Genomic DNA, 144,179 nt, shown 5'->3' with positions numbered 1-144,179 from the left:
CAAACACAAACACTGCATCTTATAAAATCCTCAAATGTCCTTCAAAGCAGCCTGAGATAAATCACCAAAAAGGGATTACAGCCCATCAGTGACATAAGCTTAGTGCTCATAGCAACAAGTTTCACATTATAGAGGCCCACGGATTCTTAATGTGTCATAGATTATTTAATAAATCAAGGTATTTTTAGAACATTTTTATGAAAAGGGTTGAGAAGTGGTCACTTAACAGGGGAGGAGGTCTGCAACACCACTTATCCCCCATTTACAATGCTTTACAATCCTTTCATCACTTCCCAGGAAACAAACAAACGTTGTCTTTTGGATGCCAACGATGGTTGGCCTTGGGTGACTCCAACAGCCAGGAGCACTAACGAACCAGCAGTATCGATCATCTTGACAAACGACCCTGCAGAGTTTCCCTACTGAGTTTCCCTACCAATCAGTCAGAACTAAAGAAGCAGACGTCTTTCGCAACACTTCTTGTACTCACTTTTGTTTGTGGATGTGTTCTCTGTGCATGAAGGAAGCACACAATGCTAAAACAGCACTCATGTAATCATGAATCTTTGCATACATTTTTTTGTTTGGATACAGTGAGCATTCACAATTTAACCCTTGAGCTAACATGGATTACTGTTGTAACTGAACAATAAAAAATATTTTACCAGGCTGTAAGAAAGCATACTCTGACCTCCTTTCCTGTAACGAAATATTTCACAGATGTATAAACCACCAAGCTTTTGGCAAAAAATCCTCTTACTTTCTGTTTGTGTAATCATATGAAAAGACCATTAGATCAGTGATGTGTAACTGTGACTATAAGCCCTTATCTTTGTTTACTTCGCCCTGTGAGATTGATCCATATCAATCCCTCCCCCAACAATCCCGGTATCCCGCGCCAGATATCGACAAATGGATTGTGACTCACAGTGCTATTAAAGTTGAATGTTGTTGCGGATGTGAGGTTACAAACACAAATAAATCTGGGATTCTGAAGCTGGATTTACCACTAAAATCTGGTTGTTAACCCTGTTTGACCTCGATTTTGATGGTGTTTTGCCATGTTGAGCAGATGATTTGAAAACCAGGTCTGTGTCACGATTGGTGTTATAATAAGATTTGTCTGGTTGCGTATGTCTAAATCCAGCCTGGAGCTGTTATGGGCTTCCTACTCTGGTCACCCCAGTGTCCAATTATACTCCTACCACTGCTAATATTGCTATAGACAAGAGCAGAGAGCAGGGAAGGAGTGGGTTAGTGTGATGGAAGTCCAATATGGGCTGTTAATGTTTGGATGTGTAGGTGATGAAGACTGACCTAGTTTGGTATTTGTTTGTGTGGAGCATGTGGAGAGGGGCTAAAACACATGACTAAAACTAATGCAGTGAAACGCAATTAAATTGCAATGCTCCGTTTATCATGATATAATGCTCAGGTGTGAAACTATTTTAGAGGGGTGTTGATTTAACTTCATGGTAATCAAAGTGGAGCTGTTACATGCTTTTTATGTGTTTCTAATGTTTCATCTACCCTCATTGATGTAAACATTTAATCAGTGACGGCAGGATAGATAGAAGGAGGTGAGACTGCAGAGTAAGGATTTGTGGCACAACTTCTCCTACTTCCAAGGTGCACGGAGAAGGGAAATAGTGTGAAGATGCTGAAACTTATAGTATAAGTGGCCATTCCCACCTTCCATCCATCCATCGTCAACCGCTTATCCTGTGCACAGGGTCGCGGGGGGCTGGAGCCTATCCCAGCTGACATGGCTGGGGTACACCCTGGACAGGTCGGCCATTCCCACCTTGAAGACCATAAAGATAGTGAGATACCTATGAAAAATTAGGATAAAAATAGTTAGTGGACCTTTGAGTTTAGTTAAATTCTGAAATTATGTCACAGACTGCGTTACCTTTAGCTAGGTGTGCTTAATAAACTGTGAGCACAAACTATGTATGTGCCCACCTGTGTGTGTGTGTGTGTGTGTGTGTGTGTGTGCGCTTTCTCACACAGGCTTAAACAGAAAATCAATGTGCCACTGGGCCTGAAAGCTTAGGATGCCCACCTTGATTGCCAGAGTGAGACCGGTATGTGCTACACAGGAGGACCACTGGATCTGTCGCTGTGGAGCTGTAAAGTTTTGTTGATGCAACATTGGCACTAGAACAGTGCAGCTTTCCATTGATGTAATTATAATGCAATAGTATCTGATATTGCTGAAGATATTTCCATTGCTGTCATACTGCTATCGTTATTAGTTTTGATGGGTACTGTTAGTCTGGTAAGAACATTTTAGAAGCAATAATTAATCAAGATTACAAAGGTTCAGAGTGGGAACAAGAACTATGTGGGAACGTGCTATGTTCAGGTCATTTTCTTCAGTATTCTCACTAACATGAGCTCTGAGCTACTCAGATTAATTCTGTCACTCTTTTGTTGTGAAGGCACACACTCACTGGTTTAATCTCCTCAAGAATGATTTCACACCCTGATTGTTTGCTTTCACTCTCTCTTTCTCTCTTTCTTTTGCTTGCATCACTTCCTCAATCAATTTGTTTCACTCTGTCACTCGCTGACTGAAACATCATCTGTGTTCTTCAATTTCCAACCGGACAAAGACTATTTCTTCTACCAGAACCTACTCTCACACACACACACACACACACACACACACACACACACACACACACACACACACACAAAGCACAAAGGCACCCCTTCTCTTATTCCAGCCCCTGGTTGTTGTCACTGTGCTCATGCATATTCATGTAATGCCCTACAGCTGATTATCGGTGTGTATTGCATTGCCAAAACTTTTTTTGTCCCTCTGTCTCACTCGGAAAGTAATGCAAACACAGCCAAAATGCATGTGCGTGTGTGCGCACACACACAGAGGAAAGTATTCTCCACATTGACAGGGCTAAGGAAAGTCACAAAAGCATTAAATGAAAATTCCTCAAATGGATCATGGTATCAATACCAAGATACCTACAAAAGAGACAGCTTAATGCAATACATCCTTAAAAATACAGAAGTGTAACTGTTCTCCAAACCTTATGTCATAGTTTTTTTACAGTTTCAATTAATCGTCACCATTGATGTCAGGAAAAACAAGGTAGTTACACCTAACTGATAAAAATTATGTATTAAGGAAGTGTGCGGTATTATTTTAATTACCTCTATTTATCCAATTATTAATAACAGAAACACACATTTTGTCCATCTTATGTGTTATGTTTTAAAAAATCTACTTTAGGTTTTGCAGGAAAAGCCATGAACAAGTACTGTAATGTGTTGAGCTCCCCAACAACTGTTAAAAAAAACTCATTTGCTGTAGGCAGAGCCTAGCGGCATGAGTCACACTGTTGATTTCTATGTACAACAGCCTTTTTTTCCTCCATGTCTCTAACAATAGCACCGTTTTACAGTGACCTCAGTTCTTCACTGATCTTCTGCCTACCTTTTGTTTCTCTTTCTTGTTTTTGACTGCTCACCGGAGGATAATCATGTAAATGACACTTACATTGTATCCTGGGTCACTTCTCCTAGGAAAGGATACTTTACGATATGACTCAATTTACTATATGACTCACCTCTACACGAGCTCAGGTACAACTGAGGGCTACCCCGCTGTTTTAGATTGGTGCATTTATTCGTGTCTCTAGCCAGCATACAGTGCAAGTGCTTGGCTGCTACTTATCATGCAGAGAGAGTGCGTTACACATGGTGTCACATTCTAGTGAACGATTTTCTTGATTTTCTTATGAACACTTTTCTCTGCCAAAAACTGCTACTTCTCACTTATTTCATGACCTACATGTAATGTAACTTGATTGCCAGCGCAACAGACCATTCTGTTGTTAAATGAGTTCTGACCTGTCTCACAATCACTTTCTTTATCTCTCACGGGCTCATTCCATTCTGGACTGCATGCTGTGAGTCCTTATGCTCAGGTTGGTCTGCCATAAAGACTAAATTTTCAAAAGGTTTGCCACTGTGATATCAGTGATCACATACTCATGCACACACACACACACACATAGTCAAGCCGTCTGTCCTGACAGATAATGAGATTGAATTGAATCGTAAATGGGCACAGACAGTGGGATTTAGTACAAAGTAGAGGAAAACCTGGATGGATTTTTGGTTGATAGATTGATATTTAACCTGCAAAAAAGAACATACTATTCTTTGGCCTCCAATTCTCATTCAGTCTCCCAACACTACGCATCCCTCATCTCCTCATTCACTCTGTCTCCCTCAATTTCTCACCCTGTCTTGTTTGTATTCATTCTTCTCCAGCACTTTAGCAGCAGACTGATACGTATCAACATGGATGCAGAACAGGAAACACAAGATAAATTCCCAACTGCAGAAATTACTGCTAATTAACAATAGTCAACTAACTAAGAGGTTTACCCCCAGTGAATTAAGGTTCGTTAGAACACATAAGCTGAACTTAACTCATTAATCTTAATTTATAAAAAGATGAGAGTGAAATGAAACACTGTAGGTTTTAAGACAGTGGAATGTGCTTCTCTAATCATAGCTAAGGAAAGGTGTGCAGTCAGAAAAAGCTTCTCTTTGCAATTTTATTTTTGACTGTGGAACAGGGTGGCCAGATCCGAGAGAGAAACAAACTGCAGTCTTTCAAAAGAAGAACAAAACAAGTAACTTGGAACGTGACAAAACACCAAACCTTACTTACCAAATTAAATGTTGTTGTGTTTTAATCTTTCAGTGCACGTAGCAGCACTTCAGGTTATTTTACTGAATGCAACTTTGTGATGTAATACCCCTTTAAATAAGAAAGTTCTAATTATATTAGAAATGTTACACCAGTGATTACATGGACTACTAATTGCACAAACCAGTCTGAGCTGGTGGTCTATTCGAACTATAACCACTTTGGTGTCATTCACAGTGACAGAAAAATTGGCATTCTTCCCCTCAGAGAACCTGTCCCAGTGTCTGCGTGCATCAGTATGCATTGTGTGGGCGACTGTCAAAAGTGAACGCTCAGACCAACCCAGCTTTGGGAGTGGGCGTGTATATCTGTTAGCCTAAGCTCCTTATGTATGCCTAGTAAACTCAAGTGTTTCTGCTTTCCTGACAATTTTTCAGAAACAATAGGCAAAGCACGTACTGCCAGTAACCACTGCAGGTTTGCTGTCAACAAATCTGTATTACATGTAAAGAATAAAAACTTTGCTGCATCACCAAAGGTGCAAAATATTGGGTGTGTCATATTTTGGCAGGAGTGGAAAGTATGATTCCTGTGCTCTTTTCCATGAAGGATTGATAAATAAAAATGAATAAACAAATGAACATCACCAAACTATAGCTTCAGACATTAACTGTATTGACTGATTTAATAGTCCACAAACATATTTATTGACTTGTATTGGATTGCATTTGCATCCTCAGCATCCCTCAGTACATCATGTTAAATCTTTATCTTGATTTTGTTCGCAAATTATGTTCATAAGGGCATTTCCATGAAGGTTTTTTTCCCTGACAAAAGCTGTTAATTAAATCATCAAAACAAAGAGGCTAGAGGCTAGTTGAAGAGCAGTAATCAATTGTAAAATATTAAGCATATAATCTGTGTGTAATACATACTGTTTTCTGGTGTCAACATTAAACCTGTATAGTTATATTCATTAGCGTGTTCCGTGCAATTGTGTCGAGGGAGATTATGCTAGCTCTTTCTGCTAATATAAGATGACACCCACACTCCAAGCCTCTCATATTACTACATGAGTCATATTGTCCTTGCTATTTTGGTCTCAGCAGTGTGGTTTTGTGAGTGTGCATGCGGCAGAAGTTGCACTTTAGAATATTTGGCTCCTATACATTCCTGTGTCTTCTTAAAAAGCATCTCAATTCTCTCCACATACTAACATGTATGAAGGTTAAAGAGGTTATAGTGAGTTCATCATTCACCAGAACATGCAGCGCAAAGGAAGGCAAAGTGCTAAATATTTTAAATATCCATATTCAACAGCTGCGTCTGATTTAATCAAAATGGAAATGCAATAAGTTTGAGCTAAGAATATATGAAATGGAGAGGGGTTAAGGTACAAAGACAACAATAGATATCGAAAAAATAAGAAGAAGAAAAAAAGAGAAGTACAGGAGATAACAAACAAAGTGGATGTTAAAGACAAGAATGAAGTAAAAAGAATGAGAGAAAATAAAGCACTGGAGCCATCAACAGTATGATGTGGTAAACTGAAACAAAGAGTAACAAGAGAGATTCTCATATCACTCATGAGAATGCTGAAGGACTTCAGAGATCAGCAGTGTATTTTCTCTATGTGCTTGCCCAAGTAGAACAAGTGTAAGTATGAGTACATTAATGCGTGTATATAGACAGTGGAGATGAGCAGTAAGGGATCAAAGAGGACCAAAAAACGTTTAGGGCAAGGGGTTGGAGCACATTGGAGAAGCGTAATGTACTGTAAAGTGTTTATGGAGAAAAAAAAGATTGACTCAATGGGGGCAATTATACTAAGACAAAAGTGATGATGTTCTCTGCTTTGTTTCCTAAAATATGCGTCCTCAGTTATCATTGTCATCTATGGAAAAGTGTGTGCGTGCGTGTGTGTGTGTGTGTGTGTGTGTGTGTGTGTGAGAGAGAGAGAGGGCACTATAAATGTGTTGGAGAGGTAGGAGACATGGCAAAGAGAGAAGCCAGAAGCTACTCAGCCAATCCGAGTTGAAGACATGAGAAGTTTGGGTTCTCATTTCGTCTTCATTTTTTCTCTTTCTTTCTTAGAGTTGCTTAGATACTAACAACAGTCAGTGACTTTCAAAAAAGGTACTAATCTACAGTAATTTCTGCTTCTATTGAGAGGAGTGGTCCCCCTGTCCATATACTAGTGTATCTTAGCATAATCTTTTTTACAAGTCAGCCAGGCTTCTTTGCTCAGCCATCCATTCACTCGACCAGCTAGCCAGCCTTCCAGTAAGTATGTCAGTCTGTCATTTGTCTGTCAGTCAGATTTCCCATATTTCTGCCCATCTTTTTGTCTTGTTGACTTGTACACAATTGCAACAAAGCACAAAGAACATTATAATCCACATGATCTACCGACAAAAAGCTGAGGATCAAATTGCCATTTGCCTTGGTAGTCACCGGAGATTGGGTTTTTAGCCTTGTGTTCAAGAGTGCAAGAGCAGGAAGGGTGCTTGATATGGAAAAGCAATGACTGTAGTTAGTATAAGGCTGACAGGGAACCAAATGCTGCAATCGATTCCTCAAGCCAAATTCACAAAGGGTTCCCCTAATATTGATTTAAGATACTGATCAGTGTAACTTCACCACATACTTACATATTTCCTGATGTTTGTACGAGCCATTCTTAGCTAAGCTTCACCCTACCCAGTCAACATCATTGGTGCAGAGACTGGAATGCAACGCTGTCATCATGGACAGAAATTATATATCATCACCATATATCAGCCAAAGTCCCCTATGTCTAAGCATATTATGAGTGTGTTTTTTCCAGATTTCAAAACTTTGTATTGATAATGAGGCATCTGGCATTCTAGCTTGGAACACTCCACATAGCAGTTCAGAGGCCAGACTGTATCAAAGTAATGGGATGGCTGATTTCTTGTGGCAAGGGCCATGCCAGATTTCTGTGGCCTGAAAACCAGAAGCACAGCAGCAAAGGCAGCAGGCCTTTTTCACATTCTTTCTTGTCATAATAGGAAAAACATACGTTAACTCAAACATGACAGTTGTAGCAGTTCTGCTATTCTGCATAAAATGTGTGCAGCCCAAAAGCAAAGACTGACTTATTTAAAAAAAAAAAAAAGAAGTGATAAAAGCACTGACATCCACAATCCACAATTAAGTTTATAGATATTCTTTGAAACATAAACATAATTAAAGTATATTGAAAATGAAATAAAGTCCTTGATCAAATTAAATTAAACCATATGTAAAATATTGTAAGATTAAGCAACGTTCAGTATGTTTATTAATATCATTTAGTATACTGTGTTACAACAAGAAATATAGGTGTGCATAGACTTTGAGCAAAGTGTCATGCAATTTGAAAATGTGCCTTGTATGTAACAGAAATAAACACAGAAAGTCATGTAAAAGACAAGAAACAGGAAATTGTGTGTGGAAAGAGAGAGGACTTATAGGACCTGGAAACAGATAGCCTGAAGCTGTGGGCTCATTGTGTGGGAATGGTGAGTCTCGGGTTGATCCCAAGGGTGGGCCCTAGGTGGGCTGGGATCCGTACACTCATATCCCATTGGATGAGAGAATGCACTCCCTGCTAGTAGTACTCAGTGTTGACTTAGGCCGGAAAAACAAGTGCAAATGAAGGTGAGTGACCATAGCTCACCGAGGAGAAATTAGTTTCTTGTAGTGTTGAATGTCGGCAGTGTAGGATGTAAGACACATGGAAGTCAGTTTGCTGTCTCTGTTTGAAGTCTGTTAAGTGGCTGTGGTTGTTGGACATGAGTGATTTTGATATTACATGACAGTTGGTCTCCCCCATCTTGGCTAACTAAGAAAATCAATATCTAATTTCTAAACTAATTTGATTTAAAAAAAAAAGGCAAAAGCCTTTTACTGGTACATTTGTTAAAACTCAGTGCTTCAACATTGTTATGTTTACTTTTAAAATCGTGTAAGTATTCTTGATTGTTTTTTCTTCCATATGCTGCATAGTAAATTGATTCAACCACATCACTGACCTTTGGTTGTAAAATGTTTCCAATTGCTACAAAATATCACAGTCGGGTCTTTAAGCCAAGCAATATCTTACAGGTACAAAACAAATTCCAGCCACGTCAATAGTTTCAATAATGCATGACTTTTCAACTACAATTGATTGCATCGCCAACTCTTGGACCTATTTGAAAAGCCTTTAACATGTTCTCCTGCTTAATTCTTGTGAATAAACTCCCATTTGTAGAAAAGGAGTACACATGCATTGGTATTAGCTGTATAACATCAATAATACCTTTGAGGAAGCCCTGCCCAATAAATATAGACATCTTCAGAAAAACTCGTTTAATATTTTGGACCCAATATAATGACATGTACACTTTTTTTGCATATATATATATATATATATATGCAAAAAGAAGGATATGATGAAAAAGGTTCACATACTGTTTCTTGCCACTGTATATATGGCAAATATCCACTGTATCTTTCGAATGTCAATTAAAATATTACTAAAGTGGTAGACACAACCATTCCTTATGTATTCTGCCAAATCCTATTTATATTCTTACTGAATGCCTTCTTGTACATGCATTATTGCAAGTGATGCAGTGTAATATTTTAATCATCTTTATGTATTGGGCAATGCACACAAACACCCAAATGCTGGCCCACATATGGACACAGACAAACTCAATACCTTTCTCAAGACCCCATACTGTATGCATAGCTGACTGCAGATTCATTGGCACAAATACGCTGTAGAAGTACATACAAAAGACAACAACACTCAAACACACAGGCATTTCCCCACAGACACACATTACATTAGAGTATAAACACTGACATACATCTGTCCTTGCATGTCACTTGAAGCGCTTAATCTCTTCAGTGCATAAAAGCATAGTCTTTGTAAGTCGATATGCTACAAGAGAGTGACGTCTTTGATTCTTCATGTTTGACCTTTACGATTTTTAGTTACTGGCAAATTACTGTTATTGCGTCCTTTAACCTTAAAGTCTGTGTTTCTAATATAAACCCATCCATGAAAATTCAAAATGTGATCTTCTATCACTCCCAGATTACAATAGTTGGCTTTCAGTTCAAACTAGTCAATCAATTTGTCTTTGTCAGTATACACATATGCCATTTCTACTTTCAGAAAATACTATTTGGCCGCTGACACTGATGACTGTCAGACTGCTTTTTCAATTACGGCTCCCAGACCATGTAGTCCCAGCTCAGGGGAGAGCAAATCCCACCATTCTGACACAGATGACTAGACTACTCTCCTGGTTTACCTCACCATCCCCATCGATGGTGAGGTGGGAATGCAGCCACAGGGATATGCTGCTGCTCTTCCTCATAGGACGTCCTACTAATCCCATAGTATGACAAACAGACATCTGTCAGCTGACACTCGCTTTTGCTTCCACTGGCTCCATAAGGGCATTCCCACAAAGGCCACTGATGCTTCATTGGCACCAACTGGATGATGCGCATGATAGCCCTTTCAACTTCAGGACCTGATGACCAGATGGTGGGACAGACTGGTAGAAAGATGGTTATGACAGCTTCTGTAGCCTCTAATCATCTCGGAGAATGTAGCTTGGGATACTGTTGATCTGTTTTGCATTATACAGAGAGGTGTTTCTGTTATTTAGACTACCCTAATTGATATAAATGGGGCAGTCATAATAATAGAAATACCTGTCAGTATAACACAATTCAATTCAACATCGCCACAAACTGCAGCCTCCAAAATGACCATACAGTATATTAGACAAATCCCTAAAATGGTTTCAACAAAACATAAAACATAATATTTTATTCTTTATGAAGGTAGGAATTATTGCAGGAGGGTTGTATTAGAATGCATTTGTTTTAACTAGGTGCACTTAATCAAAACTGGCAACTGATTTTGAATGGTGTGAATGGACAAAACATTGTGATCCTATTTGCATGTCCTGGTTAAGGTTTCAAATTGTGTCCCATTCATTCATCAATAGGATGTGACTGACTGTCCTACCAATTCAAGAACTACTTGACCAAGAAGCTAGTTTTATCATTTTTTAGTTTTTTGAGTGGAAAATGTGAATGAATAAACATGGACAGTGTCTTACAATCTTTTATTTTGATTTGATTATATTACTCCATAAAATAAATTGTCCTTTCAGTTGGCTTTAATTACTTCATTAATGGCAGTAATAGATGAGGGATGCAGGATACAAGAGGCAGGTTACTCTTAACAGTAAAATAAAAGGTAACAGCAGTGCCCGTTTTGCAGTCTTTGACCATACTACTTAATTTATTCATTGATTCAATCAGAACTATGAAGACAATTACAGTCTCAATGCCACCTCATCAAACCTTTAAGGATTCAAACTAACAGGTGTGTATGTTGCTGTATCTTCTTTGTCCAGTGCTACTAGTAGACAGTACACCAGTGATACATTTTTCAGCATCCTCTTTATCTTGGTCATACACACAAAAACTGGCCAACGCCCAGAGCTACTCTTGCCACATAGTGGTCAGAGAGTTGACCCAGTTCTTCCTGTCTCTGGGTTCATTCCCTCAATCAAAAACTGGGATGCAGGGGAAGACATGTCAGAGAGGGGCTGAAAGAGAGAAAAACAATGCCATTGTGACATCTGCTCCATATCGTCCTCTAACACCGGCGGTAAATGTGTCCCCAAAAAAGTAACAAAAGATAGATTTTGTAGGTACATAAATACAATGCAGTCACTATAAGCCAAAAACGCAAACAGAGTATTATTGTGTGCAATACTTTTTCAGATACATTGTGTACAGTACTACATCAGATATACTTACTTTATAAATATTCTAATTATCAGTGGACATGATAGCTTGTATCAAAGAATGACTAACTTGTAAACTCATTGTTATAAGATCATTTATGTATTTATTAATTTTTTACATGTACAACTTCATTGGCCAACATTGGTATTAATGCAGAGAGAGGTGGTCCCAATGACATGGAGCTTCAGACGCTATCGTGGTCCATGTTTAAGACACATTTGAAAGGAATTTTAACAGTTATCTGTCATGAGTTTCAAATGGTACCTTATTTGGTTTATGATTATCTAGCTGTCACAGCTTACAACTCTGTCAGTGTATCCTCTCTATATCGGTCAAACTGACAAAAACTGTCCAAAACCCAGAGCTAATCTCGTCACAGAGATGACCCAGTTACTTCATGTTTCTGGGTTCATTCCCTCTATCAAAAACTGGGATGCAGGGAGAAATGTGTCTGGGAGGCACACACACAAAGAAAAACAGTAATGTCACTGCCTTACATTGTCTTCTGACACCAACAATCTGACATATTGTGTGTAAGTATGTCACCCAAAAAAAGTACAAAAGAGAATTACCATCTCACTCTTTATTTCATGACACCCTGAAAATGGCTGCTGTAGCTCTGATTCATCTGGATTTAGGCCAGTTTAATCCATATTTATACAGGGACCACCAGAGTACTTGCAGACTGCAGCTTAAAGGCTGTCTCACTACTGGCCTACAGTATCCCTTCCCCTTCTCCTGAGCATTGCATGATATTACATTAATGCATCTTTTAAAACCACAACCGCATTTAGTTTTACATTTAAGTTTTAGGCATAATGGTGACACTCATCATTGTCTTTTCACTGCTGTTGAAGAGCACATTGCTGGAGTATCAAACCTGTCACTCTTTGGTTATGGGACAGACTCCGCAGGCAGCTTGGTCATCCAGACAAGATGACTGTATCTGAAGGATTTTAACTTAAAAGTATATATAGTTTTGAATGTTCAAGTCTGCAGCCTGTTAGTGCTTCCTGCTTCGTCTTACCTTGTCCTCTGCCTAAGATGCGGAACTGCAGGAAAGGGCGTTCAAGGCTAATGAAAACGAATGAAAGACAAGAGAAAGATAAAGTCGAAATAGCTTTTATGAATTTCAATGCCAGCTCCCATGAGGCTCCAACAAGTTTTTGCCCTCTCCCCACATTCTTCCCCTGATTGTCTCATTTGCCTCTGCTTTCTTTTCATAGACAAAAGCTGAGTTGGAATCCAACATTGATGAGGTGTTTGGCATTTACGCTTACAAGGCTAAATCCTAAACCATTAGTCTCCTCCTCTCTTGCTGTACGTGTGTGTGTGTGTGTGTGTGTGTGTGTGTGTATTTCACCCCATCCTCACAAGACCTCTCTCCATCATTCTCTTTCTCCTTTTGCCATTGTAATTTACCCCAAAAAACTCGTTGAGGCAGCAACTAATGTTCTCTCTCTCTCTCTCTCTCTCTCTCTCTCTCTCTCTCTCTCTCTCTCTCTCTCTCTCTCTCTCTTAGCTCTCCAGGGAGAGCAGTGTGTGAGAATTAGGTCTCTCAGCAGACTTGTTGTATTTTTGCTCCGACAGTTTGGGGCTACAGCAAGCTTGAGATAGTGGATGGGATGGTAGGCTTGCAGACTCTGTACGTGTGTGTCTGTGTGCATATAAAACAGAGAGAAAAGAGGGGGAGAGAGAAAGGGTGAAAGAAAGAGAGAGTGTGCCACGCCATACAGGCTTTTGGCGAGGACACCATCTGGCTACAGGCTCAAAAACCCATCCAGCATGACTCCTAGAAGATAAACAAAACATGCATGCATGGACTGTACATACCGTGACACACATGCATGCACACACATAAATGCAAAAATCAAAGGTAATTGTCGCAGGAGGTCAATGATCTGACTGGGGTTATTAATGTTTTGTGCAAGACGTTCTGGTGTGAAAGACCTTCTTATGAGGGCTTTATGCAAAAATGATTTGGGGAACTTTTACAACTTTTATGTATGTACTTACTCCTGTATTGTTAGGTTGTGAAATATAATTTGATTGCGAATAAAAGTGTCTGCAAAACAAAATTCATAATATATTGGAGTAGACTTGGGAATACGGCCATCGTCTTGTAATTTGAGAAACATTGCTCCATATTGGAAATTTTACGTCGACTGCCAACGTTCAGTGCTAGCTAGGAATTCATGGTGGTGAATTGGCGTGTTGTGGGTCCAATTTTCATGCAAGACATTTTCATGCATACTTCCCGTCATTGATTAACGCTCAGATTTTTATAAACAATAACCATGATCTTTCGGTAAATCATGCGTGTGTGTGTGTGGTGGGGGGGGTACGTATGTATATACATATATATACAGGCATATATATACATATATAAAGGTTTATATATTCACTGTATCTAAAGACAAAGAATATGCAGAGACAGAGACAGATGGAATGCAGTGACGGCGACAGACAGGACAAAGAGTGCTCCATTAAATCACTATATTTAATTCTCTAATTATGCAAGCAGCTAAGGAAGAATACTGCATTTCCATAGGTACCCTTCTCCTGGTCTCTTGTTTTTGTAACAGTGACAATTCTGTTCCTGGGTTTTATGATGAGAAGCTCTATGAGGTCAGAACAGAGACACTATGAGGCCTTACAATGCAATGTTCTCGTGAGACAAGGACTACTACACTGACTTTGTCTGTCTCAATGTCAGATACTGTGTGTGTGTGTGTGTGTGTGTGTGTGTGTGTGTTTTATATTTGGATGCTCTTTTGTCCTGAACAGTTGGGCCAATCAGACAGACGTGACCACATTAAAGTGCAGCTCAGCAGCCAACACACACACATAGTTCATAAACTTAAGAAAAAATCACCAAAGCAAACCCCAGTGTGACATTTAACTTATTCTGTGGCCCAGAATATTTGCAGTAACTAATCCGGTGAGAATCCGCCTGTATAAGAGAAACTAATTGTACTTTTGTAAAGCACATGGGGTTTAGCTTAATTTCCACTATGAATATTCTCTAGGCTTCAATGGAAAAATAATGTGAGAATAAAAATGAGAGCATTGTTCAAATTGAATACAAACATAAATTGATCTTCTCAAAGAATCTTTTCAGTTCTGTTTTCCAAGTCAAAGATTTCCCAAGCCACAGCTTCTTAAAGCTTAGGCCAGACCAGATCCTCAGTCGGGAACACATTGGAATTTCAAGGCGAGGCCCTGAACTACAAAGAAAACTTTTAAAGTGAATGCAGCTACACATTTCTTATTTTCATACAATGCCCTTTACACCCTTATCTATAGCTTCTTGTGGCTGTCAGTCAGCAGCCCATATGCATTCCCTTTTAATTAAACTGGAATGCACAATCCACTAAAGATAGTATAAAAAAATGAACAATTAGACAGACAGTCCATTTTCTTGGCAGTGTTTCTGTTTGATGAAAGCCATATGCATCATTAAATAATGTTTTTGTCTTGTTGTTTTTAAGACATTAATTGTTTTTGATATTTGTGGTATTTCTGTCCGGTGCGTTCTACAAACATTCTCTGGGCTTCCCGTAAAATCTCTTGATATCAAATATCAACAAAGCATGCGGCATTTCTCAAAGAACAGACTGAACTTGTGTTATAAATTAAAAAAACATGACAGTCATTTCGTGTTCATTGCTCGTAAGTGAGTGGAAAAATCTACCACATGAGATGAGATGTTGAACTAATTACATATTTTTTGTTTTCCTTCAGTGAATGACTATTGAATATGCTAATTAGAGTAAAAGGTATGAGACATTTTCCATTCACAAAATCTAATGTGCATTTGAGCATACAGTAAAAACAATTATCCACGTCGCTTTATTTTTTCGCTTCCCAAAAATATCCCTCTGTATGATTGATTCACTCTTTGTTTGTCTGTGTTGATTATAAGACCAAGGCACATCCTTATGACCTCATAAAGAAACTCTGATTGACAGGCAGTCGCCTTGACAAGCACACAGGCAGGTAGGCACGATGGCACAGAGACAGACAGACATGAAAGCAGGCAGCCAGTCGGCCAAATAGGCAAGCTATCAGGTAGAGAGACTGGCAGGGAGTTGGTCCGGTTGGCAGGCGGCCTGTAAGTGGACAGCAAGAAATGGCAGACCAGCATTCAGACGTATTGACTCCAAGCAGTCCTGGCAGACTGACAGGAAGAGAGACAGATAGACAGACAGGCTGATAGAGAAGGAATTACTTGACTGTGCCTCCCACCATCCCTTGTGGTCCACGAAAGACTTAGGCAGGTGGCATGAGGTATGTCACTGAAACCTCCGATGACAAGCAGAGACGGGGTAATGGAAAGTTTCAAAAGGTGACAGGCAGCTAAAAAAAGGGGGGAAAGTTTTTAATGGAGACCAAACTTTTCCCCCTCCTTTTCATTGGCTAGAAGGCCAAAGTTTAGAGAAAATGGCTATTTTTCATTAAGTTAAACTCTTAAATAATATGTAAATATACCTATAATCTCTATGCTTATTGCAGTACTAATTGTGCCTTTAAAATTAAAGTGATATTCCCCTCTCTTAGCCTTTTCTGTTGTAATAGAGGCTAAGTGTTGTTGCTATCAGTACTTCTGCACATTAACCTCTTAACTGGGATGTGTAATAGGCCTATGTTACCATACTGGTGAAACAAGTACAATCTAAGTATCTAAATATGAAGTATCTAAATATTTACCCTAACCTGCATCCAAACCAGTTTTTCCAAAACTCCATGTACTGTAAACTTGAGTGAATGAATGATCTCCTGTACTGTACAGGTACATCTCCTGTCTCTATTCATTTCAGAGTGTGGCTGTGGTTGAGCAGTACTGGCAGCCATTTCCTTCCCCATTGGTGTCAGTGTGACTTGCTGTCCATGATGACTGAGTTGTCACTGATGCCCCTTCATCATGCAGTAATGACTTTAAAAGGTCAGTGATGACTGAGTTGACTGCAATGCCCATTAATATGTCCACATGTATCAGTCAAACATTTTGACTGGGCTTTGAACATCTTTCAGTCTTTGCACCCGTTGTATGCCTGGCAGTGATTCCTCCGTCCTTTGTGGCCTTTTCACAGGTTTGGCACAGTTTTAGTACTCTGAATAATTTTGCTTATCGTGGTCAAAGGCGTCATTTCCTTACATGTTCCTTAAACTTAATGACAAAACAGATCATTTGTGCAGAAAGTGCCTTCCAAATCCACCCACATATTGTTTTTAAGTGCTTTCCAAAATGGCCAGCATGCCAGTTACAAAAACAAGTCATTTAACCTTTGTCTGATCTGCCATCACTGTACACAAATATACGTGGTAATGGTTATGAAAAGATTGTAGTCATGGCTAAAAGAAAATAATTGATTGTTGATAGGACCAATGACCAATGCTGCTGGTTTTTTTGTAATTTTTCTGGTGATGAGAGTCTTTTATTTTTTATTTATTGTTTCCATGGAACTGAATCAAATAATGTTGGTGACGCAAAGCCCCATAAAACATCAACTTTATCAACCATGCAAATAAACTCCTCATGACTGGATCTTTTTATGTTACACCAACACATTTATGGTCCCTCAAATCCAAGATTTTCTTTTTAGAGCAAAGGCGATCTTGTTTTGGCATGATTCTTGTCAAACCAAAAACGATCAATGGCCAGTTTTTGTTCTGTCACTCAAGGTGGAAATTCTAACTGGTGATCCCATTAGCCCCAATCTGTGATGTTAAGATTGCTACAGCTTCATTGTGACAAACTCTGGACAATCCATGTCCTGTGAGCTGAATGAAGGCTTTGTGGTGGCCTTATGTCAGTCTCTCTGACATTAGCTGACAGGCTGAAGGAGTGAATGATGGCTTTTCATAAAGAAGAATGGCAGTTTTACAGACCACCAGCTGCTCCCAAACACTCTTCTCAAACCTCCCATCCACTGCTTGTGTTGGTGTGTGTTCAGTATGCTTGTGTGGATTGGTGTGGATTTGCTTTTTTTTGTATAAGGTGGGGACTGATTCAAATGAACTGACTAAGAAAGAAAATTGCACTGTAACAAACCAACATACACTTCTAATAGTGGTGTCCCCAAGTATTTGTTTACAAATGTTTTCATTCATCCTGGTTTGTGTTAGTAACGGTCTGTGTGTGTGTGTGTGTGTGTGTGTGTGTAGCTATTTTAATGTAGGGCATGATCTGGTACATGTGCATTGTAACTGATTCTGCAATGAACTAGCAGTTGGGAAATAAATACGATAGGGTATCCTAACCTTTAGGATGACAACAGTGCAGATTATTGATGAGAATCATCTCTAGAGAGATCAATCATTTAGCCTACTTTAATCCACTGCAAAATGTAAAGTGGTAAATCTCAACAGGGGGTTCAAATGGGATAACGGTTTACTCATCTAATCCTACAACAGGATCATTTTAGAAATAATCCTAAAGGTCAGAGGATTCTGTATGTGGGGTGAGAGGACCACTGGAGGCCTTGATCAGCTTCCCCCTATAGAAAAAATGTTGCACAGAGCACATAGCAAAGACTACAGTTTTCTCCACCAATAACATCTCCTTCTCTCATATATCATGTCTAGCTTAATGTCATCAACTTTGTTCACTCTTTACTGCTGTTGAATGATCTCCTTAGAAATGTGAAACAATCCTAGTATAGTTTATTAGCGGCAGATTGTTTACACAAATCAGGGATCCTCTCTGTGAAGTTACAGTAGAGTGCAAATATAATATAATAATAATAATATAAGACAGTGGTTACAGCAGCCTAATATGGCTGATTACTGTACAGTGTCATAACTGTGTAAATGCATTTCAGATCCTGTGGGGAGATTTCAACTTTCTACTGCAATCAGCCCCCTCCTTGCAGAGCAGCAAGAACTGGAAATCGTGATGGTGTCTCAGCCATGGTTGCGAGCTCTGGCTTGGCTTGTTGCTCACAACACGGGCTTGTGTTGCCCGCTTGAGGCGAGGCGGGGGAAAGCACGCAGTCGGCGAGGAAAGATGAAGCCCGTGCTTCCCTGCCTCTCCCCCGCTTGCAGTAGATTGCCGCGGCCACCCGCTCCGTCTCCACAGCAGAGGGAAGAGGTATCGGCAGGGTGAGTGCTGCCAACTCCACATTTTACTCAACTGCAGCTGAGGAAAATTACCATCAGTAAAATAATTGAGTATCATTGTGATTATTATTAGATAAATCTCGATTTGAAAAAATCAAGCTCGTGCAGAAAGAGAGTCGTCTTGCGTCCTGATCTGTCATCCACAGGTCTGGAAGTCTCACCCACCCTGCACGGCGCGCTCCCTGACTCTCATTTATTCATTTTTTTTCTTTGACGCGCGTCCCCGCTGCGAAAGCCAGAGCGCTCTTCAGTCTCTCTTCTCTCCACTTCGCTTCCTCTCCTCCTCTCGACAGCATCCAGAACTATAGCGCAACCGTCCCCGTCACTCTTTTCCTCCCCTCCTCTTTCTCTCACCGCCAGATCTCTCTCTACTGCGTCTCTCACCCCTTTGCCCCCCCTCGCTCCACCTCACAAGCTCAGTCCCTCACTCCTCTGACGCACGACAGGGAAACGGACCCGAGGAAAGAAAGAAAGAAAGAAAGAAAGAAAGAAAAAGAAAGAAAGAAAGAAAGGCTAAAAAGCAGCAGCTGACCCAACCATCGGTATGATATACAGACCCCTGCTATTGCTGCACCGGACAGAGACACGGTCCTGAAACCAATAGGAGAACACTCTCACCCGGCTACACTGTTGTTGAGCGCTCGCCCGGGGGGGCGGCGACGGCGGCGGAGGAGAAGGAGGAGGAGGAGAGGGGAGGAAGAGGAAGCGGACTGGGCACAAGTCGAGGACTTGCATTTTAAGCAAACTGTTTAGAGAAAAAAAAGACGAGAAAGAAGGGGAGAGAGTCAGAGTCACCGGAGAGCCAGAGTGGGAGAGATTGCATTCCTATCACGTCTTCATTTCGCCTCTCTTTTGCCTCAGCCACTGAGTGAGAAAGGGTGAGGGAAGGAGAGAAAGAAAGAAAGAGAGAGAGAGAGAGAGAGAACGAGCAAGAGATCTAACAAGATTTATACTAGTGGTCTTTTTCCCCCCGATGCTTTCCAATTGCAGTACGAAACTAAGGTGAGTGCTTGAGCTATGTTTGTCTGTGCTGGAGTGTATCATAAGGGAAATCTCATGCAGATGTGTGTGTATGTGTGTGTGTGTGTGTTCATATGCTTATTGGTGTCTGCATAGCAATGGACTTCAAAAAGGGACAACAGGCGCTCTCCATAAATCGAGGATAACGACTGATCAATAGTCGTCTGTTCTTAATTCGCCGCTTTCCTGCCAATGTCACGACGAAAGGCTACTGCATTATGCTTGGCATGTATTTCAATAAGCGCTCTGCGCTTTCCACTGTATTGACATTGAGGTTATTTTGGGGGAAATTTCAGTAAATGAGAGCGGAATTTCGTGCCTGGTTCGGTTAGACTGCATCGTTTATCAATAACTTAGTTTGATATAAATTCAAGATTGGAATCTTTAAATACGTCGTACGTAAATTGCCACTCACGATGAGCAGCACTTTTAATTCGTGTAAGTACTGTGGCTGTGGAGAATCTCGCCAGCTTGGTTTTGAATTCGTGGCTCATTCACATGCGCATCTCTTCCTCTCTCCCTCCTCAATGCCCTGCTCTCTCTTTCCATCTCTCCCTCTCTGCTCCTCCTGTTCCTCTAACGGCTCGATCACCCCCCCCCCCCCCCATCTCTTCCTCTCTTCCTCACAGCCCGGCATCGGACGGTGAGCGGGACGCACCGGGCAACAGCAGAACACAACGCAGGAGGACATGTGAAGTTGGAATCCCACTAAACTAAGTACGTATAACACCAGAGCCGATACACCCATAGGGAACGTAATACGGCACGCATTGTTTCTTATTGCTTTAAACACCTTTATTACTTTTTTGACGTCGCATATGCGCTTTTTTGATCATCGAAGCGGAATCAATAAATCCTGGAGGATTACGCCTGGAGAGGGAAATTAAAACATTGAGCAGTGAGGAAATGTTCAAGGAGCTTTTATTTTTTCCCTGTTTTACAGTCACGTTTTTTCGGGGATTACAACATATCTCTTTTTTCCTCCCGTCCTCTCACTGGGCTTTTGGTTAAGAGCACCCTGGACAGAGGCTCTGCTCCGGCAGACGGTCCCAGCGCATTTCCTCCGGATTTTCAGCACCCTTGATTGAAGGGAAAGCGTGCGTGCGCGTGTGTGTGCGTGAGAAGTCACAGCCTACGGAAAAGATATTCAGAGACTTTGTGCGTGTGTGTTTGTGTGGGACTCTTTCTCACTTAACACAATGGCGAGAATGAGCGAAATTTTCGACCAGTCCATCTGTATGAAATGAAAGCAACATTTTAGAAACCTTTATTATTATTATTATTATTATTACCTTTTTTAGTCGCCCTCCTTATATATTATATCTTTTTCTAGGCCGGGCGGATCTCCTGAATCACAGCCTCATAACGGGGTTTCTTGGAGCAGGAGCTCCAGTGCGCTTTTCACTTGTACCGTTGCTCCTCTAATCCTCAAATGGAATCACCAATTGGGAAAGGCAGAAGAAGTTGTATTGATTGTATTTTTGGCAAATGACAAGTTCAAATGCAATGAATAAATCGACAGTTTTCCTTATCCATTTGGTTTATCCGTGGGGCATTTAACCCAGGAAAACACAGAGGACAAATAGCTTAGGCTCGTTTTCTGCACGTCGGAATCATTGGACCTATTGGACTATTTTTCCCCTTATTGTCACTGGTAAATTCAGAACTTGCATTTTCTGTAGCCTTAGTGGCATTGTTCACATATTTATTTACATTTTCATACCTCAAATCAGATTTCCACGTGCCATAGACGAGAATATATAGGCCTAAATATATTGAGATTAATTTTAACGAGATGTATGTTCAGCAAGTCTCTCATCTCTTTCCACTAATGGCCAACAAGCTGACACCTTTTCCGTTCCTGTCCTCTTTCTGCGTTAGACCTACTCTAATTTTCCTCAGCGCTTTTCTGGACTCTCGTTTACCAAAAGAGGGATCGAGGTCCCTGTTATGTAATAAATACAGCCGGGGGATGGTGTCTTCTCAACACTAACCTCACCCAACTGCTGTTGCCTTCGTTTATTTACGGTGATAAGCATCTCTGAGGTGATTTATTGCGACCTTACCAGCACATTGTCTGTATAATAAATGGCAATCTCCCCAAAATAATGACGTTAACTGTCTGAATCTAGAGATTTGTTTGCAGTTGCTGCGTTTCATATTACCCATCTAGGAGTGCTGGGCTTATATTTTGTTTGAAATACCCAGCAATATTGTCACATCTAAAGTAGTCTTCAGTATCATTCTATTACTCATTGGTATTCATTTCAAAGGTGTCTTCCATTCTACTGAAACTAATGCACCCTTCCTCTCTCTCTCTCCTACCTCTTCCTGTCTGTCTCTCACCTTCACTTTGTGAGGGTGTGTGTGTACTTGTGTGTGTATTCCCTACCCCCATTCTCTCTCCCTCTGTTCTGTGTTGCAGTGCTGTGAAGTGGCTCTATCCCTGGAGCCGAGACTTCATCCCCTTGGTGTCAGCGAGGATGCTGTGGGTTACCTTGCTGAGCACCATAGCCTTAGGATGGACCACCCCGATCCCACTACTAGAGGACTCCGAGGAGATCGACGAGCCCTGCTTCGAGCCCTGCTACTGCGAGGTCAAAGAGGGCATCTTCCACGTCCACTGTGACAGTAAAGGATTTACAAATGTCAGCCAGATCTCCCAGATATGGAGTCGTCCCTTCAAGCTCAACCTGCAGAGGAACTCTATGAGGAAGCTTTACTTTAACAGCTTCCTCCATCTCAACAATGCCATATCCATTAATCTGGGTAATAACGCCTTGCAAGACATCCACGCTGGAGCATTCAATGGTTTAGGAATACTTAAACGGTTGTTCCTACATGAAAACAAACTAGAAGTTTTCCGGAACGATACTTTTCTGGGGTTGGAGAGTTTAGAGTATCTCCAGGCGGACTACAATGTTATCAAACGGATTGAAAGTGGTGCATTCAGGCACCTTCACAAATTGAGAGTGCTCATACTAAATGACAATCTGATTCCTGTGCTCCCAAATTACCTTTTCCGGTCTGTGTCACTAACACATCTGGACCTGAGAGGAAACAGACTTAAGACATTGCCGTATAAGGGTACGCTGGAGTATGTTGGAAGGAGCTTAATGGAAATCCAGTTGGAGGAGAACCCCTGGAACTGTGTGTGTGAGATTGTCCAGCTCAAAACATGGCTGGAGAGAATCCCTTATACAGCTCTGGTTGGTGAGATCACATGTGAGTACCCATTCCACTTACATGGGAAAGACTTACGGGAAATCAAGCGTAGTGAGCTCTGTCCGCTGCTCTCCGATGCAGAGATTGAGGCCAAGCTGGGAATTCCCCGGGTCCCATTCAGCAATGAGAACACATGGCCTACTAAACCTTCCTCCATGCTCTCCTCCTTTCACAACACAGCCTCTTCTGTGGAATACAAGGAAAGAGTTGTCAAGCCTACCAAACGACCTCGGCCCACAAAGAACCCCCCAACCCCTCGTAGCATCTACCCGGGCATGAACCAGCCCCCCATTGCTGGCTACCAAACAAGGCCTCCCATTCCAATCATTTGTCCAGCTGGGTGTACATGCAACCTTCACATCAATGACCTGGGGCTAACAGTGAACTGTAAAGAGAAAGGCTTTCACAACATCTCTGAGCTCCTGCCTCGGCCCCTCAATGCCAAGAAATTGTATCTCAGTGGGAACCTAATACAGAAAATCTACCGTTCTGATTTCTGGAACTTCTCAAGTTTGGATTTACTGCATTTAGGGAATAATCGGATATCGTACGTCCAGGAGGGCGCCTTTATCAACCTGCCAAACTTGAAGAGTTTATATCTGAATGGGAATGACATTGAGAGGCTCTCCCCTGGGATGTTCCGGGGACTTCAGATGTTGAGTTATCTTTACTTTGAGTATAATGTCATACGTGAGATACAACCTAACTCGTTCTCCCTGATGCCAAACCTCCAGCTGGTTTTCCTCAATGACAACCTGTTGCGCTCGCTCCCCTCTGACGCCTTTGCTGGCACAAACCTTGCACGCCTCAACCTCCGCAACAACTACTTCCTTTCCCTGCCTGTGCGTGGTGTTCTGGAGCATCTGACCTCTATTGTCCAGATTGATCTCCATCAGAACCCCTGGGACTGCTCCTGTGATATCATCCCCCTCAAACAGTGGCTGGAAAAGCTCTCCTCTGTCATTGTGGTTGGAGATGTCATGTGCAAGACACCTGAGTTTGCTTTTGGGAAGGATCTGCGTTCGCTGGAGGTTGAGGTCATCTGTCCTGAGCTAAAATATTCTTCAGGCCCCTCACCGGCCCTGCCTGGTGGGGATGACCTCACCACGGGAAGCTCTGACATGGGGGAAGCGGGTGGGAGAGGGGCTGTCCCACTGTCTGTCCTCATCCTCAGCCTTCTCATCCTCTTCATCTCTGCTGTGTTTGTGGCTGCTGGGCTTTTCGCCTTTGTTCTTCGTCGGAGGAAGAAGCTGCCCTTCCGGAAACGTTCTGAGGTAGATCTGACGGGGATTCAAATGCAATGCAGGATTTTTGAGGACCCACCAAGGCAGAGTAGTGCCGGTAACACTGGCACACCAGAGAAACCGACACCCAGTATGCACACACACACTCACAATAGTCACACACATGCCCATGGTCACGTTTATGATTACATCCCTCACCCTGTGACTCAGATGTGTAACAACCCCATCTATAAGCCTAGAGAGGGGGAGATAGCAGAGGAAGATAGAGCACAGTTTTTGGAGAAGAAAGACAATGGCAGCAGTAGCAACAGTAACTACAGAACCTTGTTAGAGAAAGAGAGAGAGTGGACACTGGCCGTCTCCAACTCTCAACTCAACACCATCGTCACAGTCAACCACACCACGGCTGACATGGCAGGATTTCATGAGAATGGAGGGCTCTGCCCGACAGTAATTGACAGTCAGAGGCCCACTCCAACAGTGGGCTTTGTAGACTGTTTGTATGGGACAGTACCCAAACTAAAGGACATGCATGTGGCGCATGCGCACCCACCAGGCATGCAGTACCCGGATTTGCAGCAGGATGCTCGGCTGAAGGAGACATTGCTTTTCACGGCGGGGAAAGGCTGCTACCCCGACCCGTCCCAAAGCGATTACCTCGAGTTAAGGGCCAAACTTCAAACCAAGCCGGATTACCTCGAAGTCTTGGAAAAATCTTACCGGTTTTAACATCACTAGCCCATGGAGAAAAAAATGAAACACAAAATCAACACATTCACTTTGCCACCCTCAAAACAAAATCACCCAAAACCAATACGAAAAAATAAACTTGAAAAAGCAGCATGATATAAAATAAAATATTATATTACAACAAAGTCCCCACCCCCCCAACCCTCACCCTGCCCCCAAATCACTTTGGAGGAGAGGCCATTCTCAGATATTTCAATGAAGTGCCTTTTTTTCAGAGTAGCCAGCAATGTCAACAGCCGTTATTTTTATAATATATAAATATCTCTATATGCCCAAGAGAGAGCAAAAGAGGAATGAGAGGGGCACCGGGGAATAAAACATACAAAACATCCTAAACTACATCTGTCACTAAAACCCATTTTTATGGAGTTACCATGATGTGAGAGACGCACGGGAGCTGGACGTCTCCCTGACTTGGGGGTTTTCTTTCTGTCTCTTTTACCCCTGACTAGGATGTACAAACACCCGGAGGCCGTGCACATAAAGTTTGTAGGAAACGATTGAAAGAGAGAAAAAATACATATATTAAAATGAACTGCAGTTTGCTGCATGCACTCGCTTCAGTGCAGGAAGCGAGGGGATTTACTCAGAACTATCACATCACATTATGAACAGAGATACTGCAACGCATTTACAGTTCAGTGTTCTATTTAATTTTTATATCTTATTAATATGGTTATTACTATTAATGAGGACTTCTGTCTATATCAGGGTGCTTCTCGTAAAAAGGACGCACCGACATACGGATGGTAAAACATTTGTGAATATTATTATAAGACAACGCTCAAGGGTTTTCTGGACTTCCGCACTTTGTTGACCCCCACCCACACCCCCTCCATTGCTTCTGGATTCCCCATTGTCACCCACTAACGGCTTTGTAGGAAGCACTTTTAATGTTTTCTCTCTCACAAAGATTTGAAGAAAAATGTGCATATATTTATTCTGTAATTTCAGTGAAGAATTTAATTGTAAAGGTAATGTTAAATCAATGTATAGTGATTATGCGTCTGGTATAGCCTTCTTAATAAAAACAAACTCTTCAATCAAATGATGAAAGGGTTGATGCCACGGGAACCTGTGTGTTGAGCGCTATTGACAGGCTGTGTTTTTGGTGTCTTTTTAAAATGGCATGTTGAAGCTGTAGCCAACCATCATGAGATAATGCTGCTGGAGATAGAAGTATAGCTGTTGAACCAATAGAGTGCTAGACAGTAATGTAGTGGAGGACAATAACATTTAAACTCAGTTCAGATCCTTATTATTTTTGGATTAGTGCCAAATTAATTTAAGTTATCAGGAAAGGGTTGTGGGTTTTTTGTCTATAAAATATAATTTTTTCTGTCTATTGGTACCTTGTCCTGTGATCTTAACCTGCTAGATATCATAGGGCACAATTTTTATTTGCCACTACATTACTGGTCCTAGTTGGATGTAATCTGAAGGTAAAAGATATAGAAAATGTGAATGCTGCTGGTTTTGAAGTGGATGATAAGACAGGATGTACCAAATCAGTGAGGCACGCTGCAATTTTAATTATCTGAACGGGTATTGCTGATGTCAGCTAATATACAGTAATTGAGAGAGCGAAAGAAAACGTGATTGGAAGTCGCTCTTTGAATTTGCGCATCTGATTTCTCTGACTCCCTGCAAAGGCAGTGTGGCTTCAGTCCACTGGAGGGCGATAAAATGGCGTTCAGATTCGTTGGGCATTTAGCATAGTGGATGCAGTTCCAGTATAATGTAATGCACAAAATGCTTATCCTAAGAGATCATCAAGTTTCATTTTCGGTATGAATTATTTTCAAAATATCTATATCTAAATATCTATATCTATATCTATATCTATAGATATAGATAATAAAACCTAAAGAAAAAAAACTATATATAAAACCTTAGTGGAACAAGATAATTTTATTCTTTTCAATACAGTCTATCTGTTTCATGCTTTTTAATTTAATTTTTTCTTGCTTTAGTTCAACCAGTTTTCTTAAAAATTGAAGAATAAAGCCGGTCACTCTATCTGAATCAACAAAAAGAAAACAATCTTGAAAGAGCTTGATCAACACTTTTACATGTTGCTATTTTAATCTTTTAAATTGAAATCCCAAGTGTTAAATTAATCCCCAATGGTGTCATCTGTGGCAAACATTAATTGCTTATCTTTTTTGCTGTGCCATTTTTTAAAATCTGTTTTGCCCTATCCGAAACTGATTCACTTTTGGGACCAAATACTACAAGCAGACAAAAATCAAGGTGGAAGCAGCTGTGGATTATACATAGTGTTACAGTACACATCATCATAGCGCTATTTCTTTTACTCTTTCCTAAGGTGAACTTTTAATTTGGGAGAAATATGATGCAATCTTGATGTCTATACCTTTGTGAATATCTATGGAAAAGGAGGGTGCTTTTCTGTTTTGTTTAAAAATGGGCATGATATGCAATTTGCTTTGATTTCAATAGGTTTACTAGGAGTGGTGATCCTCAGTTGCAATTGGGTGTTTCTCACAAGTGTAAATTTACACTAAATGGAAGATATGTAGCAAACCACATACTTCCCTGTTAAATGGGAAGGCCCTTAGCTAGTCTAGTCTAGTCATCTCCAGTACTGATCATCAATGATCCAATCTACAAGCTTGAGTAATATGGAACATCTGACCTGTGTTGTATTCATTGTTTCTTTTTGTTGACAATTATTGTTGCTCTAATGAGTGGAGGTCACCTTCATCTGCCTTTGTAAGCATGGTAGCATTACTTCAAGGCTCTTTGTTTTCAGAAAGTTTCACAATGCTGTACCCCCATATTCTGCTGCCCCACCTCATTTGTCTGCTCCTTTTTTTTTACTTTATCACTTACACACTCACAGAAATACACACACACACACACACACACACACACACACACACACACACAAAGCCTTTCCCTGACCAAGAGGTTAGACTATATGGTCAGCATTTTCAGTGTGCACTCAGTTTGATTAAAAATATAATGCATTACTCTGTTAACCACAACCCTCACCCAGACCCCAAAATAAATAAATAAAAAAAGTTTTGGGATCATTGATGATTTTGCTATAGTCCTATATCTTGGTAACCTTTTATCCTCCACCCGTCACCCACCCATCATAATATTTCACAAATGAGTGCTGGGCTTTGTCCCATTATACCATGCTGAGTGGTTTTATTCCAATAAATCCTCTTGTTATCCTGCACTAATATCTCCAAGTGATTTTATACTTTGGTGGAATATTAGATACTGTATCGGCAACCAATGGGAGTGAAGTCTGACTAAATGTTTCTTTTTTGTGTGCGAAATGTAAACATGCACTGCTTGTTTGAATGTTTTCTCCATTATGTCAGTGCTATTTGAATTTCGCAGTGGAGTTAACCTTTCTTGCAACATCTCTCTTGAGGTTTGTACGTTGGCAAGACTTCAGCACGGTAAATGCAGAGTGTGCCTTTCTTTCTGTCCTTGCCTTCTCTGTCCCTACATCTCTCTCTTTCTCCCTCTCTAAATTTCTCTCTCTGCTGAGTTTGCATTGTGATCTATTTTGTGGGCTTTGGTTGATGTTACAGCTTCACTTATGCATAGGTCTGGGTTTTAAGAATTTTAATCAACTCCAAACACATGTTGAAAGAGAAGTTCTAAGTAGATGTTGCCCGTCTTTGGAGTAATGAAGCTTTTATTTTTCTATCCATTTTTAATCCTTCAGACTATATTCTAACTTCTGTGGAATCAAATGCCTAGCTTGTTTCTCTCACACACTTTTGACCCTTTGATACTTGCATTATTTGAATTAAACCCCCATACCTTAATTAGCTGTGTGATGCATATCCTACACCTTAGCTTCAAGCTCTGCTTACTTTATTAAGATGTATTTTGTGCTGGATTGATGGTGGTGGTTGGATTGCATACTGGCACAGTTACACTGATCAAGTGATGAAAACTACATAACACACTGACAGTAAGCCACTGTGCTGCAAATGTTCTGCAAGGCTTTTCTCTTTCTTTCAGGCGTTCATTTAAACATCTTATTAGAACATAATGCAGGATATAAAACAGCAACACGTGCTTATTAACACACGTAATGACACATAATTCTATTTCAATTGGCTGATTTAAACCTTAACCGTGACGTAGTGGTTTCAAATTAGCTCGTTTAAGAGATATGCGATACCATAAGCCTATTAGAAAAGCTTCTCCAGGCTCTCGTACTAGCTCAAAATTTGCTCTAGCCACTTGCTGTCAGTAAATATAAGTGGATATTGTTCGCGTTGAGTTGAGGCGATAACCTGGATGTGACTGTGTGGATTAGGGAACATTTTTTAGGTGGCCCCCAGAGATGTGGTTTCCTTTGTGGTGTGGTCTTATATTTTCCTCCTCTCGTCTCTCCTCTGGCATTTTTGCTCAGGATATTTTTGGGCCACTGGTTGTTGTTTGGCTGGTATGTGCCTGCACTGCATAGTGGAAGAAAGGCGCTGTCAGTTGTCAGTGCGCCTATGTGTGTCCGCATGTACACATGCATGTGTGTGTTTCTGCTTGAGCAATGTGAGAGAGGGAATGTTAAATGGATAGATATATTATATAGGCCTTTCTGTCATTTTAGTGGCTACTCGTTTGCTATGTGTTTCTGTTCTCTTGTGTTTTCTCTGCTCTATTGGTGTGTGTTTTTTGATGGGCATTCAGGAGTCTTAATTAGCCCAGGCATGATTTAAAATGGCAGCACGGAATGAATAATGAGAGGAATTTAAAAAATGGGATGAAGGGATCAGTTTTAGAGCGCCATTGATGGGAGGGAGAGCACAGACAAGCGGCTTAGGGAAGGGTGAGAGAACATGGAGTTGTCAGTAGAGGATTGTGAAGGATGTGCCACTTAGAGAAAGTAGTGATTCTTTTTTGCTCTTTTGTGGCTGAAAGAAGCTGTAATTGTCCAATTAACCAAACAGAGAGTCCAAAGCAGAGAGAGCATTTTATGAAGGGACTGAGAGAGGGTTGTGACCACTTAGATTTTGAATTGTGTGTGTGTGTGTGTGTGTGTGTGTGTGTGTGTGTGTGTGTGTGTGTGTGTGTTGTGAAAGGCTTTTGTCTGTTTGGGAAACAGGGAATTATCTCCAGTTTGCTGAAAAAGCCAATCTGTCTCTGGCCATGGTGCTGAAGTTGCAGTATACTGCAGGTGCTGCATACAGAAAGGCACGTTCCACTTTTTGTGCATGCGTCTCGTGTTTGTTTGTGTGCGTGGTGGGAAATGTGGAGAAGGCTCTCTTGACTGTGTGTGTGCGTGTGTGTGTGTGTATGTGTCTAGGAGCTTACTTGAGTTTTGTGTGATTATGCTGATGGCTCAACTTACTTCTGGTTTTCTTTGTGGTGCTGTGTAGTTTAGTGCGAAGACAGGGTCTGGCCATAGCTGTACTTATTTAAAAGGAGAGTGCAGTTTTTGTCTGTTACATACATGCACTACATTTACTAGTGGTGCTATACTGTATACTGCACCAAGTGTATCGACTGGGATTATCCTCACAGGTCGGCCATTTTTTAAATACATTTATTACATTAAACAACTGAGAAGTGAAAGAAAGAAAACCCCAAAAGAGAAAAGAGAACCACTCCAATTGGTACAGTTTCCTTAGTCCTGAAATCATGAAAAAGCCTTTAACACATCACTCGACTATGCTGCAGTGCAGGAGCTCGACTGACCCAGTATGTTGAGAGAGAGAGAGAGAGCTGGAGGGAGAGAATATGGGTTGCAGAAGGAGAGCGAGAGAGAGGGTGATTCTCAACCCTCTGCTACTTCTGCTGCTGTCTTCTCTGTAAAACTCTGCATTCGTATTGTTTGCCTAGTGAATTTTGGGTCCCTGGAGATTGTGGCCCTCTCTCCTGTCTAAAACATGCTGCAAGTTTAGGAAAAGTTGCAGTCATTTGTGCTGTTCAGCAGTGTACAGCTTAGCTTCTGTATGTAAGAAAGATTAGCAATCTGTGTCGTTATCACTCATTTCAGGGAAGGGGAGGGGAAAGGGAGAGGTGTAATTTCATAAAATAAAATATGGAGCATAGTGTCCCTGGCTGGTTCTGAATAGCCCATTGCTTTCTTTGTTCCGCAGTGTGGGGCCGACTTTGTGCAGAGTGGCCTGCAGTGAATTTCCTAAGGACTCTTCTTCTCTTTCTTATTCTATTATTTCTGCATTCAAACAGCAATGAGCTTGGACCTCTCGTGGTTGAGGTGATTCTCAATTTTTGAAAATCAATCTAATATTAACTGTTGAGTTTGATACCACCATTGACTGTTGACTCCGCACTCCTCTTCACTGGGCGGTAGTTAATTGCATTAGTAATGTGAGTGAAGTTCTGTACGTACGTATGTCAGTTAAGTTATGTTAGTCAATGTTAACTTTTGGTTTCACAAGGCACACCAACTGCAGTTGCCTGGGTGAAAGTCGTGTTTGTTTGACCCATCCATCCACCCTGACCTTTGACTTTGTCGCTCTTGACACAACATCACACGGTATTTTATTCTCTGAGTAAAATGACATGCTGTCTCTACACAATATCAATCAGTAGAGACTAAATGGTGTGAAATGACATGAATGAAAAAAAAAGCGTTCTGATAACACCCAAAATGACGGAAGACATTGGCACGTTATTCAAATGCCATTTGGCAACACGTTCTCACTTCCCGACTCGTCACATATGGACACATGGTCAAGACCCATCGTCGTCAGTTTGTAACGGACTGGGGATCTCTCTAGTGTCATAGTTCAATGCATTGGGGGAAGCCCTGTAGCGTCAGTTTTTAACAGTAAAGGTAGATTTATGATATTTAACACAAAAGACTGAGTAAGGAGGCAGTCGGGGTGGATGGAGGGCCAGAACCTCAACTTTTAACCAGGAGAGTGGGAGTTGACAAAAAGTCAACATTAAATACTTTTATTTAAGTTACGTAAATTGTGTAAGTTACGCAAGTGACTTAATTTAACTTACATGTTAACTGACCTACGTAGTTATTTTAACCCAAACCATGATCTTTTCCTAACCTTAAGCAAGTAGTTTTGTTGCCTAAACCTAACCAAAATGCAACGTGCCACAACTTTAATAACATGTCGTTTAAAAATGGCGAAACGATAATTTTTTTTTGAAAGTCTAACCGGTTGTTGCCTATTTATTGTCGCTAACTTTACTGGACGTTGCATATTTGTTGTTGCTAAGCGTTGCTAACTTGACCACGTAGCCTTAAACGTCTAAAAATGATGCTAAAGGGCCAAGCGTCAATATGTGACGAGTCGGGAGTGAGAATGTGTTGCATTTGGAGATACCAGTCCTGGTGGACATATGCACTCTACTGAGTGCACTCTTCTAGGATTTTCATGAGACCAAATTAGGATGACATTTGCACAACGTCACTCTTCTGTATCTGTCTCTTGTCCCCTAATTTCATGTGGTTTTCTTTTCTTTTTTTTCAGTTTTTCTCTTTTCTTTTTTAACCCTCCCTCTTGTTACAATAAACACAATACATTCTTCTGCCTGTTTCTCCATCTGTACATCTACCTATCCATCTATCTTTCCTTTAATACACGAGCAAACAGCCAGCTGTTGACCCGCTGACCTTGCTGCTAGTCTGTGGGTTCGCTCGTCTGGGTAATATTCCACTGACACTAGTTTAGTTCAGTTGTGTATCCTGTGCTTTGCTTTAGCTGACATGGTATTGCTTTTGCAGCTAGTCTCCGGGGATAAGGGTGTGTGTGTGTGTGTGTGTGTGTGTGTGTGTGTATGTCCATCTGTCTGTGTGTTAGCCAGGTGCATTGCTTTTAAGAGAGCGCTCCATCACATGTACAAGTGACCCGAGAGAATGGGCCAAACTGGTTGAAATAAGAGTCTGATAACTGAGTAACTGAAAAAGCCAACTTTCAGTGTTTCTCTTTTATATCCAAGATGTTGAATCTCTGCTGTTAAAAGGCTGCTATTTGTTGTGTTGTTGGCAAAGGAATTCACGGCAATGAATACAAAATATCATTCTGAAGCTCAGCATATTGACTGATTAGAATTATTGCTTCACAGTCTCTATAGACAAGCTTAAACATTTAAGCTCCGTTTGTGCATTTTGATTTCCTCCTTTTATTTTTTTACATTAAATTAAAACTGTTTAACTAAATGTTCTCTTTAGAACATTTAATTAAGATTTGCCTGAGTTCTGTGAGGTTTTATTTATTGAAAATTAACTTCAAGATAAAGGAAACTGGTGTCTCTTTTGTGCCTGTGCGTAGTGGTTTGACATACAGCTGCTCCACTCAGTTCGTAAATGGCTTAGTTGGCCAAGGCCACCTGCTGGTGGTTGTTGTTGATGATGTGTCTGGTTGTTTAAAGTTTATAAAAGTATGAAAACAGCCATCAGGGGGTTCAGCGCTATTGCAGATTTCCAATATCCAGTTGCTGATTAGAAAATAAAAGCATCAAACCATGTGTTGCATTTATATGATTAAAACCATCTCTGAACGGTGTAATGTAGACTGCTGCGCCAGCACAACCTACAAGTTTGAGTGACTGGAATTGTGAATGAAGATTAAAAGAATTGAGAGAGCAGCAGAGGTGATGACTGTAGGACACTATAAAGAGAGAAAGAGAGGGGAAGTGGAGGTTGTGGGGAGAGCTGGGTCTCTCTCATTCTGTTCTTAGTCAGTACACACTAGTCGATCTTTGTGGTGCACTCTTTGGCTTCTCAGACGGTTTGTGTATTTGTCAATTGAACACTAATGCTTCAAAAATGCAGCACAGACTACAGCAAAGTACATTTGTATGTGAGATAAATGATTCATGTTTTTAGCAGGGTCTACATGATGCAAAGCTAAATTTATGAGGTCAAGTAGGTGTAATGGGCTGGTTTGAAAGTATTTCTTTTATACATGTTTATGCATATGAATAAAATATATGGGTATTTGTTTGCACACACTTCTCCTCCACAGGAAAAACAGCAGCATTTTAAGACTGAGCAGAGCTGACGTTTTGGGGAATTGTATTTGTATTGCTAACACTGCATATCACCTTGGTTTGTGTATGTGTGTGTGTGTGTGTTGCTGGCTCTGAGTCTTCGATTGGCTTGCTGACTTCCATTAGCCCTAGGCTATGCCAATAGCATGGAGAGAGGGCAAGTGGAGCAGGAGGAAGCGACTGAGGAGAAAGAAGCAGGCAGGGGTGATTTAGGACATATGTCACAGACTGCAAGGACTTTCATTTGATGTTCTTGAAGTTACGTATTCATTGTTTTTAGTTGAACTTTAGTTTGTTTTAGACCCAGTTTTAGTAGTTTAGGTGGAAAATTCCTCTAGAATAAAAAAAAATGTTTATGTCATTATTGCTGATCTGAGTTGGTGAGAAAAATCATTTTGTGTGTTGCTTGTGACTTTTTAGTGGTTGTACTTACAAACAACACCACCATCAGAAAATACTGCCAACTCAGATACTATACAGTAACTTTTGACTAGTTTTAGTTTTCAGGAATAGGTAACTACAGGGTTGTGTTTTAATTTATACCAGATTCCACTTGTAAGAAATACATATTGTGTGTGTGTGTGTCTGTGTGTGAAAGCAGTTGTTGCCTTTGACCCTACCAAGACAGACCACTGGTGTGTCCCCACTGACCTGATGTTATCCAAACATTTCTGCTCTCTTAGTGAGTGTAATGATGTGTCTCTACACTGTCTGCGTGTATGTGTGTGTGTGCAATGATGTGGATCTGTTGTTGTGCTTGTGAGAGTGCTCTGAAACTACTACTACAGCAGAGAGGCAGAGAGATTTGTAGATATTTTTGCCTAATGAGCAGGGATCACTTGCACTGTTAGCGTTAGCTCAACAATACAGGAGTTAGCTTAATTAAGGCCTAACTGCTTTTGGAGGATCAGCACTCACCCACAATGACACACACACACTCACACACAAAGGCCCTAAGAACATGGGCTGAAAAGAAGCAAACATTGCACATGTACTAAATTTGCTAAGGAAAAGGTTCTCATCGTTTGGATTTTATAGAGCTCTGCCTGTAAATGTGAACGTAGGAGGAGCATGTGTTTCTTCTTGTCATGGCCAAGCGATTGTATAATTTCTGATGGTGTAAAAACAGTCTCACCAACTGGGTAAAATTGACGTTAAGCACTTGTTTTTTGCTATTTAAAGCTTTCGCTGACGGTCTACTGGCTGCTGCTGTGTGCGCGTGTTTGTTTCTCTGAACAATGTCAAACAAATGAGAGCATGTGGGTTGTGGCGAGAATCCATAATGCAGCCCTATAATTCAGGCAGAATGCTGATTCACGATCATAGGCAGGACAAAAATCTGTATGTTTGCTTTAGCACACTGCATGGGTGTATGGGTGCTGGTTTTAGCAAATCAGCATGTGTGTCTTACATGTCAACTTTGCTTGCAAGTGTACAGTATATTTTGTAAAGGTGTTTTCTTTCGGAGTTCATTCCCGTATTTCCCTGCGAGTTCATGAGTAGTTGTGTGTAGACAGGCATGCATGCAAGGTATTCATCCATGCATGTGTGTATGCATATACAGCTATTGTCAGGCAGTGAGGGCTGCAGCAGGCAAATCTCAGCTGTGTATGAGTGAAGCTGAGAACCCTTAAGGAAACACAACTAGACAGAGAAGAACAGAGGCCCCTGCAGTGTGTGTATGTCTGTGTGTGTGTGTGAGAGAGAGAGTGCAAGGGATAGAGATAGAGAGATGGATGGTGAGTTAGACAAACAGAGGAAAAAAGCCCCCACTTCCCCATAAGCTGCTGTCACTCTTCCCTCCACTATCTCCTCTTCCACCCTGGTCTTTTTTTTTTCTCTCCTTCTCTCCATCTTGCCCGGAGAGGAGAGGGCATGGTGTGATAAGAAACCAGGGGGAGAAGAGGGGAGTGATGAGATTGGAGAGTTGAGGAGAAGAGAAGAGGGGATGTGGAGATAAACAGCGTAGACACCACAGACAAGAGAAATTATGGACACCTAAAGAGAGACAGTGAGGTAAAGGACAGAAACTATAAATGTCTGATGTATGAGCATGCTTAACTGCTTTGACTGAGTAATTTTCTGGGCTCCATGAATAATTTGGTTTTCCGAGAATGACTGAGCGGTGAAAAGAAGAGCAGAGCAGGTGATGGACAGGCGGCTGAGGAGGATGAACTGTTAAATGTAAAGCTGTAATACTGTACCTTCTATCAGCGCGGCCTCAGGCAGTCATTTGGACTGGCACTTAAGGCAAAAGCAAGGGCCGTTTATCATAATTTTCACTGGTCATTACACCCAATTATTTTGCATTTAGAAAAAAAAGACGTCACAGAGGATTTACACAGAGAGATTGCGCCTTCATTTAATTGGAGCATTTTTGCTGGCATCAGGTCTCTGAGTCTGAAAAGAAATGGAGGCAGACAAGTAGGGGAAAATGGGAGGAGGAGGTGTTCTAATATAGAGAATGATGAGAGAGGAAAACTACTGTGAGAATGAGAGAGAGATGCGCGTGCAGCAGATGGAGCCCCTTGCAGTTATTCCAGGCTTTCAGAGGCAAAAAGCAACCCCACCTTTCACTCGCCCAGTCCATTGTTTTGCTGTATCTCGGGAAGTGACATAGAAGGTGGTGCCCTCTTTCTGACCAGAGTCTCTCATTCTTCTCTGCTCTCTTCTTTCTCTCCTTTGCCACATATCCTTATCCCTCCCTCCATCTCACGGAGCTGCAGCAGCAGTTGATGGATCGTTCAGGTCGTTGGGGTTGACAGGCAGGTTTGTAGTAAGAGACAGAGAAGGAAAGACATGGAGTGCATGTGTGTGTTTGTGAAAGAAAGAAAGAGAGCGGGAGAGAGAGAGGTGACTACCCTCATCCTCTCCTTCCCCCTCTGTTTTGTCTCGCTTTCTTTCCTTCATGCCCCCATCCTTTACACTTCTAAAATCATCTGCTAATACTTTGACCACATCTATTTTTCCCTATATTTCACTCTTTCTGTATCATGTCATGGTTTTACAGAAGCGTTTAGGCTAGAGAAGCAGGCCTGTAACCATGAGACTGCTGATAAAAATCTCTAGCCTAACAGTGGAAACATGAGCGGGGAATGTGAAAGAGAGATATTATACTCACTAATTTAAAGAAAAATGTTTGACAATTTGGGAAATACCCTAATTTGTTTTCTTGCAGAGAGAGAGAGAGAGAGAGAGAGAGAGAAAATCATCCAGAATGTTTACATATTGATCGTCTTGGAGTGGGGAGGGCAGAAGTCCCAAATTTTTTCTGCCTTTTTGGACTCTTAACTGGATGAATAAACACTCAAGCATGCATGAGTAAACAAAGCCAGGGTCTTTAAGAGGTTGGAGAGGACTGACAGTGAGGTTGTGGCCAGAAGCTGTAGGCTATCTATGGCAGGCAGAGGAAACAGAAATATATAGAGGCTCTTTAGAAAAACACATTTGTTTTGTGTTTGTTGTTTCTATTTTTAAAAGAAAGAAATATTACAATTACAGAGTTACAGTCACAGAGAGAAGCATGAATGGGCTCATATTAATTTCATAGGTCTCTCAATCCAAATCCTGTTTTATTGTCATAATTACAAAATATATTTGATTTATTGATTTAATACATTTGAAAATGACACTACATACATATTCCATAAAAAATGCATGTAGGATGTTTAACATGGTTTACAATTTTTTTTTGTTACACTCTGTTGTACTCTCTCACAGTCTTTTTTTACCCTGTGTGCCTGCATGCCTGATTGCTTGCATGTGCATGTATGTGAGCAAGAGTTGATTCTCAGTCCTGTATGAAAAGACTGGGAGGGTATGTGTGGAGGTAATAAGTCCAAACTGTAACTGCCTGTGAGTCAGTCAGTCATGAAAAGTGCATACCTTGGCGATTGGATGTGGCTGTTTCTCAGGTTTCAGCAAGGACTTGGTTTGGGCTCTCCGTGACTTCTGTTTTGACTTGTCAGTATGACAGCACACACTTCAGCAAGCTAAATTCCCGACTGCGTTCTCAGATGATGTTTGAAACTGAAGAGGCTTGGATTTCTTTTCTATTTTTTTCTTTTCTCATCATCTTCAATGAGAAAGCATCAAAGTTAAAGACAGCACCTTTTCTATTTCAGTCATTATCTTTCAAGTTTCCAATTTATATAAAGTTCTTCTAACACTGTTCCAATAGTTTTACATCATTCCATTTTTTAAAATTTTCTCTGATTCTCAAGTTTCATCTCTGGCCTCCCCCATTCATGTTTTGTCAAATAAATTTAAATTTAAAAGATGCGGTCTTCTCTTTCTGAGTAATCCAAACGTGAAAAGCAGCAACTAAAGAAACAGAAAAGTCACTTTATCTAAGGGAAAGATGTGTGTCTCAAACGTGTGTGTGGGTGTACATGTTGTGGATCTGGATTAGATTGGTTTTGTGGGACCTGATTGAACCACTCCCCTGGATTGAATCAGACATCAGTAAAGCCTGACATGGCAAAGGGTTAGTGCTGAGCTTGCACTGCTTTATTTACCACCCCGAAGTGTGTTTATGTGCGTATGTGTTCACATATTTGGGCTTCTCACAAGAGTGTTTGTGTGTTCTGATGTGTGTGTGTGAATCAAAGAGGTGGGTCCCAAACACATGCACACTCTGGACTCGGTCCAAGTTCTGTCTTTTCTCCTTCTCTCTTTTTTATTTATTTATTATATTTATACCACAAGGACAGCAATGAAGTCATGGGCAGAATTTCGATGAAGTGTGCGTGTTTATCTGCCTTTTTGTGTGTGACTGTGTGTCTAAGTATTTATAACACAAGGACAGTGATGCAGAGAGGAGCTGCATACTGATTAAGTGAAGTCGAAGAGAGGGCCTCTGTGTTGGCAGGCAGAGCCACACAGCCACAACAAGTCATTCACCTAATTTAGGACACACACACACATTCACACACACGTGCACACAAAGCCCACTCCAAAATTGTTATGATAAATGCAAGCAGACGCTGTGACACATGATGTTTTGAAAATAACATTTTTGTCCTCAGCTGCAGTGCTGCGCGCTGTTTAACTTTCACTGGAGACTAATAGGTTTTTCTAATTATCGTTACAGTCATATAGAAATAGAGATATGCCATAACTCTTCATGGCCTCTGAATCAGCAGAGAGGTCATTATAGATGGAGGGAGGAAGGACGACAAAAGAGCAGAATAAAGACAGGATAATGGATAGAGACAGACAGAGACAGAGAGTGAGGACGGGAAAGATCAATACAGTCTGTACTTTGAGAGCTAAGAATCGGCATATCATGGAACAGGGCGAGGGAGGAGCGTAGGTGTAGAAAAACAGGAAAGTACACACACAGTAAGCCAAGGGGGCGGTGCCAAATATCAGGAGTCCCTTAAAGTCATTTTCAGTGATGGGGAGAAGTATGCAACAAAGGCATTTCTAAATGAATGATAATAGAAGATACAGAGAGAGAAGCTGAGAAAGAAAGAGAAAGGGATTCAAGCTGCTGGAGGAGTGAGAGTGACAGACCGAAGAGGGATTTGCAGTCTTTCTCAAAGATAAGCACACTGTTTTCTTTCTATCCTGCTAACCCTCACGCTCATAGTGGCAGCATGTGCAAGTGAGTGTGCACATACACAGACACATGCACACGCACATAACCAACACTATGCTGTTGCAGCAAGCTCTTGGCACCTGACAAAAGTTCACCCGCTCAGAGTTGCCATGGCAACGAGGAGGTTCGTTGTTGCTACCCGTACAGCATTGACTCCCAGCCTGATGGGGGGGGGGGGGGGGGGGGATAAAACAGCTAATTGAACTGAGGACTTCAAATGAGGATGTTAATTTGATTAGAAAAAACTCAGCAAATTGGAATCTCATCCTACAAAAATTCCATATTTATTTGTGAAGTGGTTTTTAATCAATGTTTGATTGTTATTTTACATCAAGTATACAATTAAGTTGTTAGATTTGTTTTTAGCCAAAAACATTTATGATTTAATGGATTGGACGTGGCGCAGTGTAATCAGAGTTCATACAACCGCAATCCTTTCTTTGTCCGATGAAAGCCATTAATAATAATCTGAATTATGATCAATAGTATATTTAAGCATGTCTATAAACTTATTATAGCAGTACCACAGCCATATATCATCAGTCCAATTCTGACAAAAATGCAAGATGTTTCATTTGCACTGATGCATTTAATTAAAAAAATGTATATATTAATAAACTGGGTCTTCATTCAAATTAGTTTTGTTATAAATGTCTTCTGATTAGGGCTGGGGCGACTCATCGATGTAATTGATGATGATGATTACATCAATTTGCATCACGTGAGCCAGCATGTTGCAATGAAGTGCTGTGCCCAGTGAAAGCAGGGATTCCCCTGGAGAAAAAACTGCAGCTAAGTATTTTAGACAGAGACCCAACAATGTGGTGCTATGTAAGTTCAATTTGGAAATGGCTTACTATCACAGCCAGCCGGCAGCAAGACAGCACCGCAAATCCAGTTGACTTTTTGTCCCCACACAAGCATAATACATCATACATCATCATCATACGGGATTATCAACATGAGGAACGTGTTTCTGTTAGTAGTAGTCACTCAAAATTGATTTTGTAAATGTTCATCGCCCCCATGTTGAAAGTAATTTCCGTTGCTGTCATGGTAACCTAATGATAACACCCTGTGTCATCTAACGTTCTGTCATTTATATTTCTTGTTTACTTTAACGTTTAACGGCCATGTATGATTGAGAAAATGGCTAAAACTAAGTTTACAGACTGTTGTCACAGTCTGTAAATCGTTTGTTTTAAGTGAAGTGATTTTGTGCTTTAATTGGCTCAAGTTAGATAACGTTAGCTTGCAGGCTAACGCTGGATAGTTGCTAACGTTAACTTTTTCAAAATGTATATATATATATTTGTGTGTGTGTATGTATATAAGATGATTATTTTGATGTCAAAATAACTTAATATGAATGAAGTTAAAGTTGATGAATAATCGAAAACATCAATGTCATATTTACATTTTCTATGTATTGGCAGATTGTAATCTGTCTTATAAACACATAGAACTAGAAGGATTGTGCCTCAGCAATTTGTCAAAAAGGTTCACCTAGTTTTTTGAGGTTCACTTTTTTTACTTTGTCTTTTCTCTTTTATTTGAGTTTGAGTTTGCTTGACAGGAAGAGACATGATTACTAAGTGTAGTTGCTGTGAAGGTTCTATGAGTCTGCACCTGCAAAATTTAACAATGCAACAACATTCTCAAATGCTAGACAAGATCCAAAATATTGTATTGCAAGCATAAATCACCACATAGAAGAAAACTACAATCAAGAAGACATAATGTTCTATTACACAAAATGTACAGTACATGCAAGACATGTTACATATAAACTACATGCCTACAAAATCATAACAAGTTTTATTGATCACTTTGGGAAGATATTTTTTTCCAGGCAGGCCAAAGGACTATATCAACTGCACCACAGTACCTCTGGAGGGAACTCTTCAGCAGGGCAGATGTTGCAAGAGCTGAATCCAGGTTCATCTGCAAAATGCATGTAGGATACATCAGTGATTATGCATAAAACAAGCCTTGTCCGTTAGTATCCCATCAATTATGTCTAATGTTATCTTCCATACCTCTACCAAACAAAGGTCTGTTTACCTTTACTGGAAATCTCAGCTTCTCTTATAACTCCTTATCAAGAAGATTGTTGAGTTCTTCTTGTAAAAATATTTCTCAATGATATAAATGTATCTCAAGCTTCAGTGGGGATATAGAGGAAGAAAAATGTGAATATACTAATAATGAAATGATTATCTATGAATGACTGTGAGTTTTGTTTGTGCTGTGACCATTTTGCTATCGTCAGCGTATTTAATTTAAGCTAAATAGATGTCAGATTGTATTAGTTTTTAAATATGCTTCGCCATCTGAGAGAACGGCGGATGTAAAGTAGTCCAAGAACTAAAGAACCTTTTATGTCCACATGCACGCACAGAACACTTTCCCCTTCTGCTCTGCACACAGATAATGAAATAATGAAATATTGATACTTAACAGACCGTGAGCAGCACAGCAGCAGTAGTAAATTTGAGTGAGAAGTTGTCCTTTGTTTCCCTACGTTTCTGCTTCCTGTGTCATATTCCTCAGCGTCACTGAACTCCAGGCCCTCTGGAGTTCGCAAGGTCACTGCTGGTTTTCACAACATGGCTGATATAAGACAGTTAGAAGGAGCTTTATTAGAAATATTCACACTTTGACCTTCTTTTGACAGATTATAGATACTGGTGAGCTTTGCCCCACACGTAAATAGCAACATGCACACACGCACACACACAAACAAATAAACAGTGGTTAATGATTACACCTGATCCAGCACACAGTGTATTTAAAGCTGCCACTGAGTAATTAGCATACTCATTGTTTTATGTGTGTGTGTGTGTGTGTGTGTGTGTGTGTGTGTGTGTGTTGTGTGTGTGTGTGCTGGTGTCCATGTGCTCGTGAGCATATTCCTGTCAAAACATGTAGGCAGTAACAGCAGGGATGGAAGACATTTCCCTTAGCAATGACGCAGCAGAAGCCTAGTCTGTGTGTGTGTGTGTGTGTGTGTGTGTGTGTGTGTGTGGTTCAAGATATGCATATGCATTTCCCACTTCATTCACTGTGCTGTTTGTCCCCCATAGGGGTCTAACATCTGTGCCATGCTTATGGGGAAAACGGCATAATGGGAACACTTAGATAGGCCACCTGCGTATTATGGCTTGTGCAGCCATTGGTGATATAACAGTTACAGACACACACACACACACACACACACAGGGAGCGCGAGAGAACGTATGCAACACCACAGTATAATTGTTCAATGACTTTGTCTCCTAGGAGGTTGAACACTTTATATCTACATGGACAGTTCATTGTTATATTGCGATTTCCTGGGCTTGATTTCTGTCAGGCAGAACGCAAAGATAATCATTTTTCCACCACTAAACTGTGTCAACAGTTTAACTGTGGCAAGTAGGGGTTATTCCTTTTTTCTGTCACAAGCCATATTACAACATAGTGTGGGTAAATGCAATGGGAGACCCACCGCACTTGAATGCATATCAAATGCCAATAAAAGCAGAAATTAGAAACGCTATTCACAACATTTATTATTCATACAATCCTGCTATATGGATGTGTAACGATTTCACCCACACTCTCTTCTACTGGCCTTACACAATGCTGACATGCTTTCAGTTTCATATACAAAAGCCCAGGACACTGGGTTAATTAGTGGTGGTGCTGTATGAGTAGAATGATTTCATGGACTATAATTACATCTCCCCATTATGCTACCAACAGAACATATATGCTTGTTAAGGAGGTAGACCTACATTTAAGGAAACAACTCTCTAAATTGCAGATTCCTCGAGCGAGACTCTTTATCACTGGTGTTAAGTGAGATGTCATTGTATTGTACTATACTATGTCATTGTTCTATTGACATTCTGTTCTGCTAAGCATATGCGTTAATCTCAGCAGGTGGCTATTGTGATACCTGAAATGAACACTGCTGAGAACAAAGTCTCTGAGCAATGGCATTAATGAAATTATATGTAAGGGAAAGAGTAATTGCTAAGAATGCTAACAAAATAGGCTGGTGTTTCTCAAGCACTAGACAGACTTTGTACGTGGGTGTGGAACCTCCATTTGAAGAGGTGAGTCAACAAAGGAGGTGCTGGGGAGCCCCAGCAGTCACCTGGTAGAGCATGTACCATTAAGGCTTAGTCCTTTGCTGCATGTCACGTCTCTCTCTCTCCCACTTTTTCTATCTTTTTCTGCTGCACTCACTATCTGTTATACCAAAGATATAGAGATGTCAAATTGTTAACAGACAAATCTTGTATTGCCATGTATCTCAGTCTACATTCAAACTCCATGTAACTACATATATTACACTGTGACTTGTGTGCATTGAACAGCCAAAGCTAGCAGGACAAGCAGTGAGTGTTCAAACAATGTCTTTTTAAAAATATATGAGAAAGAGAGTGCATGGATTGAATGCAATAATTTAGCAATATTAGTTTGCGCAAATGAAATCAGGAATTTTAGGGGAACTTCGTACTAAAACAGATAGCTTCAAGCCAACTGCTAACACTCTGGGTGTTCAAACCCAACCTAATTTCTGTGACCTAAACTGAACTTTTGTTTATGAAACTGAGCCATTCAGTCAATCCCAGTCTTCAGCTATCATTGGTCAGTGTGACCTGTGATGTCATCAGGTCAATAAAGGGTCTGCTGCCCTTTGTGCTCTGTTTTTTTCATTCCCTCCTGTACTCATCCATTGCAGCTGTGTCCTGCTTGGAGCAGATACACAGCCAAACAAGCAACAAGAGCAACGGAGTAGCTTAGCACCGAGCAGCTAACTCTAAAGTGAAAAGGCCGGTTCAGCACAGCAAAAGACCGCAATCAAGACCACAGTTCCTCTCTGCTTGGCCCATCCACAACAGAATGGCCTGCTAACAAGGAGCACGCCAAAGCAACTTCTTCCTTTACAAACGGGTAACATACCTGATCATTGTAACATTGCAGCTTCACATAGCTTAACAGTGTACTTGGCTAAGCACATGACTGTTTAGCTTTTGTCAATGTATTTGATTTGTTGAGGGTAGTGAGAGTCTCCACAGTTAATGTGAGGTTATTACTGTAGTTCTCAGCCACTGCTAAATTAAAGACATAGAGTCTTTGCATGCTAACTAACTCCTTTCAACTTGGCACCGTTGCCTAACACAGATCACACACATACACCTCTAATCTGGCCTCAAACACAACGGCACATGCAGAGAGAAAACTTCACTGTGCTTTCTTTGCAACACGTGTGTTCATTATCATGCACGCTGAAAATACAGTGAAGATCAAAGAAACAGATGCATATTCTTTGTGGCACACACACAATTTGACAGTTTTCATTTGTACACTTATATAAGCGTGTGTTCAAGGGTAAAAATGATTGGTTTGGGAAAACAAATTATTAGGCTGTGAGTGTTGTGTGGCAGAACAGTCACGTCATGGAAACTTAGACCTAGAGTGTGCATTACAACATTAGTTGCTATAATTTCATATGGTCAATTATTAATAGACCTGGCATTTATCACTGGAAATAATTATTTAGTGTAGAGACACAAGGCCAGATAAAAATCAGGAGAAACACGTTTAACATTGACACCTGTTGTATTTTATTGTGTTCAAGAACAGAGTTACAAAATAGGAACGTGGAATTATAAAACATTGCAAAAGAAAAAGATCCCTAGCAGCACATGTCTCCAGGATACCTGTGAGGGTTCCTCGTCATACCCGTGTGCACATAAACAAAAACACACACAAGCACACATATATAAACTTGGATGGCTGGCAGCTCTCAATGTTGAGTGCCTAGTTTAAAGTGACTGGATCGATACAAGGGAGTGAATTGCCAATTTCAGTTTGTTCTATTGAAATCGGCTGGCACTGCATTCTAGAGGGAGAGCACCTGAAATTGGCAGTGGCAGAGTGCAATTGAACTCTTAGGGAGAGAAAACTGAGCAGAACGGCTACTTTTTAGGGATGTTGAGATTCACCGATTCGCATCGGTGCACCAGCATAAAAGTTTGCACCGATTAAAAAAGTTACAATTTGGAATGAACTCGAGATCTATAGTTTCTAACGTCTTTCCATTGGTAAAATTCGCTTTATTTATAAACAGTTATTTTTAGAGGCCCTATGCCTTAGAAATATGTGTTAATAAAGTGTTAATAATTAAAAAAAATATATTAAAAACTTGTGAGTGTGAAGACGAATGCCTCCCCCTACACCTCGGATTCAGCTCTAGCTAGCTCAAGTGGTACTGCTAGCAAGACTGGTGAGCAATATATTGCAACTTCTTTAAATTGTTAAGTGTTAAAATGTGGGAGGTGTTGTAAAAGTATAATGGGAGACAGACAAGGAAAGAACGACATGTGTGCACATGCAATGGTATCTTAAAATTAATTGAAAAACTTGAAACACTTGATGAAAGCCCTTTAACCCCACTGTCTTTCACTGTCTCATCTACATGGGTGCATGTAGGTGAGACGAGCACATGCACGCACTTACTCAGAGCTCATCTTGGCTTCTTCGATCAAATGGTCCATGGCAATCAAGCTCTGTTTTAGAAGAGCAGATAATTGTGCCTCTAGATAGTGAATAGCTCACTGAGTTGATCCTCTCCGTTCTGTTTATTGGGATGACATGGACTGAAGCCATCACTGAACTTCTGAGTGCATTGGCATGGATGGATGTCTGGCCATAGAAACTGTACACAATTTAAACCATAGGTTTGCAGTCCTTTCTAGCCTAACAAAATAAATCAACAGGCAGTGTGGAATTTGTTCAGCTCTGACGTTGAAGACAGAGCAGCATTCCTCCTTGTCCACCACTGACACTGAGATGTTGCTGTTCACCATTTCAACATTGGTCGCTTGTTGAGACTGCATGATTAAATAAAGGTCACATTTAAAAAAAAAAAAGTTTAAGGCTTTATTGTTCTACTAATACTATTGAACTGAAATCCAGTGAGCGCACACCATGGCACTGGTGGCCGTGTTAGAAAACAGCCTGCGTCGCTCTTTAACAAGCTGGAAAGTGAAACACTTTCACTTTCCATTTATGACATATTAAAAAGGTATTTAGTCTCCGCAGAGCAAATGTAGACTTCACACTGTAACATGTAAGTCTGATCATCCCTGGATTGATTCTGATATATTAACAGTACCCTGTTGTTGAAAAGAGCATCACTTTCTTTTGTTCTTTCACATTGATTAGTATTTGTTTTATAGCGATGTCCGACGGTGAATCCATAAACAGAATGTCACCGGTGAAACTAATCTTGGCTTTCACTCAGCAGCTACCAGCTGTTATTTATTCAGGAAACAATCATTTTTGAGATGCACAGAGAGAGAGAGAAAATATGGGTGGATAAAACAGTCCTGTTGGCTTTACGCATGATGCACAGCTTTCTCTATGTAGGTTTACTTTGACTCAACAAGGAGGTGCTCTCGTGTTACTGCCACAATAATTTGTTGCGTTGTAAAGATTATGTTCATAGATGCTTTAGGAATAATCAGATTGTATTGGCTGCTTGTGTTATTGCAATATAAGTGGTTTGGTTGGCTACGTGTTCATAATAAAAGGGGCTAACATGGTGAACATGAGACAGACAGCAATAGGGCAATAGATAAGGGCAATAGCAGAACAGAATCAAAGCCAGCACTGCCCAAAGCACCAGTTTATGGTAAGATTGATGATGATATGGCTTATTTATTTATTTATTTATTGTACACAATGACTCAGCTGAGTTGATTTCTTTATAGGAGAGTTAAACAGGTGTTTCTGGTTTTGAAAATGTATTTTAAAGGCTCATTTAGTTTTGTACTCTACTTGCAGAAAATTCTCAAGAATACAGGAATAAAGGTCTCTAAAGACCCAGAGCCCCCAACAAACTCCTGGGCTATTTGTTTGCCCCTATCTGTGACCACCGTTGGCCTTACAAACTTGTGTCCTGAGGTGTGTATGTGTCACTGCTACGTGTCCATAAACAATTTAATAGTAGTTAAAATGTTCACACAGAGATGAGCATCCTGCAGTATTTTAAGAGGAAGAGGACAGAGGTCATGGGAGTAGGAATAGAATAAACTGAGGAGGGCGAGCTTGTAAGTTGTATGGATAGCTACTAGATATAGTATATTCTAAAACTCACGTAGTAAAAAGACTTTTGTTAGGCCAATGGCATTTCATCAGGGTTTGCATTGAAGACAGTTCTGTGTTCACAAGCATGCCCTTGAAACCCCCTAGCAATTCAGCATTCCCCCCAGGTTCAAAGTCATTCCTACGCCCTGTGTACGACACCCTGCTATCTTTGGCATACTGCAGATTTTGCTTTTGTTTGCATACTACATTCTACATACTGAATGTAGGCCAAATACGTACTGCCAGTATAGTAGGTAGTAGTTTTAATATACCTATGCAAAAATTAGCAATAGTTACACATAATAACTCTAGTTCTGTGATTACAAGCATAGCTCTGTGACAGAGATGCTCAAGTCTTTGAGCTAGAGTCCAAGTCAAGTCTCAATTCTCTGAGCAAGAGTCCAAGTCAAGTCTCAAGTCTCTGAGCAAGAGTCCAAGTCAAGTGTCTAGTCACTCGTGGCTATAATGAATGTTGTATAACCTACTGCGTTCAATCCAGGCGGCTTAGCTATACGGAATTCTGTAACTGTAAACTGTTTTTCACTTACAGAGCACAACCATGTAATGTGCAATGCAATTAATGACTACTGTAAGCTAACACATTCCCCAGACTCTCAAACCAGTGTAGCCTTAAATAAAACTATAATGTTACATGAGCAACAATAAACCTGTAACCTGTTTGCAGCTAACATTAATAATTGGGAGCCAGCGGGATGTAAATGATTACGTTAATCCACTACCACAAGTTTGGCAAGTAAACAAATGCTCGCTCAGCTTTTTGTAACAGCGTTTTGACAGTTGGGGGTTAACCTCCCCCCTAGGTTGTAGCTAAAGCAAGAAGCAAGCTAACGTTATGCTGGGCTTAACATGTTTACTAATCTCAGGTTACTAACCTATTTTGCATTCAGCGCTTCTTTTGTTCGGGTCTTATTGTATGAGGTTTCAAAGCCAAAGTTTATGATTATTGCACAGCAGTTGTCTTCTTTCACATGTGGCCATGCGCAGCTAATACTACGTGTTACGTAGGGTATAACAGCAAGCTCATTAGACGTTTCATAAAAAATAAACATTGTTCCAGAGTCCCGCCCCTCGAGTCCAATTCAAGTCTTAAGTCTTTTGAGGACGAGTCTCAAGTCGAGTCTGAAGTCAGTATGTGTGCAACTTAAGTGCGACTCGAGTTCGAGTCTGAAACTCAAGTCCCCATCTCTGCTCTGTGATGAGACACCTTTTATTCCTTTTACTCTATATTTGGGTGGGGAGCAGGGATCAGATAAATGCGACAGCACCTCTGTGAGCCTTGTATTTGATCGTATGTGTGATACTCACTGGAGTCCTTTTTCCTTGTTGCTTTGATGAAACAGAACGTCTTCATTGTTATGTTAGTGTAGCCTTATCTGCTATCACAAGGAAAGAGTAGACAGACCATCGATGAATGAAATCCACACAGTCTTCTGTAGTTAGTTTGAATAATTAGATTTCAATCCGTCTTGAATGTTTCTTGATTGGAGCTGTTGGCATATGTAAAATAAATGTAAGGAAAAACACCTTGAACAAAGAAACAGCGCCACAGTGTGAGATTTAAGTTTAATTCAAATCCTGGATTCCTACTGGACGAGCCCCACAGGAGCGCATGAGCCTCCTGTGGCACAGCCATGATTTCACCAAACCTATAGGAGGGAGCACATTCATTCATTCAGTGTTGAACTTTATTTTCCCTAGGTGAGGGTCATAACTCGCTGGACGAGAAACAGACTTGTTTGTGTTTGCTAAACATATTTTTGGTTCCCTAAGAGGATTGTTATACTCCACATAACATTCTCATACCTGCAGAAGGAAGATTTAAATGTTTTCTTCACAAAGTGAAGGATAACCGCTGCTCACTGCTCTCCCCCACAAAGTAGACTCTGCTGTTTTCCTCTGCTGCCAAAGGACCCGTTTTGCCGTTGAACCTTGTCGTCAGTACAGACTGAACTAATTACATCGCTAACAAGAGTGATCTCAAGTAAGAGGCTTGTGTCTGGGCAGAGATAGGTTAATAACTGTGTCATTGGAACCTGAGCTTCATTGTTGTGAATTTTTACTTTGCTGTGGGAAATAATTTGCCACCGTGTCCTGTTTACTGTTAATGTGCTTCGGTGCCTAGCATGTTTCATTGTTGTATCGGTTCCATGCCACTGGGCCTTTACTTGCATCCATTTCTGCCACTGTGAGTAAAAGTAACTGTGCTTTATCAGACAAAAGTCCAGTAAGACTGCTACCAAACATAAGGTCACTGCTGGGTTTCTGAGTGATAAAGTGGTAATTATTGTGTCTTGTTGCGACACTCAGCATTATATGTACCTTGTGTGCCTTTTCTATCTTCCTCTAATAACCTACACACACACACACCCCTACACACCTTGCATGCATCCACACACATACACCTGGAACCCACAGGTAGCGTGGTAGCCTAACACAGTTGTGCTCAATGACATCTTGGTGAGGACAGGCAAAGCTTAAACATGGTGGGAACAAAAATGGAGGACTCACTCCATTTGTTGATTTTATGCTATGATTGTGCTTAGAATAGATAATAGTAGTTTATCTGCCAGTAAACCACTATTATCTACTCTAAGCACCCTGATCCCAGGGTGGTGCCCTGTAATGATTAATCTTTATGAATAATTTCAGTAATATTACCAACTTATTGATATTACTAAATATGTTTGATATTTGCTAATAACCAAAGCTGCCCTACGAAATCCCCAATGGAGCACACAAATGCCATTAATAAGAAATAGTTCTATTGTTTCAAAGTGGTGTCATGTAAAAAGTGTCGCAGTATATGATGATCAAACGTGTGCCAGTGTGTATGTGTCAATGACTGAGAAGTGGTGATGTGGTAACACTGGGCTAATGATTACTTGTGCTGAGTCACAGCTCACATAAAACGACATAAATACACAATAATCGTTTGGTAAATTATAACTGTAAAAGTATGCATGTGCACACACATACACACACACTCACACTCATAAGCACTAAATCAAACATGATAGCAGGATTGATTGTAACAAGTAGATATGAGGGATTTTAGTCTGCAGTTGTTTCCTCAGACTGTAGATGGTTATCTGACATTTTATAGCTTTGGGGTCTACATGTGGAGACTGTAAAACACACACACACACACACACACTAAGCAGTAAAGAAGTGGTGAGCCCCCATGACCACAATCCATCCTGTGGATTATAAGGCACCATCTCACTTGAACTCAGCAAGCACTTTGCCCTTAACATTAGAAGGAGGAGGAGGTAAGACTGCAGCTCTATGTTGTGTATCTGTTCAATTAATAATCTTAATTTCATGTTACATTTATATTGTACTCAACAATAAGTAAACACTCTCTACAATATATTGTAAATTATAGCATTTGTGGATGATGCAGCATTAATTACAATTTGATACTGTGGGATTATTTTCTTTAAATATTTACAACATAACTGTATGATAATGAATAATAAATAAAAAATTACATTCAAAAAATAATTCTTGTTATGGATTCAGACTTGGATGAAACACATCACTGTTCAGTTTAACTGCCATCGTTTATTTCTTTTTTCAACTTTCTCTAGCTTGCAGATGTTTGTATTATGCAGTTCTATCCACATTACTGTGGACAGACTGTGACCAAGTTTGTTAATGATAATGTTGGTTATGTGTAGCTCTTTGCCAGTAGAGTAAATAATACACTGTAAATTGCATTGCAGCCCTGAGGAACAGATGTCTATGGAGGGTTTTGAATACTGATATGTAGACAGATTTTCTTCTTTTTTTTCCGGATGCATACAGCACTGGTCCACACTTATTATGCCAGTCTTTAACATTATTACAGGTGATATACCCCCTTCTTGGGCTGACATTAACTTTCATGTCTCAAAGTAACCAGTGAACTAAAGGTATTAAGTAAAAGTTCAAATGAAATGTCAGATAATATTCTAAACTGCCTGTACTAATGGGAGCCCCAACGGTGCAGCCCCTGTTTGTTCTCAAGTGTGTGTGCAACTACATGTATCACAATGTCTCTGTGTTGGGAGAAGTAAAATGATAGGCTGTTATGGGTGAAAGCTATTTTTAGGCACTTAGTTAAATGGAAAATGGGACAGGGTAAAGGATTTGTACTGTATAAATGTCTGTGTGTCTTTTTCTACGTCTGTGTGTGTAGGTGTCATATTACATGTTTTCAGACGCTTCTCAGTGCTTCTGTATGATGTGCGGGGGCTGGGGGGCATGCACTCGTTTGGCTCTGTGTCTCTCTTGCTTGCTCTTTACAGCACATTAAACTGTATGGCAATAAGCCTCTCACTCAACCAAACAGACACATACCTACACACATTCACCTTGTTTTTGAGTACATTGGAGTGAAGCCTAATTGCTTGAGTGATATGATGGGTACCTTTGCAAAGACTAGACCCAGCCTGCCGGGTTTTGTTCTACTCCTTTTCTTAAATTCTCTTTTCAGTTTTGTGCTTTTTCTCAACTTCAGAAAGATTTCGCAGAATCCAAGGTTAATGCAAGGAAAATATGTGTGTCAGATCTGTGTTTACTATATTTTGGTTGTTTTGTGTGTGTGTGTGTGTGTGTGTGTGTGTGTGTCCTGCCAATGGGCCACATTAAGCAGGGACGTTTATGAGACCTTGCCTTTAGTAAACTTGGTGTCATTATTGGGTGTTAATGATGTTGGCCTTTGTAATCACTCTCTGTGTATGTGTGTATACATTTGCTTGTGTGTGTGCGTTAGATGGGAAAAAGGCGGTTCTCGGGTTTGGAGGTGGCTCTAATGGTCATGTTTGCATTGATGTCTGTGGCAGCCATCACCTTCATAATTTTGTTTGCCACCACGGAACCTGGAGTCCTTAAAGATGGTAGGTGAACACACTTACTTAAACTTAAACACAGCTAAAACATTAGCCCTAAACCTTCATCATGTTCCGCCTGTGAAACTTTGAAACTCATATTATACAGGCTAGCCAGCCACCAATATATCCTGCATACACGTATGTTCACTTATGGTCATAGTGGTGACTGTGAGGATGGGAGTGTTGCCACACATTCACCTGAGTTGCTTAGCAATGGTCAGTGAATAGCGTAGATTAAATTTGACATGTAAAAGTGGTGGTTGTGGAGTTGTTGAGAGGCGCCTTTTAATAATTAATTAATTTAATTAATTAATCTAGACTAGATAACACCACTCTAGACTAGACAACAGTCACTCTAGAAAACAGTCAAGACTAGACAACAGTATTGGCCTTTTTGTTCTAATGTGCAGTGTGCGCCCTTAGGACACGCCCACACACTCACACCAGGAATGTGTATCTCCCCTGCTGTCGCCGCTGGTCAGTCTCTTCCCCTCGTGGCAAAGATACACACACACACACTCACTCGGCTATCAATTGACATGGAATAAGCTGGGACACCCAGGTCTCATGCATCTACCCTGGTCCTCTAGCTAATTCACTCTTCCGTCTGCCGATCTCAAGGATTATTAATGTACTTTTCCATGGTTTATGGAGATATCTTCTGTATCAATAAAGTACATCCATTGCTGTTTCTCTACACCGCAGGGCCCGACACTTCCGTTTTCCCCTTGTCCCGTTGGAAACTCTACCCTCTCACACGATCCATCCCATGTAGTACTCTTAAAGTGACAGTGCCATTAAATAGAGAGGAACGTTATCACTACAGTAATCCCACCAGCAATTACATAAGATTATAACCCACATAACACTATTGAACTATGTACCCCTGGTTCACCTGGCTACATAAAGTAATAATCATTACTCTTTTCCAGTCAAAAGCCACAAGCAATTGATCACAATTTCCAGGTAACATACCTTCAAGCTTATAGAAATACTGACCACAGCTCATTAAAATATACCAACATCACATATTGTTACACATTGTAAGTAACAATCACAAAACATGATATTTTCAGTCATAGTTCATGAAAACATTGAAATCAGTTCTTTGCGTACATGGGTATAGTTATTAAACTACTGAATATACAAATGTCTTTATGGTAGGATTGCTGGGTTTTCACTTTTATTGTTTGTTTTAAGTAAACATTTCATCTTTTGGCAGAAACTACTGACGTATTCGTTCCTCAGTGTCCCAGCATTCTTACGGCTGAAAGAGTAGACTGTTTCCCTGATGCTGGAGCCTCAAAGGTATGAGTCACTATCGTTTCCAAAAAGTCAAAGTAAGGTTTGTGGAAAAAGTTTTTCCAAAGACCTTAAACAGAACAGGCATTTAAGATTCAATAATGACTGGTTAACTCATTCAGCAACTCAATTCTTTCTTAGTATTGTCAATATTGAAATAGTGTTGTTGTTTATGACTTTTGTTATCCTGTTTATAACGATAATTAGAACAATGGTGATGCTGATAATAATGATAACAACATTGTTTTTAGTAGCAGTAGTGTCAATAATAGTAAAGTGGATGATGATAATGAAAACAACACCAACCTTCCTACCTGAACAGCTACAATGTGAGCAGCGTGGATGCTGCTGGAGTCCACTGGATGAGAGAAATGTCCCCTGGTGTTTCTTCTCAACCAACCATGGATACACAGTGGAATCAGTGGAGAAACCAAACCTATATGGTAAATCCCTCTTTCCCCTCTCTCTACCCCTCTACCCCAACTCATGTGCTCACTAAGTGATGAAAATATTTATCTTTCTAGTTAGCTGATTTTTTTCATTCTAACTGCTAAAGATTCTTTCAATCTAGACGTCTGTCTTTACATTGTTTTTCCCTTTTCACTTACTTTGCCTAAGGCCTGGTTTACTGTTAAATATGACATGGATGGCATTTCAGAAAACATAATTTTCTTGCATGCAATCCATTTTCTGCTTGATTTCACTGTCTTATGTGAACTCAGTTATTGTGTAAAAGCAAGAAGAACCACTGGACATTGAAGTCTGAACTATAGCTTTTTCAGTCACATTTCTGAATAACAACAAGAACATTTTCTTAAAGGACAAAATAATATTTGGAGAATTGTTTTGTGGAGAGGAATATTATCAGCTGCCCCGCTGTTGTATGCCACAGCCAACCAAGTTGCAGTTTAGCTGCGCTATGTCTGGGAGATAGATCAAATGAAAGATTTATAATAGATGTGTTATGCATCAGTATAACCTAATTTTTATGCAAGTAATATTCATACTGGTTTAAATAAACAATTTCCCAATTCTGTTGGGCAAAAGTTTTGCGGGAAAGGAATTAAGTGAAAGCCAGAATGACTGTGATGGAGCAAAGCCTTTACTGTGCTAGTTATTGTTTACTCATTATTGTCCCAGTCAACATGTATGTGAAATCTGCAATCACCCAATTTAGCCAAATTAGGGTTAAAAACCTATTTTAAGGTCACAATGGCCTTTGAGTGAAAGTGTCACCACTTCATTGTCCAACCAACTGCAATTCTTGAGTTATGGCCAAAAACAGGTTTTCTGAGGTCACAGTGAGATATTGCGTTCATGAGAATGGGACGGACAGACAGATAGACAACTCAAAAATGTAATGCCTCCTGGCATAGCCATCGCAAACAATAAAATCTCTTGGTTCACCTGATAAAGTCTTGATGTTATTTAACAGGGACTTTAACTGATACATAACAAATGAAACTACTTCTTCTTTAACTGTCTTAATATTTTTACATACATTCTACCGTGGTATCGCTTAAGGCTGTAATGCAAATTACCCCCATTTACCTCAGAGGCAACTGAGGACTATAAGCATAATGCACCCTTTGATCATACTGGTAAATCTGTGTTTGGATGGATTCCCATTTCAGTTCATCTGATGCATTTTATTTGGAGTGATCCAACTGAGGACTGTTTCAGTTTGTTTTTTATTGTTGCAGTTGTTGCAAGTTTGCTAACATCAACTCGAGATTTATTGCTAGCGGCTAAACCTCTGATTTTGCTCATGTGGACAACTTTGCTAACACAGACAAACATCAAGCAAGCGCAACAACACAAGACATAGCAAGCCGGCTAATAAGTTATTACTGAGTAGCCCACCATAAGAAGGCCTGCTAGTCTTGCATAATTTCAGTTCATTTAGCTCATGTCAATGAGGATATTCTCTTCTCTTGTCTCTTGCTCGGCAACTCTCTCTTTTTCTCTTTCTCGCTCCCTCCGACAACGTCTTCTTCAGTCTCTATGCAGCCTCTACCATGATATCTATACTGACAATATCAAGCTTCTTCCAAAGAACTTACATTGTACATTTTATAGTTTTTGCTTCTTCTTATAGCTTGCTTGCTAAAGAGTTTTGTTAATGTGATGTGGTGCAGTAAAGCATTACGCCATTCTCGTGATAGATTTTCAATGTTACGCAGTGCCATAGAAGTCAATGTACCATCAAAATAATTGCGAAGCTATTATTTTAAGATATAAATACTAAATAATGTGGCTTTAAATAGACAACTTACACTTAACGCCTCTTGGACACTGGTAAGAATTGTGTCAGAGATGTGTAGCCTACATAAGTGTTAAAGAAACAGTTTGACTACCTCGGAGTCCTGTCATCACCATTACGTTGCCAGACAAATGGTTACTGCCCCCAGCCAAGAGCAAGTCCAGGACACATTCACCTATAATACTTGAATGTGTTGTTTTAACACTTATGGTGTTTTGTACATATTGCACAAACAAGATGTACAGTAGGCTTTATAATGTAATCAAAGCTGGATTGTGTTACCTTTGGACAGCAGTTTTACTGCTTCCACTTTTTGTGCTAACCTAAGCTAATCCACTGCTGGCTTTAGCATAATATTTACTGCATTACTGCAACATTACAGTGTTGTCAACCTATCCCTACCCAACCTATATTTTGTGTCATTTCATCTTTATTTTTGGGGTTTTGTAGTTAAACATGTATATTTCTCAAAATAAATGTTTTTACTATATTATAACATTTAACCCTGCGTTATCATGCGTTTCATTTTGCAGAAATAAAAGCCCAACTGAAGAGAATGGCCTCTCCTTCTTTATTTGGGGGTGATATACAAGAGCTGTCCTTTCATGCAGAAATGCAGTCAAACAATCGACTCCGATTTAAGGTACACCCTGCCAGACACCACCTCTCTCTCCCTGCTCTCTCTATGTTAAACACCTTTTTTTTTGCTTGCACATAAGCTCACACTCACAGCCACACATACACATTTGCCAGCAACAGAGGAAATTGTGAGATAAATCTAGTCTAGTCAAATTAATTTCAAAAGCAGTTTTTATCAAAGCATGTTTAACACAAATGCTGTACAGAACAAAAGAGGACAGAAATAGCAATATATACACAACAAAGTACGAACATGACCGTGAGATATGAGGCCACGCTCACACTGCCTAAATGGTTGTTTCTTCTCTTCAGATCTATGATGCCCAAAGGCCGAGGTTTGAGGTCCCCCATGAGCACATCAGCAGTCTCAAAAGTGACCCATCCAGCCCCATCAGCAACACATTGGAGATGACAAACAACCCCTTTGGCCTTACTGTGCGCAGGAAGGAGACCAAAAAAGTCCTGTGAGTGTTCCCTATATGTGTATTGTTTGTGTTGGCCGAGGAGGGGGCTGTTTACAAGAACTAGAATATCACATTGTTTGTCACGTTGACAGTGAAGGATGGAAAAGTGGAAGGCTTAGGAGGTAGAGTGGGTTGCCTACTAATCGGAAGATCGGTGGCTCGATCACCGCATGTCAAAGAGTCCTTGGGCAAGATACTGAATCCCAAATTGCACCCTGTGGCTGTAACATTGGTGTGTGAGTTTGAATGATTAGTTTCTGTTTCCGATGAGCTGTTGGCACCTTGCACAGTGGCCTCTGACAACAGTGTTTGAATGTGTGTATATTATTATATTATATTATTAAGCTACAGTATGTGCAACATTCTGGAGGCAAAATACAGCATGTTTCCCAAAATAATTGTTGATAATGTTAGACAATCTAAGTTCTTTAATATTTGATTTGGTCTCTTTAAGTTGTTATTCAGTCTTCTCACAATCACCTTATAGAATTGAGAATTGGCAGCTGTCAATAAATTTACATTGATTCTTTGTATTTCATTTGACGCAATTATATCAGAAATCCTCAAAGGTGGTCTGTGCACCACATAATCTCATTTCCTCATCATCTCATCTCATCACCATGTTATGTTATTGTGAATCAGAGCCAATTGCCATTTAAGGCACATGACAGATTTTCCTGTAAGGCAAACATTTATCTTAAATCTAAATGACTCAGATGTTTCTTTTATGGTAAAGTTAAAGCCAAAGTTTCCCTTTAGGATTTTTTAAGTGAGACTATATATTGTCCAGACTTGATCAAACATTTAGCGGTAACTATACTTGCCTTACTTCCATCTATTCAAATTCATTCTATTCGAGTTCAGTGTTTTTCTTTACTGCAGAGCTAAATACCTTCACTATGCTTTCACACTGAAAATATGTTCTTATGACATATTGCAACCTTTGTCTCACTAACTTATATCACTTACTAGTGTATAGACCAGCATTGTCTTTCTCAACACTGCACATGACCTTCAACCAGAAGCAATGAGATTGCACTACAGATTAGCGGTTATTTAGTCGTTGCTATAACTTTCTTTTGCTTGGATAAACGTCTTTATGACACCACCTGGTATGTGAATCACCATTATCAGGTGATAAGTCAGACTTTAGATTCCTTTGCTCTTTCTCTTGTTAAAGGGGCATTATGTAGTTTCCAGCGGCCACTAGCGGTGCGTATTGGCACAGTACTCCCGAAAAAAGGCAAAATGAGAGCAGCTATAGACAGGTAGGGAGCCAGATTCACACAACATGGTGGAAACTCAGGTAAACTCCCACTGCAAAGTTACAGTAATATTTTTATCACCTTGATGTTGAACTAATCCATGCTCGTTACACTGCATTTACACAACGTGCTACATCGTTAGCTCGCCTGCTGCTTTCAGTAACTGTCTTTACTATCTGTGTATTTGTCACCGGAGGCTCAGCAATTTCAGCACAGCTACATGTTTTGGATAATGAAACTGTTAACGTTAGTGAGCTGGACTGGATATTATAACGAGATTGTGTCACACTTTATAGCAGTTAGACCGCAGTAAGTAAATTTTCTGTAGTTTTAGTCGATGGCTCTTCCACTGGGTTGTATATTATGTGGGTCATGTTAGTTACAGCGACTGAGAGGTGGAGAAGCTGTGTACCTGAGTATCAGTAAAAGACAATAAATCTAAATTGAACGTTACGAAGCAAACAGCGGCAGAGCTACTGTAGCGTTAGCTGGCTGCTCGTGGCCGCATCACTATGGGATAGTAAACAAATCGCTCCACATTAGCTTTTTACCATTAAATCATTTCTTGCAGGCTTTGACACTTTGACATAACAGTGGTACAGAGGAAAGTAACATGGGTTGCATTAGTTGGTGAAGTAATGTGAAAGTGATATAACTTTGCACCGGACCACATTAACAACTACTTGGCGTTAGCTGGCGAGCTAACGCTATCTAACTTGAGCCAACTGAAGCACAAAATCAATATATATATTTTACATGCTTTGTAGTAATGTTAGCTTACCTGTCCAATAGGATGAAAGCCAACTCTGGGTCTGTTTTTATACCCAAAACAAAGCAGAGGTTTCTCCATGATTCAAAAGCCCTGCCGGTGTTGATCCGTGACGAGCTTCAGCAGATAAAACTTTTTTTTGTTTTTTATCCTTATGTGGAGTTTTTGTTGCAGTCTGTGTTTTGCTGGGAGCAGGTCGTTTCTTAGTGTTAGCAGACTCCATGTCGTAAGTTGCAGTGTTGTCGCTGCTGAGTGCAAAGTCAGTAGACAAAGTGAGAGCCTCGGGAGAGCGTATGCAGGTGTCAGTCACTGGATTTTGCGGAAAATCTGACCTTGAGCCTTCAAATAGGAATAGGAATACTTGCCTTCAGAGTTAATAGCCAAACCCGGCAAGTGGATCATTTTAATAACCTGCACCACCAAATGAAATGTAAAAAAGAATGACAGGACCTTTGTTAAAGTTCACTAGCATTTAAGCAGAATACCAGAATTTATTTTATAAGTCGGCCTGTTCTACTGGAGTTGTGGTTGACCCAAAGTAAGTGGCTTAATCATAACCATTACAGGAAAAAATAGGTGGTAACAGCTAAATGCATACAGTTTCTCAACAATTTTAACTGTATGCTATTCATGTAATAGTTTCAGTGAATATTAGAAAGTGGCCTTTCTTTGTTTGACTCATTTATGACAAGCTGTGGGAGTCCGACAGGACAACACTAACAAACTCTGTTTGTGCTTTGGCAGTTGTTATCATTATCGTTTTTAAGAGCAATATTGCATTCACTTCAATGTTTTCATAAATATGTGATAATATTTTGATAATGAAATCAGCAGCAATTGCCTAAGTCAATCAATTAGAGTGATAACAAGGTTTATATATTTACTTCACGTACCATAAAAATTGCACCAGGTCATTATTAAGTGTTTATTAAGGTGTCATTTCCCCAGATGCAATTCATTTATAGAGGGAGAAAGAGAGTGTGTGTGTAAATGAATGCACGTGGAGTAATTATACGTATAATCATTCTGCTCTTTGACCTGTCTCGCGTGTGGGCGTTCTCTTCTTGGAATAAAAGCTATTTGTAAACAGACATTAGGGGTGTAACGGGATTCAAAATTCATGGTTGGTTGTGCATCTTGGTTTTTGGGGTCACAGTTCGGTACATTTTTAGTACAGCAGGGAAAACAAAAAAATGTAGAACCTTATATTTTTGTCATTTATCTTGAAAAATGTAAACATTTAACAGTGGCTCATTAGCCAGCTCTGGTCTCTAATTTGTGCTTGTAATTCGGAGGTCGTACCACTGCAGGAGGTTAACTAACCTGCATCTCTGGGCTAAGCTGTATAGCATGCCACAACAGCTGATAGACAACAGCTAGTGCACTGCCAAAGCATTTCGGGTAAAACGTACCATCGCTTTTGCATGCGCACGTTCACTTCACACAAATGTAGCCACTCCTAGTCATCCTATTGACTTGGATTGACAGTGACAGCTTGAAGACTAATGTAAATAGTCTGTATTGAAGTATTTTTGTGTGTGTATGCATGTATCACAACTATTCAGTTACAATGTATACTTATTGCTTTTCCAACCTTTACTTGTATATTTTGTCTCTATAGCTTTGTTTTGGCAGCTGTATGCAGGCTTAGTATTTCAACTACCACTGCATGTCTTGTTTTGAAGGCTAGAGAAATGTTACCCAGAAGGCTTATTAGAGCTTGATCGGATGGTCTGTCTTCTCCCTGGTTTTTCTTTCTACAAGTCAACTCCTCCACATGTCCTTGTCTCATTCCCACTCCCACTCTCTTGCTGCATCTCACTTTCTTTCTTACCTCCTCGTCTCTCACATTTTCTCTCTCACCTACTCTCTCTATTTTCCACATTCCTTTGCTCTTTCTCACACCAGGCTGTCTTCTCACTTCCCAGTTGTGACCTGTTGTTTTGTTTTTGTCTCCTGTTCTCTCTCTCTCTTTCTCTCTCTTTTTTTTTAATAAACTCAGGTTTGACACTACAATGGCCCCACTGGTGTTTGCAGACCAGTACCTACAGCTGTCTGCCAAGCTTCCGTCCCATAATATTTATGGCTTGGGAGAGCATGTGCACACACAATATCGCCATGACACAAATTGGAGAACCTGGCCCATCTTCACCAGAGATGCTTTCCCTAATGGGGTGAGGAGTACACACACACACACACGCGCGCGCGCACACACACACATACACACACACGTGCAGCTATACATTTGTCAATCCCTGTAATGCTATGTTTTTGTCGTGTGGTTACTGTATCGAGACATTGTGTGCTCAAAGGCTTACACATGAAAGGTCTAGCTTTGGGTGTGTGTGTGTGTGTTGCAAGCACACCCAACATGTGTATTCTCCTTCCCAAAGGGCTTATAAATGAATGCCTTGTAAGCTGATTAGGCAGTGCAGTGACCCCTCTGCTTCAATAAGTCTCCTACGTCCCTGCTGTGCCTCACACATCTTCTCTATGTCCGTTCATCCCTCTGTATCCCTATGTCTTCCCTGCAGGGAACCCACAACCTCTACGGACACTATCCCTTCTTCCTCTGTCTGGAAGATGAAAGTGGAAAGTCATTCGGGGTCTTTCTCATGAACAGCAATGCTATGGGTAAAGATAAACACACACACACAAATGCTGGCACACAGAAACCCACAAATACATGCATGTAGAAACCCACAAACAGATACACTGTCCTTCGTGAAGTATACACAGACACAAACACATATCTTGAGGCAGCAGTATGTGTAAAAAAAAAAAAAATAAATAAATAAAAGTTGAACAGTTAACTAAGATTGATAGTAGGCAAACAATTACGGACAATCAAGGTCATGTGGTTCAAGGGCACGTGAGCCAGCAGTTATGCCTCATCCTCCTAACACAAATAGATATACTGTAGCCTCAATCAAACTGTTGTGCTGACAAAACAAAGAGAATATTGCATGGCTGTTTTATTCTATGAAGGAGATGATTGAAAGCAATGGGGGTGGCCACTGACATGCTTCTGTTGCTCACTTCTATAGTCTCCTTATATAAAAGGTTTTTTCATGGGTTGTCTTGACTGATACATACATGATGTGTGAACCAAAAGTCACAAAATAGAGCTATTGCTGGATCATTTCAGGGCTATGATTTATAAGTTAAGAGTAGTTGGTATTCGGATTAAGTTTGCAGTGTTTCCATCTCTTTTGTCTTTTTTTCAGAGGTGACTTTGCAGCCCGCTCCTGCTGTGACCTACAGAACAATTGGAGGAGTCCTTGACTTCTACATCCTCTTTGGAGACACACCAGAGCAAGTGGTGCAGGAGTTCCTTGTGGTGAGGCACAAATATTTATTTATTTATTGTTGCTTTTTCTGGGCAAGTCTGATATGTAAAAGTGGTTTGGGAGTAGCTTTTGAGCAGTAATTGCATAAACAATATGTCCAATTGTTTTATACAGCTCATTGGCAAGCCTGTCATTCCTCCCTACTGGTCCCTGGGTTTCCAGCTCTCTCGGTGGGACTATGGCAGCCTGAGTGAGGTCAAGAAAACAGTGGAGAGGAACCGTGCAATTAGCCTCCCATATGTAAGATCCTGTCTGCTTACTTGTTTTTCTTTTTTCTTTTTCTTTTTTTTAGGCTGTCTCTATGCAGTATGTCTGAAAAACAGTTTGTCTATAAGCCTGTCAAAAATTACGATCAAGACTATTGTCATGGGTTTCAGGTGCATAAATGCCATCACATGTTTGGCACTTTCACACTCAATATCTACGCTGCATGTTGTAAATCTCAAACGTATCAATGCATTTATTATCACAATAAAAATCCACAATAAACTCATATCAGACTAGATCAAGTCAAGTTCTCCGGTCCATTCACACAGATGCTGTGACAATGAGAAATAGGCAATCTGTTTCTGAAAAACTATGTGACAAAAATCCACCCAAAGTATCAGAAGCATGAGATCATTACCAATCGACTGCAGTCTTGGAAATGAAAACATGCGGCATGTTTTTCTTGATATTTATTGAATTTGACCTTAGATGTCAACTGCTGAGAGATATTTTTAGAAGGTTCCGGGATTTTCTTAAGATAAAATCAGCACTTCAAAGACAAACTGTCTAAAATAATGTAGTGACAATGCACAGTTTGTGCAATGGGGGATTTCTTTAGTTGCTACCACAACTGCATAAAGGAAATCAATACTTCACCTTGTGCACCCCTTGTTAAATTTGAACCACTCATGCACTACTGTGTGGTTCCAGAGGCAAGAGCCTTAACCACTACACTATCTGTGAAGACGTGATATGAAGGTTGAAGCAGGAGTTGGACAGACAGTCAGAGTGATAGAGGTGGCCTTTAGCTTAGATGGGGTAATCCAGCTTTCTGTCAAATAATAGAGAGTCTGCTGGGCTCCATAGGTTCAATCCCGGGACAACTATTTTTCAAGCATCACTGAATGTTGCCGCTGATCAAAGATCAATCGACCGAGTTCCCTTCATTATCTCATTCATCCTGATCTGAATGTTAAAACTACTCCAACACCTCTTTCCTTCTGAGACACTTGATAAATGCCAGTTCTGGGTGACATTTTCTTGGGAATGAGCCTCACTTCTTATCTTCATCCGAGTCTACCACTAGCAAGTATAAGAAGTATCTTCCACACAGAGCACCAACGTTTCATGTACTTTCCATTCCTTAATTGTTAAGGTAAACTCCTTATCCTAATCTTTAAATGTCCCCATAAAACACTTCAATTGTATCACAACTCAGCAATACCTGCACCAATTGAGGACGCAATTTGAACTCTGTCTTATTTAAAGATCAGATACAAACAAATGTCTAACCCATCTCAATATTTCACTCTGATAATCTCCAATCTCTCTTTCATATCCAAAGACATTAGGATGCAGCTGCTTCCTCTCCTGCTGTACTCAGGGACATATTTGATAACCGTTAGATAGACCACAGAGGGCATTATCACATTCTCCCTAATATGTCTGGAGCTGATTACCATTAGAGCAAGGATCTGGCAGAGCCTTCCAAACCATCTGCTCTATCAATATGAAGTCGATTTTGGCAGACAACAGACAGAGAGCAAGCATAAAGTCACACCCTGACTGAAAAAAAAGAAGAAGAATGTGTTAACGTTCCCATTGTCCTCCCAAGGTTTAGCAGCACATTAACCAAGTTGTTTGCACTCACATCAGGTCTCCAAATCCAGCAAAGGCAGGTCAACATACAAGCTAGCAGTTCAATTATTTATTTATTTTTTTCAGTGAGGCTCACAGTGCAAAGTGCAAAAACTGTTTGTTTATTAGCAATGCCTAGATGAGAATATACATTGTTGGACATATTGAAGATACTGAAGATGCTGAATGTGGATGTGTCTAAAGTTTTTCACAGAGGTTGAAGCATATGTGGGTACATTTAAGAGGCATCAAGAGTAATTTTAATTGATATATAGTATACACCGTACACATTATCAACAAGCCATGCCAGCATTTTAGTATTTACAATTAAGCTTTAAATATCTAACCTCTATCTAATATAGGGCTGGGGCGATTTGTAAATACGTCGACGCGTCGCTGCATCCGGTGTGGGATTATCCCGGTACGGACAAGCTCCAGCTACAAGACCGCGCCTTCGACCGTCTAAAGTTTGGAGTATTTCAGACAGACACTCAACAACGTGCCGCTCCGTGAGCTCTGTGAACTGGAAACAGCTTCACTGCAGCACAGCTGCTGTCCACGAATAAAGTATCCCGCAGCACATTGTCTAGACGGCAGCACCGCAAATCGTGTTTAGTTTCTTCAACGCAAGCACGGCACATTATCAGCACGTAGTATTTCTTCTTTGCCTTCATGTTAAAAGTAATTTCTGCCCCGCTGCTGTCATGGTAACGTAACGTTACACCGCGAGTCACGTAACGATCGGCTGTTTCATATTTTCTGTTTATTTAACGGCCACGTATGAGCGAGAAAACAGCTGAATCTAATTACAGACAATCTGTGACTGTCTGTACAGTCTGTGAGTCCTTTCAGGTGTTCACTGATGCAGAAATACATTTTATTATCATACTGCATTTCTTAATATTGAAATTAATCCATGTCAGAAACATTTAAAGTTTTAAGTAAAGTAGCCTAATTAACGTCTGTTATTATTATTATCACAACACATCAGTGACGTGGAAATTTGATTCATTTTAAGATTTGCTGCTATTGTCATTATTCGAATGTGCTTCATCAGGATGATTGAATAAAATATAGATTTATTGATTAGACATGTTTTTGATATTTATTTTGGATAAATTGGTATGTTAATCAGTAATAGGCAACTTTTCTTTCTTTAAAATAAACAAAATTAGTCATTAGATTAATCGACAAATCGAATAAATAATCGTTAGATTAATCGACTTGAAAAATAATCGATATGTACAGCCTTAATCTAATATTTAAACCATTTGAAGCAAACTCATTAAGTTATCAAGTTATTCACATAACATACTGTATCCAGAAAGATTATGTCACAGCAAGCCTCAGAAACAAATTTTTTTGGGTTGTTAATGATTTTAAAATGTCTGGATTTGGAATCATCTGCTGTCCTTGAACTGCATATTATCAGGTACTGCATATACATAAGGTGCACCTAAGAGTAAGAATTTTTCTTCTTCCCATGCAGGACATTCAGTACACCGATATTGACTACATGGAGAATAAGAAAGATTTCACTTATGACAAAGTCAGTTTCACCGAGCTGCCTCAGTTTGCCGACTACCTCCATGAGAAGGGACAAAAATACATCCTCATCCTGGTGAGAAGTACTTCAATGTAAATGAAGGAATTGACACTTTAACAGTAAATTGAACGTTTAAACATCCCCGTGCAACTATACAACAACAATTTACCTTGCATTTCTGAAACCTGTTTTATTGTTTGGTAGTACTCTCATTTGCATATTACTAGCCAAGTGATTGTGCTTCAATGTATATATCGATATATTATGTTGTATAATGTAGTTTGACAACGGATATTTTTTTTTAACTATAGGAGCTTTCCGTCTTATAAAAGTAAACTCCAGGTCAAATCATTGACTACAGCTTAACTAAAGAACTATGCCAATGTGTGTTTCACTGTAACATAAAACCTAGAATGCTGCAAAATTAAGATGTCACATTTTACAATATAAGTCATCTACACCAACCAACCAATTTCTAATACAGCAATTTCAAAACTTTTCTTATAAAGGCAGGTCTGCTATGTAGATTTCACTAAATCTAAATGAGTGTTTGTCTTTGTCCCCAGGATCCTGCAATAGCTACTAGTAAGTTGGTGGGGGGTGCTTCATATGGCTCTTACGACCGTGGGACTGAGAAGAATGCCTGGGTCACTAAATCAGATGGGAAAACCCCTCTACTAGGAGAGGTGAGCTACATTTGGGAAACTTTCCCTCCTCCATATGGTAATACCTCTTTAACACCAAGCTCCCATCCTTCGTATGTCCCACGTCTGCATTTTGGGCAAATGACTTGTCACAGTGATATTCAGGTCATCAGGTTGTAAAGAAGTCCTGCATGGGTTAACCTTAATGTTGCAAAGCACAGGTCAAATGCAGGTATTAAATGTAAGAGGGGTGTGTGGTCATTACATATTATTATAGATTCATGTACTGTAAAATAAAGGAACAAAGGTATGACCTTATATGATATAGGTGACACTGAGTGTCACAAAAGTTGCCATTTAATAACATGTGTTATTATTATTATTATTATTATTATTATTATCAGTTATACATACGTTTGGGAGGTGCACCGGCTGTTCCACTTACAACTGGCAACAGTCATGATTTAAAGAACCTTAGCATTGTAAGATTGTTGCCAGATGCACCAAGTCTGGCATCTCAGAAACTGCCAAGCTTTTGGGAATTTTATACAGCATATGGATTTTACTCAGAATAATGTGGTTAACAAAACATAATTGAGTTAGCCAAAGTCCCTAAGCAACATTCTTAAACCAGCTTGTGTCAGACTGGCTCTAGGATGAGGTACAGGTACAAGATGTAAAAAATAAAAACAATCTTATTATGAGACTGAGCAGTGATGTTGGAAAATTCTTCTAAACCCCCCATTACATTCACTGACACATGCCTGTACATGTTTTATTAATAGGGGAAGGGCTTTTTTGTCACAAGCTCGGACCTAAGCACCAATTGGGAAATGTTGTTGCTGAGGTATGAGGACAAACTCTAGCTTTTTATAAAAATGTATACTCAATATGATTCAGGTACATGACAATCATTTCAGTTCCAATAATCTATGCAATAGTAGAGTCTGATAAACCATTAATAGGTTGAGTTAGATTGAGAGGTTACAACCATGAATAATCCATCAACAAATCAGCATGAACTGAGCAACATAATATACAGTAAGTTCAATGTAAGACCTTGCAGGTTCCATGACTCAAAGAAATCCATCTGCTACAGGCTTTGCCATTGAGTGTTTAAGCCATTGCATTAAAACAAAATTTCATGCAACATGTAAATACAGTATCTCACAAAAATGAGTAAACCCCTCACATTTGAGTAAATATTTGGTTATACCTTTTCATGTGACAACACTGAAGAAATGACACTTTGCTACAATGTAATGTAGTGAGTGTACAGCTTGTACAACAGTGTAAATTTGCTGTCACCTCAAAATAACACATCACACAGCCATTAATGTCTAAACCACTGGCAACAAAAGTGAGTACACCCCTAAGTGAAACTGATACTGTATATGTATTTGCTGTGCGTATGTGTGACTGGTTCTCCACGGTCTCCATCAAATCACATTATTCCTTAATGGAAGTTCAGGCCTCTAGTATGTTATTTCTGATCCCTTTCCCCCACAGAGCACATGCTTAAAAAGCTCTCCCCTGCAGAGAGGGTTGGAGGTGTGTGTGTGTGTGTGTGTGTGTGTGTGTGTGTGTGGGGGGGGGGGGGGTAAATGTCTGTTGCTTCCATGCTTTTAAAGTGTTGCTTTTGATTACGCATGCGATTAGGCCCAGTCCCTCGGCTAATCGCTTTTTCATGCTGTTTATAACAGGTCAAACATATGCATTGATTCCGCATTAGTGTTTAATCTTAAAATGTTCTGCATCATCGCATCACAGATTAGGGGTGTCTGTGTGTGTGTGAGTGTGTGTGTTTCAGAGAGACAGAGAGAACAAAAACAAAGTCATTCTGTGTGTGCATCTATGTGTATCTATTTCTCTAAATGAGAAGCTATTCTTTGTTGTGTGTGCTTTATGTCTGTGCACGCATGTGTGTGATTATAATTGATTCTAGTTTATTTCCATATGAATATATGTCTCCTGGTTATGAAAACAGTTGGGTCATTGCAGAATGGCCTTTGCAGTAGCTGTTTCAGTGATAAAGGAATATTTATTTTGCTTTTAAGATGGCTAATTGCTCGCAAAGATAAGGATAAAAGCTTTTCCTGGTGGTCCATATGTTTCAGTGTGTGAGTAAAATCATAACAAAACCTCACTGAGCACAGAGGCAAAAAATGGATGGGAGTAAACAAAACAGCTGAGAAAGAAAGGAGTCTATGTGGGTTTAAAGGTAGGAATGACAGACAGAAACATGGGCAGAGAAAAAGGCAGACAGTCACAAATAATAGATTAGAGAGTAATGTACAGGGGAGACAGACTGGCTGTCTTTCTGAGTGTTAGAGGATGCCAGACATAGTGAGAGACAAGAGACAAAAAGACAGATTATCAGGTAAACACAAAAAAGGGACAGAGAAGATAGAAGAAAGACACTTTGGAGCAGAGGCAGGCATAGGGACAGATCGAGACAGGTGGCAGAAAATATAGACAGACAGGTAATGGCATAGATAGGCAGGCTGACAGACAGAAGAGCATAAAAACAGACAAATAGACATAAAGATGGAGTGAGATATGCAGCTACAAATGCCAGCAGATTTGTTGAAAGTGTTTACTGTGGTGTCAGCATTAGTAAGCAGCTGGAGATGTCAGAAACACAAAATCTGGAGTTGAAGGATGGAAGAAATGACTGTGAAAAGAAAGATGGCAACTGTGAGGGACCATCAATAAGCTCTGACCTTGAAGTTCTGACCACCTGCCAAAAACATCTGCCTATAAATCTATGCTTGTGTATATGGGTGTGTGTGTGGGCACGTGAGCGTACATGAGCATGATTCATGTCTTTGCTATAAGCTGGGTTGTAAAGTTATTGGCAGTGGAAGTAAAAGGTAAAAGATAGCTAGTGTGGAGCAACCTTGAGATTTAATATCTACTGTGCGCTACAGAAGAGTTCAGACACAGAAATGCACACGCACACACACACTGTGACAATACACGCACACAAAATCTCCCTGCTCTGTGGACTAATCATTTTTCTCATGTCATTAAGGACGACTTCTAACACACAGTCACGTCTAGAGATTTCTATTGCATTATCGATTTCTCCCCTCCTCTGTTCTTGTTCATCTTTCAATCCCCTATCTCTCTCTCATTCTGTCTGTCTCTCTCTCTCTCTCATAAACCCCGCCCCCTTCCTTACTTCATCTCTCTTCCGTTTTCTTTTCTTTGTCATTTCCACATCCCTAAGCTGTTTCTCTGACATTGCTTCCATAGGCTTAGTTTTTGCAGTGTAGCTGTTTACGCCTACACCATCAGCTGATCACACCCTGTCATGTTGTTTACATGCAGGCTAGATTCTTGCCTGGTTAAAGACATGTCACAGATGCTTTTAAATCTGAAATAAAAAGGATTTTGTTGTTACTTTTTAATGAAGTCCTGTCAAAAAAAAAAGGTTTAGCATTGTGCATGAAGTGAATACTGTCTGCAGGGAAGCTCACACAGTGATGCCAAACTATTGCTCTCAGAGCTTTATTCCAAAACTATTAAAAGTGCTTGTGTATACGTACCATCTCGCATTCTCTCCCTTTTAGGTGTGGCCAGGAGTGACTGTATTTCCAGACTACACCAGCCAAAACTGCATCGACTGGTGGGTTGATGAGTATGAGCGATTCTACAGGGAGATCAAACATGATGCCCTCTGGATTGTAAGTCAGTTTTAATTACATAAAGTAAAGGTGTGTATTCACTGATTAGATGTTCACTATCCGAAAATTCAGAAACCGGCATTATTCTGCAGCCAGTTACACACACACAGGGGCAGTGAGCTAAACATTTTTGTAATTTTTGGTGACAAGTATTTCACTGAGGGTTGAACACTGAAGCCAATAAAGAGCAACCAAACACAGGCTCTTCACAAAAAACGGGCTGAAATTCAAATTACACTGTTAATGATTCCTCAGCTGAAAATTTGGATCTATCTCACTCATTATTTGGGCTGTTTGCTGTAGTACACACAATTTCACATTTTACTTCCAAACACCTTGGCTCAACCCAGGTCACTTTAATAATGTTTATTAGGAGAAAAAAAATTTAGGATGTGAATAAATCTTCTTTTCACATTGTTTTTACTTTCGTGGGAGAATCCTGGATTCACTACACTGTTATGGCATGCCATTAATAATTATAAATATTAGTTGAAATGATTAGTTTAAACATACAATTGTGTTTTAACAAACAGTGTTCTCTGATTCACTTGCAGGACATGAATGAAGTGGCTAATTTCAAGAAAGGATCAACTGAGGGCTGTGCTGATAACAATCTCAACTACCCTCCCTTTACTCCAAGTAAGACAAATTTTTTAACATATGCTGCCATAATCATATGAAATACTTGCTATTCTTATACAGTTTTAATATCCATAAACATCTGTGTTCTTTTAGAGACATAGTTGAGTCTCAAAACTGTCATGGCAGCATTGTTAGTTTGCCCTCAGTTACAAAACCGTTACTGCACTACAAAGAAATAGGCTAGAGGATGTCATAGGCTTGCAGCTTGGAGCCCAAATGTTGTGCACAAGTTGATAAATTTGTCACAATAGCTCATAAAGTAAGTTCAGGTCCAGAGAAAAACTCATCTAAAATAGTGGGTCCCCGGTGAGGAATTTTTAAAATGACTCTTCTGCCATGTCTTTTATTCCAAATGTGTCCCAGACAGGATGATAATACCTGGAAAAGGCATGCTCCCCTGATGCCACCTTTTTATTGCACTCCTCCTTAGTCATCCTCTTCCTTCATTGCTCTTTCTGTCTGTCATTTCCTCATTTCTCCCACTTCCTATTGCTGTAGATATATCATTGTCTCTTGGTCCCCTTCTTCCGCTTTTCTTCCCGTCTTTCCCTCACTGCATCCTATATTTTGTATTCATTCCACATCTTCTCTCATGCTATGCTATGTCTTTACCTCCATCTTTTCTCTCCCTCAGGGATTCTAGATGATGTGATGTACAGTAAGACTCTGTGTATGGATGCCAAGCAGGACTGGGGGAACCACTATGATGTCCACAGTCTGTATGGCTATTCTATGGTGCTGGCTACTGAAAAGTGAGTGCATTTACAATCAATGACAGAAGGAGTTTGGCCAATTGTGCTATGGAGGCCAACTTGCTGCCACCCCTTCGGAGCAATGAGGCATTGGCAGACTGTGTAAAGTCAAAACAGTGTAACACAAAATCTTTAAAATCAAGTGTTGCAGAAGTAGAGGTTATTGAGAAATAGCCCTGGAACAGAATTGTGGCGCTGACATGCAAAAGTGCATTGGAGAAATCTGTCAGTTCAGTGACTCATGCCCTCCGATAAATCATGGCATGCGACTCTTGCAGACCATTTGCAAGTTGGATCCCATGTGAGAAGTGTAGAAATATGTTTTAATGAGCCCAACTCCCAGGGTGAGTGAATGAATTTCTCATCTGGGTCTGGCACTGAAACTGTTTAAGGGCCCATTATTTACACAAACCTACAGAGAGGAATCAATGTGAGTATAGGATATAATCATTGTGAGATGTATATTAATGAAGCATTAACCAGGTTCAACTTTATTTACATGGAAATATCCCAGTTGAGTGTACACATCCTAGCTTGAGTACAGACATTTGGCCTGCTAAACCCATAAACCCTTTTAGTCTATGGATAATGTTATGTGCATCGTGCATGAAGGGCCACCCATTTTTGTATATCCAATATCCAAGTAATGCTAATGGCTGTAAAGCCCACTAACTTACATACAATATGGTACATAAAGTTTACCTTGCCTCTGCAACAGTGCTTGGGTGCAAAACAACTATAAATGATGCTACTGTGATGTGTGAGGTGGGTCTAAAATTCATGATCATTATAATCTCTGTTTCCATCACAAAATTAGGAAAATCGAAGTGCTGCACAAAAACACAAGCCACTTAAATGTCACAGAGGTATAAAGGCTGCAGTCACATTCATCGTAGTACAGGAGTTTCTATAGTACCAAAGCCCTCAGCTAGTCATTTCACACAAGGCTAAAGTTGGCTTCAGTTGCCAGAATTTTAATATGCACTAATGGTGATGGTATGGGAAATTGTATCAGTTGGAAAGCAGCACCCACCTGCACTAATGGGTTTTCAGCTAATGGAAAAAAAACACCCCCCAAAAACACCCTATAAAACTAAAGAAATGCAATGCACATACCTTGGTGCTTTGATATCATACATTGAGGTTAAAAGTAAAAAAAAGTAGCAAAGATGGTGTCTGATTATTTTCCACTTATTGAGATATTCTCCAGTTGTTTTATGCCAATTCATCACTGCAATACGCTTTCAGGTGACAATAAAAATCATTGCATTAGAATAAAATGCCACTGTAACTTTTCAGGTGTCCTGAATGTAGCCTCAGCATTGCTCAGTACAGTGTCTGCAGTAGCCATAGACCTCATAGATTGTTGGGCTACTGTTTTGAAGCCTCAAGTTTGGCATTTGTGTCGCCATCTTGGTATTCTGGAACCAAAAGTGACAAGAGGGTGGAGCTAGCTAGCTTGGTTTGCAAAATGCGTTTGTAATTCATGATAAATGTGATATCAATTGGGATGCTAATGTTGACTAGCAAAAACAAAATGTACTTACCAGAAAACAAATAGCAGTTGACTCCTTTGAGTCTTTTGTACACCCAAACACTATACAAACCATTTTTAGGTTACAATTAACTAGAACGAGAGGTGGATGCTGCTGTTGAATGCATCTGATACTACATGACTGTCTTCCACAAGGACTTGAAACTGAGATTTCACACTAAAGTAGCACATTTGAAAGACGAGCTACATAACTTTGTTTGGCTACTTGTTCAGGTCACATTTATTTGCATGTCCCCTCTGGTTTAATCATTTCCAATGCACGGTAACTAGAGACAAGCGGTTCGCCAATATATTTACTATTATATTAACGTTACTTCATTTAGGGAGAATAAGTAAATGCCATAGTTTAACTTCTTCTTAGTGGTCTTCCACTGATAAACATGGCATTAGTTAACTTTGTGGGTTATTTAATTTAGCAATTAGCAGCATTAGCTGCTGTAACCGATGTTAGAGAATATAAATATAATAAGAATATAATAAGTATCACACTGTTTCAGAAATAAATCTACAATCAAGTTTGTTAACAGCTTAACTAATGTAACATTACACATAAGTTTTATGTTTGCCTAAAGTTAACGACATTCACATTACTGCCAGCTCGTGTAACTATACTGTTGTCCAAGTGGTGACAGTAAAGACAGCGATTTATACTCACTTTACAGTGCCAGAAACAGGCTGTGGCAATGGACAGGACAAAAAGTTGTACACATTTGTCATAAACTGGGAGAAAAACTGAAGTCTCACTGGAAATGGCTTATTTGGGCTAAGAGGAGAAGTGATGAGAAATATTTTTGTTATTATTTAAGAAATGTTTTTTCACGTGACAAATGACCAACTTACCATAAGCATAGATAATGTTCATTGTTGGTTCTCGTATCTCAACAAGGGTCAGCTTATTACTAATTACTTAGTTTTGTGGTAGTTTTATGGCAGTGTTGCCAACAGGGGAGTCGCAGAGTGCCACACTCATAACGTGATTAAAGGATCAGTCTCTCCATGTTTTTTTTTTTTTTTATAAATCGGCAGTTATAAACACCAATACCGATTTATCTGCAACTACCACATTTCAGTCGATAAATCAGCACGCTGATAAATCGGTCGGGTTCTTGTAGCCACGTCTGAAAGCATACCCTGTTTATCGTCTACTTTACTCTAAATGGGACCATAATTTACAAAATAAACAACATGCTGTATTGAAGAAGATTTGAAATTAGCTATTGAGACCAAAGTTTAAAGTTTTCACTGAGGTAATAAATCAAGTGAAAAGTAGGGTAATTTTGTCATTGACTACAATGCAATTGGACTTCTATTTGCAACCACTGGAGTTGCCCCCTGCTGGCCATTAGGAAGGGTGCAGGTAGAAGGCAGGCTTTGCTTTTAGGCCCAGGAGTTGCCGCTTGGCAGAAGCCGAAGATGATATTCTTTCACAATGATATTATTATGGATATGGATGTTATGGATTATTATATTAAAAGAGACATCTTAAAAGGTTGCAATGACATTTGGCTGCAAGACATCCCATTGATCAACTTACATGTATACACGGAGAAAGGATTTTCACATTCATATATGGCTGTCACATATAGACATCAAATGGCCATCCTGTCACTACCACATGGTATATTCATATATTGTATATGTAGGTGCACAAAAACGCTCAAAATTAATACATGAAGGAAAACATAATACTTACATAGACATTACACGCATTCACACACACACACACATATCTGGAGACAATGAAATACAAGCTCTCTGAAGTCAACTTGCTGACTCACTCTTTTGGTATTAAAGCTAGCTCATCTTTCTTTTGTCTACTTTCTCCTTCCCTCCTTCTTTTTCTCCCTCTGTCAACTAATTAAAATGTATTATTGGCAGGAGACACATTTTGTAAACATCATCAGGGTTTGTATTGTCGTGGAAATCAATGCTGCTTCGATTTCCTTCATCAAACAAAATAATAATGTACAATGGGAAAGGAAAAGTACTACTAGCTTGAGCTTTGTCCCTATCTAATATCTATTTTTCTTGCTCTTCTCTGTGGGCATGTATGTATTGTGAATGTGCGTTTGATATCCGTTTCTCCCTTATGCCTATCTGTCCCTATGTCCATTTTACCTTAATGACCTTTCTTTCTCTCTCACTCCCCCTCCTGTTCTGCATCTCTACTTGCTGCCTCCTCTCCACCCCACAGAGCTCTGCAGAGTGTGTTTGGAGGAAACCGAACTCTGATGTTGACCCGCTCCTCCTTCCCAGGTGTGGGAAAATATTCAGGTCACTGGCTGGGGGACAATGCTGCCAATTGGAATGACATAAAATGGGCCATCCCTGGCATGCTGGAGTTTGGGCTCTTTGGGATTCCCTATGTGAGTAGCAAACCTTCACAGAAGGGCAAATACTGTGCACATTATGCTTAAAGTAAGTGAGTTTGGCAGGAAAAAACATGTTCTACCTGGTTGCCATGACAGCTTAACAGGACTGCAAGAAGTAATCCTTTCAGTTTTTCACTTGAGCGATAGATTCAAACATCACATAATACATTTCAGAGTTAACATTTTAATTTGGACCTTATTTCAAGCCTTTTTACACAAGTGCTGTTTTGTGTTGTAGCCCTGTCAACTTTGATAGCATATCATAACACACTTTCAGAAGAAAAAAAGTTATGTTTTGTTTGATTTCAATTGCCCATATATTTGAGAAATAGTAAAACTCCATGCACCCAAGACTCCATACAGTCTGGTTAATTTATGAGCAAGGCACATTTCTTTTGAGGCTATCTTAGATAGTGTGAAAGATACAGAAATGCCATTAGGTATTTAGAGTCTTGTTACAAATCTCTATAAGTTAGATAGCTAGAGCCAGTCGTGGCTTTATGCTTTTCAGTTCAGTTAACATGTACTTCAGGCATTCGGAAGTGTCTCTTTTTTGCCTTTTTAAACAGGAATTAGCTGCTAATTGAGATCTATGTTCAGGCGTAAGCATAACGACAGAGGGGCAGGCAAGAAAAAGTGTGTCTGGAATGAGATCCATTAAAATGTCTGAAAGAACACTGGTTCTTTTTGCAGGAACACCACCATGTTCAACAACAGACTTGGACAAACACACTGCAAGTCACTACCCAAGCCCACTCTGTAGTGTGTACTTTCAAGCGTGTATCTGTTGTCCAAACAGCAGTAAAATAAATCGACACACACACACACACGCACCCCTGCAGCTGTGCATGTCAGGAGGTCACATACACTGATTAGCCATAACACCATAACATTATGACCAGCTGCCTAATATTGGGTGGGTCCCCTTTTTGTCGGCAAAACAGCCCTGACCCATCGAGTCACAGACTCCACTAGACCTCTGAAGGTGTGCTGTGGTATCTGGCACCAAGACGTTAGCAGCAGATCCTTTAGGTTCTATAATCCTCTATGGACTGGACTTTGTCCAGCACATCCCACAGATGCTCTATTGGATTAATATCTGGGGTATTTGGAGGTGAAGTCAACACCATGAAGTCGTTGTGTTCCCCAAACTATTTCTGAACAATTGTTGCTTTGTGGCAGGGCACCTTATCCTGCTATAAGAGGCCGCTGCCATCAGGGAATGCCGTTTACCTGAAAGGGTGTACATGGTCTGCAACAATGCTTAGATAAGTGGTACAAGTCAAAGTAACATCCACCTGAATGGGAGGACCCAAGGTTTCCCAGGGGAACATTGCAAAAAGCATCTAAACGCCTCCGCCAGCTTGCCACCTTTCCCTAGTGCATCCTGGTGTCATGTGTTCCCCAGGTAAGCGACGCACATAAACAGGGTTATCGACGTGATGTAAAAGAAGGCACTTTCCACAGTGGACAGGGGTTAGCATTGGTACCCTGACTGGTCTGTGGCTACGCAGCCCGATATACAACAAAAGGGACGGCGATGCACTGTGTGTTCTAGCCATCAGAATTTTGCCCTTGTCAAGGTCACTTAAATCTATATACTTGCCCATTTTTACTGCTACATCATCTTTAAAATGTTCACTTTCTGCCTAATGTATCCTGACAGGTGCCATGATAACAAGATATTCATTGTTATTCACATCACTCGTCAGTGGTTGTAATGTTATGCAATGTTGTAATGTTATCCTGGTGGCACTCTGTCAAGCAGGTTCTTCAGCACTCACACACATGCTCACACAAACAAACTACGAGAGAGACAGAAAAAGAGAAAGCAGGAGAGTCTGTTATGTAAAAATATGGCTAGTAGTAAGCAATAGAAAGCAAGCAGTCTCTGTGGACTGGCCTTTGACTGAAGTCTTTTTCTTGGAATCCATTGTGCAATCAATGAAAATAAAGATCAGTGTCCACATCTACTGTCTGCCAGTAAATTTTGACTGAATTGAACAGTCATCAAGAAATACATTTTACAAGACCTCAGATCCAGTGGTCTTTCTGAAGGTGCCTGGAATGACATTTATAATATACATAGAGCTGCTTTATTTTATTCCATTTTCAATCTACAATCTTTAACTGGAATCCACCGCATCCCCCTTTTCTCTGTGTTTATGAAATGGTATGCCAACTGTAGGATTCCAATACACTGAATTTAACATTTAAGATAATAGTTATACTTTGGGTTCTGGCTAAATGTCAAGCCGTCGTCCCCTCGTGTGTTTCAGATTGGAGCTGACATCTGTGGATTCTTTGACAATTCTACTGAGGAGTTATGTCGTCGCTGGATGCAGGTGGGAGCTTTCTATCCCTTCAGCCGGAACCACAACGCTCAGGGCTACAAGGTACTGTAAAGGCATTTTGTTGAACAATTCTTATATTAGACTGTCAGTTTTAGATTTATGTATCACACAGCCATGGTTTAAAGTGCTGCAGGGTATGCCCTTTATTTCACAACATTGTATAGGTGCTATAAACTCCAAGTGGTTAAAAATAGAAATTTCTGTCTGTATCCATGGAGATTGTCATCATACTAGCACCAGTACAACTGTGTTATAAAATGGGAGCAGTGGGACCTCTGATTTTGGGTTAAACACTGGGAATGTTTGCTGTTAAAAATCATGATAGTTGCAGTGTGTATTGGAACAGCCGAGCCTGAAGGAAAAAAATTGTGCCAGGCTGATACTCATCAAAGAGGTTGAGATTTTACACTTGTAAAAGGTAACATTAACCCTCTCACGCATGAATTATAAAAAACATTATCTAGATTTTTTAATGATTCTTTTTATTACTCAAAATCGGGATGAAATGCATTACCATATACACCTTTTTTTTCCCTTCAAAATTCTGTTTTATATTTAAATTTAAATTTAAATTTGTAAATGCAACAAAAGAGTAAAATGCCACACATGACAATATAGAATATTATGTTTTTTATGTCATGTTATGCTATTTAAGCTCAATAGTTGAAAAATAACAATAAAACACATATTTTAGGAATAATTAGAGGAAAAACACTCACGGTGGTATTTATAACTGTAGTTGTATGCGGAAACCCAGTAGCATATTGTTATCCTCATCTAACTTCATGTTGAAGTCTCAGTTGTAACATATCAACATCCAACATGTATCAGATTAGATAGTGCTAGTTAAAACTGATTTCTTTACAGTATGTGAGTACAATACAATAATCTTGTAAAGGCCACAAAGCTGTCACAAGTTGCTATTTAATGCTGTAATATGCACTTTTGCATTATTACTTATGTTCATATATTTGTTAAATGTCTGTTTTATTATAATATAATATAATTCATCCCATCTTTGAAAAAGTAGAATAGATAGATAATAGCAGGTTACAGAAATCAAATTTAATGCAATCTTACTTCACTATTGCATGACGTCCAGATACGTAGACAGTTGTTTTTTTTGGTGTATAAAACGCAACCCAAACTCTTCATATACAAAACTTCTTCTGTATATATAGTATTGCTCTTACCGCAGCCCCATGCACAACACTTCATAGTTCAGAAGAATCCACAGCACGCCTGCCTTGCCTAGTTATGGTTGCTAAGATATCATTGTTTAGGGGAGCAGTTTAACTGTAAATTTGTTACAGGTAGGTATGTTAAAATCTTTTTAGACTGAAGCAGACCAGATTCAAAATGACAACAATTCCTAACAGGTCTCACAATAATAATAATAATAATAATAATAATAATAATAATGACATATATATATGTAATTAAGTTGAACTCTAATGAAGATAGAGTGATATTCATGTTTATCTTTAGCAATCACACTATAATTGCAAATGTCACACATCAGATCAGAGCTAATGTCACAGAGATGCAGAAAAAAACACCTGCTGAGCCTACAACAGAGTCTATATTGATGTTACATACTGAGCTATTATTGTAGATGAACACAAATAGCTTGGGAGAAAAAGTTGGTCCCCAGCGTTGAATGGCGTGAAAATTTATGCTGTCGCAACATTCTCCATGTGACATTTCCATGTTCATCACTGCTGCAAAAATAGCACAGCATTGAGAGAGAGAATGGGGGAGGGGGGTTGTCAAGTAATAAATGTTGTGTGTTGGGGGGGGGGGGGTAAATTTGCTGGAGGATGCGCACATGATGATGAATTTGAAGTATGATTTCCACTAATGTGTGACCTTTGCTTTGCCCTTATCATAGCTCTCATCACACAGCCATGATGGCCAGTCCAAACACACACACACATACATACAGATCTCCTCACACTCTGAGAGGTGCCGAAGGCATAAATGATTAGCCAGATGAGAGGAGCACGGCCTGTTAGCTGCTAATCACCCTCTTACTCTCCACTATCATAGAAATTAAATACTTCTGTTTCTTTCTCACACACGTTTTCTCTTTATTTCTTTCTCTCAAGTTCTCCTATGCTCATTCTCTTTGCAAACTCTGTGTTTAGATTAGTCCTATGTGAAGTTCATTTCTATTTTAGTCATTATATTCCTCCCCTTTTCCCCCAGCTTTTCATTCCTCTCCCCTCAAATTCATTCTTTCCTTCATTCAAAAAAGGTCTCCCCTTCATCCTCCCACCTCTCTCTTTTTTTCCCTGGTGGATAAAAGACAAATATTTATTTTCTCTCCACCCTTCTTCTCGTTCATCAACCCCATCCCTTTAATCCATCTTTCTGTCTCCAGCCCCAGGATCCAGCTGCGTTTGGCCCTACCTCAATGCTGGTGGAGAGCTCTAAACGTTACTTGAAGATACGTTACACACTATTGCCTTACCTCTACACACTCTTCTACAAAGCCCATACCACAGGGGATACTGTTGTACGTCCTGTCATGCACGAGTAAGTCATTATAAAGTCAAAATATTCTAAGTATAGTGTCAAGCTATTATAATACCACTTCAATCTGAGAATCATCAAGTCAAGGAATTTATCAATTTTAGCGAATAGTTAGATTTGGTGGAAAATGGACACTGTTTGAGGGAGCTCTCACAGAAGTCAAGCAGCTATGAGGTGTCTGCTGAGAGAGCTAAACACATACATCAAGATCCATCTAATTTATATAAATGCAAAGCCCGCCTCATGTCAGATGGCCTCAGACAACATCCTGGCTGGCCTCATTTGAGAATATTTCAATCAATGCAGCCATATAGCTAACTGGCATTGCCAAGCAAACACAACCTGTACTGAGCCAAAATATGCTGTGTCTCTAGCCATGAATCAAAGCACAAGCAGCACAGCAGCGGTTACTTAGCTTAGGCCCCAACGGCATAATGGTGAGCGGAAATCTGGTGAATAGTCAGAAACACAGGAAAACTCAGCATTTGTCCATCCATTAGCATACATTGCCCCAAAGGTTCACTTAGAATGGTGGCAATATACAATAGACAATAATAATTGTCTAAAATATGTATTTGTTATCCATAACATAATGACAAATATATCTAATTGATTATATGCTATTCCCAAGGTTCTACTCTGACAACGCCACCTGGGCAGTGGACCGCCAGTTCCTCTGGGGAAAACACCTGCTCATCACACCTGTACTGGACCCGGTCAGCCAACACACAAACAAATAATCAAATCAGAATACACACGCACACACACACACACACACACACACACACACACACACACACACACGAACATGCCTTTGTGCTTCCTCAAAATGCACTTGCATGTACATTATCATATGACACACAAACTATACTTTACAGAACACATAGAAATGTACATGTAGTACATAGAGAAATGTGCACATGATGCAGATGAGTCACTCACACACACACACACACACACACACACACACACACACACACACACACACACAAACCCTGACCTCCACTGGGAAAACATGACATGGGATTTTCTTTGTTGCCCTCCCCTCCTCTCATCCCTCGTTCTTCTCTCTTTCACATCCTCCTTCTTTTCTCTCAGCTCTAATGAGAGCACTGACCTCATTACAAGCAGATTAGAAGTGTAGATAGAAGTGTGTGTGTGTTTGTGCATGTTTGTCTCAGTGTATGTGTGTGTGTGTGTGTGTGTATATATACGTGCGCCTGTGTGTACATGTAAATGTGCGTGCCTGTACGTGCATGTGTATGTGTGCAGCGATTGCGGTCATGTCAAAGTGGCCTGATTAATAAGCAATTTAGCATGGCCTCTTGTGAATTACAGAATAGTGGAAAGCGAATTGGATTCATAGTGGGGCCAGGGATAAAGTAACTTCAATCAGTGTGATTGAGGAAAAGTTTCTAATATAAAAAGTAGAGGGTTTATGTTTGCAGTGCCTCAGGGTTCGAGCTGTCCTAAAGGTGGAGAAAAGGAAGTGGCTATCCTTTTTCCAACCAACCGTGGATGAAACCACACCCACTCCCTTATGACAAAAGCCTCAACACCTGCATTCCCATGAAAACAACACTTACATGACAGCGAAAGTAGTTTGGAAAATAGCAAAGGTGCACAAAATGAATTTACTGTTTGTCAGACACAAATGAGACAATAATTAGCTAGCTAGCATGCTTTTTCTGTAACTGGATATTTAATGGTTGTCTGGTATTGAGTAATGGGAATGTTCAACCGTTTGAGTCAAGCATAGAGCCTGGATTATGTGTATTATTATGTTATTATAGAAGTTATAACTGTCAGGTGGGACATTTCTTCATGATAGTAATAATGTTAGCCCATATAACTAGCTGTTAAAGTGACAGGAAGTTGCCTTCTTTCTCAGCTTATTGAAATGCAGTCAGTTAAAGGCGTTAATGTTAACTTGTTAACTTATTAACTGACGGTATGTAATTCAGTGTCAGTCTTACCACTCATAAAGTACAGGTATCTTAGTGCTGTCAAAGTCATAGTTTTTGATAGAGACTGGCTCGCGGTAAAACTATTCACACAAACTATGCACCCATCTTATAGCTTTTATGCAGGGGAATGCAGCCGTTGAGGCTTACATCACATAGTTGGTTGGAAGAAAGATAGATGTGAAAAGGAAGGACCATAAGATGACTATGCAGGTTGTTATATTTGTGAAAAGACAAACAACACAATGGCAAACAGCAGTCAAAAGCGCACCTACCGTGGGACCTTTTAAGGCCAGAGGCTCAACTTTAGTGCAGTTGGAAGCAGGATAGGATACAAAGATATCCATTATCTCAGTGGGTGTGTTAGGGGCTGGCATCAATTATGACCAACCACTTGTTTCCTTCCTCTTTAAAAGCAATGTGACCTGCATCATAATTGAATACAGGGAAATGTTTGCAGTACGTTAGATAAACTTTTTCAGGCATTAGATCAAACATTTGCTTACTATATGCCATCAGCTGGAAACTCTTTGTGTGGCAATGTAAGAAACCGCAGGGACAGTTTGGTTTATAGTGGGGGAATCATCTAATAACCACTCCCTAACACGTACAGAGGATGCATTCAGCCCTACAACACTCACTTAATGCATCATGGGACATTCTGACAGCTTTATGTTTGACATTATCTTCTATGTCATTCACACCATGTACAGCCTCATGTACAGTGTACAGTTGGAATGAAAGTTCTTTTTTTCCTACGCATTAGGGAGTTCAAATTTAAAATCAATTTTGCTAACATATCATACCGAAATAGAGTTTTTAAGCTTTTGAGTAACATTTGTTCATGTGCCCAGAATTTGGGTTAAACCAAACCCGAGCAAAATACCAAAGACGCACCATGCTGCTTGATCAATACTGACAAGACCCCATACTGAACCTCCCCTCCCACTTCTGCATACTGAAGTGCAGGTCAGGCAGAAAAAATACCAAATACAAGTAAGCAAACAAAACAATCTGTATCTCATAGAAATGCCACAAGGATGCCATAATATAGCCAATACAGTCACAAAATTACACGCTGTTATCCGTTGACAACTTGTGTCAAAGTGAAAAGAAATGATAGGTATTTACATTGAGTGTCTCACACTTTAGGGTGATAACGAAACCTAAATCTACATCACAAACTTAAGTCTAAGGGTTTATGAAAGGTTGACTTTGTGTCCCACTGTAAATTATGATTTCTATCTTCTCTCACATATTATGTTTGAGCCTTTTATCCTAGGATGTATGCAAATAATCTGCCGTAGAAAACTAACATAGCAGCGCAGTGTAGCACATTGACATGAGCTTGAGAAGCATTTCGGACCTCTCCTACACCACATGAAAAGGATTATTTCCAAAATGACAGATCCGATGTGGCTGAATATTCATCTTTTGTGGTGACAGGGTGCTGCTGAGCCGTGGTGCTGTGGTTTAAGCTGTGGTCAGGGCAGGCATTAAGAACAGAATGCATTCTGTCTGATACAGATGCATCAGGCTGTGAAGGGCCACATGAAGAGATAGTGTCAGCCATTTGCGTAAGGTCACAGGCTGATTTTTAACAACCCTTCACATCCTACCTTCACTATTATCACTATTATTCTCATCTCTCTGTCTCTTTCTATTTATCGCTCTCCTGTTCTCTAACGATGCTCTTGCTCTATCACTCAGATCAGTCGATGCTTTAACCTTGATCTCTGTGATAAACTGGGGAGATCTCCTTCACTCTCTCTGTCATCCCCTCTGGTCTTCATCCATGCTTCCACTATCCCTCCTCTTGCCCATTACTCCCTTTTTCTTTTTAGCTCATCCTTTCATCAAACGTTGACTCCCTTATCTCATCTGCATTCTCTTAATCAGCTGCTGTCAATCCCCCCTCCCACCCCCCCTTTCCCTGTGTCTCTATCTACCCCTCTCATCTATCTCAGCTACCATCTGATCATCCTGCCAGTATGAATCTTTGGCCCACCTGATCAAATCTTACCTTATGGCTAACTGAGCTTCAGTACTCTAAATGAGGATACAGGCCTCATGCCTTGTCCCTCTCAATCACAGTTAGCAGCGATGCTAAGTCCTGCAGTCCCTTTCCATTTGTCAGCATGGTGAGGGATAGGCACTGCGAGCAAATCAGACACCAGAAAACGAGGTATAGGGGGAGCATCCATTTCCCTGGGCTGTCATCCCACAGGCTGTGCAGGGGTTGTGACAGGTGATCTGCCTCAAACTGCAAATGCAGTCCCCAAACAGGACATTAAGTAATTTAATTAGGTTAGCAGGCCATTATAGCAATATGTTTCTATCATATTTAACTCTTTACAGTTTCACGTGTGCTTTTGGGGTGTTTTACTATTCAAATTTGCTTATTTGTCTCTCTTTAATTATCCTTTCTTCCCTATTCTCTTGCCTGTTTATTTTTTCTTGCTGTCTTGTCACCCCTAATTCTTGTTCCTAATAACAGGCCCCACAGGGCCACAAAATAGGACATGCAGCTGAAGAGAGAGAGAGAGAGAGAGAGAGAGAGATGTTGTTGCCATCAGTGCTTTTGACAGACGGGCTTGGCCTACACAGTTGACATAGTGTATTTCACAATTTGGCTTGTTTTGAGGATGACCTGTGGTTCGCTCTTTCTTTCACTGTGTTCTCTGTTTTTATCTCTCTCTCTCCCTCTGTTCTGCCCTGTCAGAAAGAGCAGGGAAGTGACAACACTATCAAAGGCTTAGCGCTCTTCTATTGATTGCTCCCTTCGTACACCACCTTCAGCCATCAAAAGGTGTCACCTATCAGTCGTCGCTTGATGCTGTCTCTTCCATCGTCTGTTGCACCATAGCACTGTAGACTGAAATGTCATAGGGACTTTGTAGAAACTTTATATCAGGTGATAAGCAGTTTTAAAATAACTCTCCTTGATGGTAACGCTTTTCTTCTTATTTATTATTTAGGTTGCAGTGATTTATGGCAGTGAGAAATATCCACACTTCCTTTGTGGTGTATCACAGCTTCCCTCCTCATGTATAGCCTTGTAAGATTAAAGTGCCAGGATTGGGGCTGAGAGCAGGTGTTACTGTCTGCAAACACAAATCAAACACAGGCAAAGCTGACACCCTTTGATGTCTACTCCACAAATCAGAGGCATACAATGTTGTATTTAATGGCAAAAGCAAACATTTCGATCATTGTTCAAATATGCACACATGAAGAAATATTTTTTTCTTGTTTTTTTGCAGGGTGTGGACAAGGTGACGGCATATATCCCAGATGCTGTGTGGTATGACTATGAGACGGTAAGACAATTCTGATCACTGTTGTTGTTATATTGGCCATAAAAAAATTAATAGACAATGTGAGAAAACTCAATTTATACTTTAATTAGACAGCGTATGAGTTTTTCCTACCCAATTTACATCCGCAAAGAAGACAGCATATTAAAAACACCTTTCAATATAATGTAATCCAATTCAAAACCACAAGGCATAAAAAATTACCAGAGTTGAATCAACATCTCTCTGATACAGTCTTAAGGAAAGCCTCATAAATATGATAAACAGGCAAACAGGCTAAACAGAACTAATTGTAGGGTTATTGTATTAGAATGCATTGTTTAAAGCTGCATTCAGACTGCAGGCCAAAATGACCCAGATCTGGGGTTTTTTTTGCTCATATGCGACTCAGATCTGTGCACTGCCGAGTCACATAGAATCTGATCTTTTCCAGTTCTTTTATGCATGGTCCAAATCAGATACAGGTCGGATTTTTTTAAATGGGACCCCAGTCTGGACAGTCAGATCAGAATTCATGCGATCACACATCTTTGACAACCCTCCCGATTTTTATGGGAGATTCCTGTTTTTCATTGACCTCTCCCAATTTCCTCCTGGGGTCAAAATTCTCCCCGGGAGACTCCTGCAGATTTATGACAAGTACTCTGTGTACTTTTCATTGCTTTCCTTACTGTTCCCTGGCACTGTATAGCACATATAAGCCCTATAACTCTCTCTCTCTCTCTCTCTCTCTGCTGTTTCCACTTGGATGCACTTGACGCAGAACCCTGCCAGAGTTTTTACAACTCTCATTTGACAGACATCAGCTTTGCATTGAGTACTGCCCCATACTCTACCTCTGATTGGCTAACCCTAACCCCACCCTAACCCTAACCTTGAGTCAGTGAGTACTTACCTATCACAGGCACAGTAGTCAAAAATCTAGCAGGAAAAAACATTACGCGTGATCTGGGCCGTGTATGGCCTCCGTGTTTACTTCCGTACACACTGTGACGCGTTATTATTATTTTGCACATGCTTTTGCAGGCTGTGGGCCATTTTACACTGGGGTCTGATATGGGCCACATTTAAAAAATACTATCAAAACATAAAATTTTTTTTTTTTTAAATCGGCAATAAATCGGAATTGGGCTTTAAGGCCTGCAGTGTGAACGCAGCTTAGGTGTTATGTTACATTAGTGGGAAAAAACACATACACAACTAACATGTATCACATGAAAGTCCTTGCCTCAAGTCCTTTGTTTGAGACTGCGAGATGAGTGCGATAAGCCAGAATGAGAGTGAGGACAAAGATAGAGTGAAAGAGGGGACAGGGAAGAGAAGAGAGAGACTATCTCCCTGACAGAGAGATAAAAGAGGTGTTGAGCTCCTTTGGGACCTTATTTGGGCGTCACAGTGGCAATGTAAAGCTCCCACTGATCAGATAAATGATTAGATTGGCTGTCCTGCCGCCAGCCCCTTGTCCTGGTTGGTCCCCTGTGATTATCTGGGTAGGTGTGTGGAAATGTGGGGGGAGTATTGATGTAGTGAAAATGACCATGAAAAAACAAGTTACAGAGGAAAGAAATAATGGAAAAACAGAAGGATGAAGGAGCGAAAGCAAATGGGATGGGAGTCAAACAACAAGAAGGTAGGGAAAAGAAGGGCTATAGATGACATGGAGCGAATAACAAGAGAGAAGATGAGATAAAGACAAAGGGGATGACAACAACAGTTTGTAGAGGAGTGGAAAGATGGGAGGATTGGCCAGCAGGAATAAGGAGAAGAAGAGAAGACAAGGCTTGAGAAGACCTCCTTAAGGCAGACAATGAGGAGGTGATAAGATCTGAAATTGCTTGTAGACGCTCCACTAACTCCAACCCACACACTAGCCCATAACCTACTGTACTGCATAAAATGGTAGATGCACACACACACACACACACCTCCATGGGAATAGAGGAAAATGGGATAAAAAAAGAATTAGAGCAACACAAGAGAGAATAACAGGACGTGGGGAAGGAAGTAGGTAGAAGGAGAATGAGAGGAGATGGAGAGAAGAGAGTTTTAAATTGTTTTAGGCTGGTCTGAGGATTCTGTCCTCGGGGGATCAGAAATTAAATGTGCGCTATCTGGGCCCTCAGAGAAATGAGTAGAGGGGCAAAGAGAGAGAGACAGAAAGGAATTTTGTCTCCTCATCTTAAAAAAAAGTGAATTTTAGCAGAACAGCACAGTCTTACATTTTATCATTAAAGTGCAAAAAACGACACATTTGACTTCCTCTTGAAGTGCATTTGCATCATGCTTACAGAAAGTTTCTGTAAGCATCTCAGCATCACTGTGCCATTGTCCAAAATGAGGCTTACATTTGTTAGATTACCATAAACTACAAGGACATGCAGTATTTTCCTAATTAACTGATGACTTATATTTAAAGGGGCAGTTCACCCAAATTACAAAAATACATATTTTCTCATTTACCTCTATTGCTGTAGCCATGTAGATGGGTTTGACTTTATTTACTAAGGTTTTCAGGTATTCTTCTCTAAGATTTCTAGTATAACCCCAACACAATGGAGCTAAATGAATTTACATTTGTGGAGCTTACACAATTTACAAATCACAATGACAAATATGCATGACTGCAAAATTCCACCGATCTCACTGTGAACAGATAGTTACTACAGTAGAAAGTAGTCTCAATGAAAAGTAGTCAGTGGAGTATACTTGGCTGCTGCCTGCAGAACAGGGCGAGGTTCAACATTCAATGTTTAATCCCGCACGCCGTGCTTTTATTGGTTTACCAGTCAAATTTTGGCAGGGTTAAACATCAATTGTGATTGGATGCTAGCTGCAAGTACATACAGATGTGCTATGTAATTGTTTGTAGGTCTAGTTTTACTTATGGCAGACCTACAAGGTGCCGAATTAAGTTTGCGTCTCTCCACCTAAACTCAAAAACACTGTTGTAATGTTATGCTAGCCAACTTTCAAGTGATCAAAACTCTTTACAATTTATGAGGTGTGTATTATGGATGTTTAACTTGTTAACATGGTTCAAAGTGATCATTCAGTTTAAAATGTATAAATAAATATAAATAATAAAAGTTTTCAGATGAACAATTCCCCTCCTGACATTGTTAGCTAAGTAATGTATAGGTCCTTTTTATTTTATGAACAGACTGGTGTTGTTTAATCCCACCCAAACCCAAATGTTCCCAAATTTGGCAGTTAAACCGATCACACCATCATCCTCCCTATCTTAAGGTTTACCAAGAGTCAGTATAATATCCTATGTTCACTGTCTTTGATTGCAAAGCAGCTTTAGACCCAGTTAATGTCCTAGCAGGGTTGCAGATCCAGACTAATAACTAACCCTAACCCATTTACAACAAAGGCAAACACAGGTATCCCTGCATTTCTCCATCAGTGTTAAAGGGGCCTCAGCTGAAGTCAAATTGGATTGTAGAGTCGGCAGTCAAGGAAGCCCAAAGCCACAGAGCATCATATTGGGGAATTTAGGTGATTTAATATATTAGTTCTGTTCAGTTCATTGGGAAACTTGGCTTGCACTCAGGGCACAAGATAAAACATACAAGCATCAAAATAAACACCACAAATATACAACAAATGCACACACAAAAATAAAATAAAATGTAACTGGTGCATACAATACACTATAAATAGGCCTACATTAAAAACATAAAACAATCTCTTATTATGATGTTACCTGAGATGATTTAGCAGGATTATTGCACAGGGAACAAAGGAGTTTTTGCACTTGAATTGTGGAACTCTAAATCTAAATATTATATTATCTTACCAATCAGATGGAACAACTGGCAGACCGCAGAATGGAGGTTAAGATGTATCTACCGGCTGACAAGCTTGGTTTACACATCAGAGGTGGTGCGATCCTCCCCACACAGAGACCTGACGTTACCACCACATACAGGTACACACACACACACACACACAGAGTCAGTAGGCAATTTGGGGGGATGCCATCCCCCTAGTTAGCAAAATTTCCAAAATGAACACCCCTTGTTAACCTGCCAACCCCCTCTCTCCATCCCCTAGTAGCAGAGAGAGTGCAGATAGGCTTAGTTGAATATGCTAGTCTCATATGTTAGTCTCATACGTTCGATTTTTTGTGCAAGATAGAATCTATGGCCCAGACCATGGCTCTGAAATATCAGTAGCCTAACTGTGCTATATATTGATAAATCATGCCGTTGTCTGTGGTGCTGAAGTAGCAGCAGGTTTTTCCACCCATCCTGTTGAAAAACAAATTGCCTACTTCATACAGTTATCACCTCAAATAATGATTTAAACAAGCTGTCACATACAGTAATTACATGTGACTTATATTCATATCATGCACACACTCACAGACGCATATACACAGAACACATTTTCAGTCAAGCGAACATAATTTGAAATGCATCAAATTGTGTCTGATTCATTCAATTATTTAGTAGTCGTTTGATTCATTGAATTGTAATGGCATGTGAGTATGGTGTTTGTACTTTTGCGTGTGTTTATGTGTATGTCTCTAGTCGGCGTAACCCCATGGGTTTGATCGTTGCTCTTGATGAGAACAACCAGGCAGCTGGGGAGCTATTCTGGGATGATGGAGATTCCAGAGGTATTGTGTGCAAATATGCTGGTGTGTGTGAGAGACAGGATCATCTGCGTCTCGTTATTAACACTCTCTACAACCATCTTTTAATGAGCATCGCATTGAAGCTCACATCTTGTTAAGCACAAAGCATCGCATGAGTCAAGCTGACTGTTCAAACACGATCATTCAGCCTACACACATTAACAACTGAAGGTCACTTACTCTATTGTGCAGTTGCACATCAATTGTGTCAAACTGCTGTGACAAACATTAACATCTGTTTTTTTTCTCTTTTTACAGAAACAGTAAAAACGGGCAACTACATTCACTACATGTTCAATGCTGTCAATGTAAGTTTCCCTCGCACACATCCACACTATCTTTTAAATCCAGCCCACATATTCCTTCTGATCTGAACTCAAGTTCAAAGTTCAAAACCATCAGAGAGTTTAGACTTTCCCCATCCAGAACACCAAGCATGATTGATCCATGTTATGCAGCTGAGGTTTTGTTGGATCAAATACCGCATGTTCCTGCTTCACACAGCACTGAGGATTGCTTTGCATGTTTAATATAGGCTGGTGATGTTCTTTGTAAACGAAGCATTACGTGGCGGGTTTACAGCTGCTTTACCAGTATACATGACAATAGCAAGTGATGTAGGTTGTGGCTGGTGTAGATAGACTCTATCTATCAGTGTATCTAATGAAAACAGCAAAAAAGTTATATCTTGCAACATTTTAAGTGTGAGAGCGTGCAATGACTTTAATGAGTTCAAATTAGACATATAATTGTGTGACCTTTGCCCTATAGGGAGCACTGACAATGCAGGTGACCCATGCCGGCTACAAGGATCCAAACAACCTTAAGTTTGAGGACGTTACTATCCTGGGTATGCTTGCTCGTCCAGGCCCCGTCTCTGTGACTCATTTTAGCACCGCACCACATGGAAACTCTACCACCACGCTGCCGGATGCCAACATAAACTACGATGTAGTCAAGAAGGTAAAAATGTCTATAGACATCTTTGTGCACAAATGCAAAATTATTTCATGCTAGGGGAAATTATTTTTACTGATAAGTCAATACATTTTTGCATAAAAGACAGTGTAATAATATTTACTATATAAAAGGCTGTCTTACCCTTTCTAGGATGTGGACAGGCATATCCCCGCTCCTCATTATTTGTTAATATTAACAAGAGATTAAATGTGAATGGTTTAGCTAGTAGCTATGAACCTACACATAATTATGATAACCAAACAGCAAGTGAATAGCCTTAAATCAGGTGGCCAGAAACAGAACTTTAAATAAAAGCTAATGTTGCTCCATGTCTGCTGACTGCAAGTTCACCATCAACTTTATAAATTAAGAATATGTTAGTGCTGTGTTTACAGCTTGTCATGTTGCCTCTAAGTGGCCAAAAAAGGATTTATTAAGGCTTGAAAAAGATTATTGTTATTTGTTATTATTATGCTTTTCTTTTTTTTTTTGTGGTTGGCTTTCAATCTGCATTCCTATAGTGTTGGTTAATCACATTTGGGAAGGTCAAATTGCATAATTGAAAATGATTGTTTGTTGGTTGTGTTAGTATAATATGCATAAATAATAGAATACTAAGTACTACATAGTCATACCATATGACAAACCTCCACACATATTTTCAAGACTTTTCATTTCCTCAAACCTTGCTGTGCTGATGCAGGACAGATGCAGGGTGGATGAGTTCTATAGTTGCTACTCTTGTAGGCGTCTGTCATTTGTTTCAATAAGACCTGGAGTGAAACCATTACTGTACATTTCAAGGTTAGCCTCTAAGTATAAGAAATGACAACACGTTACATTAGGTGAGGATCATAAAAGCTTTGTTTGAGTATGTGTGTGTGGGTGTCCGTGTGTGAGAAGAGAGAGTGAGGAAGAATGACTAAGAGCAACAATCCTCCATAAGTGCCCAAGGTTATGAGCAAAAGACAGTAGTCTATAAAGTGTGAAGAGATTCTGTTAAGTAATACTATATAGGTTTGCTTGTGTGCTTGTGTATCTGCGTGCACACATGTGTGTCCTTGTCTGCGTGGTCGCGGCTATGCTTGTGTAGATCCTGAAGGTCTCTGGTCACACACACACACACACACACACACACACACAAGCGTGCATTTATCAAATGACTCTTGGCGGTAATCATTTCCTGGGGGTGAATGGTAAATGTGCTCTTAAACCTAAACTCTGGCTTGTCATGTCCATCAGTCTTTGTATGCCCAGTCAGACTGGGCCTTGAAAATACCTCACAGACACCAAACATCATTAGTACCATATACACTTAAATAGAACAGTACTTTAAGACATTAGTCACATTTGGCTCCCAGTTTTTTTTGTTGTTGTTTTTTTACTTGAATGCATTATGCTTTTTTTAACCGTTTCCTGCCTACTGCCTATAACCCTAATGCCTTCTATATTGTTCACATGTGTAAATTACCCCCCACACAGTGCCTTTGCTCTCTTTTTATTCTGTCCTTTCTTTCCCTTCTTCCTCATTTTCCTCCCTCCCTCTCCAGTCCCTTCAATTTCTATATTTATTCTTCTGCTCATTCAGTCTCTTGAATCTTTTCTTCTTTCTAAATATCCATATCCATCCATACTAGATTATTTTTACACAATTGAATTGTTGAAGCATGATTCCAAAAAAAACAACAACGAAACAAGCAAAAATGACTGATATAGATCCTCAAGGTCTACTCGCCAGCTGAGGATGTGTCAGATGGTGACTGTTGTGACTAGAGTGAAAGGGCCTCCCCGAGATTTGTTGTGAGAATGACTCATAATTCCCGGCAGAGGCAATTGAAACAGCGAGGGAAATTAACAGCTGTGTCTTAATTGATAGCACACGCAATGTCAAGAACGCATTCTGTCTCAGGGAAGCATGTCTGGGCTTACTTGCATAAGAATTCTGTTTCACTCAGAGACAACTTGGGAAGAGTGTTCACGCTGGCATCCTTGGATTTAATAAACCCTTGTTTTCTCCCACCTTTCTCCTTTACTCCATCACACACACACACACACACAGGTTCTATTTCTCAGTGGCCTCTCACTGACTGTGGGGGAGACCTACGTGGTGCAGTGGGGACTGGACTACCAACGCTTTGACTGCTATCCAGAGGAGCACGGAGATGAGGCTAAGTGCAAGGCCAGAGGCTGCATCTGGGAGGTGAGGGGTTATCTATCACTAAAAAAAACGGGAAAAGTTTTGTTTTTATGTAGTTGTAAAATTCTGATATGCTTTTCTTTCTGTCCTCATTCAGAATAGCACCATACAAGGGGTTCCATGGTGTTTTTATCCTGAGGACTATGGATACACTGTTACGGCAGCTACAGATACCGAATCGGGCATGACAGTTGATATCACTCGGAACAAGAAGTACAGGAGCAGTGGTCGCCCAGACTCACCAGACATCGACACACTCCGTGTTGAGGTCCGCTACCACAGCAGTGACATGCTGCAGTTCAAGGTGTGTGTTGATTTTTTTGTGCTAGTAGTGGTGCATTCTCTTTCGTATCACGTATCTTGCTCCTTCTCTGACTGTATTTCTTTATTTCATTGCGTCCGTCCTGCTTGCCTGCTCCACATAAACACACACAGACACTAACATCCCCTCCCTGTCCAGATCTGGGATCCGACCACAGATCGTTATCAGGTTCCAGTGCCACTGTCGGTTCCTAATGCTCCTGAGACTGACGAGAACAAGAGGCTTTACCGGGTCCTTATTACCAACAACCCATTCGGCATCCAGGTCATAAGGAAAAGCACAGGAACCAAGATGTGAGTATTTCAAATGTACGAGTAGTTCAGGTGGGCTGAGGTTGTCGTTATGTGTTCTAGATGTTTTATTCTGTTTCATGAGTTTTGGGTCAGCACACAGCTTGCATAAAAATTTACCAGTCCAGCAGTAGGTTCTTAAATGCATTCCGCGCTTTATTTTTCTAGTCGGTTTCACTTAAATTGTCCCCTTTAGTGTGATGATTCACCACGCAATTTTGGGCAATATAGATGTTCCCATTAACAAGCAATAACGTGAGACATGGGATAAAAAATCTATTCAACTATTTCAAGGTTAAAAACTATGTTTTTCCCTCTGAGATTAAACTATCAATGCTGAGTCAACTCCTATGCCACTCAGTCAGATATGCTCAGTAAAGTTGCCCTGTATAACAGCGCCTTAAGTAGTTTCCTCTTTTTAGCAGTCAAGATGATGTCACTTGAAGCAGCCGAGCGTCTTTTCAAAGCATATCTTTAAACAAGGTTGACACTAATTTGTAGTTCAGCCTTCCATGTTTTTTTTAGAGGTGTCAGTTGAAATTTTACTAATTAAAATGTATGGAGTATGTTGAAGGGATGCTTGCAGTTCCTACGGGATGTTGTCCTTATTTGTGTCAAACACATTGTGAATAACTCCCTTTGACAATAAATCCCTCTCCCCCTCTCTCTCCATCTCTCATTGATTTAATCCTCCATCTCTTTTCTCAGTTGGGACTCCTCTTTGCCAGGTTTTACATTCTCAGACATGTTCATCCAAGTGTCTACTAGACTGCCATCAGAGTTTGTCTACGGCTTTGGAGAGACCGAGCATCCAACATATAAACACAACCTCAACTATCACACCTGGGGTATGTTCTCCAAGGACCAGCCTCCTGGTGTAAGTATCACACTGAAGCACGTCCTGTAACTTAACAAACATGCGCACACACAAAAAAAACAAAAAACAGGTCAAGCACTTTTGTTTATCAGATTTAGCTGTTATTTCACTCTGCTGTTGATGCATAGTTTATCATATAATCTATTTGACTGGTAATGAATTCTGTGAAAAGTATATTCAAAATGATTGTTTACAACAGCAACAGTTCTCCCCTACTTTTTAAAGCATCAGGACGTTCCATCCATATACCATAACAAGCACTAAGCTTGTTATGGTATATGTAACAGATCACCCTGCATTGAATGCCTTTAACGTCACACCCTTAAGAGACTGCAGAGGTGACTTGTAACCAGCCTTTCTGCACAGTATGTAAACTTGTCTTTCTCACATTCGTGTCACTTTGATGTGGTGTTGTTGAGATGAGCGGCGGTTATAGAGTGTCATCATGTTTTCCCCACTGGTGTCAAGGCCAGACAGGATGAGGTTTCCACCTGCATCAGCATTATCAAGCCTAATTGCTGAGCTGTCAAGACAGCTCCACAGGGTTCAGACAAATGTTATGGGGCCCCTCTGAGAGCAAGGGAATTAGAGTTTGAAAAAAAAAAAGACAAGGAAAAGCAGATGAAAATGAGAAAAATATAGAGCAGACAGGATGACTTGCACTCTGTATTTACACAGTCTTTGATATATTAAAATTAAACCATATAGGACCACACTTTAAATAGGAGTTTGCCACATACTTTTGATTAGCTTAATCTAAATTAGTTCAAAGTTAGAGTAATCATAGTCAAATTAATACATATAGCATTAACTTTTATAACTTTTTTGAGTTAGTCAATTACATGTAAAGTCACTTTATTACACTATAAATCAATCCTTTAATATTACACAAACAGAACCGGGTAATAAACTGTACCCAGAATGATTGTGACAGACAGAGGGAGACCAAGAAAACACTGTCACTCTTTGTTAGTGGACAAGCTAATGACCTTTCCCCTCTTGAGTCAGGCCATCACACCATGTAACAGGGACACAAGGACACAAGGACACACAGCAAAAAATAGCACACATCCCAACAAAACTGACACAGAGACAGCACTAGTCCTCAGAGCCATTGTATTACGGTTAACAACTTCTTATGTACCAGAAGTGCAGGAGGCTGATGAAGTGTGACGTGCCCGTGACTTTTCGTTGCAGGGCGGTGACATCTAAAAGTGGCAGATTTCCTGTCCCCTGACACCTTTCTATCAATTCCTCTTAGCCCAGTCTGTCTTGTTCCATTCTCATCTAAACACTGAAGACAACTTCGGGACCCTCAGAGTCTCTGAACCGCAGCTCATTCCCACTAGAACAAAACTCTGTTACATATGCATAATTACTGAAGCACACTGCTGCATGTGCAAGCAGAAAATCAATGCAAGCAAATGCAAACATACATCTGCAAAAGACAAATTTTTATTACCGTCTGATACATTTTCACAAAAAAGTAAATAAAAGCCACACAAGCTGACTTAAGTAGTGGTTAACCACTGTAGGCATTGTAAGCTATCTTTGGAGAAGCACAAAAAGCTCTGCTCTCTTTATAATTTGCCAAACTGAGTTTGGTAACCACCAAGCTACAGTTTTGTCATTAGTTGTAATGTTCTGTTAAAATAACTAATTTATGCCTTTCTGATGCTCCTGACAGCAACTCAAATCCCCTCAAAACTTCCAAGTCCTCTATTGATGTCTCCAAACTCAGGCCTGAAACCGCTTGTTGACAACACCGGGATGAAGCCCACTGTAGCAGTGTTGTTGTTATACACATAAATACAATGACAAATGCTCCGCCAGGTGTAAAGAAAAATGCAAGCTCATGAATAAAGACAAGGCGCACAAGCAAACATTCGTACAAACCACAGAACAGACTATTTCTTTAACCAACATTTACCTTCTCACACTTCTTTCATTCTCATTCTCCATCTCTCTGCCTCAGTACAAGATGAATTGCTATGGAGTGCATCCTTTCTACATGGGCCTTGAGACCACTGCTGATGCTCACGGTGTGCTGCTTCTAAACAGCAATGCCATGGGTGAGAGAAACACAAACACACACGGACAAAGGCACACACATGCTTGCACATGCACATGAATTGCCAGTACATGCACATAGCACAAGCCATATTCAAATGCAACCAACCGCCCTCACATGCACACCAATCACACTCAATTACATATGCAGCGAGCATTTATGTATTAATGAGTAATGATGTACTTCGACAGGGAGTCTTATATAAGACCAGTACAGCGCACTGAGCACTTTCGACTCATCTCCACTTTTTTAGATTTGCATATTGAACAGTAACACACACTAAGGCAACATGCTTCACACATACACACACATTGCTGTATCCATGTATTGCTCACTTTGCAAGACAAAGAGCTGAGTAACTCATTCTGTGCCAATGTCCTTTTAAAGCCATTTCATCACCATATTAACAATACAGTATGCCATGTAGTGATTTGGTCTAATGCAACTGCATTCCTGACACAGGGAAAGAAATACCTACCTTTGCATTTTCATGAAGAAGATCATACTGTATATGTGGAATAAAATGTTTTAGTTAGTTTTAGTTAGGCATTAGTTAGTTTTTTTAGTTAGTTTTCTTCCCTTCCTGCACTGCTTGCTTAGTCTTAAAGTACTAAAATGTGTATGTGCCACATATATACTAGCAAGTGAGCATGCTGTCCTACAAACATACATACCACTTCATATACAAGTTTTAGGTGACATACATGTCTTACTTGGTTTGTGTCCAGATGTTACTTTCCAGCCTACTCCAGCTTTGACCTACCGAACTTTGGGAGGAATCCTGGATTTCTTCATGGTCCTGGGACCTACTCCTGAAATGGTGGTGCAAGAGTACACTGCAGTAAGTCTTCTTGGACTTGTGGTCTGTTTGTGTGTGTAACTATGTGTATTTGTGTGTGCTTCTGCACCTATATGTGTGTGTATGTGTATTTGTGTGTGTATGTGTGTGTGTGTGTGTGTGTGTGTTTTGTGTCTGGCCCTGGGCCGCTGTTGATGGACTGCAGCAGCTGGGAGTTCCTCGCTTCATTGCGCTCTCTCATTTAGCCTATCTAAACACACACACACACACACACACACACACACACACAAACAATCAAACAAACACTCTATGGACACTGCTCTGTTTTCCTGCAAAACAACTTTTTCTGGGCTGAACTGTTTTGACTTCCCTGTTTGTTTTTCTTCTTAACAGCTGATTGGACGACCTGTTTTACCTGCATATTGGTCCCTTGGGTTCCAGCTCTGTCGCTATGGTTACGCCAATCACCAGGAGATAGCAGATCTATACACAGACATGAGGGCAGCGGGTATACCCTATGTAAGTTCCTGGACAAAGCCTTTTTTTTGCTGAATTCAAGATAAGATCAGCAACAACCACGGGCCATCCATCCATCCATCGTCAACCGCTTATCCGGCGCACAGGGTTGCAGGGAACCACAGGTCTATTGATTAAAATCATGTGGCAGGAAAGAAAATTGTCATCATGAAAAACACCAAAAAAATATAACAAAACATAAATCCTCAACTGATATGTTCCCATCCCATCGTGATTGTATTTTTATTTCTATGATCCATTTGTTTAAGACAAGTTTATATGTAATAAGAAAAAAATACTCTTTTTGTATAGAGTATTACGGGACACAATGTTGATACTACCCATGAACAGTTCCAGTAAATCTGCCTGCTTTTGCTGAAACCCTATCTAAATTCAATCAGTGTCTCAATACAAGGAATCATTTCATTGTCCACACCCGAACAAATGCAATCAGATAGCTTCTTCTTGTCCTCTGTAGGTTGTACAGTATAGGGACATGCACTCAGTGGAATAGACTGAGCTAAATCCAACAAAGTATCTACCCATATCTTACAAAATCATTCACTGTATGTGGACAATAACTGCATAAAACTAAACTAGATAAAATAAGTTATTTTGATGAAAAATAAATGGAGGCTTGACTTCATGGATTACATCAGGCACACACATGTGTAAGATGTGACCTCTAATTTCATTTTAAATCCATTTCATTGTGGGCTAAACAGTCGCTATGTTTACAGTTTGTACCAGAGACAGTAATTCCGGGGGTTCACATTTGTTTCAACATTTTTGCCAAACAGTGTAAGGACCCAAAATTGTAACTAAACACAAGGTAGTATTCATCTGTGAGAGCATTGTGTGTGACCATGACACATATGGAAGTCAGAATCCCCTCTTCATCATGCAGAACAGAACTAAAGAATTTCCTTCGATGATCAACTGATTCCCTGAATATGCTTTCACAAAGCCCTAACCTGCAAAGAGCTGACGCCTGCTCAAAAAGAATCCTGCAAAGAATCCTGCATCATTAACTGGAATGAAAGAAGCAAAAAAAAAATGCAGCTGCTTACAAAGGCTACACATCAGCTAGCTTTACAGACTAACCAACCTTAAACTGCCACAGACATACCAGCCAACCAAAGCAGATTATGTTTTTTTTCTCACTGTAAGAACAGCCCCCACTTTGTTTTGTCTCAGTTGTTTCATGCCATATGTTAACAAACCTTCTAGATTTCCATAGCTAACCATAATACTTATTTTGTCAGGCTGATAGCACAAAACAGATTTTTATTTTTCTTGAATTTAATGCAGGAAGATATTGCTGTTCAAATAACTGCTACATGTTGTTTTGATTACTGCCTGGTCCTGAATTTTTTATTAAAACAAAGTCAGTTTAACTTACAGTTAATTTGAGCTTTAACTGGCGTCTGTTGCAGGATGTGCAGTATGCAGACATTGACTACATGGAGCGTCAGCTGGACTTTGTCCTGAACCCGGAATTTGTTGGTCTGCCTGCTTTGGTTGACCAAATGAGGGGAGAGGGCATGAGGTTCATCTTCATTCTGGTAATGCCATTACATTGTCAACTATTAACACAGTCACAGGATTGGGCACTCAAGGATCAGCAACCACAGGGCAGGTGTAAATATTAAATGGATATATAAAAGCTTAGATCTGTAAAGGCTGAATGTTAAATTGCTGAATCACTAGCCACACTCTGCTACTAAATGCTCAGAGTTGTGTGTATTATAAATCTAGGATCCAGCCATCTCAGGCAATGAGACTTATTACCCTGCCTTTGAGAGAGGTAAAGCAGCGGATGTCTTCATCAAATGGCCCAAAAACCTCACTGATGGAATTGTGTGGGGGAAGGTAAGAGATAAAATAGTGTAAAAATATAAAAGCATGTATTGATAAAGAGAGATCAAAACCAACAGACAATATTATGCTTTTGCAGTTTATGGTTTGTGATTCATCATCTTTTTTGCAGGTCTGGCCAGATTTCCCTAATGTCACAGTAAATGATTCTCTGGACTGGGATACCCAAGTAGAGGTACAATATTTTCCATATATTGATCATTTCTTAACCTCTGACAAGTATGCCTAAACATCCCACGATCTGAAATTGCGTCTTATGGCATAATTAAGGGGATACAGTGAGGGACAATTAAAATGCATGAGATCTTGTGGGCTGTGTTGGGTTGTTAAGTTTTCAGCATTTCATTTCCTGATTTCCATTTGACTGTCCCATTTCCAGAAATACAGGGCCTACACCGCGTTCCCCGACTTCTTCCGCACGACAACAGCAAACTGGTGGAAACAAGAAATCCAGGATTTCTATGAGAAAACTATGAAGTTTGATGGCATTTGGATTGTGAGTGAACCGAAAGAAAACATTTTAATGAAGTAACCTTATTACCTCATTCTGCCTGGTTTTCATTTCAATTTAATTCCCCGTCTTCATCTGTAGGACATGAATGAGCCTGCCAGTTTTGTACACGGCACAGTTGGAGGGAAGTGTCTTGGTAATCCACTTCTAGAGAACCCTCCATATATGCCACGTAAGACACACACACACAATTCTATTTTTGGTTATCCTTATGTAATTAGATTATTATGCTATAATATCAACATTAGGAGCATGCCTTTCAAGGATTATGTTTTGTGTGTGTGTTTTTTTTTTGCCCTCCCAAAAGCGCTGGAGTCTAAACAATTCGGCTTAAACCACAAGACGCTATGCATGAACAGCGAGCAGATACTCAGCGATGGAAGGAAAGTCAGACACTACGACGTACACAACCTCTATGGCTGGTCCCATACCAAGCCCACCTATGAGTAAGTGAATATGTATCTATATTTGTGAGTATTTGTATGAGTGTGTATGTCTTTGTGTGTCACCTGTAAGAGGGCAGCATTCTTTTTAAACATATTTTTGTGCAAAAGTATTAAACGTTCACATGAACCTAAACAGATGACAGTTTTAATGTAGATTTAATATTTTAAACAAAGCAAACAGGACACATTTTCTGGCAGATGTGCATGATGCCAAAGAACTGTGTTTGTATTGCCTACTGAACCAGACTACATTTGGAAGTAGACAGATTTGTGTAATAATTTCAGTGTACATAATCTGAACAAAGTCATATTAGATGTAAGTGAAGAGTAAAGCGGACAGAAAGAGCAGGACACATATTTAGAAGGAAAAAGCAGCCACGGGCAATGCATAACTGATCTTCCAGCAATACACAGAAATACAGTCTCATCAAACCTGTGTGATAATAACCACCATTGTGAAACTAACATTGGTCCTCGTGGGGAAATTTCCCTCTCACCATAGGGAGTCCAAATTGCAGAGTCTGTGCATCCCCAGGCTACAAGAGAGCCTGGGGATGCTCTGCACCATTGGGCCTTGAGCCCAGGTGCTTCAGCTTAGGAGCCATTTAATTTTAGCACCGTGCTGAATTTAACAATCACTCTTAATTGGCTAATTTGCTTCTGAAATGAATATACTTAATTTAAGAGGGAGAAGATCATTTTACATTCAACTTGTCGTTAGTTTACTGTATGTATGTCTGTGTGTTATTTCCATGTGCAACTTAAAATCACTGAGTCTCTCTTCTCTGTGCAGTGCCCTGCTTAGTGTCACAGGTAAAAGAGGCATAGTGGTGACCAGGTCCACCTACCCCTCCAGTGGAAAATGGGCTGGACATTGGCTGGGAGACAACAATAGCCAGTGGGACCAGCTATACAAGTCCATTATAGGTACATATACTGTAAATATACTCTTGGGGACAGCACTTCTTATAATTGGTTATGACAGTCTGCATTGCAACCAGTAATCTGACAATATTCGTGCCTTGCACACTTATGAGAAGAGGGTGATGTGATGAACCACACATTCTTGCAAACTGTGCAACATTGATGAGAAAAGGAATCTTTAATTTTGCATGACTCCCCGTTTTCCTTTGTTTTATAGGCATGATGGAGTTCAGTTTGTTTGGCATCCCTTACGTAAGTATCATCATCTGATCTTTTTGACAAGACATAATCTTATTGATGTGACCTTGTCTTCTCTAAGTAGATTACAGCAGCCTGAGTGATGTTATTTTTTTTGCTAGGCCCTTTGATCAAAGGACATCTTGAGATACAATGTGAGGCATGTCATTACAAGCCCCGCCCCAACCGAAAGTCCATCATAACCTATAAAAATGTGTTATTGATTGAAGTTGAGTCTTTATTGAAACTTACAGTTTTACGTTGTTTTCCTGGCTTGCTCTGTCTTTCCTAGTACGCCCCTCTGTCTCTCTGTCTCATTTATATCTCTTTCTTTCCCCTCACATACTATCCTTCTTACGTCTTTTATCTCCTAATTGAGTCTAATAATAATTATAATCTGACACCTTATTGATCCCCGTATGGTAAATCATCTGCATCCCCCCAGCCTAGCCACAGGGTCAGATACACAACTCTTGCAGTGTCTTGCTCAAGGACACTTCAAAAACATGATGCATGCAACAAAAGTAGTGTGACCTATGTACCTATGGTTGGAGGGTGCTCTTTCTGGTTGTACCTGCACCCTGGCACCCATATTTCTGTCCATCTATGCCTCCTCACACACACATACATTTACACTTTTTGTCTGTCCCTCTTTTTCAGACCGGAGCAGACATATGCGGGTTCTTTAATAAAGCTGACTATGAAATGTGTCTTCGCTGGATGCAGCTGGGTGCCTTCTATCCATACTCACGCAACCACAATGGCAAGGGTAACATGGTGAGTGAATTCAGAACAGGAGAAAAACACTCACATGCAAATGTACTGGGCTTTAAACCCACTTAAATCCAGTGTCCTACCTTAAAATACTTTTGCTCTTATTCGTGGTTGTTTGCTTCATGCTGATGGCCAACTAGCAGCCAGTTTTTCTCTAGTCACTAGGTACATTTCTCGAATCATCCGTAACATTTGAAAAACAGAAAGTGCATTTCTCAAAACAGTTTGTTCAAGCAGAATCACACAATGGATTACCTGCAAAAGCCTGTAACTTGCTCAGAATCCTTAGTTTATCTCTCAAAAGTAAATATTTGTGTCAACGAACATGTCAGTGTTATCAGAATGACAAGTCCTTGTGTCATTGTTTACAAACAAGATAGTCAAAATGTTTAGCCATGATTCCAATATAACAGTGTAAGTATTTTCAGATGTAAACTATGGCTGAGGTTTTGATACACAAGGCAGCACTTTTTCTGTACGGCATTTATCAATTTCAACAGTACAAAGTTACACAATACTGTATTTGGGAGATTAATTGCAAGAGATTGGACATGATTCACATTTGTGCCTTCATTTGTTGATAGAGCATATCATTGCGATACAGAAAGGAAAAAGACAAGACTGTTTTACAGCACTGTGTAACACAACAGGATCAATTACAAAATTAGAAATGTAAACATGGGAAACACCCCTCACTTCCTGTCTGTTGGGCCACAGGTTCTCAACCACGTCATAAAAGATTTCTTCATCAGTTCAGGACACACTTACAAAAAAAGACGTGTATAGAAAATATGCTTGACAACCATTTTGCACATAGTGAGTTACGCAATGAACTTATCTCTAGATGTTTTGGGGGGTGAGACTATTTAAAAGAGAACCAGTATAATACATTGTGATCAACATGAAAATCAATCAATAATGTAGGGAACAGCACACAGTTGCATAAGTGTGTCAAATCATTCGCAATTTGTTCAGAAGAATGAGAAATTGCTTTTATCATGTGCACAAGTGACTAGATGATGTGGAGGTGGAACAAGTAGTTTTGAGAATTTCAGCTCTGATCTCAGTATGTTCCAAAGCAACAAACTTTAACCACTTTTACTGTACATTCAAAATGATCATCAGAATAATGTCACATATCAGCAACCACAAATGTTTGTTAGGGCTTGTTAGGGCGCTGTACAGTGGCAGCCCTTGAGTGATGGGTTAAATGCAGAGAATAAGTTTCACTACATGTGTGTGGCCCTGCGATGGACTGGCGACTTGTCCAGGGTGTACCCCGCCTTTCGCCCAATGTCAGCTGGGATTGGCTCCAGCCAAGCGGTTGACGATGGATGGATGGATGGATGGATGGATGAACGGACATGTGTTTGTGACAATAAAGTACCTTTACCTTTACCCTACACATCAAAGAACACTTCTCCTTCTGTGATTTCTCAAGCTACAGAAACATACCAAAAGGGCTGGATGCTTCAAATTTCTTTCTGCCACTTCACACAGTATAATGATAATGGTAAAATAATAATTATTTATAAAAATGAAAAAGAGAGGAACATATGATTCTACTGTTTGCCACAGTTGCTATCTTAATTGTTTTACTACCAGTAATCTAAGAAATACGGAGGAATATAAAATTGAAAGTAAGAATTTTTTCAATAATCATCCACAAATGGGTAGAAATTCCAGCAACCCCATGAACAGAGTGATACAGTACATTCACAGGAAGTAATAATATAAGAATAACTGGAACTCTGTCAACCCTACCCAACACATTACAAGTGTTGCATTCTAAATGTCTTTAAAATCTTTTTAACAACTCCACAAAAGGAGTTGGATGCTTTCAAAACTTGCGAGAACCCTGGCCTTAAATGTTCAGTGTTTAATATTTAGGAGGATCTATTGACAATAATACAAAATAATATCCATAACTATGTTTTTAGAGGTGTTTAAAGACTTTACATAATGAACCCTTATGTTTTTATTACCTTAGAATTAGCCATTTCTATCTACATTCACCGCGGGTCCCCTTACATGGAAGGCACCATGTTGCACTGCCATGTTTCTACAGTAGCCTAAACGTACAAACAGCTCTACAGAGCATGTTTTTTTCCTTCTTAAATCTTTATTGCAAAAAGAGAAATAAAGTGTACATGGAACAAAAAGAAGTATTCAGAACTTTAATTCGGGCAAAATCACGTATTGCATATACTGTACATATTTGCAAAACATGCAATTTGTAATATGGTTATAACGGTTAGTTTGCTGTCCATGTAGAGTGAACTAATGGCATTGCTAATCCAACAAATCTTTGTAGTAGCGTCCATGTTGATTCCACATTCCGACTTAATAGCACATGAACACACACTGAAGTCGGAAGAATAACTTCACAACTCGGGAAATGGAACCATCTGAGGAGCATGTGAATGCACCGTGAATCGCTGATTACCCTCACCGCTAGATGCCACTAAAACTTACACACTGAACCTTTAAATGGTACCAAAGTGGTGCTCACTGTTGCTGAAGAGATGACCAAAAATCTGATCCCCTGCAATGTTCTTGTGCTCTGATAACAGGGGCTCAGGTTGTATGAATTTAGCTGTACAAATAAAACAGTTACCAAAAAACTAAGCTGCTTTCTGTACCCGTCTCTCTTAATCTGCGTCTGACGTCCACAAACATACAGATAGACCTGTTTGGTGGTGTAGTGTCGGTGGCATTCATTCTAGTGGTGACCTTTAAGAGCGTTGGAACACATCTGAGAAATCCAATAACACCCGTCCGGAGATCGATCCCAGCAGGCGAACTTTCTCTGCACTGGAGTCTGCAATACTAGACAGGACACAGTTGTGTGTGTGTGTGTGTGTGCGTCAGTGCTTTTTAACGGCATGGAGTGGGGATATAATTGAATTCTCAAGGTGATCTGGGCACCACTGCACACCACCTAACCTCCCCTCCACACACACATGCACCCCACGATTACAATCATTTAATAATGGCTTGCTAATGGGTGTTTAAACATGGAGAAAAATTTACAGAAAAAACAGGCACATGGCAGGAGAGGGGGGCACAAAATGACAGTTTGAGAGGAAGAGACAAAGTCAGGAAGACAAAAAGTAAGAGGAATGGAGAGATAATTGACCCGTCACTAAGCCACGCCCCGAATACACAGCTGGCCAATCACAGCGCAGTATAGGACTCGCTCTAACTGAGGTCCGACACTTTCGTAGCTGCACTCCATTGAATCTAATGCAAAAAGAGCCGTTTTCTAGCTTTTTTCGGCTGTATTTTTCTTAGATATGGTCAAACGCTGTTCCTGGGGCACTTGTAATAGTTAAAGTCGCTATCCAGAGACGTTAAAAGGAGAAGTACAATTTATTCTCTTTCCAAAACCTAAAATGAATCCAGAAAAATGTCGGCTGTGGATCGTTCCTAATGTAATGTTAGTTAGCTAACGCTAGTAAATTCCTACTGAATGTAACATAATAAAGCGATATTGTTCTGCTTCTTAATGATTGTAATAATGAATAAGGGCCTACCCAGCTTTACAGGAACAGTGTTGATCGTTCATATCGTTGTCTTTTGTCTCAGTCGTCGGGGGATGCGGTGGTTCACTTGTACTGTGTGATCAGAAGGCTTTAGCTTCTATCTTTCATTTTTTTTCAAGTTTTCAGTCTGAGTCAGTTTGACAGCCTGAATACAACCTTCAAAACTATAATGCAACTGAAAAACTGTCTGCTTCTTTCTGAGATCGCTTTTTCCAACAAATTTGACAATATGTCTCCGGGGAGTGCAGTAATAGACAGTGACAGCGCCGACAGTTTGTCGGACTTAGCAACAGTAACTAAGGGGGGGGGGCTTAGCGAAGGGTCAGTTGGTGGGAGAACAGTAGATGTATTTATACCAAATGGGAGGAAAAAAACAGAAGGACCATTAAGTCAAATACTGAGAGAGAAAAGATGAGGGATGAAAAAAATGACGAGTTCAATGGTGGCAACACAGGGTGGTGATAAGGATGTTAGAGCTGGGACAAGGCTAAATAAACAACTTACCGATTTTGAAACATCTCCGTTCAAGTCAGAAGAGGGATGTGAGAGCGAAGCCTGCTTGTTGAGAAGAGAGAAAAAATTTACACACAAACCAGGACAGAGAGATGGGAAAAAAGGGAATCAAGGTCAGCTATTTATGTAGTCTACTGTAAAAACTGCATTATTTTTCCAGTCAGCCATATAAAATCCCCAATCATCAGACAGTTAGTGAACCTCGAGTCTGCTTAACAAGGCGTTTGACAACAAGGTATTAACACCACAAACCAGACTGGAGGCTACACAAGGTCAGCGACAGTGGTGAGAAAAATAGAGAGGAGAGTTTTTGCAGAGTCATTCCCAGAGCCCCGTCACGCCTAGTGTCTCTTTGCCCTCAGACAACTTTCAATATTGACCTTGAGATAATTTCACTGCACCAGCAATATACTGCAGTGCCCACAGTCTTATCAGAACTATGCTAAATTAATTAAACAAGATGTATTCTCCACCAATTGGTATTTCAATGGTGTAGTCATATTGGAGTTATGTATGTTGTTAATCACCCAAAAGGACATATAGTTCATCTAAATATATTTTCTTTTTATGATGGGAGCTCTGCAATGCAAAGCAGAAGCTCAAAGGTTTATGAGATGGGGCGAGAGAGTAGATCCCAGACAGATAAATGAAGAGAAAGACCAAGTGGTGGTGGTGGTGGTGGGGGGGATTAGAAGGGCTGACACAGCTGGATAACTTAATTTTTCCTCGAAGCAGCGCGTTTGATTTTGCCCGCACACACATATGTATCGGTATACAATCAGTGTCTGTCACAAGACCTTTTGCCATAAATGTGTCGATATATTAGGTGAATTCATTAGATGGATTTTCCGTCTGCTTCTCATTCCTTAGCACTCCCTTCTCTCATCTCTTCATCCATCCTTCCTCAGGCTTTCCTGGAAAGTCTACCTTGAGGGCCCAGCAAACAGTGCTGTAACTGTCACGCCATGCAAGATTTGTGTGACTGAATGTTAAAAAGTATGAAACAAGTTTTGGGAGATTATCCTGTTGGTGATCTCACCCTTTTAGATAATGATGGCATCAACACCGAAATCTTAAACATGTGCGTGCTGGATTAACATTAATAAATAAGAAATGTTGTGAATTTTTCTCACTACTAAAATCAATATTGCTAATGTGGCCTTTTTAGTTAATGGTGATGAATATGCCCTTATTCATCCATGTTCACATCCCACAAATACAATAATACAAAAGGAACAATACTTATTTTAGGGCCGTAGCTAACAATTATTGCGTTGATTGTAATTAACCTGTTAGTTTATACAAAAAAAAAAAGTTTTAAAAAATTTAAAAATATCACAATTTTGCAGAGCTGTCCAACGGCCTAGAACCTTAAGATATGTATCTTGGTATAATGATATTACAAAGAGAAATACCAGGGAATTATTGCTTTGCTTTTGAAAGAAGACGGCTGAATGAGAGTACAGGGCACAAAATAAACATGTATAAGGAAAGGATACTGAGAACTCTATCTACGACTATCTAGCTTTTTACAAAACTGGGTGGGCTGCATTAGCTGGCAACAGAGGTTCTGCAACTTTGGGGTCTTTTTGAGTTCAGTGGTATCTAAGGTAAGCCTGAGCACAGTTTTAAATGTAGATATCATCTTTGCAGTCTAGGTGCCAGGAAGGTGTAAGAGCAGCAATAATATTTGATTGATTGTTTGATCAGTTACAGTTCGCCTTTGTTCAGAATAGCTGCATCAAATCTCAGCACTGCCGCATATGTGAATAGATTCTGTGGTATTTCTTGGGTTTGATGTGACGTAATGGGAACTTAACGATGATAATCAGTTCACAATGTCTAAAATTACAAAATCTTGCCTCTTTGTGGCTGTGATATTCTTTCATTTTCTAGAGATGATAGAAGAGTCTGACATAGGATAATAGCAAGCCCCGACATAACTTCTGTATTTTTTGCTGCAACAAAATCCTTGCCAGCAATTGCGCCCCATGAAAGTACTACCACTGCCAGGCTCAGATTGTTATTATAAGTGCCTGACAACATTATGGACAGCTTACCCCAGAGATATACAATTTTTATAAAGAGTAAGATCCTTTTTGTTTAACCAGAAATAGTCAATAAATCGCCCCCGTCAAAGCCACCAGACTCTATTGATAAAAACAGTAATTTCACCTAGCAGAACACAGGAGTTGCTTGTCTACCGCTGCCTCGGTCAGTTTGTTTGTGTTCTTGTGTGATACAACACACATTGATTGGAATTGACATGAGAGAACAAAAGAGAGAAATGTCTTACAGTTTTTTTCAGTTGCTAACCTGCATTGGTCAAAACTCAAGTCACATTGTCAAAACTCTTCACACTGTCAGCGAAACAGAAGTGTATGTAGACCAAACTGTGAATCATTTTTCATTCCTTTCACACAAAACGCATTCAATGACCATTTTCTCCAAAATCTTTTCCCATTACTACTTCACCACCTGCCAAACACTATATATCTGTATATTTTTCAAATGCTAACACACTGTGTCAAAAACTGTTCAAAACACATTCAAAACAAAATGTTTGCAAATTTTCTGCATATTTTGATATATATAGAAAATCTTTGCAGAACATTTACATCCATTTTATGTTTGAATGTGGTTTTACTGTAAAACTGCAAGCTGAGTGTAAAGCAAGAAATGTGCTTATATTTTAGCAGAATTGGTTCAAGGGGATGGTGCATCAATTACAGACTGTGGTCATTGGGTCTCAGGTACCAGTGTTAACTATGTAAACAACTGAAAAAAAGTGTATTGCAGCACTGAAATGACAGGAACTTATTTTTTTCACAAGTAAATTACTGAATGAATTTCTGATTCATTCTTGTAACATATACTATAGTACAGTAAATAAAGTGAAAATATGTTACAGGTTTCTTCCATTTTTTGTCAGTCACTTTGGTACATTTGTAAAACTATTTGTATTGGTAAACTATGGCTAAACTTTTGATGACAATGATTGAAAATGCACAAGGCTGTACTTTTTCTGAATTTCATAGATACATTTCAACAGTACAGAGTTACAGTAAACATTGCAAGAGATTGGACAGGATTCACAGTTACACTTTTACTGTATGCACTGTAATTTGTTGACACCATGTCACTGTGATGCAGAAAATAAAAAAACAAGACTATTTTACAGTACTGCATAGCACAACGGAAACAATTTCAAAATAAGAAATGGAAACATGAAAACACCCCCTCAGGTTGATGTTCCTGTCTATTGGGCCACAGATTATTATTCACAGCACAACAGATCAGAACTTATTCAGTTTACTATAGGACACATTTACAAAACAAGTCTAATAGACATATGTAGGAAAATGCAGATTATGACGTGTTCAACCATTTTGCATGTAGTGACTTACGCAATGAACTTATGTCTAGATGTTTGGGGGGTAAGACTTCTCAACAAAGAACCAGTATATTGTAATACATTGTGATCAACATGACATACAGTAAGCAACTGATAATGTTGGAAACAGCAGACAAATACATAATAATTTGCATAAACGTGTCAAAGCATGTACAATTTGCAATTTCTCAAAAGACTGAGAAATTGCTGTTACACCACCTCCTCTCAGTCAAACATAAAATCAAACTCTCCCGCATAATAAACCACTGCAGCAAGATAATCGGCTCACCACAAACCCCCTTATTTGAGCTGCACAACCGTTCTGTGATCAGGAAGGCCACCCTGATCACAGGAGACCCCTCTCACCCTCTCCATCACTCTTTCCAGTTACTGCCATCAGGCAGACGATATAAAGTTCCACTTGACAGGAAAAACATTTACAAGAAATATTTCATACCGTCTGCAATAACCACTCTGAACAAAAAAAAACAAAAAAAACAAATAGACATTGTACAGCTGCTGTTGTAATGTAGGTTTTAATTGTGTGTTTGATGTATGTGTTTAAATGTATGTTTTTAAAGGAGCCTTGTCGAAGGAGAATTTCTGTCACCTTTTTTTTGGGACAGACAATAAAGCTATCTATCTATCTATCTATCTATATGATGTGCACAAGCGACTAGATGATGTGGAGGTTGAACAAGTAGAATTTCAATTCTGATCTGAGAAATGTAGCAAAGTGACTGAAAACAACTATATTATATAATGAAATACTGATTTATATGAAAATATCAGACACATTTCAAGGATAAAAGTTCAACAAATGTACGTAATGCTTCCTGTTGTTAGTGTTTTGTAGGTCAGTGTGTTATGAGTGACAATGTATGCTTTCTGAGTGGGTATTGTTGCCAGTGTTTTGGCTGAAGGAGTTTATTTTGAGGCTTATATGAAGAATTTTTGGTGGTTTGAGTGACTTTTGGAGGTAAGATTAACTGTTTGGCCAGGATGCATGTTGGTAATGCAGACTGTGTGAAGAGTTTTGAAAAAGTGGCTTCAGTTTTGACCATTGCATCTTAGCAATTGAAAAAAACTGTAATAAATTAAATTTGAAACTAACCAAACCTGACTTGAGCCTGAGCTTCATGCAACAAAACCATCCAAAGCAAGCCCTGAAACCAGATCCCTGTAGCTGCATTGCATCAGCTGTTTCTGTCCTCTCTCTAATTGTGAAAGCAACACAAGCCCATACTCACTCAGATTCATTTGATAAATCTCTCTATTCCTATCTCTTTCTTACACGCACGTGCACACACCTACACACACACACACACACACATACTCACAACATGGTAATTCTTCCCGGTGAACACATCTGATTGTAAGGCATGAGGGTGCAAAAGGAGGGTTATTGAAAAAGGAGGCAGGTGGAAGAACTTGTGGGTTTCCAGATAATTAAAATCTTGTAAATTTCCTCAGAAAATTAAATGATAATCTGGTAAACTCCTTAGGTCATAAGATAATAGAAATGTTCTTTATGCAATCATGTGCTGTTAGGTCTATACTTAGTAACCACTGGGCTAGAGTTAATAACTATTATCAAATCTGCCCAGCTAAATTGCAGCTAGGAAGAAAATGTCTGTCATATTTTTCCTACTCTCTGTGATGAATTAAATATTTTAGGATTGTTTTAATTGGAAGGCACATGGATATAGACTTCACACTTAACGGTATAACACACTGAGAAAGGTGCCCAAATGTGTGCATACGCACACTGTCATGCAAATGCAGTACTCACCAAGACATACACGCACACACACGATATCATAGGGAGGAGCATATGGTGAAGACACGCTTCAGATGAAAATCTTCATGATCCTCAGTGTGTGTGTGTGTGTGTGTGGGTGTGGGTATGGGTGCGTGCGTGCATGCGTGCGTGCGTGTGTGTGTGTACTTTACCAGACTGATTATTGTCCTCACTACAGTTCCAGAAAATGAGCTAATACATTTAGATTGGCACATATCTACAACACAGCAGGACACTGTGTCCTCTTTTTCTGTCCTTTACTCTTACGGGGACACTTGATGCCAATTAAAATGAGGTAAATGTCAGTTCAGTGTGGGACAGTGATGTTTGGGCATCATTTATCAGAATAAATGCACGAAGGCCATTTGAGTATTTCTGGAATGCTGCAAACTAGCTGGTATTGCTGTCGGTCCCTTTCATGCCAGGTAACATTTTAAAGGTATTCATTTACAGCATATTGTGAAATCCAAATAGGAGAGAGTCAACACTGCAAACACAATGACAAGATAAGAAAAAGGCAGCTGTGCGTGAATGTACATTTATTTCACAGACAAATCTCAAAGTAATACATTCACACTCCACTGGCTGTTTTTCTGCATAACCCTGCATGTCTGTGTGTATTTGTACTTGTAACGGAAGGAAATGAACCACATACAGAGCTTTTGAACTGTATATCTACTGAAAGAGTGAATCTGTTTACACAGGGAACTTGTTGCATCTCAGTCAGTGGACTTTGTAGAAATATTTTGACTTTTTGGATTTGAAAACAGGTTGTCCACCTATATGGCTACTAGGGGATCACCTAATAAACAGAAGGATTGATTTGGAAACGGAATATTGCAAATAATATGTATTAAAATAATACAATTTCAAATTTCACTATTAACTGTTCACCATCAACCGTAGCCCCACCCTCCTTAGTTACTGTTGCTAAGTCCAACAAACTGTCGGTTTGTTGGACTTAGGCAGGATGTACACACACTAAACAAGACTACAAAGTAGAACGGCCAAAGACTGACTGAACTGAAGGAACTAAATACTAACACAGATGAACACTGATTAACAGAACACAGGTGGAACAGATGATGATGATGGTAATTAACTAAACACAGGTGATGCAGATGAACTAAATGACAGAAACCATGGAAACAGATTAGTGGCTGGAAAACAGAACAAAGGAAGACGTGACAATATTACACACTTCAAGCACTTTTACATTTTTATTGCATTAAATTAAATTAAACTCTATATAAAAAATAAACAACTCTCAAACATTTGACAATATTCAATAGCTGGATTGAATGTAAGGCTTAAAGTCTTCAAACATTGGTTGTGTCATGTCATGTGTGACTTTACACGGACTTTAAGCTAGTTAGATGTACATGGCAACCACATAATTGGTTGCCATGTACCGCCTGCAGGGCTCACTGTGTGTGTTATGTGGATCATTTTAATATTTTCTGGCAAAGAATGTCTCTTTTTAAGACAGACGGGCTTCACCCTAACAAATGGGGCTCAGAAATGTTAGCTTCTCACATACAGCATGTGGTGCGGTCCACACATGACTTACGTGAATGACTAATCATTCATGCAGCACACCTGGACACACCACCGCTCACTGAACAGATCTCTGCCTCACTGCCACAAACAACTGTCTCCACCTGCTGGCATGTAAAGCCGTCTGCTCCCAGCGCTGTTCCAAAGACTTCTATTCCTGTCATCATCATGCATAGACCAGTAAACTGAAATGTGCACATCCCACACAGAAATATTAGTAATCTAAAAGGATTAGGACAACTGCACCAACTCCAGCACCCAGAACAAACTCATTTAAAATGGCTCTCTTCAATGTGAGATCACTTTCAAGTAAGACTTTTATCTTAAATGATTTTATCTTGTCTGCAAATCTAGATTTTTTGTTTTTAACTGAATCATGGTTGCAAATGAATGACTATAGCCAGCTAGCTGAACTGTGTCCGTCTCAATATCATTGTTTTAGTCAACCGAGGGTCAGTGGTCGTGGTGGTGGGCTAGTGAGCGTGTATAGGAAAAATTTAAAATGTCATCAAGTACGCTGTGATGAATTTAACTCATTTGAAGTTCTCACTCTTAAAGTTGGAGGGCTGCAACCTATCATATTTGTTATAATTTATCGTCCCCCAAAACCGCCTGGAGGATTTTTATCAGAACTTCCTGAATTTTTATCTACTCTGGTTTTAAATTATGACAGAATTGTTCTTTGTGGCGATTTTAATATTCATGTTGATGACCCTACCAATGTTACTCCAACTGACTTTTTAAATATGGCCACTTCTTTTAACTTCAAACATGTCAAAGGGCAAACCCATAACCGTGGTCATACACTGGACTTGGTTTTTACCCTGGGTGTCAGCATTTCCTCTGTGGAATTAGTGGACATGACCATATCTGACCACAGATGTGTTGTTTTTAGCTGCGATTCGCCTGTTACTCATGTCACCGAGCTCCGGGTGTTCTCGCATCTTTAATGAACAAAGTGTTTCAAAGTTTTGCGCATTCTTTCAGAGCCAAAGCCAACACCTGTCTGATTCCAACACCAACAATCTGGTCGATCACTTCAATCAAAGCTGCTTGTCGTCACTAAATATTACTGCTCCTCTAAAGGTTAGGCCTACGTCTAAAGCTAGTAAGCAACCCTGGATAAATGACAGCATTCGCAGCCTAAAAAGGGAATGCAGGAAAGCAGAGCGCAGATGGAAAAAATCCAGTCTCCAAGTCCATTACCTCAGTCTGAAGGATTTATTAATTAACTACAATAACATGGTTAAGGATGCGAGAACACACTATTTTATATAAATAACAAAATATTTGAAAAGTTTCAATCTGGTTTTAGGAAGTACCACAGCACTGAGACTGCCCTGCTTAAAGTCACCAATGACCTTTTAATGTCTGCTGATGAAGGTATGTGCTCAGTCCTGGTACTCCTGGACCTTAGCGCTGCTTTTGACACCATTGATCACAACATCATGTTAGACAGACTGAGGCACTGGGTGGGGATCTCTGGTACTGCCCTAGAATGGTTTTCATCCTACCTGCCAAATAGGAAGTTTTGCGTGTGTGTAAACAATTATGTCTCTTCGTTCTGTCCAGTTAAATATGGTGTGCCTCAGGGGTCGGTCTTAGGACCCATTTTGTTTTCCTTGTATCTGCTTCCCCTTGGACGTATTATCCATAAACATGGCATTTCTTTTCATATTTATGCTGATGACACACAAATGTACTTGCCCGTCAGATCCACAGACCCTGGAATGCTGAGTTCACTTAACAACTGCCTTTGTGAAGTTAAAAAATGGATGTCAAATAATTTCCTCCAGCTGAACTCAGACAAAACAGAAATCCTGGTCATTGGGTCCCAGCAGCTGGCAAAACAAATACTGCCATCTGCTGGTTCTCTAATAAATCACATTAAGCTTGTGGCAAAGAACCTTGGTGTTTGGTTTGATAGTAATTAAAATTTCGAGCAGCACACCACAAAGCTTGTTCAATCATGTTTTTATCAACTTAGAAATATAGCAAAAATTCGATCTATGTTAACTTTTAAGGACACCGAGAACTTTTTACACGCCTTCATCTCATCACGCCTGGATTATTGCAACAGCCTTTTCACCTGTTTAACCCAAAAATCTATTTATCGACTCCAGACTGTCCAGAACTCAGCTGCCAGGCTTTTAACCAGAACAAAGAAATATGACCACATTACTCCTATTTTAGCTTCATTACACTGGCTCCCAGTATGTTTTAGAATTGACTTTAAAATTCTATTGATTACTTTTAAAGCTCTTCATGGCCTCTCGCCTTGTTATATTTCTGAACTTTTAGTCCCATACACACCAGCACGTACCTTGAGATCCTCGGGCAGAGGTCTGTTGTCTGTTCCAGAGTCTCGACTGAAAACTAAAGGGGACAGAGCGTTTGCTGTCAGGGCCCCGAGGCTCTGGAACAGCCTGCCCGAGGAAATCAGGTCAGCTGAGTCAGTGAACTCTTTTAAGTCCCTTCTTAAAACATACTTTTATAGGAGAGCCTTTCCCGATCTTATCAGACTTTATTTTATCCCTTTTATTTTATTGTATTTAACTAGTTTTATATTTATTTTAAAAGTGTATTTTAGTATGTTTTCTTGCTTTTATCTTGTATTGTTTTTGTATTATTGTCTTTTGGGTATTATTGTCTTTACACTTGTTAAAGCACTTTGTAACTTGTTTTTGAAAAGTGCTCTACAAATAAAGATTATTATTATTCTAATTACCACGGCTAACGCTAGTCTCAACGTAGCAACTAAGCCATGGTAATTTTTTCAGCAAATGGTGCTAAACTAGCAATGGGGACATGGACACAGAAAAGTATTTTTTACATCAACACTGAAAATACTCGCTTACCTTGAATACACGATGAAGTTGCACCGAAGAAGCACAGGCCAAAACGGATCGAGCGCAAAGCGACAGTTATTTCAGTTATTATAACGACTGTTGTGAGATACCCTAGCTTTAACTAAAAAGTACAAAAGTATTGCTATAGTTACATTGTTTACGACTAGCTCCACTGTGCAGTATTGCCCCACTGTCTGAAAACTCCATTTGAGTAAGTCTACATTCTAGCAACTCCAGCCATTTTCACCCGACATAGTGTTGCATTTGCCAAACACATCAATTAGTCCTGATCCTAAAAGTCTTTTCTCTTGTAACGTTAAAAGTGGCACATACTTTTATTGAATACAATACAGTGAATACATTTTCCTTATCATACTCATCATTCTAAGACTAGCTCTACGCTACAATACAAGAGCAGTGGTGTTTCTGTATTTCAAGTCTTCTATGTGAATCATCACTGGATGCTGACTTTTTGCCAGAGTCATAAGTGTCAGTCCTTTAATACTATACCATGTATGTAGTCATCAGGTGCATATTTAAGGTCCTGAATAGAGCTGGAAACATTAAAAAGTAAGCAGAAAACAGCATTTTCACCCAACAAGCTGCAACTAGCATTAGCTTAATTAGCTGCCTAGGCACAGCTGATCAAATCTGCCAGTGACAGATTTCATGCCAGCCAGAAAATCATCATTATTATCATTGCAAACTGTAATGTGCTGTGCGACAACAGAAAGCCTGACAGATGTAGCAACAGTAAATTAGGGGGAGGAGCTTAGCGAATGGTCAATTGTGAGAAACAATTTAAGTGACAAGGCCAAAAAGCCAAAAATCCTTTGTTTGTCACAATTAGTTTTATTATAGTCATTTTTGTTAACCTTCCTTACTAATTACTACTTTTGAATTGTTTTTTCTGTCAGAGACAAGATCCTGTTGCTTGGAATGCCACCTTCTCCAATTCGTCCCGGGATGTCCTGAACATCCGTTACACCCTCCTGCCGTACCTGTACACACTGATGTTTGAGGCCCATACCACAGGAAGCACAGTAGTCAGACCAGTCTTGCATGAGTAAGCACAGACACACAACACACGGATTTAATTTTTTCTGCCAACAACTCAAGCATTACCTGAAATAACTTAACTAAATAAATAACTTAGTAATATTAATAATTGTTACCGGTACATGGATTTTCTTCTCCTGATTTGCTGGCAAGATAACCTGATTTTATACTACATCTGCAAAATATCACATGTTTTGGTTGCTGGACTAAAAACCAATTTAGGTAAAGCTCTATTTTAAAACTAATTTTCAACTAGTTGTCGAAATGTTACCATCAAAGCTTCTATTATTAGCTACGGATGTTGATGGGAGAAAATAATCTTCCTTTATCAACATATCCATACACTTTGCCGTGACGTTAAGCAAGCTGACATTTGCTCATTTTAATAACTGGACAGGGTAGGGAAAAGTGTCTTCCCTGCCAGAGCAACTGCCATCAAGAAGCCTTGAGCAAGGCACTTTCTGTTTCAATTCCAGTGAGACTTAGAGGCCCTTAGAGGCCAATCATAGATGACTGTGGCTATACTTGGCAGCTCCCAGATGTGAATGTGTGGAACTTAAAATTAAAAAAGAAATGCATTTAATCATTTTTAGAGATCCTTCTAAAGTCACAGATGGTATTTAAGGAGCTGGCAGGGTGAGTATGGCAGGGTTATTTGGCTTGCATCTCCAAACCATTGAACTCTGAATGAATACTTGAATGTCTGTGCTGAGGACACAGGAGAGCGTGTAAAATGTTTTCAGTCAGGCTTAAGGCTTAGCATCTGTGCTGGTGTGTCACAGGTTTGTGACTGATAAAACTACATGGGACATCTACAAGCAATTCCTCTGGGGACCTGCCCTACTTATCTCCCCTGCCCTCGACCCGGTATACACACGCATCTTTACTCTTCCACATATATCATTATCCTTGCTTATGCTTTGATAAACATATCACAGATGCAACTTTTCAATCATTACAGGAATAGTTGTCTCCTCTGCCTGTATTTCTCTATAATTTGGTTGGATTCATTATTTTGATTTGCTGACTTTGTGATTGACAGGGAGCCAGACATGTAGATGGCTATGTTCCTAATACACGCTGGTATGACTACCACACGGTAAGTCAATTTCCGTTACAACCAAAAAACACAGAAACACACTCCTGGTGCAACAATACGGTAGAAAGCATTGAAGAATAAATACAGTATCTATCATTAATAGATGTGGCCACATCTAACTGGTGGATTAGTGTATGCATAATGTGAATATTCATAATAGATGGAAATGCATCATCTCTTTTGTTGAAGATGCAAATTACTTCATATTTAACTTGTTTCATGTCTCAAAACTATTTTTACAAAAACAAATATGTAAGCAGACCTAGACGGTAAAAAAAAGAGACTAAAACCACAGCAAACATTGAAATGACAATATTAACAAGAGACATCACTGACAACATCATTAAGGAGTTGCAGCTGTAGAAGCGCCTTGATGACAAAAGCAAACATCCAATCGCTCTGTCTCATTCTAGCTAGGGGACTCCCCATCTGTTAGGCCGCATCGTGAAGCCAAACAATACATGAGAAACAACAGTATAAATGGGGGCATGGGATGGTGGAGAGGAGTGGTTACCTCCATTAAACTTGTCCCCTCAGCTTGCAGAGTGGTACAAGCTGTTAGAGTAAGGACCTAGGACAAAGTGGAAAATACTGGGGGGAAAAAAGAAGTTGTAAAAAAAAGTGTAATACATTACTGAAATGTTTCAGATGTAGCCTTTATAGATGTCACATATTTCACTGCATGCTTTGTGATTTAACACTGTATAAATGCCAATTTCCCACAAAGGAATTTCATTACCGCTTGTATTTCTAGTAATTTAATAGTATGTAATTATTGCTGCTTTCAACAGGCAAAATATATCGGAGTACGTGCACAAATGGTTAAGATGCCCACACCTTTGGACCATATTAACCTTCATATAAGAGGAGGATATATCTTACCCTGGCAGAAACCAGAGAACAATACATATTACAGGTAAGTGCACACACATCATGGCTGACACATCATGACAGCACACAGCTACAGGTCAGCATCCTGTGTGTTTAGTGTGAAGTGTTTGTGTGTGTGTGTGTGTGTGTGTGTGTGTGTGTGTGTGTGTGTGTGTTTCCTGGCTGTGTTTACCGATGGGGGAGTTACATAGTTATGTGTATAGTATACGTATCCCTGTGTTTCAGTGTTCCAAAAACTTTTATCTCCATGGAAAGGTAGGCTGTCATGTATGACCGGGCACTCATCAAAATGAATGTCATCTGTGATCATTAGTGTGTGTTACAGAAGGCAGCACTGAGAGAGAGAGAGAGAGAGAGAAAGAAAGACAGTTAGAGGGTGATGAGTGTTCTAGCAGCAGTGAGATCAGGTGGATGCCCCTAGCAGGAATGTTAATGTATTTGTCCTCAGCAGCAGGTATAAATAGATGTTGTCCTTTAGCAATCTGCTATAACCCTCTCTACCCCTTTGGTTTCAGTCGGAGGAATCCTTTAGGACTGATTGTTGCCCTGAGCGACAGTGGAACTGCTCAAGGATCATTCTTCTGGGATGATGGTGAAGGCATAGGTAAGTGAAAGGTCACCCATGAACACCCACACACACAGAATAGCATATAATTTAATGTTTTTACATTTGCATTTATGGACTGATTATTCATGGTAATCACCATTTCTTTCAAGAGGTAATTTCCTTTAGCTGGGATAAGCTGATATGTTGATTGTAGGAAATTTAAATATCAGGAAGGATAGATGAGTTAAAATCATATATGGTAGAAATTCACCAACACCTTGGGCACTGACGTCAATGCATTTGTGGTTTTTAACCATGCTAGCAGCATGGTTCTATGTCAATTCAAGTCAATTTTATTTATATGGACTATGAGGCCTGAGGTATGGAAGGATAAGTACTAATTGAAAGTTAAAGCAAAAAGATGAGTTTTCATCTTAGATTTAAAGGCATCAACATAGTCAGACTCTCTTATGTCAGCAGGAAAATAATTCCAGAGAAAAGGGGCACAATAGGAAAAGACCCTGCAGCCAGCTGACTTCTTTTTAATTCTGGGGACACATAGGAGCCCAGTATTGTGAGAGCGGAGAGCACGGAATTAGATCAGTGAGAAAAGAAGGGGTGAGCACATTTATAATTACATAAGTAATCAGAAGCACCTTAAAGTCCGATCTGACATGGATAGGGAGTCGATGAAGTGAAGCATTAGTAAATTATTTAGTTGTAGTTTAGAAACTAGCTGCTAGCTTCTGAACCATTTAAAGACTTTTAGCAGTCGTGTGCGGTAGGCCAGATAACAAATGTTACAGTAATCCAAAAGGATGAATTAGGATCCCTGCATCAGCCAAGGACAGAAAAGACCTAATTTTAGCTATGCTGCGTAAGTGAAAAAGGCGATCTCTGTGATGTGCTGATCAAAAAGCGTAACACCAAGATTCTTGGATTGCCATTCTGTGGAGGCCAGTGTAGCAAATGTTAGCATACCTGCTTATTATCAGCATGTTAAGATGCTAGCACAGCCTCACAGAGTTGCCAACATGGCTGCAGACTCTGTCACCTTGTTCCTCTGTGAACGACTCTATGACGTCAAATCTGTGATGCGTTTTTATTCCATCACATGCACAGCTTCATACCTCACCAGGAACATTTCAGAAGTGGAGCATTTTGCCTGCTCTATTTTGTTTTCTTGCTCAGATTTTGTGGATTTGGTTATTTTTCTTGATTTTTGTACGTCTACCATCGTAGTTAAATGGTTTTCTTTTTTGTATTTTTTAATTGTGTTCGTTGTTGAAAAAATGAGTCGCAGTGTCGGACTTGCTACATGTTTCAATCTAATGTGCGTAGCTTGATGCCGTAAAAAATGGACTAGCCATGTATTCTCATCTGAAAAAGACATTTATTACTGTCGCACATCGCGCTTACGCTGTGTGAATACGACGTGATTATGATGCGGCTGTTTGCAAAGTGGAGGAAGAGAGAGAAAATAGCAAAGGGACAAAGAAGAGAGTGTCCAAAGTATGGGATTATTTCAAGATAAAACAAAACAACAACTCTGTAATGTCACAGTTCGTCCACCGTAAAACAAAACTTATGTTGCCTACCGCAACAGCACGACGGCACCAGATCAGAAAGCACCCCGTGTTATGCCAGCGGACCACAGACAAGGTAACAGTAACAGGAACTTTAGCATTTAATTGAAATCATTATTGATTGTTGAGTTGAAGGCAAAGTAAGCTGCAATCCTCAGCTGAAAATGTACACACGTGCGTTTGTTATTCTCTGCCTGGTTGGGTCATGAGTTTGGGTTGTAAAGTTACAGTCATGAGTTAATTTGGTATCGGGGAGCTGCACCTTAGTATAATTTGTATAGCACTCGGGTGATGTTTGTGTTGGGCAAGCATATCTGGTACCTACACTGGTTCATAGAAACACTCCGCTCCGGTGGTGTCTACTGTTTTTCCAACCTAATTCTTGTCTCATTTGTGTGCTGATAAACAGTAAATTCCTCAAATTCAGCGCCCCATATCACAAGATATGATTTCCAAGATAAGTTAAAGCTGTCATATGCTGTCGAGCACACCGGCAAGAGGATGAGGTGGTGCAGGCCCACAGCAACTGTTTACAGTGGCTCGCGAGCCCCTTGGCTAATCAGAAGAAAGTGGGCTTTTAGGGAGGGGGACCTTTAAGAGACAGGGGCTAAAACGGCTTGTTTTGGACGGAGGATGAACTGAGGGGCTGTATAAGGGGCCAGCATAAGATAAATAGGGATTTTTTTGAACTGTGAAACATGCAAAGCTACTCTCGTGGAATCCCAGAATAAAACTATAGAGCTGGAAATGAGCATAGGTCCCCTTTAAACGCATGTAGAGTATGATAAAGCAAATGGAGTTTTACTGAATATGAATTTCTTTATTGCTCATATAGACAGACACAGACAACTCCAATATAGTCTCTCTCCACTTTTTCACTCAATCTCTCACTCACTCACTCACTCACTCACTCACTCACACACACACACACAGTTATACTAACAGAATCAGTCTCTGAAGTGCTTCTGTGAGAAGATGCACTCTCTGTGAAAGTTGTGTTTGTGTTGGGACAAAGAAGAGAGGGAGAGATAAAGAGAGAGAGAGTGAGGGATGATAGAGAAGGCGAGTGACAGAAACTATTACAGTAATTCCATGTGTTGTTGCCTGGAGATACAGTATGCTCACAATCGCTCACTTTTATCTGTTTGCTTGCTCCTCTTTTCTAGCTCACCCTCTCCGTCTGCAGTGTAGCCTCCCCACGTCTTTCTCGATAGCTTTGCCTCTCGCTATAATGCACACTTACCTGTATTATCTGCTTTTCTTAAGTTCTGCACATTTGAGTTTCACTTAAGAGGGTTAGCTATTCACTCATCTGCACGTTAGTTACCCATTCATCAGTTATTCCCTCATTCGGTCAACCTTTCCTATGTTCAAACTCATTTAATCAACCTGTCATAAGTTGAGGTAATACTGTGTGATGAGTCAATGCGTGGATAAGTCAATTAATGAGTCAGACTCTATGGTATTAACTCATCCACCCAGCCACTCAGCTAGCTTTTTTTAGTAATTCAGCCAGCTACTCACTGTTTCATTCACTTATTAATGCAGCTCTTCACTACATGACTTACTCATTTATCCCCCACTTCAGTTTATTATTTATTTGTCCATCCAATCAGTCACATGAGTATGAACTCAATCCTGTGGTCAATATGAATACTCACTTATTCACAAATTCCCTAATGTATAAACCTCTCTGTCCCTCTCATTCATTCAGATAGACACGCAGCTATTTTCTCTGTCCTTCCACTGTCTCCATTTCTCGCTCCGCATATAATTCTCTCCAATTTTCTCTCCACAGACACAGTTGCGAAAGAACAATATCTGCTGACGTCCTTTGCAGCAACGTCGGTGAGTTCAAGGGCCAACTACATGTCACGTCTTTTTTTCCCTTATCATCATTATTGTTATTAATGCAGCGAGACTGGAGAATAAGCCCATACTTTGACATGCAACAGAGCAGTGGTAGGCGGATGTCAAAGGCTAACTGTTGGAAACCATTAGCACAGAATTTATGTCTAACTCAGGGGAGGTGATTTGAATTTAGCTTTTACCCCTTTTGGCTGAGACAAAGTTCTCACTTTAGCAACTCTTCTTTTGACACCTGTTTGAAAGTAATGACATAAGGTGTTGAATCGCTTAATAACAGCACTATCGTAACCATCTAGAAGTAGATTAATTTCCATTAAACCTTAACTAAAACATTTAACAATGAAACAAAATATTTAACAATGAAGATTCCAGTCCTTAATACACCTGAAATGGTGAGGTAGTGGAGATGATTTGCAGACACACACACACACACACACACACAAACACACACAAACAGGCACATGATAGAAGGTTTTTTATGGGTATGGTGCTTTTTATTGTCTTGTCTGCACAATTCACCAGTCTTCTGTACACATCACAATTAATTTACTATTTGTTTAAAATTTAAGAAGGTGGAATATCAAAGTAAATACTGTAGGATAGAGTCAGTATGTAGAATTTTGTACTTAAATCAGATGCTCCATGTGTAACTTTAGTTTTGTGTATCATCAGGTACAGGGCTTTTGTTGTGCGCACACCTGTTTAGTGTTTTCATGGCTCTAAAAGAACACGCTCTTACAGAGGTGGTTGGAGTGATGCAGCTGTGATTCTGTTTATGCAGATCGAACTGCGTTTCTGGTACTTGTTATGGCATGCAATTGCACTTACAATTCTGCCTGCTCAGAAAACCTCTTATCACAAACACAAGCACAAAGAGCAATTTTGTGGCTTTAGTTGGCAAAAGCACACACACTGAATTCAAAATGGCAAAAAAAACTACTTTCATCTATGTTGCACTTGCCTCTTTCACCTAGTACAGATTTAAATGTGTATCAAAATACAACTTTCAATGTGATTAAAGGTCAGATTACCAATAATGTAATGCAATCCCCTTCGGCCCTTCTCCCAGATTAGATTGAATATTTTAGCCATCATTTAACATTGACAATGATATGCACTTTGTCTACAATCTCAAATTTGATGAATACCCTATGTTTAATAGGTCAAACACCTTACCTACTTACAACTAATGTTAGGACATGGCAAGGAGTCCCACTAAAATTGATTGATACTAAGGTGCATAAAAAGTCTGCCAGATAAATCGATAAACATTGTTCTGTGTAAAAAGGTGGTGTGAGCAGCAGAAATTAGGGTGCAATTTAATGCCAAAATGGGTACCAAAATTGCAATCCCATCAATACAACCTCAGCTGCATCACCCCACCAACCTTGGTATGTGCACTTTTATATGGAGCCATGACATTACCATCATAAAAGGTCCCCTTTAAACTTACCAGTCAGTGAAATTGTGCCCGTGTTTGCACTTCAGCTGACTATGTGTATGCGCAAAAATAAAATCCTTAGAGTTTGTGTTCTATGTGCATTAGTCAAATGGCTAAGTTCAGTGAGAAGCGAGTGTTTACCAGGCCGCAGTTTGATCATATTTTGAGTCACACATGACAGACACTCCCTAATCACTGGGACTAATGGGACTAACCCAGCCCTATTTGCTTCTTAGCCAGGCAAAGGCGCACACTCACACAGAGACACGCATTAATGAGCACACGTTTAATCACAAACATGCACACGTACACATACATATATGCACACATCTAGAGTACACACATACCCAGATACAGCTACCATGGCCAAACATCTGTGGCTGTCCTCTGCCTACCATCAGGCTCATTCCAAAGCAATTTCACACAGCGATAAAACAGGCACACTGTCTGACAGCCAAAGGGGGAGAGAGCGGAAAGAGAACGTAAGTGTATGTTTGTGTGTTTGGGAGTGCGTGTGTGTGTGTGTGTGTGTGTGTGTGTGTGTGTGTGTGTGTGTGTGCGCGCCCGTGTGTGTGGGGGGTATATGTGTGAACAGGCAGATGTGAGAAGATGAGGATAAGTTGGGCAATGAGGCCAGTGCTGCCTGGCAGATTAGCAGATCGTATGCCATTTTGGATGGCTATCTGAATGTAGATATGTGTGTGTGTATGTGTAGCTCCATAGTGTGTAGGAGCTTCAGAGTAAGGCCGTTTTTACAAAGGGAGAAAATTGTCTTCTTCATTTTTTGGGGGGCTGTCATTACTGTGATTAATTGATAATCAGGGACTTCTAGTGTGTGTGTGTGTGTGTGTGCGTGCATGTGTGTGTGGATATCAAACTAATGATACGGAGAAAGATGAAGCATATAAAATAATAGTTCTTACTTAATATGAATCGAGAATTTTTTTTGTTTCTAATAACCATCTCTGACTCTTTCTCTCATCCTTCTGTCTACAACACTTTCACTTCCAGAATACCCTGTCCAATAAGGTGCTCCACACTGGCCTTGCCCTTGCTGACCAGGTGACCCTAGGTGTGGTTAAGGTTTGGGGTGCAGGCATTGTTAAGATCACAGAGGTGACCCTAACAGACACAACTGGAACGACGCATCCTCTGACCCCGGAGCACAACCTTGACACTCAGGTCAGAAGAGTTTTTTAATACTCACTGTTAAATGATATTATTAATGCATCTGTATAAAAGTTACAGTTAGTAAGTTGGATAAGTTACAGCAAAAAATGTCATCCTCCTCCTAAGTTTTTAAATAGGCTTAGCCTTAATGTGTTCTTAATGCTTTCTGCCATTGTGCAGTAGCTTCAACATGAAAAACACAATTCTGCAAACTGCTGGTCACGTCATCAAATACAGGAAATGGTCTATGACTGCAAAAGCTCTTAACATAAATGAAATGCCAGGTTCTGGCAAATGAGGATTATTTTTGTGCATATAGTCGGAGACGGAAACTGACAATTGATAATGTGTGGTATTTCCTATTTATTCATTTGTGTTATTTAATTCACCATTAAAGAAATACTGCAGTTTTAAAGCCACTGAAAAATATTTTAACAAACTTGAAAAATGTTTCCACTTTCCAATTCACATTAAACTGCTTCAGTGCATTTGCTTAAAATCAATTCTAGGCATTGTTATTCAATAACAACTTTTTATTTTCAAAGTCTTATTCACTGATCATTAAGAGCATAAATTCTAGACTGGGGCATCTGCTGGCAGGAATAAGAAACTTTGATGATAATGGAACAATACAAATCTGTATATAAGCACATATATTCCGCTGCATCCCACATATGCATTCAGCTAAATTTCTGCTTTAATAACCTAAAAATAAGCATATTAATTACTGTCTAATATGCATACACTAAGTGTCACTGCATTTAATAATTCACTTTGCGCATTCATATCATAGCTCAGTGAGCCTATTTTATCATTACATGCATACATTTCATAAACACACCCCAGCTTTCAAGTTGATTGAGCATTTCCCTGCCAGTCAAAAACTGTCACTACAACAACAAAAAAAAATCAGGTTCACAACCCAACCCCTGCTGTGCCACACTTTGTCATCTAATAGCTGTAATCAACTCCGCATCCCCCTCGACACTGTTGTTTTGTAATGAACAAAGAGCTGAAGACTTGACTCGGGACAGCAATTTTACACTATCATGCAAAATCATCACTTCCCCTTGCTTTCTCCATCATCTGCTGCAGTGGTTGAGCGGAAAGAAATGTGGTGGAGAATCATGAGAAATTGTGTGCCCAAAGCCAAGCCATGTGGCCTGTTGCAGTACTTGTTGTGTGGGTATTCAGTTGTCAGAATTGCCTTACATTACCGTGGTTACATTACATTTTCATTTTCAGTGTCCACTGTGGAAATTGCACCCTGGCATGTTATCACTTCTTTACATGTGTGTGAATCTCCTCTGTAGTCAGAGATCAGAGGGTCAAGGTCAACAACAATGTTCAGCTAGAGCTAGAAGGGATTCAAGGTTTTACACAAGGACACTTCAGTAGGGTGGATGTTTACCAAAACAGGGCTTTTGAGCTGTCATCCAGCTGAAGGACATCTATAATCACTAGGTATAGTCGCAGCTACAGTAGAATGGAAGATGTGTTTAGTTCATACAAGGAGAAACTGGAAAGGAGGAGGTTATATTGTGTGGAAGAAGAGAGTAGGGAGAGTATAGTACTATCTAACGGTGAAACATGCATATGTTTGAGGTGGAGGATGACTGATATAGAGGTTTACCACTACGAGAGTGTGAAGCAGAAGGAAAACAGAAGACAAGACTAAGTTTAAGAAGATAACATGCGTTCCCTTACCTCATTTAGCCTGTGATAAAATATTCCTGTTGAGGTTGTGTACAGTACTCAGTGCACTTATCGGGAGCATGAAAATGATAGCTACAGCAGCTCCATAAATAATCTTAGGTGAAAGAGCCCGGAAGCCTTTGATTTATACTGTTCTTGGAGAAGACGGACAGGGAGAAGCAAGAAGAGACGGCAAGAATTGCAGATGAAGAAAGTCAGAATGACAGAGGGATTTTGAGCGTGTGCGTTTGTGTGTGTGTGTGTGTGTGTGTGTGTGTGTCTTGGGGATGCCAGGATGGGTAGAGAATAATGAAAAGACAGAAAAACAGTCCATCTTTGGAAAGGAGTGCGGTAAAGAGAGAGAGAGAGAGAGAGAGAGAGAATGCATCACAGAAAATAGATGGAGAGGGGAAAAGAGGTGAAAGAGATAAACAGGAAGAATGAATGATGGGTGGAGGGAAGGAAGAAGGGCAGAGAGGAAGGATAGAGAGGGCGTGAGGATGACACAGTATGTGCATGGTAATAAGTGGTTTTTCAGCGTGAGGCAATCCATTTATCTCTTTAAGTATTGTCTGATACGGTAACAACTTGAAAGAAGCAGTAAGCAGCTGGCACTGTGTCATTTGAATACAGTGAGGTGGGAGAGCTATTTCTGTCTGGTACAGGACAAAATGTTTTGTTCTGAACCTGTATAGGCCTGTTCATCGTTTACAATATGTCATCACATGTATAAGTCCAGGCTTGTTTAACTTTCACAAATTTACAAGAAAATATAGGTAAGTACATTTGTGTATTATTCATATAAGTATATTTCAGATGTACTTGTGTTATTAAAGGCTCTGTACACTATTAAGTAGGGTATGCATATGTTAATAACAACAGCATCACATATAAGCCAACCAGTATTATAATATGTTTCCTTTTGTTCAAAGACCAAAAGCATAAACAAACTGGGGAAGAACTTCAGACATTTATAAATAGTAATAAGCCTGTCACACATCTAATCTCAACTCTTGATAATTTGCATTTTGGAATTCCATATCTGTACACTATGATATATAGTAGGAACTGCTGTCCATGTCTGGTTTCATAACAAGGAAGGTGCATACTTAAATAAACAACATATATCTTTCTTCTTGTTTATAGGAGCTGATTATAGATGTAACTCCAAAGTCTGTTCGTGTGGATCAGCCTTTTACTATAACATGGAGGACCAGCATCTGATCAACAGAGTACAGTTATTGTGATTTGCTGGTAAATAATTAATATACCTGTACATAATGGTCCATTTCTATGAATTTTGATGTAAATGTAATGTTTTTTAACATGAAATCACCTTGATGTACTACTATCGATAAGCATTAACCTATTATACCTATTTGTATTTTGGTTGCATGTCACAACCTAAATACAAAATTCAGTAAGTAAGTAACATTACATCAGATTGCGTACAGGCAGAAATCATGCAAAAACATAACAATAAATACTTATACTATATAGTAACTCTTTTGTGTTTCAATGCCCTGGGTACAGACTATTAAAGTGGTTGATATTGAAACATTTGGAAATGATGTTGCAGTAGCAATACAGCCAGAAAGAAAAAAAAAACTGATGAAAAAACAGAAATGTTGCGGAATTTGAAGGAGCTGCAGGTTGCATCATCTGCATGCGCAGCCATTGCCATAGCCAACATCTCCTGATCCAGTCGATTTGAACAATTATGGCTTAGCCCATGAAATTCAAATCCAGCAGACATTATTCAATAATGTTTCAACAATAAAGCTGAAAAAAATTACAGATTAAACCAAAGGTGTGGTGAAGTTTGAAGGAGCTATCGGCCGCTGCATCTACATGCACTGCTGTTGCCATATCATAAAACTGGCTTTGCAACTGTTTTATGATGAATTAAATGTATTCAACACGTCTGTTTGACGTAAACATAACTTCAGTCACTGAAGTTATGTTTACAGTCACAACAGAGCTCCTTTAAACCTGCTTTCAAATTGGATTGAAGGTAGTACAAATGCTAGTCAGGATAGCTGTTTTCTTCACTTATTTATACCAGTAACTCTTTGGGAGTCACTAGAATAATCTTTTGTTATTTTCAGCAACCATAGCTAAAATTAATGTAAATGTTTTGGGGAATGGTTAAAAATGGCAACCATATATTTATGTCCACTCCTGTGCTGGTTCTATTTGAATTGACTTCATTTTAAATTCACCATTATACATTTTAATAACTTCTAGTCATTTCTTATGATGAACAGGGTTTATTGTTTCCAATTCAAGTTACTGTCGCATAATCAATCTAATGGTGGAAGAAAGAAATGTTAACCATCCTCCACCACAAACACATACATGTTTCCTAACACATTGTAGCAGAGTGAGCAGTTTTATGAAATGGCCCTTATTTCACCACACAGAAGCATAGGCAACCAGCTACTATGCAAAATGAGTGAACAGGTGTTAATAATATAGTGAGACCTAAGGAGCAATGGAAGGAAACGCATGCAACATCTCAAGACTGCTTTTGATAATTGGAAATGCTTTGATTCAAGAGACACAAGATGCTGTGACTGATTCCCCACAGTACACCAGTCACCAACAGAGTAACAATAACTAAATTGGAATCATTAAGTGCAGCTTAAATTTTTCAGCACATTTAGAGCCACAGCCATATTTCAGTATGCGTGGGCACCTGTGTGATCCCACAGTCGCACATATGCATAAGCTTCTGTACATGTATGGGTGTGTGTGTGCGCCAGGAATTATTACCCAAATTTTAGCTCTAACCTGCAGCAAGCAGCCTACCTGTGCTTTGTCTTGTTCAATTACTGCCCTATACAATGATATAGTCATCCATTATTCAACCTGTAACGTAACGTAACGATATCAATTTACCGTGGGCACCTGAAATGGATTTCCATTCTAATCGCCACTGTACAGGTATATACAGGCGTTTACTGCTGTGTTTCTGTGATTGTGTCCAAAAAGTTTATATTTGTGATGATTCATCCCAGCCCCTGTCTTCTGGTAATATGTGATTTTTGAAGAGAAAGGTTCTCAAAGGCAGCCACCTACAAGTGCCAGAAGGAGTAAATGAGCAGGTGATCTGACTAATCATTGTTCCTGGATTCATACTGAAGTCATAACTCTGGTGGGGGAAGAAATCGAAGAGAAGAGAAAACTGAAACAAGCACTTTGTCTGTTTTTCCACCTTCATACACTTGTGCTTTCTGGTTTCATCAGTTGTTATAATATTACATCTCTATTATTGCTGGAGAAAAAATCTTGATTATGAATGCCCCCCCCCCCCCCACACACACACACACATACACACACATACACACACACATACACACATTACCATCATCAAAATGTATTGTTGGGGTTTTTTATGCGTTTTCTGTCAAAAATGTGTAAAAAGACAGAAAAATATGGCTTTCTTGTTAGACATCAAGAGGATCTCACGTCTATTTATGCTTGGATGTCTTTTGCTCAAACTCAGAAAAACATAATACTTTATGCATGAATTAATAAATTGTCTTGGTTCCTATACTCATTTCATGCAAAGTATATGTCTAAATAAGTGCCTATGGCCTTTGACAAAAATTTACCTGCCTCAGTTGTAGAATCCGAATGTAAAAAGTTAGAAGACGACAACAAAAAAGGGGGGAAGGGAAAATTGCTATACCTAGAAAAAACAAGACTTTTACATATATGCATGCAGACTATGCATATGCCTGACATTAAAGCTAGAGTATCAGTATACTGCAGTATCAGTATCTGCCTCAAAAGTCCAGTACTAATATCCACAGTGTCCAAAAGGTTAATTTATAACTCTCTTACAAGCATGATCTTCACATGAAAACATTAAAAACGTTCTACTCTTTCAACGCAATGAAATGATGTGGCCAACACTTTTCACAGAAAGTCTCATTTCTATCTCAATTTCCATAGATCAATGTGTTTTTCTCAGACTTTCTGAAAGAGAACCCATCTTACCAGAGAACATGCTTTTAAATGAGCTGCAGTAACAATGTGTCTTTGTTACTGGGGTGACTGACAGATACAAGTGTGGCACAGATGAAGGGGGAAACAAAAAGATAAAACAACATGAGAGAGACAGGGAAAACACTTTGACGACTTCAAAGACTGTCAGATGTGATGGGTGTGTGAGTGTGTACGTGTATATGCATGAACACGTGTACTTAATGTGTTTTTGATACTTTTGTATGCGTGTGCATGTTAGTGTCTATGAGTTATTCCTTGTCTATGTGTGTCCTTATTGAGAACTTTAAGGGGCCTTGCAAAATTAACTTCACCTTTAAGTGGTTACAAATATTAACCAAGATGTTAAAATCATTGGGTGAAAGTGTCCATGTCTCACTTTTCCCAAATTATTATTATTATTTCTTGTATACTCCTTCATGCACGCATGCACACACACACCCACACACACACACACACACTTTTTTCCGTCATCCTGTCATTTGGTGAGCAGAGCTATTGTGTCGACAGCCCAATAGCACACTACCTGACCAGATCCCCACAGCCAGTTTCACCATTTGACACACACCCACACCCTCGCTAACACATGGACTCAGACACACAGTGTAAAAGTCTCACCTGTTTGTCATGAGCCATTTCAGCTATGCAATTTCCCTTTCACCTTCACCAATCTGCCATTCAATTCGGGCAGCCATGCTAGCTGGCAAGTTATGCATCTCTGCCTGCTGAGAGCCTACTATGCTAATTAGGGTTTCACACTGCATTAAAGTAACACCAGTGGTTCCTGACCTAGACCAAGGAATCTTCCCAAAATCCTTAGATGAAGAAGAAAAAAAATAGAATAAATAAGAAGATACCTCAGCAGTGGCAATTCAGAGACATTCTCCCTCCTTGTGACTGCTGGAGGTGCAAAAGGTGCCAAAGAAAAGAAAGAAATCTTCAATAAAATAACCTTATTTTGATTTACATCATTGATAAACGTAATTTCTTGGAATTGTCGTCCAATTCTTTCCTTTCATCCTTATTTGTCAGTGTGCCCTTGAAGAAAAAATTATGTTTTTTATTTTTTTGCCTCAACCTCCTTCAAATTACTGAAATGCCACTTTTTTCCTTTGTTAAAAATCTTTGCAGATGAAGGTATTGTAAAGAAATTGATGATAGAATTACAACTGCTGCATCAGGTTTTGTTTGCACTCTTTCCACACCACTGCTTGATTTAAGGCTAGTTAAATCATATTGATATTTATTATATTTCACATAGGCAGACTGCTAGCAGGTTGTATAGGATCATATCTAAGTTATTAACATTAAGTACAATACCACTAGATATAAATACTCTGTTACAAGTATTAATAAGTCTTGTAGTATGTATGTATGTACAGAATATGTCTGTATGCATGTTGTAAGTCTTACATTCAAGATTGGACTTAGGCAAAGTATTAGCAAAAATGTATCAAAAGTATTCATTGGCCATAGTGGCACATTGTAGAGTTATATTATCATATATATCATAATATTTGAATATTATTACTGAAGCTATAACTCACAAGCAGCATTTTAATATTACGTCCGGTAGAGGTGGGGCTACTATTTTATATATCATTGGATAGATTAATCTATCTATTACATTATGTAAATTGATCATATGTTATATTTATGAAATCTTTATCTGAAAACTAACTACAGCTGTCAGATGAATGTAATGGAGTAAAAAAGTGCAATATTTCCTTCTGAAATGTAGCTGAGTACATAAAAGTATAAAATAACACAAAATGGAAATGCTCAAGTAAAGTAGGTCAAAATTATACTGAAGTCCCGTACTTGAGTAAAGGTACTTAGTTACTTTCCTCCACTGCAACGCTGAATGACTGACTGTATAAACTGAGAGCAATGATGATGAAGCAGAGAAAATGGGCATCAGCCATAGTTAATTAAAAACATGACAGTGAACCACATGAGCCACCTTTTATGACTAAAGGCAGATGTAATGACAACTGCTTTTTATTCCGATCAGCATCAAAAGGTGAAATCTGCAGAGAGCACTAGACAGCCATTTTGTTTTAGAGTGGATGACAATAATTAATAAATGCCATTAAAACACATCTGTCGACTCTCACGCTACCCCTTCAGGTGGCATGGCAATAATAATTTGCAACAATCACCATCATCATCATGATCATCACTGTCATCACTCTTAAAATGTCTTATTTGAGAATAGACACATAACTTCCCTTAAATAAGTCACAAGAAACAAGCAAAGCAAAAAGAAAATTTTCTGTTCAAAATTTGGATTAGCACTGGGAAAAAAAGGAATGTGACCTGAAACTGACACATTACATTATTGTGTGGTCTCAAATAAGTATGTCGTTTTTGCTGTGACTTGACCTTTTTTATCTAGTAATTTACCAAACACTGGCTTTTAACTGGCCATCTTCCTAAAGGTTAGGTATTTAAGATTTAAAAGAAGAAAATCAAGGAGCAGCAGGCCATTAGCACATTTTGTTTCACTTGTAACTGGCTGGTGTGTGATGAACAGACCGACTGTTTCTGTTTGCTTGAAAGTTACTTAGCAACCAATTACGCACAGTGAGCCTTAGGTGGAGTCAAATGAACAAAATGATAGATCAGACGTTAGGCCTTATTGCAAAGGAGGGTGAAGCTGCAAGGCTACTTATGAGTCAGTGAAAACTGAGAATTTTTTTTTTTTCTGAATAGAGCTATCAGGGGGAAAAAAGACATTTCTTTCTGGCAGACGACAGATTGTGGATTAAGCACCAAAGGATGGCCACACGCACACATCTTCACAAATCACATCAAATGGCACAACAGCACACCCACGCACTTACACACTCACACAAACATTCCTTACAAATCAAATCAAAAACAGGGCATGCACGGAGGAAGCGCGATTTGCCAATTGGCCCGACCATCCACGCAGAAAAAGATTTAAATATCACTGGAAATGGGGCCAGTGTGATTGCATCACTTCCGGTTCAGCAGAGCTAGTCAAATGCCTCTGGTGGCCAAGTAATTCAATACTCCAGATAGTATGCATAATGTCACAAATCGCCCTGCACGCAGGATCACCAGCAAATTAAAGATTCAAACTGAGCTCACCCAGTAGTGTTGACAAGGCAGTTATACTGAATACATTCTGCCCTTGAGTGTTTAGACTGTACAAAAAACTCAGACTAATGTTATGCAAAATATATAAAGGGTCAAACTTACTGCCCCCAACTCCTGAATTACAATTTTGCGATTGAGCTTGCCTCATCTGAATATGAGGGAAAACATGTGACAGACGCTCCCTGTAGCTGTCGGCTGATAAAATGGGGACAAGAAAAAAGAAGACCAATAAACAAATGAATAATCCCTGCTCATTATGTACACACGGAGGGCGGTGAAATCTCTCTGTTTATTTTGGATTTGCCTGCCCTTTTTTTAAAGAACCACAATAGAAACAAGGGGACTGAAGCATCCACCTTTGGCTTCACTGTAGATTACAATCATCCCTAGAAAATGACACATACATGATTAATTCACACACTTCACACAATCCACACACTTCACACACGTGTGTGGGCTCGGGCAAATGAATGTTTGTGGGAAATACATGCTACATTTTCAGCACAAGTGGAAGAATGCTGCAAAGGCTGACAGTCATGATGCATGGCAGTAATTGCAAAGCTAAAACGGGAAAGTGTTTTATTCAGTTTGTGGATAAATGTTGCCATGACAACACACATTCCGCCTGACTGACATTCATAAAGGACACACTGGGATGTAGTTTATGTCCACACATACAATGTATACACACACACACACACATATAAAAAATATGCTGGTATTATACAAATTATAGTGTAATTAGGCTAAATATTTAAATGTGAACACTGATGAGTTTTACCAGTGTTGCTTAACCAGGGACAATCAATCCAGATGGTTTAACAACTCTTTGATATTTAAGAGTGAAATTGAGAAAGACTAAGACAGAACAGTAGCTGTAAATGTTATTTACATAAATACAAGTTAGGTATATACTTATTTTAATATGCAGAAATGTATTGTGTTCTTCCTTAGGACCAGATCATGAAAATAAAAATGTGTAACAAAATGTTGTAATAGTTGGTCATTTTCATAGCCAGTGTTAAGTAACGAATGGTCTAACTGAAAGATGAGCAATATGCTGGCCAATATGTTGTAGGGGTGACCCTGAATAGTCGAAGATTTGACTGCCAATGTCACAAATTCATATCTCAGATCTTTGCAGAGGCATTATGAAATGCACATCATGTTATATGAGGTTGCTCACTGTCTGATTTTACATTCAACTGGTTTTCTCCCAATAAGTTAATATACAGCCTATTATGATATAAATATCAACATATAATGCTTTAAATAAAAAATTCCAAAATTGTAACCCTAACCCTTAAGGAAAGGTGTGCATGTGTGTTGTTTGCTCACTTCACTTCAATTAAATTTTATTAAAAATAAATAAAAATGAACGTGCTTTTACTTTAGCTTTACTTGAGCAATTGCAGCCACTGCATGCTTCCTCAGCTGTCATTTTCACAAGTTTGAAAATAGCATAATAGTCTATACCCAAGATGCCAACCATTGAGGTGTGTTTGAAGTGTCCAGTGTTCCGCACTGTACCCACATGCATAGTGCACAGCAATTTGCCATTTAATTCTCAGTATGGATGCATTGATGTGTAACAAAATTAAACCAGAGACCAGGTACTTTAAATACAAAAGTAAGTGGCAGTTTACTGAAGGTTAAACACAGGCAATTAATATAACAAACATCAGAACCAGTTAACATTCATATAGAGAACAACGGTAAGTAAAACTTACTCATTCTTTTTCTTACCCTTTTCTTATCTCTCTCTCTCCTAGGTAAAAATGATTACGTTTAGATAACCTCTTTTTTATGCTACACCGGTCTATTAGTAACTATCTTATTTAATCTTATTTTAGGTAAATTGGCTTTTTTTAGTTTCTCTATTTCTTGAGTTAACTCCTTTATTCTCCCCCTTCACAGGCAAGAAAGTAATTTAACAATTTCCAAATTAAAACCAAGTGAAACACATAAACCCTTAAAGAGGTGGTATTATGCTCATTTTCAGGTTCAAAATCTTAATTGGGGGTTGTACCAGAACAGGTTTACATGGTTTAATTTTCAAAAAAACATATTTTTCTCATACTGCACATTGCTGCAGCTCCTATTTTCACCCTATGTGTTGTACGCTCTGCTCCTGAGTGCTACCGTAGCGGAAATCGATAGACTCGACTCTATTCGGCCCTGCTCCGTTTTCCGTTGCAGATAGTACCCACAGATAGTACGTAGCTTGTTGTCATAGCGACGCCACACACAACTGCCGCGACGTAATGTTCAATGCGACACACACACCAGCGATCCGCACAGCTTTCTCTTTTTTAAGTTAAAACGATTCAACATTCCTCAGAATGTAAAGACAGATAAGTGGTATGAAAACCTTCCAGCTGTGTTTTCCTCTGCCGTTGTTGCTGCAGCGGTCTGTGTGACGGCGGGAGCAGAGGCTCTGTGAGCGGGCGGCTGGCATAGGCATCCCCCGCAGCCACTTGCGGAGCTCCGCACATTTTTGTTCAGCCATCACTTCTCGTAAAACTGTCAATATTCAAAATCTACACAGCTGATTTCTCACCTCAAAACTTCTCAGAAGTGGATTTAGTGATGAAATTCCATACGAAAACTGTAAAATATAAAACTTTCTGTTGCTGGCCTCTGTCTGGCGCACACAATGATGATGCAATGAATAGTGAATATTCTCTCTGACCAATCAGCAGTCTGTCAAGTTTTCACGTTACATTTTAGTATCCCTCAGCTCGCTTGGAACCTCGACGGAGGTGAGGTGATACAAAAAAAGTACCTGGAAGCAGGTACAGGTCCAACATTTCTACAATGGAAAACCAAACAAAGGCGAGTCGAGCCAAAGGGCTTCTGCTCAGAGCTTGGTTTAAGGGCGTGCCTGACCCCACTAGCCGCTTGGCAAGCTTTATGACGCGTAGTGTTTTCTGTGACTGACTTTTGAACTTCATAAAAGGTCTCCTCTCCTCCTTCACAAAAGGACGACAGGAGACCTATTATACTTTCCAGTCCTATATTGTAGTTCTGTGACTCCTCTATGGCAGCTTTGCATGATTCAAAGTTCAAAACAATAATTTTCTATCTTATACTGGCACTTTATGCAGGTCCTCATTTCAGCCTCTGTCTCCAAAGCATTCTGTCTTCTATGTGTCTTATGTGTTTACCAGGCTGCCGCAGGGACAGGGCTGCATGTTCCTTTGTGGACGTGGGCAGCATTCTCTGCCTGGAGCAAATGGAAATCCGGCTCGGAATGACATCATACCGAGCCGTTAGTAGAAAAAACTGTTTAAAACAGAGCATTCAGAACAGGGGGATATCTGAGGATTTGGCTCACAGGGATTTTTTAAATATATTTTTACCTCATTATTTGAAGCATTGGCTATTGGCTATGAACATCTGACACTGTAACATTATAGATATGCCAGAAAATATGAAAAAGCATAATAGATCCCCTTTAATAGACGATGTGGCACCACATAGAGGCTGAAGGTGAAGGGCTCCATAAAACTCTGAAAGAACTTAACAACCGACTTAAATCTGCCAAAGCCAATAAAAATAAGCTTTGGAAGGACTTTGCACAGAAGTTGGGCAGCCATTTTGTGCAGTCATTCTGCCCTGACAAGGTGGCAAGGAAATGTAGCACCCTTGTTGATGGTTACAAGAAGGTAAAAGACAATAACAGCAGTATGTGGAAGGGGACATCGGAGGGACTAGAGGTGCGCCAACCTGAGGTGCTAGGCCATTGCAGCAGTGGGACTACAATAGTTACCACTGCATGCAGCTCTGCATCCAGCCCACCTTCCACACCAATGCAGTCATGCAAATGCAGAAGGGTGGACGACGAGGTTCTGTAGTTTCTACAGAGTCAGAAGAAGCTAGTTGGCGGAGTCATGAAGAGACACTTGCACAATTCAGGTTTGCTCAGCAGGGCTTTGAGTCGCTGATGACCAGGTTGTTGGACAAGCTGTAAACCAAAATGCTTTTGTAATGTTTGGTTTTATGTTTCTGTACATATAACTGTTTATTTTTTGTTATAGTCATCTGTAAGTGTGAAGTGTGTGATTTGTATGTAATGGGTGCTGTTCCTTTAATAAACAATTTTTGGATATTACAGTAGCCTCTTCTTTTAATCCCTAACACATCAGTTTGGTCAGTGAGTACAAAGTGAGACAGTTAATTGAGTGAAAAAAGACTTCTTTATTAGTACACACAGAATGTATAACAGTAGCAATGAAGTCATACCTTCAGCACGTTGTTTCTTCGTCCATGATGTTTTTAAGGTGGGCCTCATATTTGTTCTCTAGTTGTTGGTATTCTGAAAGAGCAAGCACAACAGCAGCTTTCCTGGACGTGTCCATCTTGTTTTCCGACTTGGTAACTGGAACTTGGTCAACTTAGGCATGATGTCATTGCCAGCTCCGACTTCAGAAGTAAATGGAACGCAGCATGTTTCCCGCATTTGTGTGCGTCCTCCACACATAGCAGACAAATCTCTTTCGAAGTCCAACTCCAAACAGGTATACGAAGGAAAAAAAACTGTACAACAGGTCATGAAATAGAAAACTCATTCTAACTGTGCAAATAAAGTACCTAAGCTTTTACAATCACTGTGAATCATGACATTACTGCTACACTACTGAAGATGTTTCTCTAAGGGGGCTTTCGCACCTGAAAGTACACACCAAGGTCCGACCCGAGTTCATTTTTTGAAACATTTTGATGCATTCAAGTTAGTTTTGGTTTAGTGTCACACTGCAGTTACCTATGCGGCGCACTAAAGGACTTTACATGACAGGACTTACATCATCATCCATGTGGGCTGCATCTCCCTGTATCTACTTGACATTGGTTGGTTGAACAGTTCCATGAGGAGCATTGAACAGAATGACTGAGGAATGTACAGATGCAAATCATTGCAACTATATTATTATTTTGACATTAGCCTACTACCAGCAGCACCAACATAACACGCAACAAATTCTCATCTCAGTGCGTCAATTACAGATGCTTTGAGACAGACTAGTTCAAATTCGTCCTCGTCAAAAACGTCCTTGTTGTGCGAACATTAGGCGTCGGCGGTGTTTCGGCATCCAATCCAATCCAATCCACTTTATTTATATAGCACAATTTAAAAAACAACAAGGTTACCAAAGTGCTTTACAGAGATGATATAGAATATGCTCATGATAAATAAAAACAAAACAAAACAAATAACACCAACACTGACAGCGACAACGAAGACCACAGCAGCTCTCATGGCAAATTAAAAGCCAGGGAAAAGTATGTTTTTAATCGAGATTTAAATGTGTGGAGGTTGGGCGCCACTTTAATGTGAGGAGATCCAGGAGTCATTCCACAGTTTGGGGGCAACTGCTGAAAAAGAGCGATCACCCCTGGTCTTCAGCCTCGTCCTGGGCATGTTCAGCCGCAGCTGATCAGCAGACCTCAGTGACCTTGGCAGGGTGTAAGTGTGCAGGAGCTCAGAGATGTACTGAGGTGCCAACCCATTAAGTGACTTAAAAACAAACATGAAAATCTTCTCTAAAATGTACAGGGAGCCAGTGGAGCGAGGCCAGAATAGGGGTAATGTATTCGTGTTTCTGGGTTCCTGTTAAAAGACGAGCAGCTGCATTTTGGACTAACTGCATGTGTGAGAGGGAGGTTTGGTTCACACCAATGTAAAGTGCATTACAGTAGTCCAAATGGGTCGAGATAAAAGCATGAATCACATGCTCAAGAAGATCAAAAGATAAAACAGGTTTAATTTTAGATAAAAGCCTCAAATGATAAAAACTGGATTTAACCACAGTGTTTATCTGCTTGTCAAGTTTAAAATCACTGTAAATTTTGATGCCTAAATTGGCATAACACTGGCAGGAAAGGGGGAGAAGACTGCAAGCAATCCTTCTGCACCTCCGTTTGAGGAGAGACCATAACTGTGTCCTTTTTTCAATGCATTTCTCCATGCATTCGTTTGTTTCTGGTTTACACAGGAACCCCCGAACTTCCTGAAAGTCCAAACCATCAAATGCTTTCACACTAGAAACAAACCGAACCATGATTCAGTTTGATCCGGACCGAGACTACCTCTTTTAGTCCGGACCGTGGTCTGGGGGAAGTTTCACACCTGTAATTTTGGTTCGGAGGTAGGTGTGAAAGCCCCCTGACCTCAAGCTGTGTTTTTTTTTCTCCTGTCGTCAGGCCCTTAATCACATTTTTTCCACATTCTTTCTGTTACATGAAATAAAACTCATATTTATCAACTTAACACATTATGCATTCATACTTGGCTTCCTTAATCTACCAAAATATGTGAACTGGTACGCAGCGTGGTTATCGCTTTCCCCACAGTTACATTGTAAGCTTTCTGCTAGTGTCCATTTTTGGATGATTTAAACACTCCATACTTTAACGAACTCCTATGCATTTTGTCCGATCGACTTCAAATTTCTGCTGTGCCTTCTAAAGGCACTGACGATGAAAAGTTGTGCTATCTGTGAATTTTCGTCAATGGGCGTGTCCGTGGCATCGATGATTCACCATGAAACAGGAAGTTATTATAACTTCAGTTTACATGCTCACATCTGCACCAAACCTTACATGTAGGATGAGAGTCCCGCCCTGAACACATGTACATGCCGACATTCACCCACAGTCATAGCGCCACCTGCTGGCAACAAGAAGTGACCTTTAACGAAGCAGCCCCCGCCGCACGTTTCACCTACATGTATGAAATTTCTGTACGTCTCTTTCCAGACGTACCAAAAAGCCTCTTGGAGCGATGCCCTAAACCCAACAGGAAGTCGGCCATTTTGAATTTTACGGCCATTTTTGGATGATTTACACACTCCGTACTTTAACGAACTCCTCCTAGGGATTTAGTTGGATCGATTTCAAATGTCTGCTGTGCCTTCTAAAGGCATTGTCGATGAAAAGTTGTGCTATCTGTGAGTTTTTGTCAGTGGGCGTGTCCTTGGCGTGTCGTCAAAGATCAACTCTTCGCCATGACACAGGAAGTTGTTGTAACTTCAGTGTAGATGCTCACATCTGAACAAAACTGTACATGTAGGATGAGAGTCCCGCCCTGAACACATGTACATGCCGACATTCACCCACAGTCATAGCGCCACCTGCTGGCAACAGGAAGTGACCTTTAACGAAGCAGCCCCCGCCGCACGTTTTACCTACATGTCCGAAATTTCTGAGGTACATGTATCATGCCCAGACGTACCAAAAAGCCTCTTGGAGTGATGCCCTAAACCCAACAGGAAGTCAGCCATTTTGAGTTTTACGGCCATTTTTGGATGATTTACACACTCCGTACTTTAACAAACTCCTTCTAGGGATTTATTCGGATCGACTTCAACTTTCTGCTGTGCCTTCTAAAGGAATTGTCGATAAAAAGTTGTGCTATCTGTGAGTTTTTGTCAATGAGCGTGTCCGTGGCGTGGCGTCAAAGATCAACTCTTCGCCATGACACAGGAAGTTGTTGTAACTTCAGTGTACATGCTCACATCTGAACAAAACTTTACATGCTTGATAACTCTCCCACGCCGAAGACGTCTACACGCCAATACCGATTTATATTCATAGCGGCAAGTGCTATATAGCTCTACATAGGGGACACAGGAAGTGATATATAACACCTTCATGCAGCGTCGGAACCGCGTAGTAAATTCACAGCCGCACCGGCAGAGCTCCAGAATATGCAAGCTACAAGTGCGAGGGCCCGCCCAACGCTGCTTGCAGTTTTAATTCTCTTTGCTTCTCTTCTCCATTTCTCCCTTCCGCTCTCTGCACGCAGGCCAACGTGTCTCTTAAAGGGAAGCATTAGCAATACAATTTCCTACAGCCATATTTTAACAACATACATTGAATAAACTATTTATATTGATCATATTTTAATGTGGGCTACAAATGCACTTAAAATAGCAAGTGCAAGTACGGACAAGCTTCTCTTTAGCTAGCTCACTTTTTGAGCTAATAGGTAACAACTTGTTAAGGATTGCCAATACAGTATTCATTAATCAAAATACTGCCAGACCTTGATGGAACTACAGTACTGTATCTATCTATAAACAACTAAAGGAAAGAAACCTCAGTACACTTTCTGACTCTTATGACTGGATGGCCCTCATCTTGTACTTTATAATTCATTACCACAGTTACAACAGTCTCCTTTCTATTTTTCTTTTAAACAAATCCAAGACAATCCAGAACACAGAGTACTGAACATTTCCTAAAAAACTGACTTTTTGTAAATATGAGGTTTCTTGCATGCAGCTGATGATAGCAAATTTGAGAGTTCCTCAAAAGGACATATCACCATCACAGAACAATACAGCCGATGATGACAAATTGAGAGTGATCACTGAGAGTGGATGGGGGAAGATGAGAAATGAGAGTAGAAAGCAAGTGGGGGAAAATGAGAGATGGGGAGCACTGACATGGTGAGGGAGCGGGTCAGAGAGAATAAAGGATGGTGGATGAGAGTCAGGAATATACTGAGTAGGAGGGAGAGATGGAGGGAAACCGAGGAGGGGAGCGTCCTCTTGGTAGAATAGTTCTGATTGAGGTCAGTTTTCCCACCAGATGAGACTCCACTTTAATCACCCTCTGTCGGTCTCATCACCATGGAGGGTCTGGCCTCATCAGGGAGAGAGGAAAGACAGTGCTTGGAGAGAGAGAGAGAGAGAGAGAGAGAGAGAGAGAGAGAGAGAGAGAGAGAGAGAGAGACATCGAAAAGAAAAAGACAAATTACAATGTGAGTGGGATGTTCTGAGTAAGAGAGTAGGTAGATCTACAGTTA

The 144,179-nt window shown here is 39.9% G+C and overlaps 2 protein-coding genes and 1 long non-coding RNA gene across 4 annotated transcripts; 2 read left to right on the top strand and 1 right to left on the bottom strand.

Moving 5' to 3' along the window:
* The first annotated feature begins 18,249 nt into the window (after positions 1-18,249).
* On the top strand, positions 18,250-28,090 carry slitrk3a (SLIT and NTRK-like family, member 3a). Its single transcript, XM_038694100.1, has 3 exons — positions 18,250-19,642; positions 20,290-20,377; positions 22,086-28,090. The coding sequence occupies exon 3, from the start codon at positions 22,144-22,146 to the stop codon at positions 24,856-24,858; it is 2,715 nt and encodes a 904-aa protein (XP_038550028.1). The 5' UTR covers positions 18,250-19,642; positions 20,290-20,377; positions 22,086-22,143; the 3' UTR covers positions 24,859-28,090.
* Positions 28,091-44,189: 16,099 nt separating this feature from the next.
* Positions 44,190-129,733, top strand: si (sucrase-isomaltase (alpha-glucosidase)). 2 transcript variants are annotated; one of them, XM_038693779.1, is made up of 48 exons: positions 44,190-44,404; positions 52,383-52,506; positions 53,723-53,808; positions 54,125-54,245; positions 56,599-56,708; positions 57,017-57,168; positions 61,205-61,376; positions 61,737-61,836; positions 62,430-62,542; positions 62,667-62,792; positions 65,887-66,018; positions 66,510-66,629; positions 70,163-70,276; positions 70,831-70,915; positions 71,553-71,670; positions 75,420-75,591; positions 77,877-77,993; positions 80,335-80,489; positions 81,118-81,202; positions 85,714-85,770; positions 89,577-89,701; positions 90,306-90,394; positions 90,671-90,720; positions 91,184-91,375; positions 93,432-93,572; positions 93,667-93,873; positions 94,030-94,184; positions 94,890-95,058; positions 97,034-97,130; positions 97,858-97,970; positions 98,322-98,447; positions 99,881-100,009; positions 100,203-100,316; positions 100,435-100,497; positions 100,702-100,818; positions 100,915-101,005; positions 101,141-101,279; positions 102,073-102,206; positions 102,421-102,455; positions 103,101-103,217; positions 117,791-117,939; positions 118,715-118,799; positions 118,975-119,031; positions 119,823-119,947; positions 120,438-120,526; positions 123,854-123,903; positions 126,377-126,547; positions 129,377-129,733. In XM_038693779.1, exons 2-48 carry the CDS (start codon positions 52,383-52,385, stop codon positions 129,452-129,454), a joined length of 5,466 nt encoding a protein of 1,821 aa, XP_038549707.1. In that variant the 5' UTR covers positions 44,190-44,404; the 3' UTR covers positions 129,455-129,733. The 2 variants fall into 2 exon arrangements, with proteins under 2 accessions (XP_038549707.1, XP_038549708.1); XM_038693780.1 differs by lacking the exon at positions 44,190-44,404 and having other exon boundaries at positions 52,364-52,506.
* LOC119883216 lies at positions 103,224-113,535 on the bottom strand. Its single transcript, XR_005440606.1, has 3 exons — positions 112,459-113,535; positions 107,264-107,314; positions 103,224-106,043 (listed from the first exon to the last, which is right to left on the bottom strand). It is a non-coding gene; the product is annotated as an uncharacterized LOC119883216 (long non-coding RNA).
* Positions 129,734-144,179: the final 14,446 nt, after the last annotated feature.

The sequence above is a fragment of the Micropterus salmoides genome, unplaced genomic scaffold (genome assembly GCF_014851395.1).
Source record: "Micropterus salmoides isolate LMB-PRFRI ecotype aquatic unplaced genomic scaffold, ASM1485139v1 Ms_hic_scaffold_3, whole genome shotgun sequence".
Lineage (NCBI taxonomy): Eukaryota > Metazoa > Chordata > Actinopteri > Centrarchiformes > Centrarchidae > Micropterus > Micropterus salmoides.
This window is presented reverse-complemented; position numbering and strand designations above follow the sequence as displayed.

Coding starts and splice junctions, on each gene's coding strand:
- slitrk3a (XM_038694100.1), top strand. CDS start 22,144: ATGCTGTGGGTTACCTTGCTGAGCACCATAGCCTTAGGATGGACCACC.
- si (XM_038693779.1), top strand. CDS start 52,383: ATGGGAAAAAGGCGGTTCTCGGGTTTGGAGGTGGCTCTAATGGTCATG. Junction 66,019..66,509: donor AAAAATACATCCTCATCCTG/GTGAGAAGTACT, acceptor CTTTGTCCCCAG/GATCCTGCAATAGCTACTAG. Junction 117,940..118,714: donor GTCAGACCAGTCTTGCATGA/GTAAGCACAGAC, acceptor GGTGTGTCACAG/GTTTGTGACTGATAAAACTA.